The sequence below is a fragment of the Sitophilus oryzae genome, unplaced genomic scaffold, assembly GCF_002938485.1.
Source record: "Sitophilus oryzae breed Bouriz unplaced genomic scaffold, Soryzae_2.0 scaffold_1499_pilon_pilon, whole genome shotgun sequence".
In the NCBI taxonomy this organism is placed as follows: Eukaryota; Metazoa; Arthropoda; class Insecta; order Coleoptera; family Curculionidae; genus Sitophilus; species Sitophilus oryzae.
Window position 1 is genome coordinate 3,964,460 of NW_022146168.1, and position 134,794 is coordinate 4,099,253.

General features: G+C 33.3%; 6 protein-coding genes across 6 annotated transcripts; 4 read left to right on the forward strand and 2 right to left on the reverse strand.

The window, feature by feature from the left end:
- Positions 1-37,215: 37,215 nt before the first annotated feature.
- LOC115877859 lies at positions 37,216-99,077 on the reverse strand. Its single transcript, XM_030894200.1, has 6 exons — positions 99,000-99,077; positions 38,541-38,709; positions 38,288-38,470; positions 37,990-38,091; positions 37,776-37,889; positions 37,216-37,665 (listed from the first exon to the last, which is right to left on the reverse strand). Exons 2-5 carry the CDS (start codon positions 38,662-38,664, stop codon positions 37,795-37,797), a joined length of 504 nt encoding a protein of 167 aa, XP_030750060.1. The 5' UTR covers positions 38,665-38,709; positions 99,000-99,077; the 3' UTR covers positions 37,216-37,665; positions 37,776-37,794.
- On the forward strand, positions 42,991-50,925 carry LOC115877855 (trypsin alpha-3-like). Its single transcript, XM_030894197.1, has 5 exons — positions 42,991-43,117; positions 45,445-45,628; positions 50,116-50,262; positions 50,324-50,535; positions 50,592-50,925. The coding sequence occupies exons 1-5, from the start codon at positions 43,072-43,074 to the stop codon at positions 50,861-50,863; spliced, it is 861 nt and encodes a 286-aa protein (XP_030750057.1). The 5' UTR covers positions 42,991-43,071; the 3' UTR covers positions 50,864-50,925.
- On the forward strand, positions 66,563-79,573 carry LOC115877856 (trypsin alpha-3-like). Its single transcript, XM_030894198.1, has 5 exons — positions 66,563-66,690; positions 71,589-71,772; positions 78,771-78,917; positions 78,977-79,188; positions 79,248-79,573. Exons 1-5 carry the CDS (start codon positions 66,645-66,647, stop codon positions 79,514-79,516), a joined length of 858 nt encoding a protein of 285 aa, XP_030750058.1. The 5' UTR covers positions 66,563-66,644; the 3' UTR covers positions 79,517-79,573.
- Positions 86,462-109,968, forward strand: LOC115877957 (acrosin-like). Its single transcript, XM_030894308.1, has 10 exons — positions 86,462-86,570; positions 88,103-88,289; positions 89,621-89,767; positions 89,829-90,040; positions 90,105-90,372; positions 100,396-100,466; positions 105,968-106,151; positions 108,100-108,246; positions 108,306-108,517; positions 109,650-109,968. The coding sequence occupies exons 1-10, from the start codon at positions 86,525-86,527 to the stop codon at positions 109,916-109,918; spliced, it is 1,743 nt and encodes a 580-aa protein (XP_030750168.1). The 5' UTR covers positions 86,462-86,524; the 3' UTR covers positions 109,919-109,968.
- Positions 109,969-121,661: 11,693 nt separating this feature from the next.
- On the forward strand, positions 121,662-125,859 carry LOC115877858 (trypsin alpha-3-like). The gene is made up of 5 exons (XM_030894199.1): positions 121,662-121,934; positions 124,728-124,911; positions 125,059-125,205; positions 125,267-125,478; positions 125,536-125,859. The coding sequence occupies exons 1-5, from the start codon at positions 121,889-121,891 to the stop codon at positions 125,802-125,804; spliced, it is 858 nt and encodes a 285-aa protein (XP_030750059.1). The 5' UTR covers positions 121,662-121,888; the 3' UTR covers positions 125,805-125,859.
- Positions 125,860-130,502: 4,643 nt separating this feature from the next.
- LOC115877958 lies at positions 130,503-130,835 on the reverse strand. The gene has a single exon (XM_030894309.1). It carries the CDS (start codon positions 130,833-130,835, stop codon positions 130,503-130,505), a length of 333 nt encoding a protein of 110 aa, XP_030750169.1.
- Between the last annotated feature and the right edge of the window lie 3,959 nt (positions 130,836-134,794).

The following is a 134,794-nucleotide window of genomic DNA, read 5'->3' on the forward strand; positions in this document are numbered from 1 at the left end:
CTCCATGCTTCGTTCAGTTACGTATTGCTATTTTAAGGGGTTGTAGATCTTGATAAAAAAGAAACATATTTCTCTTTATCGTTTTCAAATAAGTCCAAAGTAACGGAGTATTAATTTTTACTTTAAAAATTTCCAAAAAATGATTTTTGCTAAATTTAAAACCACTGGATCTTTTCTGGATTTTTCTTTCTTGTAAATTTAATTTACTAACTATGTTGCCATATTATCAAAAAATTATGTTTTTAAAAATTAAAAAAATCAAAAAAAAAAATGTTTTTCAAAAAATTCCGAACTTTTAATTTTTTTGCGAAAAAACCCATAGGCGTGTTTCTGGAGTTGAATTATACTACCAGTTAAAATACTTGCCCACTTATTTCTGGTACACCCTGTATATACATTTTTTAAATATGTTTTTTTTTTTTTTTTTTTTTATTTGATTGAATTAGAAGAGATTTTGGAAATTAATTTCCTATGAAGATGAAATTTTGTACAAAATTTGATAAAACCAGTTCAAAAGGTGCATTAAAATGACAGAAAATGAGTATTAAAAGTAAGTACTAAGTAAAATAGGAGGGTGAAACTATAGCTTAGGGATGACAGTTTTGTATATATTTTTTGAATACATCCTAGAACCGTGAAATTTTGTACAGAGGTTCCTTAGGTAGCGTAGTGAGCACCAAAGAAACGATTTCCAGGAAAATTATACATCTGAGTACACTACTAAATTAGAAGAGATTTTGGAAATTCATTCCCTATGAGGGTGAAATTTGAAGTAAAATTTTGTATAAAAAATTTGATAAAATCAGTTCAAACAGCTTCTTTAAATGACGAAAGTGAGTACTAAGTAAAATAGGGGTAAAAGTGTATATTTCTTTTAAATCGATTCTAGGAGAATAACATTTTTACCAAACTTTCTTAACTGACGAAGCTAGTTTAATCATATTTGTACCTTTTCCCGTTTCTAGTTTACGCGCTTCGTGTAGTATCTATGTATTCACATACGGGACACCGTAAATACGACAAATCGCAAACAGATGATTTATTTTAATTATTTGTGTAATTGGCCCAAAAACGGTGTTGTCTCAAATATCCATATCATTTACTAACGACCTGTCTCCCTAACACGCTTTACCAGACCCACAGAAATTCAATATTTCTCGCCGATTTCTTGTCCGACGACCGTTTCTACCCATTTCTGACCATCCCTTAGCTAGTACCTTCTACAAGGAAAACCTAACCGCATTGTGTTTCGGCGGTACGCACCGACAACGGTCAAGATTTACGACGGACGAAAGGAATATGGTACCTAGGGTGATTTACAGCCTCTGACACGGAAATCATAGCCCTCCAGTGTGCGTTAATGACCAGGCGCGCTCTTTGACCGACGGCGACGCGACGGTTCTTTTTCTCCTAATTATTATTAGTCTCTTGGTTTGGTTTAGCCGATGATGAGCTTAGATCAATATTTGAGGATTTAAGAGAGCGTGTTATACGCCTCATTTCGTTATTATTACAAATTTCGTAGCTGCACCCAGATCAGATGCAAAAAACGCAACGGAAATTTTTTTCTTCGAGTTTAATTTTATTTTTATCCCCTATTTTCATGATTTTTTAGCAAACTGTATACAAGATGGTCCGAACTGTATTCGGAAACTTGGGGGCATATTTTGCAGATAAAAATAAGTAAAAAGTTCGTATAAATGTACGTCCTAAATGCTTAGTTTCGGAGATACAGGGTGTAGAAGTTTCATTTTTTATTTCAATTTTTACAAATAATTTCTGAAGTAAAGTCAATATTTGGATGAAAATCGGTGTATGGGAGTTTGTGACATGAGAAATTTGATTTTGATATCAATCTGACTCCTATTTGTAGGGGGCGCCACCTACATGTGTTTAAATTGTTTTGAAATGTAATAACTTTTCGTCTGAGTGAAAATATTTACATTCCGATTTTTATGTAAAAAATATCATGGTAAAAATCGCTACGAGCAACCGTTCTGAAGATATTTAGAGTGGAACAATCAAGTCAATACATGTCATGTCATTGTTGAAAAAAATAAGCATGTTCAGTAGATAGTAATTTGACTGCAATGATAAATTTGGGTTGGTTTAAACTTTTCATTTTTAAATTAATCACAAATATTTCTTCGAGAAAATGATGATAAAACCGTTTCTGTCGAACTTTTGGCCCAAACACATTTCAAATTTATGATATTTCACTCTAATAACTAAACACACCGGAAAAGTCTAGGGATATTACAATTTTACCCAGCCATCGTCAGTAATTTTATTATTTGCATTTCTGATATAATAAAATTAAAATAAACAAATAGTTTACAGGACATATTGGAAATAAAAATGCGAAATCTACCGAATTTTTCAAATTCACCTTGATTTTTAGTGAACTCAAAAAAATACACACATTTTTTTTAATTCTAAACTGTGAATTAAAAAAAAAAGATAAAACTTCATTTTACTTAATAAAGGGTATATGGCCTCCTCTACTGTTCATTACAGCCCTACATCGTCTCTCCATGCTCTTGATCAGGTTGTCGATCTCTTCTTGAGTACAGCCTGCCACGCTGCATTCACGGCCCAAACCAGATCCCTACGAGTTTCACAAGGCATACCCATTCTCAAAATTCTTCTTTGGACCGCGTCCCATACGTGCTCGATGGGTTGAGGTCATGAGATTGTGCCGACCAGGGTAAGATGTTTAATTGATGAGCATTGATAAACTCACTTGCCACTCTGGCTGTATGAGGCCGTGCATTGTCATACATGAGAATGAAGTTTCTCCCAAAATCATTGGCATATGGTAACACGACAAGCTCAAGAATTAAATCACGATATGTGATTCCTGTTAGAAACCTTTCAAGAAAAGCGAGATCGGTTTTTCGGCCTAACTGGATTCCTCCCCAGACCATAACTGTTTCACCTTGATAAGGGTGCACTTCTGAACATGATCCAACCGAATAAGATTTCCCGGTTCTCTCCATACCTAAGCCTTCTCGAATCGGATGAATTCCAAAGCGTGACTCATCCGTGAACATTGGCCCATTGTTGTTCATTCGACCACTGAACATGATCTTGAGCCCACAAATATCGTACCTCTCGATTTCCTCTCGTTAAGAGTTGAGCTCTCCAGGGGCGTCTGCTTCTTAAGTTGACCTCTCTTAATCTATTGCGAACAGTGCCAGGACTAACGGTTACATTATGTGTTTCTTGGAGAATTAAACTAAGCTCTGGTGCTGTAAAGAGTCGGTCGGCGCGGCGTCGAGCATTTAATTGTAAAAAATGATCTTGCTGAGGGGTGTAGTAATGCGATGTCGCCCTGTGTGCCTGTCAGCAACATCGCCACTTTCACGATAGCGTGCACTTAATCGCGATATTACACTTTGCGTTGTATTTAATGCTCTAGCTACGTCGATTTGGCGCATTCCACCTTCGAGCATACCCATGGCCTTAGCATTTCGTCTCTGTTAAAGATGTCTACGCTCCATAATGTCGTTTAATAACAGAGTTATTTGAATGAATACTGGCCAGTTATCATAAAACATAGCCAGTACAGGTTAAATTCGAACAGTTAATGCTAGGTGCTTTTTATACATTTGACAAAAAATGCACAAACACTTCTGCAAATATCCCAAATTTAGAAATAACTAGTGTGACTACTTCGTTTCAATCGAAGTAGAAAGAATCGGCCTACAAAACTGTTGTTGTTTATTCAAAACATTTATTTTTAACTTTAATAAAATGATATCCCTAGATTTTTCCGGTGTGTTTATTTAGTCAACATCTTTAATTTATGTCAATGATGACAGGTATTGATAATTAAGATTCCCAATGTCTTGAGAACCATTACTCATAGCGATTTTTACCAAGACACCTTTTCTAAGTAAAAAACGTCGTAAGTGTATATTCTTTTACTAGGTAGTTTTATAGGTACGAACGTAAAGTTATTCAAGTAGGAGTCATATTGACATCAAAATCAAATTCCCCATGTCAAAAAACTATAAGACACCAATTTTCATCCAAATATTGACGTTACTTCAGAAATTATTTGGAAAAAATCGAAATAAAAATCAAACCTCTCCAAAACTAAGCATTTTAGGACATACATTTATACGAACTTTTTTACTTATTTTAATGTGCAGAATATGCTGCCAAAGTTTCCGGAATATAGTTCGGACCACCCTGTATAAAACCCAATGTGCCTTAGGTGACGTAATTCATCACTAAAAAACGATTTTTGGAAATTCTAACTAAGGAGTTCAATAACACTATTTCGGGGGGTTCAATTCACTAAGGGGATGAAATGAAGGGTGAATGTTTATAAAAATGAACTAAACGTAATAACAAAAACCTGAAATTTTGGTAAAGAAACAAAAAGGTTAAAGTTGGTCTCTGCTAAAAATACAAGAAACAGTTTGGAAACGTTACATCAAACCGGTGCATTTATGACATTTCCCATTTTAAACGCTGCCAGGAAAAAAGTTATTTTTATATTTACTAATTACATTACCCTGGAAGTTGGCTGCATTATCTAGTTATATTAAGGCAATTGTTGTTGGTTTTGTTGTTAATGGATAAAATTTAACTCCTTATGCTACTAAGCCTTATCCTATAAAGTATACATTAGCGTCACGAGTAATTTATCCTGGGAGGGGCCTACATAAAGCTTTTGTTATTTAAAAAATGAAGAATGATAATAATAAACACTTTTTTGAATAAAGCGTGTGCATGAATTTCTCTATCAATAGATTTGATAAACTTGGTTATCAACCGGTGTTCCCGTATTTTACTTAAATAGGTACCTACAAATTTTGTAAAAAATAAATATAAACTAACATACATTTTTTGAACAAAACAAAACAATATTAACTAAACAAAATTAATTTTTACTACATCATAAGCAAATAAAAATTAATATTTAGTTAAGAGTCATAATTGAGTTAAAATTTAAGATTTTACGGGGAGGCCCAGCGTAACCTGGGCTGTACCCGGCACTCCAAGCCCCACTGTAGTTCTCTTATGATAAAGTAGTAGACTATTCCATGCTATCACAATTGCAGTTCTTATACACACACCGGAAATATCTAGGGATATCATTTTATTAAAGTTAAAAATTAATTTTTTGAATAAACAACCACATATTTGTAGGCCGATTCTTTCCACTTCGATTGAAACGAAGTAGTCACGCTAGTTATTTCTAAATTTGGGATATTTGCAGAAGTGTTTGTGCATTTTATGTCAAATGTATAAAAAGCACCTAGCATCAATTGTTCGAATTTAACCTGTACTGGCTATGTTTTTATGATAACTGGCCAGAATTCATTCAAATAACTCTGTTTAGTATTAAACGACATTATGGAGCGTAGACATCTTAACAGAGACAAAATGCTAAGGGCCATGGTTATGCTTGAAGCTGGAATGCGCCAATTCGACGTAGCTAGAGCATTAAATACAACGCAAAGTATAATATCGCGATTAAGTCCACGCTACCGTGAAAGTGGCAATGTTCCTGAGATGCACACAAGGCGACATCGCATTATTACCCCTCAGCAAGATCATTTTTTACAATTAAATGCTCGACGCCGACCGACTCTTACAGCACCAGAGCTTAGTTTAATTCTCCAGGAAACACATAATGTTAGTCCTGATACTGTTCGCAATAGATTAAGAGAGGTCAACTTAAGAAGCAGACGCCCCTGGAGAGCTCAACCCTTAACGAGAGGAAATCGCGAGGTACGATATTTGTGGGCTCAAGATCATGTTCAGTGGTCGAATGAACAATGGGCCAATGTTCTCTACACGGATGAGTCACGCTTTGGAATTCATCCGGATTCGAGAAGGCTTAGGGTATGGAGAGAACCGGGAAATCTTATTCGGTTGGATCATGTTCAGGAAGTGCACCCTTATCAAGGTGGAACAGTTATGGTCTGGGGAGGAGTCCAGTTAGGCCGAAAAACCGATCTCGTTTTTCTTGAAAGGTTTCTAACAGGAATCACATATCGTGATTTAATTCTTGAGCCTGTCGTGTTACCATATGCCGATGATTTTGGGAGAAACTTCATTCTCATGCTTGACAATGCACGGCCTCATACAGCCAGAGTGGTAAGTGAGTTTATCAATGCTCATCAATTAAACATCTTACCCTGGCCGGCACAATCTCCTGACCTCAACCCCATCGAGCACGTATTGGAGGCGGTCCAAAGAAGAATTTTGAGAATGGGTATGCCTCGTGAAACTCGTAGGGATCTGGGTCGGGCCGTGAATGCAGCGTGGCAGGCTGTACCTCAAGAAGAAATCAACAACCTGATCAGGAGCATGGAGAGACGATATAGGGCTGTAATGAACAGCAGAGGAGGCCATACCCTTTAATAAGTAAAAATAATGGTTTTAACTTTTTTTTAATTCACAGTTTAGAATTTAAAAAAATGTGTGTATTTTTTTGAGTTCAATAAAAATCAAGGTAAATTTGAAAAATTCGGTAAATTTTGCATTTTTATTTCCAATACGTGCTGTAAACTATTTGTATTTTAATTTTATTATATGAGAAATGCAAATAATAAAATTACTGACAATGGCTGGATAAAATTGTAATATCCCTAGACTTTTCCGGTGTATGTAGTAAAAATAACCAGAATTTTATTATTATTATTTAGCAAATAAGCTCTCACGTATAAAGTCCCCATCATATGTATAAGATTTTATCTAGATTTTATCTATTTACTGCATTAGGTGAAATTTGACATCAACATTAATTTTTGCTTTAAATTATATCAACAATGGGATAAGGGAATTCATAATTTTTTTGAAACTAAATTTAAATTTTCTTTAAAAGTAATTATTTGAGAGACCAACAAACCAATATCAGTTATTGTTGCTTCTACCTCGAGAAATGGCTGCTTTGATTAAAAAAAGCGAAAATCAATTATTTCATCTGTTAAAAATGGCTAAAAATTGCTGTACTTATGTAAACTTAAAAAAGAAACAACTTTTTCAAATAAAGTTTTCAAAATTTGGCCAATAAATCAATCTTTTAATCATTTAAATTAAATTTGGCACTTTAAATGCCAAATTTGACAGATACCTGAGATACAGGTAAAATTTCAATCAATCAAATTCAAAATGAAATTTGACATTTTTGCCTTTTTCAAATAACGTAAAGTGTATGTTGTGATATTAGTTTTTTAAGTTTTAATTTGTTTAATATAAATTGCAAACAAGCGTTTAATGAAATATTCTGTCTCTTTATAAGTTATAAATCATAATAGAATAAGAATTCCATACCAACTAAGTGAAATTAGTCAAAAAGGTAAGAATTGGCTATAATTCAGTAATTTTTGGAAAAAACTATTCTTATATATTTAGAAAATAAATATATGATCATTGCCTATAGCTGGAAATCTTAAAAATGACGCTTGGTATGAAGTCATGGCCATACTATGGTTTTCATTTAAAAAAACATATGTTTGTGTAATATGTGAAAAATTGCAGGCTTTACAAAAAAAAAACGGAGAACACAATCTCATTAAGGATATAATTATCTACAACTTTTATCTGAAAACTTTTTGTCTAAAACAGATTATAATGAAATTCGGGAGCATTTTTAAAATAGCCGAAATTTCCTTTCTTTTCGAAATATCCAGTAAACTATAGTCTGTCCAACGAGAAGATCCTTGACAGTGATAGATGTGTCTGTCATTTTAATTTCAAAGTAGTTTATTTTATTTTACAAAGAAATAAATTGGTACAACTGGAACGCATAGCAGGAAATTAATATATGTATTTAAAATTTGACTGACAAGTAACTTCAAAATATTGTGAAAAAAACTGTATAAAACTGAAAAAATGTAATCGAGTTATTTTATTTAATAAAAAATGGTATGTGTTAATACAAAACAAACAATAACAAGACACCACATACCAAAAAATAGAAAAAAGAACTATTTCTTACTTTCAATCTTTATGAAACTTCCCGCATTTATGATTATATTTATCAATATAACTTATGTACAAATACAAATTTGTAATATTCCGCAGGAATAAATAAAACAACATAAATAAAACAAACTATTTTATTAATAATTAACACTTACCAAATTTTATACCTCACAGGTTGATTAATTAACTTTAATCTTAATTTTTTTAAACCAGTACTTTTTGACAATATTTTTCTGCAGTACTAAATTCCATTATTTACCTATCGTGTGATGTCGATATTTTACAGCTGCTCCAATTTTTAGTATGGTCCTTCTACCATATTCGAGATGCACTTATCTACGACGAGATGGTATACGAACTTTATTGGTAGTAACTTTATTGGTGTATCTGTATAAAGCTTGTTTCATATAGACGCGAATCGCGAATTGCGAAAAGCGATTCGCCAAAAAATATTCGCAAAATTTGGACCTATTTCATACAGTCGCGAATTTTTAGGGACATTTCATTTTTGCTCCACTGAAAGTTACTAAAAAAATCATAACCTGAGATAACTTAATTTGTTTATATTCGTGTTTACGATCTTTATTTTATATTTTATAGCATACAATATGAGTTTAAATTTGTTTAATGATTATGAATATTGATTACGATTGTGGGATTGGAACAAAGCAAAATTGCCATTTACTTATTGTTAAAACGTAGAATAGAACGGGTTTATAGGTCATTTGGGACATGTGAAATATTTAAATTTCATAAGCAACAAGGTGCTTATCGCAATTTAATTCAAGAAATGAGGACAAATTTTTTCAGAATTTTCACAGATTGTCTGTACAGGAGTTTGATAACTTGGTTGAAAAATTGTCACCATATATCAAAAACATACACGAGAACCCATTTCACCTGGAGAAATGCTTTCAGTTACTTTGTACTTTGGTACCAATTTGGTACTTTGTGGCAGCGTCGTCAAAATAATCGATAACCGGATCACAACACCATTCTGCGCAAACGTGAACCTTAAAATCGCGCGAATATTCGCAAAAAGTTGAAAACACTTTAACTTTCCCGCCCCCCAAATTTTAAATCTTGCGAATCGCCAAAATCTTAAAATTTCTGTCAGCGCTGCATGATCATTAAAATTGGACCAATGAGAGCAGTTTCGCAAAATCGCAATTCGCGATTCGCGTCTATATGAAACAAGCTTAAGACTTTCTGCCTGGGCAGCGAGTATTAACCATAAACTGTGCTCTGGGTTCTACAGTTAATTTTCACTCGATTTTCCCTCCACTTGACTTCAAAAGACACAAAACACACGTAATAACACGAATCAAAATGCATCATCTTCCAAAACGCAAGGTATTTGTCAAAATTTGTCACAAAATTATAACCTATAATTTGGCAAGACTTTGACAAACGTCAAAAATCTAAAGGCGAGTTCATACGCATCGGCGTCCATTTGTCGATCATCGTTCCGTCAAACCAATAAAATTGAAATACGATCTGTCATTTTTGAAATAAACCAATAAAACTGGTTAAAAACAACAAGTGATGACGCATGACGAATTTATATTTAAACCCATCCATAGTTAACTTAAAAATTATTTGAAGCTTTTTTAGTAAAATAAATAGATTGGTATGGGACGTCATCTGCTTTTCTTCTGTCATCGTCTGTCGAAATCTTACCTGGAGAAAAAAAACGTTTAAAATATGTTTGTCCTCACAAAACTGCAATTCATTCTCCATTTAACCAGTCTCTATCAGTAGTTTCCGAAATAGTGCGTAGAGAAGGTTTTCGAATGTTCTCGTATGTACTCGTCCATTCCAGTGGGACTCGATTCTTCTCGAACGAATGAATCATTGCGGTGTCTATGCGATGTTAAGGTCATCCGAGGGCGGGCCATATTGTGAGGTTAGGTCGAGTCCACACCGGCCCGCAACAATACTTTAAAATCTGTAAGAGAATGGCCAACCGATCTAAATATTCGGGAATTTTTTGTAAATTTCTCGAAAACTTGTTTTTTTTAATCTTGTAACAATTTTTGAATCTATAGCGATTCTGTAAACTTTGATAGGGAGGACCAGATGACCCCCTCCCCGTGACTCCCTGGAAAATCTGCCAGATTTTTGTATCAACATGTTTCATTTTTTTCCAAGTGAGACACCCCTCGCAATTAACTTATTTTGATTCTAAACATCAACAGCAGTTCTATGTCCACAGAATATTGAGACACCCTGTATAAGTATACTTTAAATCAGTCGATAATCAAGTTCAACTTATATTATTAAATCTTTTTCCCAAGGGAACTCGCTAAGTAATGTCTGAATATAAGTTGACACATACTTATGTCATGTAAACGATAAAGCACTGGAGTTCAGAAATCTCACCAATAATCCTTCTACTTTATCAATAGTTTATTAAACCACAGTTAACTTGATAAAAAAATCGTTTCACAATTGTGCATCGATGTGTAATAGTAATTTTTACGCTGTGTAACCTTCACCGGTCAAATAATCAAGTTAAGTAAACACTAACCGAATTTTTTTTAATTATAGATGTAAATTCCAATAAAATGTTTATATATCTAAAAAGATTGACAATTCCGAATCCGTACCCTAGTAAAAATATATATTTTATTTATACATTGTCTATTTCTAATATTCATGAAATTATGCGCTACCAAAGCAATTTTTTAGGGTAATACCAGGTGTTTTACTAACACTCAAAAGTGACTCACTCCTATAACTTTTTCATTTTTTTTTTCATATAAAAAAACGACATTTGGTACATTAGTGTATGAGAAAAATCAGGATTGATTCACGTATTCAATTAATTTTGGTCACTTCTTGTCTCACCGAAAATGACGTTATGATTTTTAAATGGCACTGGAAACTGTCAAAATTTTACATGTGATAATATGTCATTCTATCCAAAATGTCTTTTCCTATCAAATAAAGTAAAATAATAGTGAACGAAGTGAATTAAACTAACTGAATACCCCAATCAATCTCTTTTTTTCTCAAAAGTGAAAGTTGCAGTGGTGAGCCAATTTTGAAAAAAAAATACCCCGGTATATTATTTTAAAAAATCCTCTGGGTATTTCGCCACTTGTACTGTAAAAAAATCTACAAAGTAAATACCCAGAGGATTTTTTTGAAAAGATGAATTCGCCACAGAGATATATACTTTTTTTTACTATCTATAACTTCCTCTAGGAGATGTGACCTTGTCGTTGGTGGGGAAGCTCCTAGTCAGGTGCTGGGAGGAAGCTTCACTGGTACTTTTGCTGTGTCTATGTAGCATCTCATTGTCTTGTCCCTGCCTGTTGTGTCATGGCCGGACCAAGAGGAGACAAGCTCACCAAACCAAAAACCTAAATCCTATGATGGCGGGATCAGGTCAAAGGGACGCGTTGCTAGATAGAAGACTAACCTCTACTTGTCTCAACTTTGCGGCACCAGAGGGCAACCCATTGTATTCTCGTCTCCCTTTCTTCTACATACGGGGCTCTGGAGAGGTGGACCGACTAACCCTTGCGGTGTATCACCAGCTTTACCAGAATTCCAATGTAAGGACATCGATTTGGTGATTCAACTCGAGGAAGGAGGGCCATGGTCAGGCCCTCACAATAGGAACTGACCCTAAATCCAAAGAGGCAATAATGTAATTATGTTGATTTAGTAGTTACAATATGATTTAGATCTTAGGTTTCATTACATTACGCCTTATAATAATATTTAACCACTATAATAATTATTAAAATTGTACAATGCTATTTACCATCAGAATTCATCATGAATAAATATAGTCATTAGTTTTAAGTAATATACAACTATGTTTTCTTTCTCTGTACATGCCTGGCGCCCAATATCTATATTTTTTTGTTTATTGTTATTGATTAGTTTTCTCTCTAGTGAAATACCTTATCCACGACTGCTCTCCGATGAAAAGCTGCCGTTCGCAGAGGTAGTTGTTTAAAAAAAAACGCTACAGTATATATCCCATCGCTAGACTGCTTCTTGTAATGCTTAGTAGATGGTGAGTAGCCGATATATGGTGAGAAGACCGTACCGGAAGTGTTAAAAAGATAATTAAATTAAAGGAAAGTTGCATCTTGCCTTGCATAAAGTTATACCGTTGATTGAAGTTATACCTACTTCGAAGTCTAAAAATATCCGAAATTTAAAACTGACAATCTTAAAAATTCTTTTTAAACCATGGGATAACTCTCTATCAAACGGTATTGAAATATATTTTATATGGGATATACGATATATCTATAACATGGTGAGCGAAATACGCGTCCAGTGCAAAAAAAATTGTTTTAGTGTTTAGTGGTAAACTCGGTTGTGAATTACTGTTTTATTTTGATAATGTTATTAGATTTTCAATCTAACGTATGGTTTCCAATATAACATCATCAACTTAATTTTTCTTTTTTAAATACGAAAATGGAATTTTTTCAAATGACGTAGCATGCTTGTTAAAAAAATATATAATCAAGAATATTCCCATAAATAAGAGGCAAAGTGTTGGATAGAGATGAGTATACGGATCACTTTGATTATGTATATTGTAGCATTTTATTTAAATTACACATAATTTATATAAATGTACAGAATTATTTTATTTAAATAAATCAAGTTTAAGTCCTCGCACCGAGATGGCATTCTAAGTACTGCTATTGTCTTTTTTTTTCTCCAAGTTTATTTCTGGCGAAATATTTCAGTCCGGTCGAAGTTTGTTGGTCACTTTATATCTGACGGTGTATATTCGCACTTCGTGCCTACCTTCCCTCGCCATATTGGTGGTAAAGGCTCAAACCGATAGAGCTATCAGCGGTTGTTGGCATTTGCCAATTTGTTTGAGAAAACCCTCTGAGCAGAGGTAAGACTTTTATTTTTAACGTAACGTTTCCTAATACTTCTTTTTTGACAGGGTTTTATTTTATGGTACGCATTTGGTTTAATGGTAGCATTTTCTGGTGCCATCTTGTTTTTGTACCTGACATTTGGGCCACGTTTTGTCCCTACAATTCACACCGGGAATAACGGAGGAATCTCTGATTCCACAGCAGTTTAGGATCCTGTCTGTGTAGAGACGTTTTTATCACAATCCAGTTCCAGTAGCAGTTCACCACAACCAGCTTGTGACCAGAACGGATAAAAAAGGCCAGATCATTTCTTTTTATATAATTTAAATTCACTTGAATGCATTAAGCCCTTCAGGCATATTATATATTTGATTACTTTAGAGTCACTTTGAAATATTTTATTCATGTTATGCATATTTCTGATATCTACATAGTACGGTTTTTTTAATATAAAGAGTCCCTATATTTTGGTACCAAGATCGCTAGAACTTTTGCGGAATAATTAATAAAATATTAATATTCAGAAGCGTGCAGATTTAACTACCATCTTGAGTGATCTATTTTTGATACATACTATTTACCAACAAACATTTTCAAACATCAAATTTTTCATAGTCTTATTTTATTCTAATTAACATTTAATTATTAATTATACTTAGTTATTAGTTTATCTCAGCGTTTCATTTGTGTAATTCCTAAAATAAGTAATACCTATATTCTGAGTTGATTTCTCAGTTCTCAACTTTTCAACAGTTTTCAACTCAAGTTTTCGAAAGTAAATGGAAAACTGAGTGGCGCCCAGTATATTATAAAGACGTAAGTATCACAATTTAATTTTCACTAGCTTACGACCCATTGCTCACCGGAACAGCTCCGTCGCATAGTATTAGTTGTTTTAATATTTTTTCCAAAAGAAAATTCTTATAAAAAACCATTCCATCTTTTTTTTATAACTTCTAATGCTACAATATGTGTATAAAACAAGTAACATTATTTGGGGTAAGCGTGATCCATTGTTTTCCCAAGTCATAAGCTGTTAAAATGTGAAATAAAATATACAGGTCCTTTAAAAAAATAAATGTAGTAGCCCGAATACGATACGTCGAAGATGAGATTTAAAGAAACCAGGTTATAGCGCCAAAAAAACTTACAAAACTTCCTATTTAAACTGTGTTTCGAAAATGAACAGTTCTTTAAATATTTCACAAAATATATTTTAGGCGTTTTTCACAAATCACCTCTTGTCACGGAAAATAAGGGAATTTTAACGCGATAAAAGATCTTTTAGATGACCATCAAAAAGATAACTTGTTACTAATTTAACCCATCGTGGGAAATGTTTGGGAGATAACATTAGTGGTATCATCTGAATTAGACACCCTGTATAGTCGTAACAATTAAAATACGATCAAAAACTGGATTTTAGCCACATTTTATTGGCGTTTGTTTTACCAATAAATGGTTTGGAATGTTAAAACGGCAGTCAAAAAACTATATCACTAGGTCGATCTTAGAGGTAACTTGAATCCATAAAGACATTATTTATAACATTTGGATGATTTCCAGCTAAGCCAGTGTTTTGGAATTAGCCGCTCGATGGGTATGTGAGTGTGTGTGTGTGTTTAGATACCTATAACCTTACTACAGTTCGAGATGTAAATTGTGATCGTATAAATGATTTTTTCCCGTAGTGCTTTATAAATAGAAATCTTTAACATATTTCTAAATACGCTGTGTATGCGTAGTACGCTAATAATGGATTATTATAGCTTTTGTAATTTAACGTCATTAATAATTGTCAATGAAAAAAATAAAAAATGTACTAAGAACACAGTCATAGTATAGACAAATATTATGCAAAAAATATATCTGCTATTTCTTAAAACAATTCTTTATTAAAACTGCAGATTCCAACCCCCACTTTAATTATTAATTAATACTACAGATTTAAACAACGGAAAAAATAAGACAGAGATCTCTTCTGAAAATTGTAAAGAAAACAAAAAAATCGAACTATTGCTCCTTAAAGAGAACATGCCTCGGAACAAGCTGACAACAGAACGTTTTTGAAATGTCAAAAGGGGATACTATATTCTTTTCATAAAATTTAATGGTCGCTTATTAGCTTCAATTATTTTTTTTGTTATATACTTATTACAATCAATCAAAGTGCATTGTATTAATTGAAACTATAGATTATAGACTTAATACGTACTTACTCATAACAAAAATTATGAACATATCGTAGTAGTTACTATTCGCATATTTTAAACTATAGATTAATACCCATATAACACAACACAATCCTATAGATATCTTGAGGATATCCACCAAGGATATAGTAAATATCTTAGGGATATCCAAAAACCAGAGGGAGATATTTATGGGATATCCAGATGGGACAAAAAAAGTAATCTTCAAGACATCCCTAGGCAAACCTTTTACGATTATTTAGGATATTTATAGGATAATACAAGGATGATGTTGGGAGCATTATAGAATATTTTTAGGACATTATATGAGGACTGTTATTTGACAATACTTACTTCATCCTTAGTTTATAGTAAAAACGTTCGCAATTTAGTTTATTCGCCACATTTTGACGTTATTCGTTGGATATTTTTATGAACAGCTCTAAAATATACCTACATATTATGTCAATGAATTTTGCGTCAAAATTTAGAAGTTTATTTGTATGAGTTAAGAGCTTTCAATTTATACTGTACCATCGAAAAAAAAACGGCCTTCAGTTGGCTTGAAAATTACGATCGATGACATTTCCCATATAATTTTACATACAAAATAACAGCAATCTTTATTTCCAAGCCACGTCTGACGCCGTTTTTTTCGATCGTATGGTATTATACCAGATTATACTACCCTTTATGGAGTCTAGCAGCAACAGTTTACATCAAAGTTAGCACACAGGGGATACAGGTATAATTTTTAACACCACACCTTCCAGAAACTCACAATTTAAACACAAAAATAGGATTTCCGTTCGAATAGATCAAACACGAAAATGGGTTCAGGGATAAAGAACAATCGCTTTTCAACAAATTTTCACCTATAATTTTGTTACAAATTTTTCATTGTGAGACCCTGAGTCGTTCGTCGTTTTTCGACATTAGTTGAGGTTTGGTTGAGGTTAGGATAGAACTTCTGCTAGAAAAAGGCTAGAACTATGAGTATAAGAAAAAACTAAGTCAAACTCAACCAGTTTTGTTAGTTTCAGTCATTCTTAAGCCCATTCAACATCGACAAACGACCGAATTCACCTCGAATTTCACTAAATCAAAGAACTGAATAATACACGATACAAAAACAAACAATTGTCGAGATGGATTGTGGGAAATTTTTTGCGCGGGCGTTTTAAATTCTCTATATTACTGGGAGTGGCCAAGCTCCTAAATATCCAGATTATCCAGAAGATACCAAGTTGCCTTGACGTAATATATATCTATCTGTGTGGTGTATTGCATTTTATGTAATATAAAAAGTAGTAAATTATTTATTTTTCCTAAATATCTAGACCATATTGTTAGGATATTTTATTATCATGAGCATGTTTGGATATCTCAGCTGGATTTACATTAGATATACGACAGAGATATCCACAGGATATTCTATTCTGAGACATCTACAGGATTTCAGGATGTCTAGAGGATATCCTATAGATATCTTTATAGGATGATCTTGTAGTGGGACATTCCGACATTTTATGGATATCCTGCAGATATTGTGTGTTATATGGGTAGAATGGATACCGCGTACCTGTCAAATGTCACCTTTTTCATCATCTTTTGATAATATTTCATTGTTCTTAATAATGAAGTACCGTATGATAGAATAAAAACGGCGTCAGCGATGGCTATGAAATGAAGATCGCTGTCATTTTATATGTAAATTTATATGGGAAATGTCATCGATTGTCATTTCCAAACCAACTGGACGCCGTTTTTTTTCGATCATACGGTATTAGGAATCATTTTGATCATGTCCTAACTATCTTAATTATATTATCTTGTAGGTACTACCACCATTATTAATTTAATCAGTACTAGTAAGCCAAATAAAACACTAATTTACGACAATACACCAAGACACAGTACTTTTAACACTGGACTTTTTAGTTTTAGTTATCTGCTGATGATGCTAACAAAGTAGAGTAAAGTAGGTGTATTATGGCGAATTAGTGTTTTATTTTGCTGTTTCAACACCGAAGTTTCCAACCCCTAGAATTTTTAGAATTTAGAATGAGTGGGAGGGGGGTTAATCACTACGACCTTACAGATCTATTGTGTCCCCCTTTCTTGAGTTATAACTCATCATACAGTCCCAGGGCTTTGACAAAAGCCAGTATCTGGGACGGTTTTATAGATGGTAGTTCTCCATCTCCAATATCAGTCGTACCAAACTTCACGGTACGAATGGTTGTCGTCTCTGCGCACTCAGTGATGAGGTGTACTGGTGTTTCCCCACTTTCCCCACAGAATCTGCATTCGCTGTTTCTTCTTAGTTTCAATCTACTGAGGTGTTCACTGAGCAGTGTCCTGTTAAAACCCCGTGAGAATCCGAAGATTGTTCTTACTTAAATCCAGGAAGATCTTTGATTTTTCTTGATCGTAAGCCCTCAGAAACTTCTTCGAGTGTCTTAGACTACTAGCTTACTGGTACTAGCCCAGGAAAAAGGGATGCGTGGCTAGATAGAGGACTAGCCATTACTGGTCTCAACCTTGGGGCATCAGGGGGTACCCCATTTTATTTACCCCTTACTTCTACATGCGGGGCTCTGTAGAAGTGGACTGACTATCCCTAGCGACTCGTGGGAACTAGTAATGAGATCTAGAATAACTCTATGAGATCTAGTAATAATAATAATAAATACACCACCGGTGAAGCTGTGGGGAAACCCCCTAGCGACACTGGGAACAGTAACAATGAAAGTTCCAAGGGGTCAAACCCAAAGAGAACTACAGGAGAGGTGGCTGACATTTGCGCGGCACCATCCCCCGCTAGTGGCACACAACCTACCACCTCCTCTAGCAAGGGTCAGGAGCTTACCTCTAAACTCAACAGGCGACACAAACTACCGTTTCGTCTACCTGGCCTGGGTCAACCAGGCGGGCTGGACGATGCGCTGAGAGTGGGTCTTAGCGGAGCAGAAGTACGGAGATACCTCCGACTGCTCCACGCAGGACTTGCTCCAGAGGAAGCAAAAGCGAAAGTACTCCTCCAAAGAGGGGTGGGTAAAGAAACCAAGAAACAGGCTGGCGCATCTCCACCAAAAAACAAAAGAGGAAGCGAAAACCTTTCACCTCTGCTCCGGCAAGGAGAGAAAAAGGCCAGGATGGAAAGACGTCCAACACCGAGAGGCAAGCAGGGACATATCACCAGCTTTGCCTCTATTTCTGGATAAGTGAAAATGGCTGTGCTACCAAAGGATTACCCAGAGGTTGTATTGACCACCGACCAGCAAACTGGTCTAGAAGAGGCGATACTGGACGAAGTAGTGGCGACTGGAGAGCAACACAACGACCTACAAAATGTGGGTCAACTGCGATTCGCGGGGATTCACTTTCAGGTGGGCATGCTCCTCATAGACTGTGTATCTCTAGAATCGGCGGATTGGGTGATGGAAACGGCACCTAAACTTAAGAATTGGCAAGGGCCTGGACTGGTTGCACTGAAGGGAGAAAACATCCCTAAGGAGACGACCATCACGGTCTTTTTGCCGAGGAGCAAAGGGAAAGACACCACCTACCTGCTGAGCCTTATCAAGGCACAGAACTCCGATGTAAGGACGTCGTGTTGGCGAATCACCAACTCGAAGGAGGAGGGCCACGATCAAGTCCTCACAATAGGAATTGTCCTCAAATCCAAGGAGGCAATAGAGAAAGAGAGATACATTCTCTATTACAAATTCGGGACAACACCGGTATCAGGTCTAAGGAGAGACCAAGCTAAACAGGTTGAGAAAATGGAGACAGATCCTCCAGCCTCTACCTCACAGCTACCTCAGCCGGAGACAAGCTCCTCGACTGTGAAGGGCATGGAGGGCCAAACCCCAATCGTGGAAGGGTGATGGCCACTTCTCGGAGGAGGAACTTCCGTTGTCCAGAGGAGGATGGGGAATACTCTGTCCCCCCTACAACGGAAGAATCTTCACACACCCCAGAAACCTAAATCAGGTCCAAAGTCCTACTCCAGCCCCTCTTCCTACACCAAACTTTCCATCCTTCCTTCCTTCGCCCTCCCTTCCCCCATGCATGTGATATCCCAAATAAACCTGCACCATACAAAAGGGTCTTGCGCCACAATAACAGGACTCTTTGAGAAAAATCATTATCTAATGGTACTAGCCCAGTTCCAACCCCTAACTGTAATCAGATCTATTAAACCAATATTTATTTGGTTTTCTGGTGTCATAAAAGAATCGGGGCCTCATATATTGGTAAAGCCTAATAGCTTATTATTAAATCAAAAATAAATGTATACCAACTTTTATACCATTAGACTATCCATCCCATTAGACTATCCACCAAACCATCCCTCCATGTAAGATTTCATGGAGAAATCTAATCTTAATTTTTCTAAATAAATTTATATTTTTGTCAGTACAAATGTTTAAATATTTAGAAAAATAATAAAAAATATATTTTATTAAACTAAATTTACAATGTTCGATAACATTTGTAATAGAATATATAGTCTCAATCTCTCGTCCACATTTCAATAAATAGATAATACATATATTAGATAAAATTATTTTAAAGACTTCTTAATTCAATTCAATGTGTTTATTACATTACAAACAAGATATTATTTAATGCGTAAAAACGAGTAATAATTACAAAGCATCGATAAATGGGTAAATGAAATAGCACATTAAATGTTTCTTGTTTCGACCCAATAATTAAAATTCCTGGATTAAAATAGACTTAAGCAGAGACCAGGTGGAACAAGCGGATGGATAGATAAAGACGGCAGAGCATAATGCAAATGTGTGTAACTACAATCGTCACAATATTACAATGAAATAAGTTTAATTTTACTGCTTTCTTTATTAAATGTCACTTTTAATAGTTTTATCAAAAGTGGCATTTACCCCAAATGATATGAGATGTTTTATCCACAGGAAATACTAAATTATATTTCAAATGTATAAATTATCTTAAAACAGGTTTTATGCATGTTACAATAAAAGGCTCAAATCAATAAATGTTTACAGGCCGACCAGGAAAAGGCACGAAAAACATTAGACGATCAAATATATTGTTTCAAGACTCCTTGATTAAAAATTAGTGTTTTTAACACAGCCATGGCACTCTATTGACATATGATATGCCATTCTATTCAGTGTCATTTTCTATCGAATAAAGTAAAAAAATGATAGAGAGAGAATGCCATCTAAAAATCAAAAGTTGTAGTAATTTCTGGTGAAACAGGAGGTGACTAATTTATGTCACATACTAACATACCAAATTTGTTTTTTTTTATCTCAAAAAATAGTTATAGGAGTGAGTCACTTTTAAGATGCACCCAGTATACCCAGATTTCTGGCTTCAGTAACAACAGTAACTATCGGTAGCAAAACATGATTGATCTTAATTTTGACATTTTTTGCAATACCTGTCACCTGAGTCTTGCCAGATTCAAAAAAAGTACCTACACAAGATTTCGAAGTACCCACCTATTTAATTTCTGATTATGATCTGTGGTAAATTTATCTATCCTATTTATATCAATATTATATTTTATATATATATTATAAGACGATATCTAAAAAATTACAATTTTCGTGGTAATTAAAGAAAATGCTCTTTTTGCAACTTTAACTTAAAATTGTAAAATTAGCATTTTTCATAAGAACTTCTGTGTTAAAGCTAGACGGAACATTTATTTCTTGGTAAAAATGGTGCATAATTTCTTACTAGAAAAGCATTAATATGATTTTTTCGAATATGTGTGATACATAAGTAATAAAAAATCCAGAGACATATTTTTTGAAAAAATAAAGTTGATGATGCTGACGAAATCAGCCCAAACAACACCATCTTTTAGAATAAAAAGGTAACAATAGAATGTAGAATTTATTTTATTATATCTCATCAAATAGAGTAATAAAAACTGAAAATTTAATCGCAAATATTCATTTTTCTTTCAAAAATCTAGCCGACCTCGTATATCTTCTAGTTTCCGAGGTCTCAAAGCTGAGGCCCGAATTTGGGACACCTTATACATGACAGATATAAAATAATTATAACTAATAATAACGACTGTAATAACAATCTTATTTCTTAGTACTAATAAAAAAACGTACTAGTGTCGTGTATAGTATAGTGTAGATTCAGTATACACGTATAACCGAGCGTATAACTTATTTTAAATACTGCATATTATTTTAAATACTGCATATTATAGTGGCATACATATACGAGTAGTCTGCAATTCTACATTTCTGTAATGTAAAAATATTTCTCGGAAAAAACCACGTTTCGTATTTACCGGGAAATGAATTATCAATTATCAGTCATGCAGATGTTTGAATGTAGTTTTTACGTTTACTTAAATATTGTTGAATCTTGAATTATTAGTCTCTTTAATCTTCATTTCCAAACCAACTTCACACTGTTTTTCTTATCATTCAGTACATGTACAAAAAAATGGAAAAACATATACCGTGTGCGTCTCAAAAGTGCCTTACCCCTATAACATTTTAATTTTTTCAGATAAAAAAACCAGACTTGGTATGGTAGTATATAACCTGAATTAGGATTGACTGACGTATTCAATTGTTTTTGGTCACTTCCTTTTATTCGATAGAAAATGGCATTCTGAATAGAATGACATATCATAAATATGTCAACTTTTGATATTCTCGCTTAATAAAAAATCGTATTTTAAATTTCAATCTAGAGTGCTATGTTAAGAACACTAATTTTTAATCAAGGGGCCTTGGAAAATAGATTTGATTGTCTAATGTTTTTAGTGTCTTGTCCTGGCAGCATTTTTTACGAATAATTTGATACCACACGCTTGGTATTTAGAGTCAAATTTTCGTTACGAACCGCAAGTTATAATTTCAAATAAACCATATGCGAAAATGTCAAAAGTTGACACATGATATGTCATTCTATTCAGAATGTCATTTTCTATCGAATAAAGTAAAAAAATACCGAGGGTGTCATTTAAAAATCAGAAGTTCTAGTCATTTCCGGTGAAACAGGAAGTAACCAAAAACAATTGAATACGTCAATCAATCCTAATTTATGTCATATACTTACATAGATGTGTGTAGTTCGTGAACGAACTAGTTCCAATGAATTATTCCGACCCCGGAGTGGAAGGAACTAGTTCCCGGTTTCTCAAAAAACTAGTTCCTCAGGATCTATTCCGGGATCGAGATTATGACCGATATAAATAATAATATGCGACGGCGACGGATCGATCAGCACGATCGTAGCCCGATGCTAGGCGGGAGTGGGGAGTGCCAGCCGTATGTTATCGGATCCGGACCTAGAGGAACTAAATTAAAGACTACTTTACGTACGGATCGGTCAGCACGATCGTAGCCCGATGCTAGGCGGGAGTGGGGAGTGCCAGCCGTATGTTATCGTATCCGGACCTAGAGAAATTAGAGGAACTAAATAAAAGTATAAAAGACTAGTTTACGTATGGATCGGCCAGCGTGATCGTAGGCGGGAGTTACCCGAGGCGGGAGTAGGCCCGATGCTAGGCGGGAGTGGAGAGTACAAGCCGTATGTTACCTGTCCCGGACCGAAAGGACTGAGAGGAACTAGAGGAACTAATTAAAAAACTAGTTCACCGGAATTTATTCAGTCAGTAAAGATTCGAGATATAATACAAGGATGGATTCGGCCTTATTTATTGCCACCAGCCGGGGTAATTACCACAGAAAAGTGTCGTGGATACTGTTTTTGATTTCTAGTTTGTTCTGTGAATTATTTACGGAAATTTTATATAATATTATATAATAAACAATAAAAAACTTACCTATTTGTTTTAACATACGCAATTACACGTCTCGTAATATTTCGTACATTATAAAAATTATACAGATCATACTGTGAATAGTTCTGACTGACAACGAAACCCATTAGCAAACAACGGGGATGTCAATGTTAATCGGGAACTATTGTGAACTAAAGACCTAGCTGAAGGAACTATTCCTCTGGAGGAACTAGAACTAGGGAACTAGCCCCTCCCAAGGAACTAGAATTCCCACCTCTATACTAATATACCAAATGTCGTTTTTTATCAGAGAAAATAAAAAAGTTTTAGGGATGAGCCACTTTTGAGTCGCACCCGGTATGTAAATGGCGTTTAAAAAATGTAATATGTAAAAATATATCATCATCATACGAGTAATACTATTTTACCATATATTTATTGTAGTACTACGGTTTATTATTTGTTATATTTTATAAAAAAAAAACAACATTACTAACATTCATTAACTATTACAGTTGAGGGTTGGAACCTTTGGTGTTAGAACAGCAAAATAAAACACTAATTCATCACAACACACCAAAACACTTTACTTTTACAACCATGTTAGCAACATCAGGAGATGATTAAAACTAAGTAGCTTTAATATTGAGTAAATTAATTGAATAACTTGAGTTTTAATCATCTCTGCTGATAATCGAATGGTTAACGAAACACTCGTCCAGTGCAAAAATAAAGTGTTTTGGTGTATTGTCGTGAATTAGTGTTTTATTTTGTATTCATTAACTACATTATCATAGACTTATTTTGTAATCGTTCAACACACCATATAGGGAAACTTGCCAAGCTACATGGAATAATGAATTACACTGCAAAATAAAATTAGGCAGGTGAGTCCTATGTATAGGTCAAAAGTCAATTAGATACGGTTGAATTGTACGCACGATAGCGTTATTTTTTTTTTAAACGCGTAATGCTAATTGATGTAAATAAATGGTAAATTGTTATCGAGATAAGATAATACTACTGGAAATTAAAAAAACCATTAAGAATATGATAGAAACATAGTAATATTTGTTACATGTGTATATCCTGATCATTAAAATACATACATATTTAATTTTTTGTTATTCTTTTGGATTGGAAATTTTTGATATTAAACAAAACTTTGGTATACTGTAATTCGATAGGCTATAGACAGTAATAGGCTATAGCAACATACTGATTCCTTAGTGATTTACTAAAACAACAATGAATTTAACCAACATTAAAATTATAGTATGAGCCATTAAAGAGTTCCATATAATAATATCGAACAGTTAAATCGTAGTTTTGATTCTACGTGACTCTCAATACTTACCTCTTGCTACTGTAAAATATTAATTTGATACAATAATTTTATTGTTTTGTTGATAATAGACCAGCACTGATGTATTAGATTTCACAATAACGGAACAGGAAACAAAGGCATCCATAAAACAACTACTTAAAAACAACAAATCGGCTGGCTTTGACGCGATTCCAGCCGAAATCTATAAAAATAAAAAAAAATCAAAAGTAAAGAACTTATTGGTCACCTTAAGGCTCTCTTCGATGTTATATAGGAAAGCGGAAAGGTACCTCACGACTTTCGCAACGCGAATATAGTGAATATATTTAAGAACAAAAGAAGTGCATCAGATTGTGGAAACTACCGGGGAATTTTACTACTGGCTATCGGAGGAAAAATTCTTGCAAAAATTATGGCAAACCGCCTGCACCCACATATAGAAAAAACTCCTCCCAGAATCGCAAATGGACTTTCGCACCAACCGCAGAACCGTTGATTCCATATTCTCTGTTCGCCAACTACAGGAAGAAGTAAAGGAACAGCAGAGTAAACTTTATATTGCATTCATCGACTCTGTAAAAAGAAGTGCACTTGACCATCAAGGCACTTGTAGAAATTGTGCGAAAGGACCTGCATATTCGCATAGCAACCCTCCTCTGCACTTTCTGACAGGGCTGTTTGGTATTTCTGACATTTGAAAGTTTCCTGTCAAACAGAGGTGCCGCATAAAGCAGAATTGAGTGGGTTACAGCACTAAGGAGTTTTCTTTTTTGCTCGGTGGGTCCATCTCTGTTCGGCTCTTTTTCGCCAAACCAAACCAAACCATCCGAACCTATTCATCTTTAACTGCGATAGGAGCAATGAAAACATCGATAGTCTTGTAGATGAAAAGCGGATTGGTTCAAGAAGCGAAAAATGAATTTGGAATCGATACTTTATCAGAGCCCAGAGCGGAGAGATCAATATTTTCCAGAGGAGTTTTAAAATGAAGTTATTGTTTTGTTGGGTAAAGCATAACGAAAAGCAAATTTTAGTACTGACTCTTGACATTTATTTGTCCCACCCTAAACACTGGCGTAACTAAAGGGGTGACGGGGTGCCGTGTCCACCCCAGTGGCGTAACTTGACAACTGGGGGCCTCGGTGCAAGATATTTTGGGACCCCCTGAATAAAGAACAAAACCAAAATAATATATTTTTAATGTTTTTGAGGATTCCCAGGCCCCACATTCTGGTAGGGCAAACTTGAGCTATATTAGTTATTGGTCCACCCCAGGTACTCCTGGGCACCCCCAAAAAAATCTTGGCTAAATATTAAATTTTATTTGCTTGTGATATGTTAGTAAAATTACTTTTCTAGTTTTGTTTAGTAAATATTATTTTGTTTTTGTTCAAAAAAAAATGTGTTTTAGTTTATATTTTTTACAAAAATTTGCAGGTATGTCTAATAGATATTTAACTAATCCACGAGAACATTGAGTTGATAAGTATATCAAATTTAAGTTATTGATAGAGAAATTCATGTAAAACGGTTTATTCAAAAGATTACGGTCAATATTCGCCCTGCTAATATTTAGAACTTGCGACAGGTTGTCGCTTCTGTGTGCTGCCGCAAATAGCCGCAGTCATTATTATTTTGCATCATGTTTGCTCATGGGTTTTATTAAAGGTCATTATTTGGCGATTATGCAACCTTCGTACACGACATAGCCACAGAATATTGCTCAGCATTGACGCAGTCGACCTTCCTTTTGGCATTTCAGTCACTGTCAATCAAATGTTTTGAGCTATTTATCCTTTCAGTTTGGTTATTGAGTTTTATAATTGTCGTGATGGGGCCTCCTCGTAGTTAACTGCTTTTTGCGGGACGCACCCGTTCCACTGTGGAATTTCTGCTCAAACATCGAGCTGACGAGAGCTTGCCGTGAAAAATACCCAGAACATCGTTTTTTGTGAGCCTGACCAGTCACATAGTTCTTTCATTCACTGGAGGGGATTTGCCAGCTTGTGAAGGAAATGGTCTCAACATTTCAGGGTCTACGTCAGGAATATCACTGCTGTGCCGTCTCCTTCCATTTTCGTTAGCCAGCGATTGTCTTCCGAACATTGTCAGAAGATTTGCTGTTGAGCTTGACACCGATTGCCTGCAAGGGAATAGCCAAATTTTCCCACCGATATTCCGATTCCACGTGCCCAGGAAGTCCCTGAACAGCTCAGCAGCCATCGATCCAGACCGCAGAATGTCCAGATTCGTGCTGACACAGCAACCGTTGAGGGTTTATACCACCATTTGAAATTCCTCAACACCTGCTCATTCGTGGCCTTCAAAGCGGTGCTTCCAACGACAGCACGCCAGCCGTCTGCATCGTAGCTCGCCGGAGGAACTCGAGTTGCGCCAGCACACACGAGTAGAGTAATGTTTCAGAATTTAGTAGAGTTATTAGCAGAGTTATTGGAGTTTGTTATGGGGGATGTCTTAGTTTAGCCGCATCATTTTCATTGTTTATTTGAGTCGATTTAAACCTGTCGGCCTCTTTGCGGATGTGAAAGTCACAATTTTATTAAAGTACCGTTATTTCATCACTACCAACGTGTACAATACAAAGACGATTATTCATTTATAACTGGCCTTGTTTTGGCTTTAGCCGCACCGGCAGCACTGCCTCTTATGTCGACAGGTAAAGCAATATTATCGCCAGTGTAGCTGAATGCCGCCAGTCCAGCCTGTTCTCGACGTTGCGCCTATGAGTTAAGGTCACTGAGGGCGGCCACAGCCAGGGAGTGCTGAACACGCCTGCCACGTCTCTTAGCAATGCGAGGGGCCAATCATGCTCCCGGCCAGGCCAATTTTAAACCGATGACACGCTGATCGGTTAATCGTAATGCCAGCAGTGGGCTTCTTCCTCATTCAGGTCTCCATGAAGAGCTTTGACTTCAGACTAGGAATGTGCCGCACAGCCAGCCTCAGCATGCTTCCACCTCTGCCTTCCTGCCTGAGACGCAATATCGCAGTGATTGGACATGATGAGTTTAGAGTGTTGTCGGAAGCTGCTGATCTTCTGTTTCTTCACTGCCAGTTATCAAGCGAACAAGGATATCTCCGAATGGGGAACAGCCGCAGGCGCCGCACGACTTCATTGCCCATCAACTGCTGAATGGGATACCTTCGGTTTCGCGGTCGCCCATCCATTTCGCCTCTTCCTCAGATTGCCGGAGTCTCCACTGCGGCTGTAGCAGTCAGCCTCGGTTAATCATGCTTTCGATCGTCGTAGCCTCAATACCAGCGCTTTTGAAGATAGTGGATCTTCGCTGATGGATGTCGCCATTCTTTGACGTAGTGATTACAATCTTCTCTCCAGCGACATATTCTCCCGGTCGACAACCAAACTTCAGATCACAAGGTAGGCGTACTTCCTGTCCCATAACGATGCTGGCTGGAGTTTGCCTGTGACTTGGACGGATGAACGAGGACAACAGGAACAGGGGTGAAGAAACTTGAGTCTGTTCCAAGGCGTCTGTGAGGTCCTTAACATCCGCAAGACCATGACAACTGCTCTGCATCCACAATCCGATGGGATGGCTGAACGCATGAACAGAACCATCAACCGTTATTTGGCCAAAGTAGTATCTGACCACCAAAGAGACTGGGACAAATTTCTTTCACCTGTTCCTGTTGGCCTATCGTTCATCCGTCCAAGAATTCACAGGGCAAACTCCAGCCAGCATCGTTATGGGACGGGCAGTGCGCCTACCCTGTGAACTGAAATTTGGTTGCCGACCTGGAGAAGATGTCGCTGGAGAAGATTATGTCCACACACTACGTCAAAAGATGGACGACATCCATCAGCGAGTCCGCCTAAATATTCAAAGCGCTAGTGACCGAATGAAGGAGCACTACGACATTCAAGCTGAGCATGGGGATACCAACCAGGGAATTTAGTGTGGCTATACAACCCGCAAAGACGTCGTGGGTTATCTCCCAAGCTACAATCCTCGTGGGAAGGGCCATACGAAGTCATGGATAGGATTAATGACGTCGTATACCGTATCAGAAAAATTGCCAAAAGGAAAACTGAGGGTAGTCCATTTCAAACGTTTGAGCCCCTACCAAGGCGAAATAGAAGATCGTGCTGGACCGTGAGAACCTGCAGCTTTGATCCCCCTGATTCGGAGATGTCCTTGACGATTTCATGGCCCGATACAACAGCAGTGAGAGGGCTCGCTATGGTGTAACCAAAGAAGATCAACGAGAACTCTTTTCCATGCCTCCTGATTATTCGCTCGCTCATTGTGTGGCCCGAGATTTACGGATGTCCAGAGGAATCGCTGCGACGTTAAATGAGAAGTTTGGGCGTGCCGGAGAACTACGCCGACAGGATCCAGAGGTTGGAAGTGTCTTGAGGCTAACCGACAATGCACATGGTCAAGCAAGGCACATTTTCTACCTAGTCACCAAGGAATGGTCTCCAAGTAAGCCGACTTATCTCAATCTATGGAAGACCCTGATTGAACTGAGAGAAGCCCTGCTAAACAACAACATTACACGATTAGCCATTCCGAAGCTGGCGTGTGGACTCGATGGTTTAAGTTGGCGTACAATCCGGAACATGATTGAAGTCTTCGGGACGAGCATGTGCCTAAGAAGGGGGCAGTGTTGCGGGCCGGTGTGGACTCGACCTAACCTCACAATATGGCCCGCCCTCGGATGACCTTAACATCGCATAGACACCGCAATGATTCATTCGTTCGAGAAGAATCGAGTCCCACTGGAATGGACTAGTACATACGAGAACATTCGAAAACCTTCTCTACGCACCTAACGATCTATGGACAATTTAGAGTTCTTTTACCTGTCGGTATAAAAGCCGGCGGCGGTGGCCTACAGGGGCAGTTATAAATATACCAGTGCAGTTGACGCGCTAAAATTCAAAATAAATTCTTAGTTATAAATCGTTTGTAAATAGTTCTATAAGTCTTTTATCGTTATTGTTTTTGTTAATTAGTGTTAAATAAACAGTGTTTAAATAAATTGTGACTTTCTATCCACAGGGAACCGACGAAAAACGTAACATAAGGTTTAAATCGATAAGAATAAATGAAAAATGAAAATGGTCTGTGCTATACTAAAACTAAGACGTCATCCCCCTTAACTTAAACTAAGTATGCTCTAAGGGCGCAATACAAATAGCAAATCTAAACCTAACTAAAATCTAAACAGTCTTACTCTACTCGATGTGATATACTTGAAAACAACTCGGAAGTTCCTCCGGCTGAGCTACGGTGTATAGCTACAGGGTGGCTACGGCGGTGCACAGCAGCTCGGTGTACTGTCATTGGAGCCCACGGATGTCAGCAGAGGTACAGGTGAAAGGTAGGTGTTGAGATTTCAAATGGTGAACATAAAAAAACCCTCAACGAGGGTTTATGATGTCCAACGGGTAACTCTACACACGGGCAACAGGAACGGATGGAATTCTGGACTGTTCTGTGCTACGGTCTGGATCGGTCTTCTTGCTCTTGGAACTGTTCGGGGACTTCTTGGGCACGTGGAATCGGGATATCGGTCGGAAAAATTTGGCTATTTAATCCCTTACGGAAATTGGTCGGTGGTCCATGTAAACTCAACAAAATCCAACCACGTCTCTGACCAAATGTGTTCCGGAAGACTTAATCCTTCACTAGGAAGACCTGCTAATCACCAACAGGGAATGTTTCACGGAACGGCAGCCAGTTCTTCACGACGATATTCTGACGGTGGATACACAAGAAGTGATGCAAGGATTCGATTTCCTTCACAAAATCAGATTTCAACCGGAAATCTCCCTCCAGGATATAGATAGAGAACTATATATCTTGACTAGTCGAACTCACAAAAAGGCATAAATAAAAAACGATGTTCTAGATTATTTTCACAGCCATCTTCGATATCCGGTCAATGAACGAACCAAACTCAGAAATTCCCACAATTAAATGAACGAATTGCACACTGCGATCCACATAAAAAATAACCAATTTAACTACGAAATTTTATCTGATAATTATAAAATTTCAATAACCAAAACAAAGGATAAATAAATCCAAAAACATTTGATTTGATCTGACAGTGACAAGTGGCAAGTGATCACCAAAGATAAAAGGAGGTCGACAAAAATTCTAATGCTGGGCGGTATCCAGTGACAATATTCTGTGGCTATATAATATCGTGGTGTATAACGGGTTGCATAATCGTAAAATTTAAATAAAATAATATTTAACAATAAAATTATAGTAAACATGATGCAAAAATAATAGCTATTTGCGATATTTTATGAGCTAGCACACAGAGGTCGTTGCGAGGAAATTTGACTGTTACATTGTAAAATCTTAAAGTTCTAAATAATAGCAAAGTTTTTCGCCGAATGGTTCATTGTCTATGTTTTGGATCCTGCGTCCATTTTCTGAATCAAGGGCGGGTTCTTTTGATTCTGAATTGATTGTTGATTATTTAGAATGAAAGTCGCATTTATGTTCTAAAATTTAATGAAATAAAATGCGCATGTGTGTTCTAAACCTATAAAAACGAAAGAAATGCTAAGATTTTAATTATCGCTATTAAGCTTCAAAAGTTTACCCTTGGTCTGGTTGTATTAGTATCACCATTTGCCCTGCGCGTTACATCACGAAAAATGTAACACAGTTGGTCACAAGATGAGAGAAATACTCAATCACTAGCGTTGTGCCAATAAAATACACTAGTAAATTCAACCTTTATTTCGTTAAGAATTCCACGTCTGCCAAACTAAAGTTGGTTACTTTTTAGAAGACTAGATGTAAGCGTATAGGTATTACGACCATAACTCTTAAATTTTACTAAAATTTAAATTTTGGTAAAAATGCGAATGTAGTGACCAATCCTGGGATAATTACTTAGGTTAATTAGGATGGCTTTTGGGGGGAGGATGTACAAAAGGTTCTATGTGTTGTAGTTCTTTAGAACTGTTCTTTCTAAAGTATGTCTCCGGATTGTCTTTACAAGAGGAAACACTTTTTATTATTGGCATTTTGAGAAAAATGCTTTCTTTACAAATTTGTTTGTTTGTTGTAAAATGTATAATTTCGTTTAAACTTTTTCAAATTTCAATACCGTTTTAGAGAAAATAAAAGAAACATGAACAATAATTTAATTTTTTCCTAAAAATCAAAACGCGTTTGGTTTGGTTACAGGGTGCTACAAATTCGAGGTACGAGCATTGGTATCTTTGAAACCGTAATAGATACGAAGATGGTTAAATTGGGGCAAAGTTGTGCCTTGGGCTGTTCACCAAGATGCCATCAAAAAAGTTTTAAAAATTTCAAGGATTGCTGAGTTTTTTTGGAAAAACCCGATTTTTTTGAAAACTAATTTTATTTTTTCCTGTCGTTATTTTTTAGAAAATCAGAAAACTAATTGCATATTCTTATAGCCACTTTATTAGGGCTATCTGACAGTATTTTTAGATTTTCAAATTAGCTGATAATTTGTGATATACAGAGGCCAACTTAATTTTTTTTAAATACGGACCTGCATTTTTTATTTCAGAATTTGAAAGAACTCCTGAGTACAATGATATGAAACTTTATACTTTTTTTTGTTTTGGACACTTTAACAGCAACAAAACTATTTAATTATTATTTAAGAAAAAATCAAGTCCGACTCTGTTTTTTAAATTATTTAATGTGATTATATTCATCGCAACAATACTAATCAGTGCTAATTAACATTGAATAAGGAAAATTGAGCCAAATTGAAAGATTCAAATAAATAATATCCAGACCAGTTTTTTCGTTCAATTTTATTTATAGCTTTTGAATAGATCTTCTTCTTATACTTTCGAATGCATTTTGTACTCTTTATTGTAGGTAACTGCCGAGATGTGTTGATTTCACTTTTTTGTAAAATTTGGACCTGTCGAATTACTTGACGTCATCAGCCAATCAAACTGACCAATTTGACTGACCAAACTGACCAAAATGACCAAATCAAACCAAACCAGATCTTCCGGGGAAATGATTTGATTGTTTATATTACATTTTATTTATATTATTTTTCATTATTTTATTGCATTTGATTTTCCGTATTCAACCCCACGTCACTGTTAAGTTTGAAAGCTTATCAATATTGTAACGAGGAATATATTAAATATTAAAAAACAGAGCCGGACTTGAAATTAGTTTAAATAAATTGTGTCCAAATTTCCAAAACTATAACTTAATAAAAAAATATTATGTGTGGCATATCATTGTACTCAGGAGAGCAAGTTCTTTCAAAATCTGAAATAAAAAATGCAGGTCGGTATATAAAAAAATTAAGTTGGCCTCTGTATCTCACAAATTATCCAGCTGATTTAAAAATTTGATTTTCTGAAAAGTAACGACAAGAAAAAATAAAATTGATTTTTAAAAATATCCGTTTTTCCAAAAAAACTCGGCAATCCTTGAAATTTTTAAACCTTTTTTGATGGCATCTTGGTGAACATCCCAAAGCGCAACTTTACCCCAATTTAACCATGTTCGTATCTATTACGGTTACCGAGTTACCAATGCTCGTACCTCGAATTTGTAGCACTCTGTATATGGTTATATGGTTTTGTTTTTATTCTTTGATTGATTGTTATTGATAGAATTTTAAATAAAGTCTTTTTTGCTATTTGAATATGTTAAAGAGGCACAACATTTTTTTTAGTTCAATGCTATGGAAAGGGTGATAATAATTATTATCGAAAAATGTTATACCTTAACAACAGCAAAAAATATAACTGTAATCAAAATTAATAATAACCATCTATCAAAGAATAAATCCGAAATTATATTACCATAGAAACGCCTTTTGATTTTTAGAACTTGAAAAAATTCAACCATATTTTCATGTTTTTTTAATTTTCTCTAAAACCGTATGGAAATTTGGAAAAGTATAAACGGCATTAACCATTTTAGAACAAGCAAAACATCTTATGAAGAATGCATTTTACTCAAAATGTCAATAATAAAAGAGTTTTTTCCTCTTGTAAAGACAATCCTATTTACTATATATCAATCAGATTAGATCGGATATATATGTTAAAAAATCTCACGGTTTAAATTTTAATGAATAAAATTGTTAAATCATAATAAATTTAATACGCAGTTTTAGCTTGAATCGAATCTACGAAAATTGATTTCACTGCTTGATCGATAAGAACTCAATCAATTACAATTTTTCTACGAAAAGTATATTGTCGATTTAATTAAACCTTGTTAATATAATGTCATCGTAATATCTACAGACGACCAAAGTACTTACAGACCATGTGTAAAATTAAAGTTTTAAATACTCGCTGGGTTCTTGAGTTTTCAAGTACAAACATCCCTTTTGTAAAAAAACGTAAGCGGTTTGATTTCAAAGGTAAACATATAAAAGGTAAAGATTATTTCTATGTAATCTATTAATAGAAAACAAGATTAATAGAAAACGTTTAGATATCAAATTATATTTCAAATTTAAATAAAAATTGATTGATTTTGATTGGTGGTATTGCAGTTTGCATCACCCAAGTGCTTTTGCACTTGATTTTCTTTCTTTACCATCCATTTTTACACAACAAAAGATAATAAAATAAAAATAACACAGAATAAAATAAAATAACTAAGTTGGTTATGTTAAAGGGTGATAGGTGTTGTAGAACGTAGAATGAGTAGAAGGGGAGGGTTAATCACTGGAACCTTAAAGATCTGTTGTGCCCCCCTTCTTTAGTTATAACATACAGTCTATAATCCATCATACATTTTCCTGTTGTAGGGGGAACAGGGTATTTCCCATTCTCCTCTGACAACAAATGCTCTTCCCCCAACGGGTATCTCCGATTACTGTCTTTACTGTCCGACTTACTGTCCTTCGTGGAGCAATCGGAGGGTTCTCCGTGCTTCTGCTCCGCTAAGACTCAGCGGATCGTCTAGCCCGCCTGGTTAATCTAGGCCGGATAGACGAAACGGTAGCTTGTGTCGATTGCTGGGTCTAGAGGTAGGCTCCAGATTCTTGCTGGAGAAGGTGGTAGCTTGTGTGCCACTTGTGGAGGATGTAGACCATCCGCCTCTCCTATAGTTCCCTTTGAGTTTGGTTGGAACTTTCATTGTTAATGTTCCCAGTGTCGCTAGGGGGTCTCCCCACAGCTTCACCTATGGTGTTTTTAATACTAGATCTCATAGTGTGCCCACGAGTTGCTAGGGATAGTCAGTCCACTTCACAAAGTTCCGCATGTAGAAGTAAGGTATAAATACAATGGGGTGCCCCCTCGTACCCTAAGGTTGAGACCAATAAAGGCTAGTCTTCTGTCTAGCCACGTCACTCTTTAACCTGGTCTTACCATAGAATTATTTAGGTTTTTTGGTGAGGTTGTCTCCTACGGTAGCACCCTCTACCCGTGAGACATGACAAACAGTAGGGGGTGTCTGGTACGGTGGACAGGGTAGCCCCCGTCCGGCATCGTTTTATGTCTTGGTGCAATTATCTGGCTATGATACTACGAGTACAGTCAGGGACCAGACAGTTAGATGCTTCTTAGATTCAGCCAAAGCGTTAGAGAAGATTTCCATCTGACTAAGAGTTTCCCCACCAACGACAAGGTCTTGCATCTCCTAGGGGAAGGTGATAGGCGTTAAGTATATAAATATATAAAAGAGGAAGTCTTGACCGATCTTTCTTCGATATGGAATGTGATATATTTGTCTATTTTTCAAATTAAACTATTTACACCCTTAAAATAGGAAATAAAATTTTCGAAAGCTTGGCGTGTGTAAAAAAATTATTTAATTTTTTGTCTTCAGACCGCTATCTCCAAAAATTTTCTTTCAACTTAATTTTTGTTATATATGTTGGAGGCAGATGCCGAATTCGGCCTATGTCCGAAATAATTAGACATATGACGATTTGTCCATACTAAACTTGCTAGATGCCGAAACAGTGAGCGATTCGGCATCTGACCAACCCAATTTAGCCACTCCTTTTGGTTGGATTGGTTTAGTTATTTGGCGAGTTGGTTAGCGTGATTATTTGGGGGTGTTAATTCATTGGTTGTAGCCTATATGTATCATTATTTCGGCATCTGGGATGTCTTGTGTCTAGTATGGACAGATCGCGAAGTGTCTAATTATTTCGGCCACGGGCCTAATTCGGTATCTGTCTCCAACATATATATATATATAAATGTGAATGAAATATGTATTTCTTATAAAGGAACTGTATCATATCGCGGGTGATCTGGTAAATGTTCCTATCTACTGAAACAATAATTTTACAGGAGGCAATAAAAACGGTATTTTCAAAAAACGGGACGACTTAGAAGGCTGGGCTATTGAAAATACATTATAATGTATGTTTTCTATTAAATACTATTTATTTGGAAGCAATTAAACTGTAAACTTGTTTATTAAATCAGATAGGATTTTTTGCTTTTGTTAAAATAGCACATAGGATTATTTGTATTTTAGAATTAAAAAGGATAGGACGTTTGCTTATTTTGCTTGACTTTAAAGTAAGATAGGATAATTTGCTTTCATAGCTTTATTAGCAAAAAACATTACAAAAAATATAAAACCACAAAAATTGTCAAACACTTCTCAACTTAATGCAAAAGATTATCATAAAAGTAGTGTGTATCTTTAGGAATAACGGATTTTAGTTCTTGAAGATGTTTCCACTTCTCATTTTTTATCTTACATGGTGCAAGAAAAAGCGATGGGTAATCGAAAATTGGATTTAACTTTTTTGGACGATTCGGTAAATCTATGTATTCATTGTGAAAATTAAGCTTCACTTGGATTTACCCATTAGGTGAGTATCTTATAACCCGAATGTCGTTAATTACGGGGTCTTTTGCCATTTTTCCGGGTCTGATGGTCTGATACCGTAAATCTTTGGCCAATGAATAGTTTAAAAAAAAATCAAACTCTAGAAGTTTCACCCTGTATGGAAAAGGTGTTACCCTAGCCTCTTTGGTCACGCTGACATAATCACTAGGCAAGTGTATTTCACGATTTCTTAGTTTCCTTTCGATAGTGCTATGAACCGAGTCACACTCCATCTGAGTATAACCCGGTTCAAGATACTTCTGAAATACTTCTACTTGGTTTATCATGGCAAAATTCAACAGGGCGTTTGAAAGAACAGTATTTCTATTCTGACTCGGGCAACCATCTGACCAGATTATTATTGGTTTTTTTTTCATCAGTTAAACAACTTTGAAGATAATCCAGAATACATGACGTAAAAGTCGATGCAACAAGTTGGTTATTTTGATCTTCGGACCACCAATAACAGATAACATCCTTGATTGCTAAATTGAAAATTGTAAAATTATGGCAACACAATTTAGTTTTAAAATAAATTTTCCGGCATTGAGATATGGGGACAACCTAACTGCTTGTACGTCCATTGTTATAGTTACGGTATTATTTTCTTCGGCCAAAACCTTATCTTTGGATTTTTCTTCTCGGGCTTCTTGCTTCCGCTTTTGGTGTTGCGCGTACATTTCTTCTGAAACATTTCCACATTTAAAAGAGACACATGTGTTACATTGATCTTTTTTAGGGGTATAGACTGAAAAGTTTTTAGTGTGGAAAACTTTACTAAAGGATTTCCTAGCTAAATGTGGAACCCCTGTTTCTTAAGTATAAGTCAAATACAGTTTGTAAACGTCACTTATAGACTGAAAATGGGGTTCTAAGTAGAGTTTTAAAGAATCTCTTCTACAGTAGTGTGCCGGTAGTTTTGGCAGTTGTTCAAAAAATTGTTCTAGGATCTCATATTGCTGTTTATGTTGTTCCTTAACTTTTTGTTTTACGTCGACTCTGTTTTTCTTTTCTGCATGCATACCACAGAAACTCTGATCGACCCATGCATGAACGGTTTTGTAACCAAGACATAATGTATTCAGAAACATTTGTCGGCAAACTTGTAGATTATCCAATGTATACTTGTAGCTACCTTGTCTTATGCATGGTCGATTTGTTGTCTTACGTTTTGTGATATTCTTTTCTATATTCGAAGCCACGAATACCCGCCTTTGATCCGAATTCATAGTTTTCCAAAATTTATCAAAGATGTTTTTTCTTCTATATTCTGTAAACTCAGAACAATGTCGATTCACTGCTTTTTCACAAGCCTTTGATGAACAACGTGGTTTCAATTTTCACCCTGTTTTAACTATATTCTGTTGCCTTTTTCCAGTTTCATCCTTTTTTATACCAAGGTATTGTTCTCCTTGGATACGTAGCCTTTTATTCTTATTTCTTGACCACTCCATTTCATTTGCCTTGATTCGTCTTTTCCTTTCTTCATTCAAATCTATGTCTACTTTATTTAATTCTGCACTAGCGACGGTTTCTTCTGCTATATTTTCATGCTCACTTTTTGAACTTTCTGACGATATTTCTTCATTACTAGGCTCATAATCACTTCCTGAGTCATTTTCTAATTCTTGATTCGACGCGGGATAAGCTTTTTGTGTTAATTCCATCGAGTTCTCTTCGTGTACTAAGGTCATATTCATAGTACCTAAAAAATAAAGCGTGTAAAAACTGTGCCAAAATGTACACATTTATTTCTGGTGTTAAGTTAATTAAACAATGAAATGTGCATGGGATTAAGAATTGGTAGAAAATTACCGCAATTTTCTGCTTTAGTTCAGAAATAGGTGCTTTCGTCTTGATGAAATAAAGAATCTTGTTTCTCAGAGCCTACCAGATTCCCATCATGTTCTAAGGTTGAAAATGAAGTGCCTAATAAAGCGAAAACAGTAAAAAATTGTAGGTTTTTGTATGCCAAATTGATTTTAACAAACAATTGGGCATGGGAATAGAGATAAAAATAGGAACTTACCGTCTGTATTATAGAAATAAGTGCTTCCGTCTTCTGGTAAAACTTCCAAAGTTTGATCTTTTATAATCACGTTTTGTGCAACGATGATATTTTGTTCAACGCCTGAAACAATATTATTTACAAATTACTTAAAGAACCATAAATTAATCCTCGCACGAAAAAACGGCGTATAGTGCCTTGCATTTAAACGATATTTCGCGTAAAATAGACTTAAGCCTAAAGGTACTGGGTGTTTGCTCCAGTTTGTGCTTACGCAAGCGTACGAGGCGTGACTTAACCAAAGGTAGTCAAAACTTACCTGTCGTTGTCTCTTGATAAACCAAATTTTCTGCTAAAATAATCAGAAAATCATCCAGTTCCGGAAAACCAGTAACAATAGATTCCTCAATTCTATTTTGAGATTTTGTTTTAGGGCTTATTCGTTGTTTAATTTGGCACTCTGTTTCAATTCCCGTTGCATTTTTTAGTGCAACGGCGTTATCTATATTATTATTTAAAAGATGTAACTTATTGAGTTAACATTAGTGTAGAAATTATTAGAAATTACATACCATGTACATTATCTGATCCAGATAAATCTAAATTTCTGTCTAGGGCTCCTGGTATTTCATTATTTACTTCAGATGTAAACATTGCTTTAGCTATGCTAACTAGTCTTTTAGATCGAGAACTCATGATTTTCACACTTTTTATAAACACATTTAAACAAACCTGAAAAAACTGTAGAAGTCACCTTAATTTTAATTTAAAATATAACTAAAAATTCCAACAAGCACAAGAAGCGTGTCACGACTCGCTGGTTTTTAACGCAAAGTTATGAAGATAGGAGAAATTGCTTCTTAATATCACCCGATTATAGATAGGAGCTTTTGCTTTTTAATCAAAATAAGTAGATAGGAGTTTATGTGACCAAAATAACAGCTGGTTTTAGATAGGAGGTTTTCTTTTCTTTAAATGGTGCCGTAATTTTTTTATTTTCAGATATAACCTTTTGTCAATACGTGCATAATAACTCATAGAACGTTATGATAAAATAATCTCAATTTTGAAAAAATGGCAGATACGAGCATTTGCCAGATCACCCGCGATATAAAAATTTTACAAGAGTAAATTAAGAAGAAAATAATCTTGTACATTTTTTTCTGAATTCTCAAATTCAATTTCTGAATTCGATGTTATGCATTTGCGCTTTTGATTTTTTTTCGATTCTTGTTACTACGGGTATGCAGTGAATAATGACGAGTTGTGTTAATTTTATGATATTTAGAACCTCTAATCTAAAGATATTATTTTGAAATATGTTTTTTCATAACTTTTGGGTGTCTGATACTCTTTTCTTTAATTTTTTTATTCTACTTTATTTTAGATAAGTAATAAGAATTTACGAATAAAAAATAAAAGTTAAATATACATTTCCACAGTTTAAAATATATCAACAGCAAAATATACTATAAAATAATTGTGGTGTTGGTTTAATTTATTATTTTTTAATGTTACCTGTAATAATAAAATAAACGATTTAAAACTGCAATAGAGTAATTGTAAAATTTATCATTCAAAAGTTACCATGATGATTAAGATTATGTATGATATATCTATAGAGAGTGGTTTTGGATATTTGACTATTTTTATATTCATGTTAATAACTAAAATTAATACCGAGTTGGGACTATATTAAGGTAATAAATAATAAGTTAAAAATCATGTAAAATATAATTTTATTTGATTGACGATTAAGATTTCGTTGAAAAAAGTATCAGAAATTTATTTTTAATAAAACAATAATATACAACTCATAAACCCGTAAGAAAAACAGTGGACCATCGGCGAAGCAAAAAGAAACCCCGATGTATACAGGGTATCCCAGAAATAAGTGCAAATATTTTAACTGGTAGTATAGTTCAACCCCAAAAATACGCCTATAAGGTTCCTTTCGCGAAAAAAAAATTTGAAAAATCAAAATTTTTTGAATTTTTTTTTAGTTAAAAAAACATAATTTCCTGATAATATGGCAACATAGGTATTACATTAAATTTACAAGAAAGAAAATCCAGAAAAGATCCAGTGGTTCTCAAATTTTAGAAAAAAATATTTTTTTTTGGAAATTTCCAAAGTAAAATAACTCCGTTATTTTGGACTTTTTTGAAAAACGATAAAGAGAAAATATGTTTCTTTTATCGAGATCCACCACCCCTTAAAATACTTGCACTTATTTCTGGGACACCCTGTATAAAGGCTGCCTAATAAATATAGCAAAACTGAGCAAAATTTCATTTAACACACGCATGATAATGTATTTTGGAATGTTAAGTGTTTTTTTTTGGTTGGGTCCATTTTATTTCAAAGAACTAAGTACTGAAATTTTTGTGGCCGTGGATTTTTGAACTGGTACTTTATAAAAAAAATATTTTTATTTTTACACAGCAAACTCTACATTGTTTCAATGGAATTCCAGCTTTTTTTTTTGGTTTATTGTAATAGTTACATATATGCTTTGTCTATTTTACAGGTTAGTAAAATTAATTTGCGATTAATTTTTTTATTTAATTTGGTTAATGTTGATATAAATAATCGCAAAATTTTCACAAATATGATTGAGAATACGAATACTAACAACTAAGGACTATTGTGTTTTCTAATTATGCTACAATTAGAACATTTGTAAATGGAATGTATTGAAAATATGTATTAATGCCCTTTACAATAATATTGAAATATTTAAGAAATTAAGAGACAGTATAACTTACAATTTATTATTGTTAGAAACTTATTAAAGCTTAGAACAATTTTTAAGATTTTCTTTAATATATATGTATAGTGTAATAAACCTTATTTTATTTTACTCTAACAATATAATTTCTACCTAGTATTAGGAAATGCAATTCCGCACCAAAATCTCAATCCCGCAAACCCGCGGGATTAAAGCAATCAATCCCGCGGATCCGCAAAATTGCGGGATTGTAAACAATAAATGCTCTTCTTTTCTCTCTCCGATTTTGGGATGCGGTTTGGACCAGGTTTTAGACGCATGTATTATGATTAAGATGCTATGTGGTTTTCGAAAATATATTTAGCGAATTCTCGTATACAGAGTATTTTATAATAGTGTACAAATTTGGTCAAGAATTTTTTCTACCGAAAATTTATAATTTTTGAAAAATCGAAATTTTAACTATGTACTACTAATCTGTATTGAAATTAGAAAAAACAATTTGGTGTTTTTTTTTAATTTTTCGTTTTAAGGAAAATACGAGTTTTTTCGAAAAATATGCATTTATAGTCATACATTTGGTCCTAAATGGTACAAAAGGCATTGTACATTTTGCATAGGCCCACAATATACTGATATAGTGTGTATCTTAAACTAGCTGAACAAAAATTTGGACCGATGTATACAGTGTGTTCAAAAAATATATTTAATATTAAATGAACTTAAATTTTATTATAATTTATCTACTTATTTTGTAAATAAGAATATTATTCTGATGTTGAAGGTTTTCTTTTCAATTTGTGTTAGTTATCTGCTTTTAGATACACTCTGTAAATTTGCGGTAAAAAAGATACTTCACCAAATTTTCACACTCTTATAAAACACCCTGTATACGAGAATTCGCTAAATATATTTTCGAAAATCACATAGTATCTTAATCACCATAGATAGCATCTAAAACCTGGTCCAAACCGCATCCCAAAATTTTTTTTAGTTCAAGAGATATTTAGAGATACTTTAAATTTACCCTAAAAATTTGCTTGTTCCGATAATTATGTCCGGCAGTTTATTTGACGAAATTGTCCACAAGTACTAATTAAACGCTTTTCTTCACTTACGCACAGAAAGAAATCTAATAACTAACCTGTTTGTTTCACTTATTTTAAATGGCCAATCCGGAAGAGTAAGCCCCTGGTGTCGATCCCGCAGATCCCGCACGGTAAATCCCGCAAATTTGATCCCGCGGAATCACAGAGGGATCCCGCATTTGCGGGATCCAGCATTTGCGGGATTGCATTTCCTACCTAGTATTTATAATCCTATTCTCCTATGATAAGCACTTCTATAATATTTTTCACTATATATAACTTTAATAGATATATTACTCTATTATCAAGATACTATTATATTCCAAACACACTATATATAACTAAAAAACTATAAGATTTGTCAGCTAAAAAAATTTAATTTAAAAGAGTATGATATACGTATTTTTAGATCAGATAATGTAAGTTACATTTTGCTTCTAATAATAGCAGCAAAATTACCTACCAATAATAATATTATTTAAAATTTGATATAATGAATTAAAAGTTATCAGTTTCGAAAGAAAAAGTCGATTCGATTTTTCGATTTTTTTATTTACACTGAAAAAACAAAATATATGATTTAGACAAAAATGGAGTCCAATATATTCTAATGTAGTTTGTTTCAAGAAAATTTAAATCAAGTAAATATTGAGTCGTATATTGGAATAAAATATATCTAATTACCTAATTATTAGATAAGTGTTTTGGTGTATTGTGCTAAATTAGTGTTTTATTTTGCTGTTGTGTGTGCGCTGCGATGTACACCAAAGATTCCAATCCTCAACTGTTAATATTTTATTCCAATAAATAACTTTGTGTTTTTGTGGCCGACCAAGTTTGTGGCAGTTCAAGTCTGTTGCGGCCCAAATGTAGGTATATTTTTATTACATAAAAACATACAGTTTTTATCCGCAGATTCAGCCCGCAGGCCAAATCGGCAGGCCAAATCTTCTGGTGTATGGGGGGCTATTAAAATATGCTTTAATTAGAGATATATTTTTATTACATCTGGTCATAAAAGAAATACATTTCTAAAAATAAGCATTAATTTATACAAAGTAAATAATTATGATTTATTTCTATATAACAAAAATTCATTAAATACACCTTTATTAGCCAATTTATGATTTTTTACAGTGTATATAGGCGACGCATTCATAGGCTGAGTGGGGGTTAAATCTAATATTCTTTTTAACGACCATTAATTGATAAGACGATAGGTTTATTTATATAAAAACGCATCTCCTCAATGGATAAAGTACACTAACATTAGCGTTAGCAAATATGAAGGTTCTTCTAGTACTGGCAGCTGTTGTAGTAGCAGCTTTGGGTAAGATATATTTACTCTTATTCTTTTTATAAATGAAATAATCTTGTCATACAATAAGCTAATTAAAAAAAAAATGATCATATATACAAATTTTCTTTTCGTGTTGATAAGAAAAACGCTATAGAAGTTTCTCTAGACGGCTAATACTATTGAACAATATTACAAATTGCATAATATTATTGACTATCTCGGTTTAGTACTAAAGACTGAACGAATTTAAATTTTATTGAACCATATTTTTTTATTGAACGGTCTATGGATAATATTGCGCTGTATTATTTAGCGAAATCGTGGAATTTTCGGTATAATAAACAAAGACTTTTGTATAAACAAATGGCGGAAAAGTAGAAAATTACAAAAGAAAGAAAATTTATTGTTGATTGTAAATAAAAATAAAAAATATAAGGAAATGTTTTCCCACGTAATCGAAGCAGTCAAATAACTAATCGTCGGTGAAACGTGATAAACTGCTAACTCCATTATTCCTAATTTTACAGGAGAGCAAAAAAACGGTACAAAAAATATGTACACATGTGGGAAGTATTTTGATGCGTTAATATTATAAAGAGATAAGAATTTGATTGGCTGGGGAACAATAAAACTCAATATTTCGTGTTACGTCATTTTTTTCCGACACAATAGGGAGATAGCAGATATTCGTCTTGCAGAAATAAGAAATAAAAATATACTTCTGGAGATAGCAACCTTTATTGTTTGAAATTTTGAAAGTGGAAATGAATATTACCCGAACAGATTTATAAATAATCAATTAAATTTAAAAAATATGATATTCATAACCATATATTTATAATATCATCGGTCTAGAAACAAAACATACAAGTCCAAAAACGAATAAATTTTTAATGAAAATTTTAAAATTTTTTGCATTTTTAAAGAACTGAAGTAGCAGAATTTTGGACTTAATGAATATGAAAATAATTTAAAAATTAAACTTATAATTCTTAGAAGATATGGTAGAATCCTTCCATGCTTATCTTAATTTTTATACAACGGTAGTAGACCGAGCTTGGAAGACAGTGCGTGATTTTATTAAATTTTTATTACTTTGCTCCTTATTTTTTTAATTTTTATAAAAATTATGTATCATTTACGTGAAAATACGTTGAAAAAAATAAAACTGATTAGGTATTATGGAAATTCTTGTACACGTAAGTAATGTTATTTAAACTATTTATAGCACGCCGATGAATTGCTTGTATATAGAGAATTTCGTTTTTCCCCGTACCCTTTACGGATACCCCGTATTACAGAACAGATCGACGCAGGGTCGAACTGGCCATATTATATAGATAACTATTAGGGGGACCCTTTATATTCATTAATAATTAATGAGAATTAAGAATAATTATTATTCTTAACAATATTTGCTTTCGCTTTGCATTATGGAATTTGCATTGCATTGGTTTACCTTGCATTAGGGTAGTTCCCTGATTTCTATACAGGGTGAGAAATTATACTCTTTCTAATGGTATACTCTTTCTAATGGTATAAAATACAATACTCTTTCTAATGGTATAAAAAAACTTATTAACGTAAAAAATGGAGTTAGCAGGTTATCACGTTTCACTGACGTAATGTTTGTTTTTTGTCAATAACAATGACATGTATTGAGATTTTCCATTCCAAATATCTTGAGAATTGCTTACCACCATTTTTACCAAGAAATCCATTTTACGTAAAAAATGACGGAAATGTATTAAAAACTATTTCACTCAGTAGTTTTATACAGGTACAAACAAAAAAAAGTTATTATTCTTCAAAACAGTCAAAAACATGTAATAAAATTTCTCATGTTAAAAAATACCCAGACACCAATTTTCATACAAATATTCACGTTAGTTGAGAAACTATTTGAAAAAAAAACTAGACCATGTATCTCCGAAATATATTTTCTCTTTGCCGTTAAGTAAAAAATAACCGAGTTATTCAAATTTGAAAATTTAAAAAATATGAATTTATTCAAAAAATAATTGAGAGCCACCGTTTTTTTTTCTGTATATGCATCCCTTTTAGTATCGTAACCATGGTAACAGAGATTAAGAAATTATACCGTGGGAAAATTTGCGGTGTTCAGGCAGTTCTAAAATATACAGGAAAATTTAACAGAAAATGCACGATTTTCAACATTTTTTTAGAAAAAAACTTCATAGACGTTTTTCTGGGGTCGACATAGACCACCCCGAAAATATTTGCACTTATTTAACATTCTCCTTGTATATTTGGATATCATATTACTATTACAAAAGAAAATCATACATAAAAATATTTATTTTATTTCGTACACTATATCGGCCTTCTTTTTTTAGCTGATGGTTACATCCAGCCAGAGTTATACCCAACGATACCCAGGGAGTACTCAAACAGTTCCGACTTGAAAATAGTTGCTGGTTCGAACGCCGTCAGAAACCAATTCCCTTACCAAATTTCCCTACGTGTTGTTTCTGGAACTAGCCTTTTCCACATTTGTGGAGGATCCATTCTCAGTCAAAGGTAATACAAAATGTTTAATTGCTGATGTATTTTTGAAGAGTTGTCTACTAGATGTGGATAAATATACGTCTTCCTACTTGAACCAAAAATATAAAAGTATCGTATCTGTAGTCTTGAAAAAAAGTGTCATGAAAATGTCTTTCTAGTTGCTTATATTTACAACACATTTAATATTTTTCGGCAGCGATGTTTTTGTAAATTGTTTCACCTGGTCATGTTGAAGTTTTTGAGAACGTCCTCTTAGTCTAGCCATCTTGCTGCTGTTACAACGAGCATCTAAATTATCTTCTTCTTACTCACGTTCCCTGTAGTATTGAGCAATAAAAAGGATTGAAAGAGAAACGTTCGGTCAGCATGTAAAATACCATACCATAACGTGGTATACTGATGCTTCCAAAACCAAAGCAGGGACAGAGATAGGAGTATTTGAGCCGAAAACTAAATACTCCAATCCAATGGTCAGCTGCCTTAGCATTGTCCAGGCAGAAATCTACGCTGTCGAAAGATGTGTACAATTTCTCTTAGATAGGAATTATGGAAAACAGGAAATTGCCATCTTATCCGATAGTCAAGCAGCACTAAGCGCGATCAACTCAGTAACCACAAATCCGAAGTTGGTCAAAGAATGCCTAGAGAAGCTGAACAAATTAGGCAAAGAAAATAAAGTCCAAGATGGGCAATGAAAAAGCAAACGATCTAGCTAGAAAAGTAGCGAACACTCCACTACCAGAACCGTTCTGCTTTCCAAGCGGAAACTAACTTAAAGCGAAACAACCCAAACCAACAAGAACCCTTTCAAGAACCCAAAAGACTCCACCCGTAACCTGGAATGGGAATCCTCCAATGATCTAAAACAATCGAAAAAGTTTCTCAGAACTTACGATCGAGAAGAAAACAAAGATTTTTGTTGATTTAAGTAAAACAATCTTCGAGTCTCAACCAACACCTCAACGAATACCTCAGTAGATTGAAGCTGAGAAACAATGGCAAATTCAGATTCTGTAGGGAAAATGGGGAAACACCAGAACACCTTGTTATTCAGTGCGCCGAGACGACAACCGTTCGTGCCATAAACTTTGGTATGGCTGATGTCGAAGATAGAAAGCTGGCCTCTGTGAAGCCGTCTCAGATACTGGCTTTTGTCAAAGTCCTGAGACTGTATGACGAGTTATAACTCGTTATAACTCAAGAAAGGGAAACACACAATAGATTTAAGGTAAGGTCGCGGTGATTAACCCTCCTCTTAAACATCTACTATTACTACTCAGGTTTTCAAAGAACTTAAGTTTTCGTTGTGTTACCATGATGGACAATTTTTGTTAATATATAATTCTTTTAGTATTGATTTCTATACGCAGTCCAGGGGATGCTACAGATTGGATATTTTGAACTCTTCATATAGTATGCTCAAAGTTCATGCTGCTCCAAAATGTGCAATTAAAAACACAAAAGTTTTGAGGATTTTACACACTGACGATTTTTTATTATTTTAATAATATCAGCAGATGAACTATTGATATTCACTGAGATCCTATATAAATAATTTCGCTACAATTTGTACATAGTGTATGTTAGACGTCGCTGACTCCATTGATGTGATCTATTCCGGTTTTTTCATTTAATATTGTCTTTTGGCTATTTAGACGAAATAGAAATCTTTATTTTTGTCCATCGACGATAATTTGGGACATTTCTTAGACGTCTTTTGTAAGAAGTGTAGTATCGACAGCAAAAAAAGTCTATTTTTTCCCTCAGTACTTACACTATCCTCCAAAAATGCTTCTAGAAGTCCATCTCGAAAAAAATATATTTTCCTTGATTTAAGTAAGAACAATGTTCGGATTGTCACGGGTTTTTTAACAGGATACTGTCTTCTAAACGAACACTTCAGTACATTGAAACTGAGAAACAACGGGGAATGCAGATTCTGTGGGGAAAATAGGGAAACATCAGAACATCTCATCACTGAGTGCGTCAAAAACGAAAACCGTTCGTGCCATAAGTTTTAGTATGGCTGATCTCGGAGATGGAGAGCTGGCCTCCGCGGAGTCGTCTCAGATCCTGGCTTTTGTTAAAGCCCTGAGACCAGTGGCGGCTGGTCAGGGTAGGCAAGGTAGGCGGCGCCTACCCTAAAATTTTGGCAGAATTTAAGCGGTTTATTACATTACATTATTTACTATTAATGTTGCCAATACATAAAAATACTGTTAATACAAGGAAGCGTGTTTTAATAATCAATATTATTTTAATATTTATGGTCTTGTATTTTAAAATATTCACTATCGCTGGCATACGCTGACTGTGCCACTGCGTTAGGAAACAAAATAATTTTGACCGTTGGGGTGCCTTTGTTCGGCGATTTCTGCATCGCTTACTATCAGGGTTGATGCACGACGTACGGCAGTCTTCTGTCACTGTCTAACTCATCGTGCGGTAGCGACGCGATGTAAGTCGGAGTTGTATAGTATTAAGGCGGGGCTTAGGCGAAATCTCCGGTCGCCTTCGCATGAAGTCGTTGAGGCTCGGTAGGCTTAGAAGTTAAGGGGATATTTCCGATATTTCATAAGGGGATATATCACGGATATGTCACATTTCATTAAGGGGATATTTCATATGATTCATTATACGTAGCATTTAAAACTTTTATATGAAAATTCAAAAAACGTTTAAAGCAAATTGGAAACATTTTTCGGGCTTATCCGAGATTATTCAAAATTATTTGATTTAACAAACTTGTTATATTGATAATTTCCAAAGCATTTAATAGTGATTTAACAAACAAAAAATCTTATTGACCAACGTAAATTAATGAATAAATTGCAGGTATTAATAATAGATATGAAAATTTCGATTATATAATAATTTAAGGAGAATAATAATGGAAATATATTTCCAGAGGCTATCAAATTGTTTTTTTTATTGTTACTACACCATTTACAAGTACTTAGGTTGAGAGACATTTTTCATGTTTGAAATGCATTAAAATTTATAGCAGAGATTTCATGAAAAATAAACGTTTATCGTCACTTGCCTTACTTTCAATCTAAAAAGATCTTTTCACAGCTCTTTAACAATCTGATGATTTACTGATATAATAATAAATAACTTTTCTTTATTAAGAGACCGACTCATCAATTTAATGTATAAAACATAATTATTCTTTCTCTCAATACTACCAATTTTTAAGTTTGCGTAAATAAATATAAATAAAATAAAATTCTATGGTGTACTACATAATGACTCCATAGTAATAGATAAAAAAACATAGATATACTTGTACATTATGTGATTACGTTGAATACTGTTATTTTTGCTTTAGTTTTGTCCTAAATATTCTTGAGCTATGTTTATAGTTTCACAACCCAGAGATAACATATATTTACAAACTGGGTTAGGATATTATGTAAATTAGGGGGGGGGGGGTAAATAGACGGCAACTAAAATTTTGTCGCCTACCCAGTCACAAAGGTCACGAGCCGCCACTGCCTGAGACTGTATGATGATTCTTGTCTTGTTCTGTATGATCTTTCATTGTTAAAGCCCTGAGTAGTATGATGAGTTATAACTCATTATAACTCAAAAAATCAAATAATCTTAAAATGGAAAGAGTTATTTTTTTAATGGGCCTCTAACTAGAATTATTTTGTATTACTTTGGTATTACAAAAGAGACAAAAAATATACCGTGAAAATGTTTTAACATGCATTAATTAAATTTATTATCCAATTGATTTCACTAACGCAATTATGATCATTTTTGAAACAATTTTTTTGATCAAATTTGAAACTATTAAAGTATTTATATGTTTTTAAAAATAATTTATTTAAAAACATTTTTTAAAAAAAAATATTTTTTTTTCTAAACATTTTATTCTCAACATCGAAATTGTGGCCTAAGTTCTTTATTGTGCCTATTAGCTATTGAATTTTGGTACTATATATTTGAGTTATATTCTCTGATTTATCATTATTATGATTATTTGTCATTTATACTATGACTGGTTTACGTAGCTCATAAGAATATTTATACTGAATAGTCTTATACCAGTTCTACTATTCTGGTCTAACGATGGAATGTTATATTTAAGAAAGTTGTAGCCAATTGTTGGATAGATTGAGCAAGCAATCTTTGTACAAGCTCATCTTTGTTGTCTTTTCATCGTATTTTCTTTCATTAATCACAGTTTCTTTTTTCCTCCTTTGAATTACATTTATACATAGCTTGAATTAATTCAGAAATTTTTAATATTCAGGTGAAATAGATTAAACTGATTGTAATTTTTGGTTTGGTTTGGACCAATTCTGAGTTTTTTTTTTCGATCGTAGGGCATGTATAGTGAAAGAATAAACAATTTCGACAGACCTCACAGAAGTTATTATTTATTTGTCTAGCAAAAGGACAAACAAATTTCACTGTCTTATATTCTCTTATTGTAACAGATTTATTACACTTTTAATGCTTCTAAAAATTAATCGTATATATTCTAGATGGGTCCTTTCGGCTGCTCACTGCACACAACGTGCCGCCAATCAATTCAGAGTAACCGCTGGTATCTTGTTGCAAACCGACACTGGAATTGCCAACCAACAAACCGTAGCTGTTTCTTATTATGTTAACCATGCTTCGTACCCAGGGTAAGAAAAATCAAGCTTGTTTACTATTTCAGGTAAAGTAACTTAAACCATTTTTTTGTAGAGGCAACGTTGTTGCTGCTAACGATATCTCCGTGATCCGTCTGGCCTCACTCCTTACCTACGGAGTCAACGTACAACCCATTGCACTTCCAGTTGCTGGGGCCGTTCCTAGCGGTACTGCCGTTGTTTCCGGATGGGGATCCCTTGGACCCCCAACCAACTCTGCCCCAAACAACCTTCAGTTTGTTAACGTTCCAATCTTGGCTAAAGCTCGTAAGTAAATATCAATTAAAACTTAATATAAGTTAATACTAACATTTTATTGACAGAATGTGCTAATGTAATTGCACAACTTTCTGGAATCATCAACCCCTTCAGATCTGCCCTTAACGTGTGCACGACAACCCGTTCAGCTTCAAGCATCGAAGCTGTCTGCAGTGGTGACAGCGGTGGCCCATTGGTCGTCAACTCTCGTGTGGTCGGTGTTGTTTCCTGGGGATACAGTCCATGTGGAAACGCTGGATTCCCATCCGTTTATGTCGACACAGCTGCTTACATCGCCTGGATCCAACAAAATACTAACAATCTCTCCAATAATTAATGATGTTAACTATGTACATTTATTTCGTTTTATGTAAATAATAAAATGAAGCATATTAAAAATTGTTTTATTTAATTAAAAATGTTAAAAAGCGATATAATCAAAAATAATTTATCCTATAAAATCATTTAGATGATTCATTCCAAACTGAAATTTAGCCATTTATGCATTAAGAAACATGCTTACTCTTAAGATTAGTTATACATATAATAAACAAAACTGCAAATAGTCTAAAATAATAAAACTGAAAAAGAAAATAATAATAAACAATTAATATAAAAATATATATTGTCGTAATCCGATGCGGATAATAATGTTACAACCGAACACTTCTTCTTCAAGTTTTTCGATGAGAATATAATATAAAGTGTATATCCGCCAAATGAAATAAATTGGATAATATACAGGGTCGCTGATATGTATGGGAACGGTCGATTATTAGGTAAAATATGAAAGATACCGCAAAAAGTTAAATAATACAAAAGTTATAGGGTTTTTAAGTGTCTAGTAGCTAGCAGTAAATTTAAGCACACAGGGTGGGTCATAAATTTGTGGCATATATTTTTTTTTTAAAATGCAACCCCCTATATATTATTGTATATTTCAATTCTTCCTTCAATTTTAAGGAATAATCATAATACACATAATGTACCTAAATTCAACCATTTACGAATTATGAAGTTTTATTATAAAATGTTAAACGAAAATTTTGTAATTTCCAGACTTCATATAATCTTTCTTTATAGATCTATAAATGCTAACTTGAAAACAAATGTCAAATATTATTAAGTATTACAGTTTCCGCAGAATGGCATCGTTAAATGAAACCGAACACATCGAAATTAATTAAATCAAATTGTTTAAGTGATATTTTCAAAAGTCAATAACTCGGAAACGGTTGGGTTAAGGTACATTGTGTGTATCTCTTAGAATTGAAGGAAGAATTGAAATGTAGCAATAATATACAGGAGGTTCCATTTAAAAAAAATAACTTTGATGTGTAATGACTTTATGACCGACCCCGTATACTTAAATTTATTACTCGCTAACAGGCATTTAAAAATCTATAAATTTTATATTGAACTTTTTGCAGCACCTCTTATATTTTACCTAATAATCGACCGTTCCCTTACATATTAGCGACCCTGTATAAATGGGGTGTGTTTCAAAAAACCTAGGCAAAAGTTTAAAATCATTTTTACCGTTGTGTGTAAACAGTGTGAGGTAGGTAACAATTTTAGGTGAAAATCATATCAAATTATTAAGTATGCAGTCATGAGAAAATTAACATGAAAAGAAGCGAAGAAAAAAAACATAGGTAACATCAAACAACATAATCCAACTTAACTAAATTTGAAAAAAAAATCAATTTCAATTAAAAATGCAAATCCCTATAAAAACATGACATAAAAAAATATAATGAATACTATTAAGCAACATTATACTATACCGGGTGCGTCTCAAAAGTGGCTCACCCCTATAACTTTTTATTTTTTCAGATAAAACAACGATATTTACGTATGTTAGTATATGACATAAATTGGGATTGATTGACGTATTCAATTATTGTTTTCGGTCACTTCCGGTTTCACCGGAAATGACTACAACTTTTGATTTTTAAATGGCACCCTCGTTATTTTTTTCCTTTATTCGATAGAAAATGACACTCTGAATCGAATGACATATCATATATCAACTTTTGACATTTTGGCATATGGTTTATTTGAAATTGTAACATGCGGTTCATAACGACAATTTGACTCAAAATACCAAGTGTGTGGTATCAAATTATTCGTAAAAAAATGCTTTTTTCAAATATGCTAATGAGCCACCCTCGTTCCATTTGAAAAAATGAGATATGATTAAAAATACGATTTGGGCATCTTTTAACCGGCCAGGACAAGACACTAAAAACGTTGGACGATCAAATCTATTTTTCCAAGGCTCTTTGATTAAAAGTTAGTGTTTTTAACACAGCCATGGCACTCTAGATTGAAATTTAAAATAGAATTTGTTTTTGAGTGACTATGTCAAAAATTGACATATAGTATGTAGTCGTTTCAGAGTGTCATTTTCTATTGAATAAAGTAAAAAAATACCGAAGGTGCTATTTAAAAATCAAAAGTTGTAGTCCTTTCCGGTGAAACCGAAATTACCGAAAGGACCGGGAATTAATAATTTCGCGTCCCGGTTCTTTGTCTGAAAAAACGGGAATTCCCGGTATTTTCGATAACGAGAGTTCCCGGTTCTAAACCCTAATTGTTATATTGTAGTTCCTTTCTAAGTTAACCATAAATTAACGTAATTTTGTAACATCTTTATTACGTCTTTAGGCATCTAATAAGGTTTATTTTTGACCCTGCGATATAAGCAATTAATATTAACTTAACAGACTAAAGGACCTGAGATGCAATACGACGAAACTTTGTTGCAATGTCTTCAGTGCAGTGTATTTAATATATTATTTTTGAGAGAGGATGAGTTCAAAATTTTGTGAAGTAGCGTATTAAATTAAGCACTGTCATACTTATCAATTAAGATGTACCGAAGATCTGTATCGCTGAATTTAAATTTTATTAAAATATTTAAACTATTTTTTTATCTACAATCCTATTTTTTAACACATCCAGTTTTTTTACTTATCTTTATCTCGATTCTCTATTACACGTGTTTACACACGACGATTTTACAAGTTAATTTGGATTTTGCTGATTAATTGTAATAATATTAATAATAACTGGAGATAGATCTATAGTATCCGGATTATCTTATCTTAAAAAAATCAACCATATATTCATGTTTTTTTTTAATTTTATCTAAAATGGTATGAAAATTTGGAAAAGCATAAAAAAATATAAATATCCAATTTAGAACAAAAAACATTTTCATCAAGAATACATTTTTCTAAAAATGGCAATATGTAATACAAAAGTTTTTCCTCTTGTAAGAGGAAAGAGGAGATATCCGTACTGCTTCGCTGACATCTAGACTCATAGTCTATGCGGCAGACCCTCAATATAGGGTAAAACGTAGCAAATTGGGTTAAAAGCATGAAACTCGCCAGAGTTGTTATTTAGACCATATTAAATGATTTGAGTCGCAGCACCCCAAATTTCACCCCTTATGATGATTGTTTTACCCCTTTTTTACAAAAAAGGTTGAAAATATTCAAAATTTTAATGCCAACGCCAATTGTATAATATTTGGTTACATATTTTTATAATATTTAACTAAAAACTGATAACTCAATTATTAATTATTGTTATTAATATTATTATTATCAATAAACAAAATTAAACTGATATGTTTATCATCCCTACCCTAGAAATAAACGCAATATCGTAATTTTTATACTTTTAATAATTTTTAACCTGCTTTAAGTGACGCCACTGACTGTTTATAGTGGAATAAACAAAAGAAGCAATATAAATTAATATATTATAATAATTTATGTTGAGCAAGGAACAAAATATTAATCATTAAACCGTTTGCCGGTGAGTATTAGATTTTTCATTACAATAGGTATCTACACTAATTATTGTATGGCTTCGGTTTTATTTTTTTGTTTTTAATGTAATATTTGCTTCTTTGTAGCATGAAAAAAAAAATGAAAAAATATAAAAATAAAATAACGGTGGCAGTACCTCATCCCCTAGATAGCTTAATAGATTGGAAAAAATGTTGTATCTGTCAGATTGGTGGTGGAAAAACTGTTTGTCCTGCACATAATCCAGTTGTTTCACTTCGAAGTAAAGGATATGGTACTTTAGCTCCTAATTTACTACTTTTAACTAATTACAATCACGTACTTCCCTCTGGAACGCAAATTAATTGTCTTAAAGGGAAAAGAGAAATTGAGCAAACATTAATCTAAAAAAAAAGCACTGTGGCACAAAGCATGCAACTTAAAATACGTTTCACGAAAATTTGACATACTCCTCTCTTCATTATCTAAATCTAATGAGGCAGCATGTTGCTGTAAATCTCAAGAACAATCTCAGGCATCTATTTCGCAACAAAGGGGGGAAAATAATTCTGCTCGAGCAACAAGATCAACTACACCATTGGTAAATGTAAAAAAGATGTTTGTTTCATATGCACTGAAACAGGTAATAAAAAAAATGTTTTACATTTGTGTGCTACTGCGACAATTTATAAAAAAGTGGAGCACTCTGCTAAAATTCTTGGTGATACGCGCCTTCTAGCCGTACTGGTAGAAGGCGATTTGGTAACCCAAGAAGCCAAATACCATCTAGAGTGTTTGGCACATCTATACAAAAGAAGTAGTCGTAATGTTAAAGATGAGCAAGAAGATACGGTTATGTGTAAGTCTGAAAAGTATGTAAGTAATCAGGAAAGTATTATTGAGAATTGTAACTCCTATAATGTAGTAACTAATGTGGGCGACAACTGCAGGTCATCAACTGGCCGTTTTACTAACTTAGAAGGTGTATCCTGTGTCCAGATGGAGGAAGCAGATGGACGAATAATCATGCACGTTAAATACATGATTATTAACGGAGCCAAATCAGTGTTAATCCGTTGTGCTGACACTGACATTTTGGTTTTAGCTATATCTTTTTTTTCCTCAATTTAAACGCCTAGGCCTAGAAAACCTCTGGTTGCTCTATAGCTCTTCAAAAAATTTGCGATACATTCCTGTTCACTGTATTGTGGAAGTTCTTGGTGACAGAAAATCGGAAGCCCTACGCGGCTTTCATGCCTTCTCTGGATGTGACACTGTGTCTTTTCTGTCATCAAAGGGCAAACGGTCGGCTTGGAAAACTTGGACAGAAGATACAACAACTGCATTCCATGCAATATCTTTCTCCCGCGAGAAGTTAGAACATAATGTGCTTCAAGAACTTGAAGATATGTGGTACGCCTATATAATGTTCAGTCTACTAATAACATAACTATGGCCAGGAAACACTTGTTTGCAACTGAAAATAGGCCACTTACGTCTATACCACCAACTCGAGCTGCTCTACATGAACACACATTAAGGGGGGTCATATTTGGGGTAGAGCTGACCAAATATATCAAGATGATCTACCTGCTCTAATTAGCTGGGGATGGATGGAGGTTGACGAAAAATGGGTACCACTGTGGTCGAAAAAATCCTTAGTGGGGCATGCAGGTCACTCGATACGTCTCGTCTGAGTGTAACATGCAATGTGAAACAATGCGGTATTCCTGCAAAAAACATGACTTACCTTGTACAATCGCCTGTCTTATACAACCATTCTCCATTGAATCTATATTAAAAAGACTTTAATACTCTTTTAGCAAACATAAGCATTATTGTTCACTTGCTTTATTTTCAGTGTATTCCCACTTAGTCAGAGCTCTGTGTTCGAGCAGTTAACATCTATTTTGTACTATAAAATTTAATTGATTAATAAATAAGTTTTTAAAAAACAGTTTGCTCAATTATTAAAAGTTGAGTCCTGCAAGAACTGCAAAGGAGAATGCAGTAATAGGAGGTAAACGATTCTGAAGAAAGTAAAAGTTATAATAAAACCATTTTTTGTTGCAGCTCGAGATTTCAATGAATTTTAAATACTTAAGAAAGTATATACCTAAGAAGGTATATTGTCAAGGATGGAATTATTCGATATATAAAATAACATATTTAATATTAATATATTTCGTAAATTAATAATTCGATTGAAAGGAAGTATAAAATAATTAAAGTTCATTGGCATTTACGCAACAAAAGTAAAGTTTTAAAAATCAAAGTTATAAGCATAATTGGCAATTGCGAAAATATTTCCTTTCAATACTACGAATTTATAAAATCATCAAATCAGCACTAACGCGGTCATCGCACCGGTCATCGCACCGATAGACCAATAATGCTGATTCGATGATTCGACGTAACGAACCAATAAATACAAAAATGTCACCTGTTGGGGGACAGTCGACAGTCGACAGTCGACAGTCGATAGTCGATAGTAAGTTCGATAAGGTCGCGGTCGAGATTCCGGCATTGGCGTTACACTACCCTGACACTACCCCCGAGCCAGTGATGATGTTCGTCCATAAATATAATATGTAAGTACACATTTAGTTTTATAATTATTGTATTATTCGTAGATTAATTAAATTGATTATTAAGTTAAATTGAAGTATTTATTATTTGCTATGCCCCTAGTCATAACCCACAAAATGGGGTGTGACATATGTGGTGGAGGCGCCGGTTTTTATTAAGTAACAATTTCTTACACATCTCCATATATGATGGAGGCGCCGAACCCGGCGATAATATGTAATTTTTTCTATAAAACTATTAAAATAAAACTATGCTTTTTTAATAACAACTTTTTATACACCTCCGTATGTGGTGGAGGCGAGAAAATAATAATTGGAGATTTTAACAAATATCCAATATATTTTTTCATTAAACGTCCAGTATTTTTTTTACACCACTTTGACAAAAAATACTGTCGAATCCTTATTGTTTAATTTTTCTTTACTGCATATGGTAATAATCACTGCATATGGTAATAATTTTTGTGAAGGTTGAGAATTTTTATTATTGAGAATAATTTATTTATTTTTATTCTATACGAAACATAAAACGACATCCAGTATATTGATGATATATATTTTAAATTATTTTTAGTGTTGCTATGACAAATATATAATGATAAACATAATTTTTTAATGAGAATTTTATTATTTCAGTTATTTTTAAACTGTACAATTTAACCTGTTGGTTGAATATCATTATCAAGGATGACACTGACCTAGAAAATATTATTCTTGTTAGGATATTTTGAAATATGAGTGCTGAAGGAGGCGACCATATTTATTTAATTCGTGTTACAAATACTGCTGACTTAGTTGGAACTGCATAAAAAGTATATGTCTGTGTGTGTTAAAAAATGTATTTCATTACATGATATACTGAGCGATAATTATTTTAATGATAGTTTAGAATTTATTTATTTTATTATTATTTAAATTGATTTTTTTTAAATATATTTATGTCTTTTGTAAAAGCACCTGTTCTACCGGAATTTATACCGCCACCTACTTTTGACCCTACAATCGACTGCCCAATTTCTTTTATTCGAGAATATGATAAAATAACTAGTAAGAATGGCTGGAATTATGCTTTTAAGATAAAATATTTAGAATGCTACTTAGAAAACGCTGCTTTTTATTGGTATAAGGAATATATTAATGACAAAATAATTTTAATAAAGTCTGGAGCGATATCAAAAAAGATTTTATTTTAGAGTTTGGAAGTGAAATATCACTACGCAAACTAAAATCTAAATTCCGTACACGGAAACAGGGAAAAAATGAAGATATAAAATCTTATTATTACGATTTACTATCAATTGCACATGAAATCTATGGTAAAATAAATTTTGAAATATTTAAAGATCAATTCGAATATGGTTTACATGAATCGTATGATTATCATTATTATCTTCTGCTTACTGAAAATATGAATTTCCAGAGTTTGAAAAATATAATCTATAAAATAAGCGATTTAAAAGATATATTATTAGAATCCAAAACATCAGCATATTCCAGAAATTCTTATCATTCTCAAAATTCTAACATAAATAAAAGACAATCACAGCAAGTAAATTCAAATATCAGTCAGAGGCGCTATGATTTTCAATACGAATATTTTACTAATCATTTAGATTCGAACTTAAAGGGCAGAACTAGTTTTATAAATAATAATAATAATAATAATTATGGTTCAGATAGAATAAACAATGCAGGTCAATCTAAGTACAGTAATTTTTCACAATCAACTAGGTCGTCAAATAATATATGTTGTGATAATCAGGATACTCTCCCATACGAAATGTATAGTAACCAGGAGGAAAATATTTTAATGATGTCAAAAGAGGATATTTTTAAAAAGAGGATGATTTTGTAAATGACTATAAAGAGGAAACGTTGGATTTCCTCACTTTAGAAAATGCGCAGGCAGAGGAAGATGATAATACCCTCCCTGTAGCGTTGAAATATGCACAGGCAGAGGAAGACTATAATACCCTCCCTGTTGCTGGAGAATATTTGCAGGTAGAGGATGGGGATAATACCCTCCCTAGCAAAATAGAATGTACGAAAATAGAAAATATTCAGAATGAGCTCTTAGAAGTAGAATGCAATTCCTCAAGTTTGCCTATATTAAGTAGAGATAAGGCAAAAAATAGATTTATTTCCTCTGACAATATTCCTGGAAGAAGAAGAAAAAGACAGTTTCCTGAACCTCAATCGATAATTGAGTCAGAAAACATAAATGAAGAACTACCATTTACAAGAAAGCGAAAGGTTTTAGAATATAAACCTGAAACAGATAATACAATGCCATGGAAAGAGCATACATCGAGAAGAAGACATAGGACAAAGATAATATCTAGGAAGCGAAACGTCATGATGGCAAAGGATATTATTATCCACCCTAGCCACCCTCCCTGGAATTGCTGTAGATAGTCAAATTTTACAGTCAAAATTAAATGTAAAATGCGAAGAATAGGTACCCGAAAAAGGAAAACCGATAAAAGTAGAATTTAAGTTTACATTTTCGTTCTAATTATCTAGTCAAAAGTCTGAACATACACAAAATTTTTTTTAGATTTCTTAATTCAATATATAAAATAGGTAAAATCGAGTGATATATTTCTAATTTCTATATATACCATTAGCTGACACAGTAATTTTATGTGACAGAAGTATAAATAATTAAAAAAATCGTAATTTTAATCGTAATTATAATAGGTATAATCTCAGGTTTGAAGTAAAGTTTTATATTCAAAACCGTTATACCACAATTTATAGCAAAAATTAAATTTAGTAGATGAAACTAGGAAACGTAATTCAAATGATTTAAAGTTAAGCTGTGAAACATGATAACGATACGTCTCATGACATACTTTATGTGATAGTTTGCACTTTTTTTATTCTTTTCTTTTTATGCTTAATTATCTATTGTATTTGGCATCACTTTATAAAGTTAAAAAGGCGAAATAGTAGGCGTTTAAAACATTTAAATAGATGTAATTTTTAAAATGAAAATATTTTTTTTAACTTTCTTGCGTGTCTAACTAATAGAATATTTCACACTAATTAGGTAGGAGTGTTCATAAATCCTACAAATTTGCAACGAAAATATAAGTTTATTGTTTGTTTTACGCCCAATCATATAAAATTTTTATATTCTCCCTTGCCGTCAAGAACAAATAAAAATGATAATCTGAACTAAGCTGAAAAATGAAATTAAAAAAAAACAAACTTAAAATAGGATTAAGTTTGATATACTTTAAGAACTAGTTTATAAGTCATAATAATTGAATACAATAAGCTGTAAGTAAGAGCACATATTTACTCTTTGTTCTCTTTTTTCATGTAATCACTGGTCAAAACTGCCAATACCAAGCAACAAATCAAGGAACACCACTGAGAAGAATCGACGTATAGACTCAACCCCAGGAGAAAGAAGAATGTAGTACCACAACATCATGCCTATATGATGCAAATTGCCTACCCTTGTTTATGAAGCTTTGTGAACAGTACACTATGGTAATGCAGTCCGAAGCAAGTAGTCCAATTCAAAAATGGGTTCAGAACGTGCTGTCAAATTTGGTTTGGCGATATAAGCAGCTACAGGAAGAGTTATTGTCTTGCCTAAAAACTGGTCTCTTCTTCGAAAGATGAATTCGACGCCAATCCAGATGACAAATAAAATCATACTGGAATTTCGTTTCCATTGTCAGCCTACACCGATATCAAGAAACAACTCCCTAAGGACGCAAGTATTGAGAAACAGCTTACCAAAACAAAGAGCTTTTCAAAGTGCAGGGAACGGGAGGCATGGGTGCATTCGTTAGGTTTATGATGTGAAGGTGGATACTACAATCAAAACTTCAGTTTTCAGCCTCCATGAGCAGCCGACGAGATTTGTGGGTGGGTGTTTTATGAACGAAGTCAGTGCAAAGTATTGAAACTTAAAAACTATATAGGTATTGTGCAGTTCACGTTAGTGCCAGTATTAAAAGACATTTTTTTTGTCTATATGTAAACGGCTAATCGCCATCCTTAAACTTATAGAGAAGCTTTTTTTTATATTTTTTTTTGTTAGTAATTTCTTTAAAAACATTTTTTTTTAATTTTTTTTAATATTGTATACTTAAAACATTTTTTTATTATGAAACGTTAAGCACAATTTATTGCAATGTATAATAATTATTGTTAAAAAGTATAATTTCATAAATCTTGAATTATCGCTGGGGTCCAGCTTTAGAGGTGCGGGGGAAGTGTCAAGGATGGAATTATTCGATATATAAAATAACATATTTAATATTAATATATTTCGTAAATTAATAATTCGATTGAAAGGAAGTATAAAATAATTAAAGTTCATTGGCATTTACGCAACAAAAGTAAAGTTTTAAAAATCAAAGTTATAAGCATAATTGGCAATTGCGAAAATATTTCCTTTCAATACTACGAATTTATAAAATCATCAAATCAGCACTAACGCGGTCATCGCACCGGTCATCGCACCGATAGACCAATAATGCTGATTCGATGATTCGACGTAACGAACCAATAAATACAAAAATGTCACCTGTTGGGGGACAGTCGACAGTCGACAGTCGACAGTCGATAGTCGATAGTAAGTTCGATAAGGTCGCGGTCGAGATTCCGGCATTGGCGTTACACTACCCTGACACTACCCCCGAGCCAGTGATGATGTTCGTCCATAAATATAATATGTAAGTACACATTTAGTTTTATAATTATTGTATTATTCGTAGATTAATTAAATTGATTATTAAGTTAAATTGAAGTATTTATTATATAAATAATATACTAAAACTATATACCTAAGAATTAGGCATATACTTAGGTAGAAGCTTATACTTGTATTTTTATTGTTATTACATAACTATAAACAAACTAATTAAGATTAAATATAAACTTATTTTTTTATTACACAGTTTGTGTAGTATTGCCCAAATTGGTGCAAAGGATCCTTGACGGCGCATCCAAGGAGGGGGGGGGGGATAACGTTCCTTCTCCCCCCATGGGTGCGCCCATGGTCTTGTCACAAATCTAATTACATTTTTCGTACCAAAACCAAAGCCAAAACTTACAAAAATATCCAGCATTTTGGTCAGGATACGGTAAATATGTTAAAGTATGAAATTTTAACACTTAAATCAAATATTACAGCCGTATAGCCCAAACGCTAAGTTATACAAATTTGGCGTTTTTTTTGAAATCTTTATGTTCGAATTAGTCAAAAGAGACACTAAAATTAAACAAAAATATTTAAATAAATTTGTGAAAAATTTTAACCCCTTAAAAATTAAATAAGGGCTGCAACCCTACCCCAACGGGTGAAATTTTAGGTGCTGTGGGTAAAATAGCTTAAAATGGCCTATTAAACAACTGTGCCAAGTTTCATGCTTTTAACCGAATTTGCTACGTTTTTTTATTGACCGCATGTACTATCAGTGGGTCGTCTAGCCCGCCTGGTTGGCTTAGGCCGGGTAGAGGCACCTGTAGCTTGTGTAGCCTGTTGGACCTAAAGCCTAGAGGTAGACTACCGACCATTACTAGAGGAGGTGATAGCTTCTGTGCCACTCTTTAGGAGGCTGGTCTCGTGTAAGTGTCAACTGCCTCTCCAGTAGTTTTCTTTGGGGTTGGAATTTCGGTGAAGAATATAAAGGGGCAAAAAAGAAACTCAAGGAGGAGATTGCAAGAGTCAAAAAGCAAAAATGGAAAGAACTGTGCGACGAACTGAACGCGGATGTGTGGGGAAGAGCATACAGAATAGTTACCAGGAAGTTTATGAATAGGGCTAGAGTTCCTATCCCGGCAGATGAAGTCAGAGAACAAGTGAGGGCTCTTTTCCCAACGAGACCAGACATTGAATGGGGTAACTTGAATATACCTACTGAGGAAATGCCCATTTTTACTACGGATGAAATTTTAAGCGCTGCGCGTAACATAAAGAATGGCAAAGCGGTAGTAGGTTTGAACGGAATATCTGGAGAGGTTAAAAGCAGCAGCTTTGAAGGATCCGCAGTCCATTACTAGCGTTATGAATTGGTGCTTAGTCCGGGGCCAATTTCCGACATTGTGGAAGGTTGGAAAGCTGGTTTTGATCGAAAAGCCCAAAATGGAGAGCTCGTCTGCGATAAACTACAGACCAATATGTCTACTTAATGCCAGCGGAAAACTCTTTGAGTTCTTGAAACAAACTAGACTGGAGACTGAACTGGAGGAAAACGGTAGACTGTTCGATAGGCAATTTGGATTCAGAAAGAGCAAATCCACAATAAATGCTCTTAGCATAATTATGGACAAAGTCGACCTGCTAAGGCAACGCAACTGGAAGAGTAGGGGATACGTAGCTCTCCTCACGTTGGATGTGGAAAACGAATTTAACTCTGCTCCCTGGCAGGGCATTATAGACCAATTGAAGTTAATGGGCATTGGCAGGTACTTAATTAGGGTAATCCAGTCCTACTTATCATGTAGGAAAATGGAGGCGGAGGACGACCAAACCTATAAAATGAGTTGCGGGGTTCCTCAGGGATCAGTACTCGACCCGACACTGTGGAACGTCTTCTACGACCAGGTGCTGAGGTTGGACATTGACATTGATTGGAGATTCTTGCTTACGCAGATGATCATATGTTAAAAATAAGAGTGCAGACTGCGGTGCTGATAATCCTAAACAGGCTGGATAGCATGGGTAGGTCATTGATATTTAGTATAAACTTACTAAACGTTTTTGAATCTTATTTTTATTATTTTTTTGTTTTTTTTTATTCTTTGAAGTTTATAAATGTTTATTTTAAACAATAAGACTGACATTGTTATTTGTATAATGTTTTGTATTCTCTTCTCTCTTTTGTTTGTTTATTTTGTTTGTTTACTTTGTTTATTTACTTTACCTTTGTCTACAAATTGCAAACATTTTTGACAATAAAGGCATTTATTTATTTTATTTATTTATTTATTTATCAGGTTAGCAACAGAAGACTGAGTTGCTTGCTTTGGTGGGACAACGGAAATTAGAAGGCTGGAGCGCTGATATAATCGGAGTAACTATTATGCCCTGCAAAGCTGTAAAGTACGTGGGAGTGTGGTTGGACAGCGGTCTACGTATAACCACCCACGTTCGTAGAATAGTAGAAGAGGCCACACGTGCAACTAACACTCTGTCGCGAGTAATGCCCAATGTTGGCGGACCTAGAGGAGAAAGAAAGTAGAAAGAGGAGAACGATGGCATCGGCCTTGACTTCTATGATATTTATGCCGCTCCAATTTGGAGAAGAGCTATAAAATATCAACACTATCAAAATATGCCGCAATCTATGATTAGGAGATTGACCTTACGTATTACGAGCGCCTACCTCACTGCGCCGACAACGGGAGTACTGGCATTGGCTGGTGTCATGTCTATTGTACACCAGGTAGAGGAAAGATGCGATACCTACTAGCTGGGCAAGGAACATAGGATGCAAGTAAGAGAAAACATCTTGATGAAATGGCATTGAGATATGATGGCTGGGCAAAAAAATTTATGGAAAATGTGGCAGAGTGATACAAGAATGAATGGGTGGAAGTATACCCCTTTCTTACTCAAGCTATCACAGGTCATGGGTGTTTTTGGCACATACCTGAAAGGGTTGGGCAAAAGAGCCAGCGATCGCTGTGTGTACTGCCAGGAGCAGGATACTCCTGCGCACACTCTATTCTAGTGTGGAAAATGGAGGGAATTTAGGGACGCGACAGAAGCAAGGTGCGGTCACGCTGGATAATGTTGGTAACTTTTTGCGGTACCTCTTATATTTTAATCTTATATTTTAGTCTTATAAGACTTTTTTAATCGACCATTTCCATATATTATATCAGCGACACTGTATATATCTCAACTTAAGAACTTTTATTTTTTAAGATTTTATCAGACGACATCCAAAAAATGACAGAAAATTCAATTTACCTGTGAATTATAATGACAGACAACGACTGAGTAAGAGTAACACTCTGAGGTATCCTTGCGCTGGACAGACTATATGTATATATACTTTTAATAATCATTATTATTCTATAACATCTATAATAGTCCATTGACACACCATGACAAAAAAAAAACAGTTATATTTAAAAACTGAAATTACTAAAGGTACATTCAGGCTGGGAGCGTCACCGCAGCGTCATATGAGCTGGTTCTTTAGGCTTTGAATTTGTAAAATGGCTTCAAGGAGAGCAGTTTGTCTAATGTTACTATTGGAATCATCATATTTTACATTCAAAAGAATGGAAAAAAAGTAGGAGTTCACCCTATAAACAAACAATATTATCTGCATAGAGAATTTCATCATCTTGGAATTTACTCGTACTGTAAAAAATACTTACTAGAAATACCTAGACTTGTAGCTATTTCTTCAAGTAGTCTGTACTGAGGCAATTGTGCGTTCCACAGTGCAGATCTTGCCTGTATTTCGGCGATTAGCACCTCTGCGTGCTGCTTCTCAGACGCCATGACAACCATAGAACGCTAGCAATCTCGCCGAAAAACAATTGAGATCGAACTCGACGCTTTACGCTCAGCGGACGCTAGCGCAACGCCGAACGCGACGCTTTCTGCCTGAACGGTCTAATTTAAGTTGAGGAAATTGATTCCATTTCGTGGCGACTGAATGTACCTCAAACACGTACAGGATGATTTTTAAATAAGCGCAAATATTATTAGGGATGGTATATTTTGACCCTAGAAATACGTACTTCTTATAAATTATTTTTTTATTGAAACAATTTTTTTGAAAATTTAAAATTTTCCGATTTAAAAAAAAATTATTCGTAGTCAAAAAACATAATATATTAATAATATGGCAACATATTTATGTTGTAGATTACATTTAGAAGAATAAAAATTCATAAGAAAAAAACAGTGCTTCTGAAAATTTCACCCAAACATATCTTTTTTTTTAATTTCCAAAGCAAAATAACTCGGTTAATTTAGACTTATTTAAAAAATGGAAAAGAGAAAATGCGTTTCTTTTATCGAGATGTACCAGTCTTGAAAATATTTGCACTTATTTAAGACTCACCCTAAATATAAATAATTTTAATATTATTTTTAGTTCCAAAAGGGCAAGTGGCATTATTGCTGCTATTTTTATTACTGCTAAAATATTCTTCTTGTTTTATAAAAAACTGGATAAATTAATGAATTGATTATCAGTTACAGTAATAGATAAAAGCAATTTTTTGTCCCCTGTTTAAGATGTTTTCTACACTGAAAAAACAAAACGTTTATCTTGAAAAATATGAAACCCAAGTTGAGTTCAAGTAAAAAAAAATCTAATATATTCACTTTGTTTAAATAATATTTTATAATAAAGTTCGCCTAGTTACAATAATTAATAATTCTAGCAAAAATGTCAATAATTTTTTTTGATGTATTTCAAATATACAAGTATTATCTATTTTTATTACATCTAAGCAAATTATCTATGAATTTCTAAACACAAAACTCCTAATTAATTCAAATCCATTTAAAACAATGCATTTGATGCTATATTACAAATATTAGTGCAATATCGTTTATTTGACGTTTTTAGAGTTGTTTTTTCAGTGTATATATGCTACGTTTTTTAAATGTGAGTGGGGGTAAGAGTTAATATTTTAATTAATTATATATTTGTTGATAAGCGGACAGTTTTCTGATATAAAAACTCATCTTTTATATGGATAAAGGACACTAACTTGAACGTTAGCAAGCATGAAGGTTCTTCTAGTATTGGCAGCAGTTGTGGTAGCAGCTTTGGGTAAGAATATTTACTCATCATTTTTTTTTGCTTAACTTAATTGTTTTTATTTAATAAGTCTTTCTCTGTCAACTGATATCAAGGACGCTATGAAGAGATTAGGAATAGGAAAATTTTTTAATTTATACAAGTACTATACATATATTTTAAAATATCATTAGCATTAACTCTGATTTTGGATTTGCTATTAAATTTTGAATTCTGAATCACTTATTATCATGCCAAAACTAATACTAATTTTTATTAAGCTACTGTCTTAAAAACTAAGGTAAATACATTAAGGTAAGGTAATCGTTTATGTTATTAAGAATGATGAGTCCTTATTTTAGTTCAATAGGGTTAGTCATATTTAGTCAATTAGGGTTATAATAACTGAGAGATGGTGCAGGACTGTCGGGCTGAGCATCAACTCCGGTCTCAAGCAGTTTATTTCCTTCTGTCAAAAAAGTAATTATTTGATTTTCATATATTATAAATACTGCTGCTAAAACTTTATAAAGTCTATTTATAAAAAATATTTCGCATTTTAGTAATATCTCATGGCAGTATGTCATGGCCAGATATAGTTTTACATCGTTTGACGTTTAAAGCTATTAGCACAGAATATCTAGCTACGCTATAATAACTTATTTTTCGTTATTCACAATATTATAGCCTTTAAACTAAATATTTGCTTAAAATCTGGTTCTTAACATGTTTTAAAACAAAACCCCATGCACAGTGAGAAAACCATAAAGAAGAAATCGCTCTAAATAACTTAGGTTATAGTATAATAAAATATTTCTTCTTCCACCACCAATTGTGGCTTCTAGCACAGAATATCTAGCTACGCAACAGAAAAATACTCGAAATGAAAGAGCTAAAATTGCACAAATAAAATACTAGATGGCGCGACAATATCATAATCAGAATATAATTGGAAATTTTCAACTTTCGGTTTTGGATCGACGGCACGTCGACGGCCTTGAAGCTCGGCTAAAAATGCACAGTTGCCAGATTCAAGCAAACTTTAATTGGCCTCCCATTCTTTTTCTGGTGTATAATAATTCCTTTCTATTCTTCGTTTCTTGTCAGATACACTTATATTAATTATTCGTTTGGCTTTTAAAATAGTTTTAATTTTAAGTATATTATTAGAAAACATATGCTCTCAAAATACATTTTTAATATACGCTACTTTATTATGTTAACTAAGAAAATAACTTTAACTACCTTTAAAATTAATAATATACAGAGCGATTGATAGTGATATTTATTAATGCTGAAACGTTAGTAATGAAATATACGTTTAATAATCATGGAAATTATTTATTAAAATGCAGTACAAAAAATGTTAATTGACTAAAAAAATACTATAATAACATTTTTTTTCTGTTTGCCACGTTATTTATATAGACCTAGGTAGATTTTAAAAAGTGACACAGGTACAATTAATAATATATTAGTTAGGCATAAAAGTTGCTGTCACGACATCGTACAATAAATTAAAATTCATAAAATAAATTAAAATTATTAATTAAACAAATCTTTATAAAGAAACACAAGTATATCAAATTTGGGCCCAATCGAACGCCAGGAAATGGTATCGTAATATGGTACTACATTATGGTACCCCTTGATATGCTTTATGGTACCATAATATTGCAATGTCATCAAAAATACGCAAGTATAATCAAATATGAGCCCAATCGAACGTCAGGAAGTGGTATCGTAATATGGTACTATATTAAGGTACCACTTTATATATGCATCATAGTAGATGACTCATAATAGTACCATCATATTACAATCGAACGCCAGGAAATGGTATCGTATATGGTATTATTATGGTACCTCTTGATATGCTTCATGGTATAATATTGCAATGTCATCAAAAATATGCAAGTATATATCAAATATGAGCCCAAATGAACGTCAGGAAATGTTATCATAATATGGTACTATAGAAGGTACCAATTTATATGCTCCATGGTGCCATCATATTACGATGTTACCGAAAATACGTAGTATACAAAGTTTAAGCTCAATCGAACGCCAGGAAATGGTATCGTAATATGGTACTACATTATGGTACCCCTTGATATGCTTCATGGTACCATAATATTGTAATGTCATCAAAAATACGCAAGTATAATCAAATATGAGCCCAATCGAACGTCAAGAAGTGGTATCGTAATATGGTACTATATTAAGGTACCACTTTATATGCATCATAGTTCTATCATATTACAATGTCACCGAAGATACTTACTATACCAAGTATAAGTCCAATCGCACGCCAGGAAATGATATCGTATATGGTACCTCTATCGTATATGGTACCTCTATGTACTATTATGGTACCTCTTGATATGCTTCATGGTACCATAATATTACAATGTCACTGAAGATACGTAATATACCAAGTTTAAGCCCAATCGAACGCCATGTATCATAATATGGTACTATATTACGGTATCACTTGATATGCTTCATGGTACCATAATATTGCAATGTCATGAAAAATACGCATGTATATATCAAATACCGTACGATACCGAAAAAAACGGCGTCCAGTTGGCTGGGAAAAGACGATCGATGACATTTCCCATATAAATTTACACATAAAATGATAGCGATTTTCAATTCATAGCCATCGCTAACGCCGTTTTTTCCCGATCATACGGTATGAACACAATCGAACGTCAGGAAGTGGTGTCGTAATAGTAGAACAATACTTATTATATTGCCGCCGAATTACAATCAAAATTCAGGATTCAGTTAGAATCAAACTTCAGAAAGTGATTTTAATTCAGCTCGTAAGATTTAACTCCAACTAACATGGCGAGTTAAATACTTAAACGTTTGAAAAAAGAGCTCTAATCTATTTTAATATGTTTAAATGATGTAGCAAATTTGAAGCTAAGCTTTATCAGGAAATATTACAATATAAATTACACAATGGCAACACTGCATAAAATTCTTTTAAATTTCGTTTGTAGAAAACTGTTTTCTTTTAAATTTATCGCCCTCTGTTATGTAGTAGCGAAACTACCGCATCAAAATATCTGATTTGGAGACAGGCTTTTAAAGCCTGTCTCCTTTTGAGACCTACGATTTTATACATGTAACGAGGCTTCTGTTGCGTAGCTAGATATTCTGTGCTATTAGCTACTGGCAGTGGCGTATTTACGTTTTTGCAGGGGGGGTTAAATAAAGAAAAAAATTGATCACGAAATAAAAAAGTACCTATAATTAATATCTTTGATAACAAAAAATAACTTACATGTATAAAATATGATATAAAAATACAAAACCAGATATAAAAATAAAAAACCAAACAAAAAGAATACAACTTATACAAAAATAATTAATAAAAAATAATCTAAATTACCTTGTGATACTATTCTAAAATTTTTTTTTAACATGTTCTAATTGAGAGTGCCAATCTACACAGTGTTTCAAAAAACATATGCCATCTCTCGTGGGGAGATTTCTCGCGTAAAAATAAGATTCATTTTTCATATCAATATAGGTCCCATTCTGCTTTGTTTCGTAGCTACAGGGTGTTAAATCTTAATATTTTTTCGATTTATTATAATTTTCTCCCAAGTACTTGTAGCGTTTCGAATGAAATTTTGAGGGTAAAAGTTACTATAAATGCGACATATTTTAAAGCTAAAAATGTGTCGACATATTCACCAGTGACGTGCATAAGGGTAATCACTGAAATATTTTTCTAAAAAAAGCATGCACTTTACTGACTTTTTTCCTTTTGTTAGCGAAATAGTGTAAGCAGTTTAATGTCGATTAAAAGTGTCTCTTGATATTTTGTCGATTTCGGCCTCCTTGATGAGATAAAAGCAATTTTATTAATTTGCCTCGATCCAAGTGTAATAGCAACCTATAAAAAATGTTAATATCATTAACTTGCGTAAGTTTTAAATAAGTACTCATTGATTCCTTATCAAAAAATATGAAAAAAAGTTCCTATAAACATGGGTATGGAAATGCATAGTTTTAGAGCTACAGAATATTAAAACTTATTAAAATAAGGTTTTTTAAAATTATTTTAAATACCATTATTTTTTATTTGAAATTGCTGTAGGCTAAAATTTAATAATTTTATTTTAGTTAATTGTGATTAATAAAATTGCGTTTATCTTATCAAGGAGGCCGAATTCGACAAAATATCAAGAGATAACTTTTAATTGTCGTTAAACGGCCTACACAATTTCGATATCAAAAGAAAAAAGTCACTGGTACACATGTTTTTTTTTTGAAAAATATTCCATTATAACCCATATGCACGTCCTCGATGAATTTATCGACAATTTTTTAGCATTAAAAAAATATATAGCACTTATAGTAACTTTCACCCTCAAAATTTAATTTGAATCACTAAAAGTACTTGAAAGAAAATTATAATAAACAGAAAGATTATTAAAACTTTAACACTCTGTAGCTACAAAACAAAGCAGAATCGGACCTATGATGATATGAAAAATAATTCTTATTTTTACGTGAGGAATATCCTCACGAGAGATGGCACATGATTTTTGAAACAACCTGTATAAAGCAATAGTTGAATGAAAAATGAATATTTTAAAATACCTAAGTAAATTCTTGATATCAAAATTGATAAAACTTTACAGAGAATTTAAGTATGTAATAAAAAATGGGGGTACCCATTTAAAATAAGAAAGTTGCCGTTGTGAACTTCCGGTATTTCCGGAAGTGTCGCCATACTGAAAACAAAATAATTGGTAGATCACATTGTGAAACAATGATCTGGAAAAAATAGCAGATTTAGATCTTGCAGTTCTCTAGAAACTTCTAATGCACGCTCAGCCTGGAACCCTGTATACTCAAAAAGTCAGAATGGCTGAGAATATACTTATAACCTTTTCTTTCTTTAGCTGATGGTTACATCCAGCCAGAGTTATACCCAACAATACCCAGACAGTACTCAAACAGTTCCGACTTGAAAATAGTCGCTGGTTCGAACGCCGTCAGAAACCAGTTCCCATACCAAATTTCTCTACGTGTTGTTACTGGAAATACTCTCTTCCACATTTGCGGAGGCTCCATCCTCAGTCAAAGGTAGGTAATGCATGAAGAATGAATTGTTTCTATATATAAGGAAATCAAATACGTGTCTTTAATTCATGGTCTATTTAAAAAATGGCCAGTATCCATATTTGGACCCAAAAATCAAGATAGACTATAAGACTATTAAGTAAAAAAAATATATAAAAATGCTTGGAACTTCAACTTAAATACTAAAACAACCGATAGTAATACATTTAAAATATTTTTACTTATTTATAAACATCTTTAGAACGCTAAATACACGTTCATATTGGCACCGTTCGAGTGGCATCGCGCAAAGCTCGCTGGACCATCATAAGAGAGATAGAGGTACTTTCGATCAATGTCGGTTTAGTCCAACTAATAGGATTGCTCATCCTCATAAGACGTACGTTCGCCTCTTCCCGCGCTTCAGCTGACAGTTGTGACGTCATTGTAGCCCTTGTCAAAGCCTTCGTGGCCTTGTCATGATAGTGTGTATTATTAGTTGCCTATGGTAAACTTATAAAAATAACAGCTGAGAAATTTTGAGTTAATTATTTTGTCAATTTTAAATGTGAAAAAGGTGTCTTTAAAGTTTTTTAGAGCTATAGAGTGTATAAATACGTTCATTTTGTGTTGTGGATTGTGACAAAGTGCATACTAAGTGCCCACGATTTTGTTTATTAATTATTTTAAAGCAAGATATGGAAGTACTCTAAAAAGAATGCTTGCAAAAGGTGATGCTGGGGGGCTAAACCTGCTGTTCTTAAAAATGCATTATCCGAGTATTTAATACGATTTATACAGTTAATTTTCTTTACTGCATACATAAAAGGTGTTTAAATAAATAAGCTAAATAATGAACGTTTTGCATTCGGTAACCAATAATGCACGTGTGTGTATTATTGGTTGCCGGATAAGGACTAATAACTATGACAAGGGCTACAATGACGTCACAAAGCGAGTAGTTCTCACATGCACCTGGCGGACACTTTTGGCTGAATGAGCAGTCCTATTAGATTAACTGTTCTTGGGTTTAGTCCAATGACTAAAGAAGACAAGGACATGTAACGCCCATATACGGGCTGCAGCAGAATTTGTGACATTAGACGCCATTTTTTTGATGGCAACGAATGAGTCATCAGCTGGTTATCAGCGAAAATTTTAATGATTTCTAATAGTTTGTGTGTAGTGAACTTTGTATAAACTTTATAACAATGGTGTTTAGTTGTTCAGCTTTCAAGTGTAAAAGCCGCAGCGATAAGAAAGAGCCAGGAGTTACGTTTCTATAGGTAAATAAACAGTCCACTCCACCTTTTTAGCGTTTTCTTAGTTTTCTTATTGAATTCGATAATTATTTTATTGATATTATGTACTCGATGTGCGCTATACGTCTATACTAGTTTTGTACCTTTTGTTAACATTTTAATACGTTTTTGTAATTAATTAGTATGATACCACCGAATTCACCATAGGCGTAGTCAAAACATTTATCAAAAAATGTAAATATCTCTTCAAACAGCTAAATTAAGAAAAATATGTGCCACGGCACTGTTTGGTTAGGTACTGATGCACTGATGGTAATAATTTGCTCTTGGGTGTTATTTGTCCTTGGATTCTTTAGTCATTGGTTTAGTCGATACGTAAGTAACAACGTAACTATTAAAATGTTCATCAAGTTGAAGTCATCAAAGTGAAGTTCTTTTTATAGTTAGATATCCAAGACATATTTTCAAATTACGGCAGGACTACACTGTACATGTCCGGGTAAATCCGGACGTATGGAAACCTTATTTTCGGCCTACCTCTCTTTCCATAGGACTATATTCTTTAGCTCTTTTTATCCATTTACTAATGCTTGACCATTTCGTATCTACTATAGTTTTAACTGTTATAGTATACGGTTTTTCTTTTATATGGGTTAATTTATTTGATACCACATTGTTCTTTGAATTTACTCATTTGTTATCTATGTATTTTATACAGGGTGTTTTAAAAAACATGTGCCATCTCTTGTGGGGAAATTCCTCACGTAAAAATAAGATTTATTTTTCATATCAACATAGGTCCGATTCTGCTTTGTTTCGTAGCTACAGGGTGTTACAATCTTAATAATCTTTCGATTTATTATAATTTTCCCTCAAGTACTTTTAGTGATTCGAATTAAATTTTGAGGGTAAAAGTTACTATAAGTACCACATATTTTAATGCTAAAAAAGTGTCGATAAATTCATCAGGAAAGTGCATATGGGTAATCGCTGGAATATTTTTCAAAAAGAAAACATGTGCGCCACTGACTTTTTTCTTTTGATATCAAAATTGTGTAGGCCGTTTAGTGCCAGTTAAAAGTTATCTCTAGATATTTTGTCGAATTCTGCTTCCTTGATGAGATAAACGCAATTTTATTAATCACAATTAATAAAATAAAAATAAAAATAAGATTAATAAATAATTATATATTTTACATAATTTATTATTAAATAATATTACTATTAGTTAGTATTGCTATTAGTCCAACCTACAGCAATTTAAAATAAAAAAATGTATTTAATATTAATAATTACAAAAAATCTAATAAGAATTAAAAATGTTGACATTCTGTAACTCTAAAAATGTGCATTTCTCTACTCATGTTTATAGGAACTTTTTTTCATATTTTTTGATAAGGAATCAATGAGTACTTATTTAAAAAAAATCGAAAATTAATCATATTAATTTTTTTTAAAGATTGCTATTAGACTTGGATGAAGGAAAATTAGAAAAATTGCGTTTATCTTTTCAAGGAGGCCGAAATCGACAAAATATCAGGAGACAACTTTTAATCGGCATTAAACTGCTTACACTATTTCGCTAACAAGAGAAAAAAGTCAGTGGCGTACGTGCTTTTTTTAGAAAAATATTCCAGTGATAACCCATATGCACGTCCCTGGCAAATATATCGACATTTTTTTAGCTTTAAGATATTTTTTATCTTTGTGAGAATGATATGTTAAGCCGCGTCCAAGCTACTCGAACAAAATGTTCGCGAACATATATAATTAAAGAGAGAGGTAGATTTATAAATAATAAAGCCAACAAGTACAGCTAGCCTAGGCCTATTAGGTGCGTATTCACTATCTGAACGATCTAACGAATGTTCATTCGTTCGTTCGGTAGTAGTATGGACGGGACCGGATTTTAGAACCAAACGAAAACACCTTAACCCATTCGTTTGCGAACGCCTTTGATGTACCGACTCGAAACGGATGGCCGAGCGAACGAACAAACGAACGACCGCATTCGTTCGGTCCACCGTCCAAATATACCGAATTCCATTCGTTCGCTCGCTCTTTCGTTCCTTCGTTCGGATAATGAATACGCACCTTAATAAGGAGCGCAGGGCGCCGAACGGATAGCTCGTACGCCAGAGCGTGCATTATGGTAGAGCGCGCGCGTTCTTTTTCCGACGGGTGTCGGTAAATCAAAAGGAGCGAACGGCGTGCATTTCGGCGGACATTGTACCGGACACTTGGAAGGGTCTCATTTAATTTCGGGCGTCCATCTGTGATTTTTATTTTTTACCGAGTATTCGACAATGGAGGACGCAGTTATTGACTGGGATCGTGAAAAACATTTACAACTAATTTGTTTACACAAAGAAAAGATTTTATAATTTTAATTTTATTGTGGGTTGAGCGTGAATAGCTATGTAGCTAGACTTCGTCCATATAATTTCATTTTTGTTAATAAAGACCTTTATGATTATTTTTATTAAAGACCGGAATTATTATGGGATTCTGAAATTAAAAATTACTACTTAATAGGAAGTTTGACACCGGAAATGAAATTTTACCATTACATTTTTAGAAATAAATATACCGGGTATTTCTGAAAAGTTGTTCACTTCTATATCTTTTTTAATTTTTTAGATAAAAAAACGAGATTTGGTATGTTAGTATAGGACATAAATCAGGATTGATCGACGTTTTCAATTATTTTCGGTCACTACCTATTTCACCGGATATGACAACAAATTTTGATTTAAATGGTATCCTCGGTATTTTTTACCGTATATAATAGAAAATGACATTCTAAATAGAATGATATATTATATTTCAACTTTTGACATTTTCAATTTAAAAATGGCCATAAATAAAGGTAACGACAATTTTACTCCAAATACCAAGTATGTAGTACCCAATTATTCGTAAAAAATGCTTTTTCCAAATATGCTGAGCCAGCCTCGTACCATTTGAAAAATTTGAGTTATCATTAAAAATACGATTTGGGCATCTTTTAAACGGTCATGAAAGGATACGAAAAAAATTACACGATCAAATATATGTTTCCAAAGTTCTTTGATTACAAATTAATAGTTTTAACTCAGTCTTGGTACTCCAGACTGAAATTTAAAATGCTATTTTTATTTAATTGGAATTGTTTAAAATTGACGTTTGGTATGTCATTCTATTCAGAATGTCATTTTCTATCAAATAAAGCAAAAAAGTACTTAGGATACAATCTAAAAATACAAAGTTGTAGTCATTTCCGGTGAAACAGGAAGCGACCGAAGGTAATTGAATACGTCAATCAATCCCGATTTATGTCATATACTAACAAACCAAATTTCGTTGTATTATCTGAAAAAATAAAAAAGTAAAAAAGTGAGTCCCTTTTGAGAAACACCTGGTAGAATCGGCTGAAAATGAATACAGGTCTTAAAAATACACTATAACGAATAATCTACCAAAAGACCCCTGTGACCCTCCGCCTGCTAAATATTGATTCTTCAACGACAAACTGTTTACCGGTTAATTTATTTAATAAAATGCTTGCACTCGAAATCCGGGCACTCGAAAAAACAGCGACTACCTAAACGCATCCTAGATCTATAGAGCAAACTGGTTGTCGCATTCTTCCCCGCACCTCAGTCCTCGGGACCGATGCGATGGGCTGCGCCGTCGTTTACGACCTGCTGCTACGAGTATATTGTGTGAATTATATATGTTCGCGAACGTTTTGTTCGAGTAGTTTGGACGCGGCTTTACATCTACAAAACTTCCTCTCAATACCATAAAAAACATTTACCTCCACTTTGGGCCTAAGTAAAGCTAAGTAAACCTAGCACGTACAAAAAAAAAGTGATTCTCAGGTTGGTACACAATTTGCTATACTTTTGAACTGGTATGGACTATTATAATTTACCTTTATTTTAATCGTAGAAACTAAAAATGTAATAATATACGGGGTGTTCCATTTAAAAAAATACAACTTTGATATTTTTTATTTATTTGGGACACCCTGTATCTTGTGAAAATATTTTTAAATTGAAGCTCTAATAGTCCTTCAACGATCCCAAAACTTACAATTTGTAAAAAATCTCATCGTTTAGCTACAATACTCCGTGTCGTATGTGGCGAACAACCCTGTATAATATTCAGTCCTCAGAAATATAACTCACGTGACCTGGCATAATGTAGCCTTCCAAACTTTATTTCTTATTAAAAAAAATATAAGGATTTACCATTCGTAAACTTCCAATAGTTTTTCGGTAGTAAGTCGAGTTTCGTTTCGAATGGTTCCATTTGTCACTGTTATCGTACAAATCTCGCTACCGTGCATCACTGCCGGTCTTAAAAAGGTGGTCTATTGGTCTTCTAGGAGATGTTTTCTTCTTGATTCATATCTCGCATAAATAGTCTTGCTTTGTGTTATTTTCGCCTATCGTTCTCGCATTTAATTGACTTTTTCGCATTTTTTACTTTCTTATCACACTCCTTACCTATTGTTACCTTTTAATGTTGATATGATGCACAGCATGTTATTTTCATTCTGGCCATGTTTTATCGTTCATGGTTTCCAAGCAGTCGTCATTGAACTATCCTTTTGTCTTCTGTCAACTTTGATTTTATATTACTTCGAGTCAAGTAAGAAAGGGTAATACTATCCTACCTACAGGGTGTGTGTTTCAAAAAACATATGCTAATTAACTCTGATGAGCGATTTGAATGAAATTTTGAGGCTAAAAGTTAGTGGTACATATTTTAAAATTAAAAAAGTGTCGACAGTGTTACTAGGGACGTGCATATGGGTTCTCACTGGAATATTTTTCTAAAAAAAACATACGCGCCACTGATTTTTTTCTTCTTATTAGCAAAAGTGTGTAGACTATTTAATGCCGATGAAAAGTTATATCTTGGTATTTTCTCCAATTCGATCTTCACAATGAGATAAAAGCATGTATGTAATGTAATGTAATGTAAATTATGTATTTAATGTATTTTATTACTAAATTTTCTTAAAGTTTATAAGACTGATGTGTACAGTGCTACCTACAGTAAATTCCCCCCCAAAATAATGGTATATAATATAATTGCAAAGGGCATATTTTTTAAAAATGTTAACATCCTGTAATTCTAAAGCTGTGCATTTCCGCATCTGTGTTAGTAGGAACTTTTTTATATATTTTTTTTGATGAGGAATCAATGAGTACTTATTTAAAATTTTGGAAAATCTATGACAATTCAATCTTTTAAAGGTTGCTATTAGAATTGGATTAAGGCAAATTAATTAAATTACGTTTATCTTATCAAGGAAACCGAAGCCGACAAAATATCGAGAGACAACTTGTAATCAGCATTTAACGGTCTACACAATTTTGCCAACAAAAGAAAAAAAAGTTAGTGGCGCATATATTTTTTTAGAAAAATATTCCAGTGTAACGCATAAGCACATCCCTGGTGAATATGACGACCACTTTTTAGCATACAAATATGTCATACTTATAGTATCTTTTACCCTAAATTTCATTCGAATCGCTAAAAGCATTTGGAAGAAAATTATAATAAATCTTAAAAAGATGAAGACTGTAACATTCTGTAACTACGAAACAAAGCAGAATCGTACCTTTACTAATATGAAAATAAATCTTATTTTTACGAGAGGAATCTCCGCACGAGAGATGGTACGTGTTTTTTGAAACCCTGTATATTTTGACTTATCGTATAATATATATTTGTGTTTGATGGAAAATTTATTTTATCTTCTAGATGGGTTCTTTCGGCTGCTCATTGTACACAACGTGCTGCCAGTGATTTCAGGGTAACGGCCGGTATCCTGTTGCAAACTGACACTGGAATTGCCAACCAACAAACTGTAGCTGTTTCTTATTATGTTAACCATGCTTTGTACCCAGGGTAAGAAAAATCAAATTTTTATACCATTGCAGGTAAAATAACTTCACCGTTTTCTGTAGAGGCAACGTTGTAGCTGCTAACGACATATCCGTCATTCGTTTGGCTTCTCTTCTTACCTACGCAGTCAACGTACAACCCATTGCTCTTCCAGTTGCCGGTGCTATTCCTAGCGGTACATCCGTCGTTTCTGGATGGGGATCCCTTGGACCTCCAACCAACTCTGCTCCCAACAACCTTCAGTTTGTTAACGTTCCAATTTTGGCCAAAGACCGTAAGCAAAAACCTTAAATTTATTATTAAAAATTGATACTAACAGAGTATATTTCTCAGAATGTGCCAATGTCATCAGACAACTTTCTGGAATTATCAACCCCTTCAGATCTGCTCTTAACGTGTGCACAACAACCCGTGCAGCTTCAAGTATCGAAGCTGTCTGCAGTGGTGACAGCGGTGGCCCATTGGTAGTCAACTCTCGTGTGGTCGGTGTTGTTTCCTGGGGATACAGTCCATGTGGAAACGCCGGATTTCCATCTGTATACGTCGACACTGCCGCTTACATCTCCTGGATCCTACAAAATACTAACAACCTGTCTAACTAATCCATGTTTATTTATTTTATTTTATTTAATAAATAAACTATAGCAGATACTAAAAAATTGTTTATGTTTTATTTGAAAACGCTTAAAATAATATTGTGTACGCATTTATCAAAACCAAAGTAATGAACTAGAGAAACATTTTGTTGTGAACAGCCCCGTACATTACTTTTCAGAGTTAATTCTTGTGCTGATTAACACGACAGAGAAATAAACTTTACTAAAATAATACATTGCTTCCTTAAATGTATAAAAGGGTATCAGAAATTTCTGGTCTAATTTAAATATTTATTTCACATAAAAAACTTCGTTATTTCAAATACAACATTATGTATTTTTTTAAATAAGCCGAAGCAGATTTAAATGCTCTTTCACACTATATTAGAGTTTCCTATACCTATCTGGCTCAGATTTTGAATAAAAAGCGATTTTTCAATAAAATGGCAATCAAGATGACTGGTGTCGCCATGGTAATTTGCTAGTGACAATTAGTAGCTATTTTCAAAATCAACATTAGTTTATGGACATTATTTAAATTGATAACAGTTTATTGTTATTTAATTTACCTACAATCCTACAATAGTTTAATAAGTAAGCATGTATTATTTTATCAAGAAAAATAAAGAAGTAGTTCTTTGATTTATATTACGATGACTTGTAGATATATTGGATTTTCTATAAAAAGGCCATTCAAGGCAAATTCATTTTCTTCACTTCCAACGACAGGTTTCTGCCTAATAGGTTTTTCATATACCACACTATCGGCTCTGCAAAATAGGAGAAGTAGTTTTTCAAAGGAACATCTTTGAGCATAAACCCTTCAGGCCAACAAGCAATTGTCCTCACAAAATAAAATCATTAGTAACATACCCATTTCTTCCGCCAGCAGATACTACTTCATTTTTCTTGATAAAATAATAAATACTTACTTATTAACCTTATTGTAGGTAAATTAAATAAAAATAACCTGTTGTAAATTTAAATAAAGTCCATAAACTAATGTCGATTTTGAAAATAGCTACAAGTGTCACTATAGAAAACTGCCATGGTGACACAGCCATCTTGATTACAATTTTATTGAAAAAAAAAACGACTTTTATTCAAAATCTGAGCCAAATAGGTAAAGGAAACCCTAATACATATAGTTCGAAAAAACATTTAAATCTGCTTCGACTTATTTAAAAAAATACATAGTGTTGTATTTGAAATAACGAAGTTTTTATGTAAAGCAAATATTTAAAATAGACCAGCAATTTCTGATACCCCTGTATACATTTAAAAGCAATACATTTTTTAGTAAAGTTTACTTCTCTGTCGTATTAATCAGCACAAGAACTAACTCTGAAAAGTAATGTACAGGGTGTTTACAAAATTTTTGATTATAGCATGCATATTTAAATATCTTTAAATATCTCAAAAACCAAAGCATTTAAACATATTAAACCCTGATAATAAATGCCCCATTTTATGCCCAAGAATCCAAAAATGAAATAAAATACCGGCTGTTCCATAAGAAAAAATATAACTTTGGTATGGATCTTACTTCTTACACGTCCTGTACATTTCAAAATAATTTGAAATTATGCACATTGCCTCTCTACATATACCCATAAAAAATTTGGTTTCTACATCTTTCCGTTTTCGTATAATCAACCGAGGCGAATGTACATTTATATAAGGAATGTCATCAATAGTCATTTTCATGCCAACTGGACGCTCTCTTACGAAAAACTGGCGCTTTTTATGAAGTCATGGCCAGCTATGGTTTTCATTTAAAAAAAACATGTTTGTGTCATATGTCAAAAATTACAGGCTTTAGAAAAAATCGGAGAAATCGTTAGGGTTGTGATTATATATAACTTTTATCTGTCTAAAATAGATTATAATGGAATTAGGGACAATTTTTAAAATAGCCGAAATTTGTTTTTTTCGAAATATCTAGTGAGCCATGAAATTTTTCAAAAATCTGAAAGTCGCATATTTATGACCCCACAAAACTGCAGTTCTTTCCCCATTTAACCGACTCTCTATCTCCAGTAGTTATCGAGATACCCATAGAGAACATCGTAGGAAACTCACCTTGATATAATTTTGTTACCTACATATTAATTTAAAGAAGCTGTTAGATTTATTAGCTAAAATTTACTATGTATGTCGAATTTTTGCTGCTTTTATTATTAATGAAATAGTAATTTTATTGAAAATTTAATAAATCTGTCATTTCGAAATAATCAATTACAGATAGAGATAAACATTTCTTATCTATTTTTCCATTTATGAAACAATCCGCAAACTTTTCAATGGTTTCAAGAGCTACTAAGTTTTTTTTTGAATGAAATCGATCAGTAGTCCAAAGATGACAAAATTTTTTTCCACTACACTGAAAAAACAAAATAATCCAATATTACTAGATTTAAACAATAGTGCACTTCAACTTAATTACTTCTTAGAAAATATTGAAATAATAACAATTTACAAATGCATCTGAGAAAAGAAAGACATGTATTCCCGAGAAAAAAAACCAAAACCTTAATTTATTCAAACTGCACTCAGATGCAAAAAAAAACGTAACGGAGAAAATTTTGGTCAAATTTAAAGTGTTATACCGTGCTGGCAACTGTTACTCTTGGGTCGGTATTTACATGTGTGGAAGTAAATCGCATAGGGATCTTACTAAGTCGGAGTGAGAGATATGCGACGGAGTGCTGTTGCGGCGTTGCCGGTACGCCTTTCCCTATCAAGTAAAGTAAAATCACGATCGCAAACCGCTTATTTTTAAAAGACTTTTTTCGAAAAGATAACTAGATAAAACCATTAGAAATATTTCTGAGCATCTGAAATGGAATTATAAGGCTATACTTAAGGTGTCATTTTTTTATAAACGAGAAAACGTCAGTAATCGCGATAATTTAAAAACTCAACTTTTTAACAAACGCCATAACTCAAGAAACACTTTAGATATTGAAACTTTTATTTTTATTTTGAAGATAGGATCTTTTACAATATGTTTACATAAGTTAGTTTTTTTCCATTTAAAAATGTTAAACAACCAATCTATTTACTTTTAGAGAATAGCAATTTTCAGCAATCGTGTAATTTTTTTATTGATAAAGATGTTCACTTACTGTCTACGAAGAAAATGCAGCAGAAATATTAAGAAAGTTTTTGAAAAAACTACAATCAATTATTTCTAATAGATTTCGAGATATCGATTTTTGAATTCAGAGTTCTAATAGGCCGACCACTGTAGAAAACCAACTCAATTCCACTTATTTTTACCAAAAATGCAAGTGTTTCTAGCTTGCACTTAAAAATTTTCAAGCCATAGGGAAAATTACTCGTTAATAAATAAACAAATAAAGTATCACGACACGCAATTAAATCGTGAAGCTGAACGCATGATGCACACCTTTCCCTAGAACTTTAAGTACTGACAGAGCTACTGATAGAAGTGTCTAGCCCTAGCAGTCAACTTTTAAGCTTGACCAATCAGGTTGGTTAGCGTGGTTATTTGAAGTGTGTTAATGCATTTGTATTTGTCAAAAACTCTAACGTGATTCGTCGGGCTTAATATGTCCTATGAGGCAGATGAGGCAGTGCCTCACCAATACATTTGAAAAATTACACTTATTAATCGATACATCTTTATTCACAATTTTATATTTATTTCCCTATTTGCATTAATAATAATTGCATTTTTTAACCGTCATTCTACAATAAATTACGTCGATGGTATTCCTTTAAACGCGCTTCCTATCCCATATGCTACAAACTCGACGATGTATATCCATCTCATTTGTTCTTTAAGAGGTATATGTGCAGAGGTTTGCCTCTCGCCTTTCCTTGTCTAGCGTATTGTGGTATATCGCACTGATGGAGCGACAGCGTTCACTGGAATCTTAACTCTGTAGAATGAAAAGAAAAAGCATAGGCAAAACCTTTAGTTGAAGAGAGATAAAATGTATGGAGTAGTAGCGCGTAAAAAGACCGTATTGAGGCGGGCCTCAAATGTAAATTTGAACCTTAAAAGCCGTTCGTTAAAAATATGTATCACTTCCCGATCAGTTCCCGATCAGCCCGAGAGATTTTAGGAGACAGGCTGAAAATGCAGAATTGCATTATTTTGGAATTTGGCTTAGTTTGAATCAGAGTTTTAATTAATTCTGCAGGTTATTACACTGTTTTGTCTACGTTTTTTAATGTAAATTGCATGTTTAATTACTCTTTTTACTGATTATTGTACATATAAAGTAAATACCTAAAAAGTGGGCAGTGACTTATTGTTGATTGATATGATGATTTAGAGGGACCATGCATCATCAGAGGACTTCGCCAAGTAAAGTTTTTCGAATCATTTCTAGATAAATTGTGTATAGTCAAAAAGTAAAGCGACCTGTTACAGATTTCGTTTTGTTTTATTTTTATAGGATGGATAGAAAAACAAAATGTTACCATACAGAGTAAAATATAAGAGAAAATATCCTGAGGTCGCTTTGATAAAAATTTACTGTTGCAATAAATAGCCCTATGTAATAGGTACCATATGCTCGAGAAAAAACGGCGTCAGCGTTGGCTATGAAATGAAGATCGCTGTCATTTTATATGTAAATTTATATGGGAAATGTCATCGATCGTCATTTTCCAGCCAACTAGACGCCGTTTTTTTTTCGATCATACGGTATAATACTGCGAATTATATTACATAAGGCTATTTCCGCAACTGCTAAAAATTTAGAAATATTTTAAATACAAAAATGTGCGCTTTTTAAGTCTGTAGGTATCTAAAATACTAAAAATAATATACAGTGTGTATTGCATTTAAAAAAAACTGAGATATAGTATTATAATATTGCAATGTTGGCCGCGCCATAAAAAAATCTCTGTGAATGTGAATTTTTCTCGGATTTCTTCTTTTATCCGATAGCGAGGTATGTAGCTATATTATACGTACTTAAGCAATAATATATCAATAAGTTAAATTCACTCTAGATTTTTACCGCTTTTTAAAAGATGAAATTTTTCAAATATGAATTATCATGGAAATCCCGCATAGGTACAGTACGTCTGTCCGTTCTGTAGCCACGGGGTATCCGTGAGAGGGGAAACGATATTCTCTCCATGTTTTTCGTAAAAAATTAGACGACGCGTCCCATCAATAAAAATTCGACAAATTTGCAAGTACCCAATAAAATGAGTGGGCGGAGCGATTTGCGGTGACGTACTCGTCAAGTCGACGTATGAAATATATTGCTGTTTATTTAAATGTTTTTTGTCCGCATTCCTTTCATAGACACAGATCCAGCAGGCGAACTGTATATAGTGCTTCAAATAAATCAATAGTGTGATGTATGCTGAATTTTATGCTGAACCCAATTCTGTACAGAAAAATGGTAATGCGATTGCAATTTTAAAGAAAATATTTTTTTAGGATATGTACTTTTTTTATATAGAACTTCCTCGTACTAATGGCCACCCTATATACATACTAATAAAAATTATCTTCTAATGTGCCTCACCATCTTCCAGTGCTACGAGCCGCCCCTGATTCGTATAGTCAGTTTTTTATAAACTTTAGTATTTGGCATATTATACAGGGTTAATCGAGGGGTTGTTTTTACCTTAACTTTAAAACACCCTGTGCAATAATTTTGTGTGTCAATTTTCCTAATTTATAATTTTACGGTCAGAACCATGTCTCCTGAGCATTTTGTTTTTTGATTTATATCAATTCTCAATATTACATGTTTTGGCTAATTTTTAAGAGCAAAATGAACTTGCCACCAACAATTTGCAATTTTTTTAATTATTATTTCTTTTTGAAGTTATTTTTTAATATGACAAAGCGGGTTTGGTGATTATTGTGAACTATACACTATTATGAACTGCCCATCATGTTTGACGTTTTGGAAATGCTTGGCAAAAGGGTAGAGTTACCAGCTTCATTAAAAGAACTTCGCTTGGTTCTTAAAGAAAAATAGGAAAACATAATGCAATATGATATAATGGTACGTACACATTGGTGCGCTGCGCCGCGTACGGGCGGCGCGCGCTCCGAGCGTTCAGCGCGCGTTGCTTTTTTTGTTTTAACGAACATCCCGCGATCCATAGAAATCCCGCGAACATTCGTCTAGTCGTTAATCATGTCTCTATCGTCCGAGAAGAACTACGAAATTTTAATCATGAGTAGTGCGACTGTTTAAACAGTCCATTAATAAACAATATTCAAAGAAAAACACAAAAAAGGGAATTTATTCAAAGAAAATACACATAGTCACTGATAAATGCGCGTGGAATGCGCGCGGTGTCTTCAGCGGCCGTCCCAACTGAACAACGAACAAATAAACCGGAGCCAAGGGAGGGGGCAATACAAAGTATTAATTTTAATATTATTTTTTTCAATTTTTGTTTTCTATTTGTTTCTACTTGTATTACAGATTTTTTCTTTAATATCGTTAGTTCGGTTATTGTTATTAATGTTTATTAAAACCCGGACTGTATCGTTAGTTTTTAACGTTTTTTTTGATTTAGTATAGAGTATCTAATGCTGCGTAATATGTCGAGTTACGACAATACGAGTAGTCACTAAAACCATCCCGTCATATTAAAAAATTACATCAAAAAGTAATGATAATTTAAAAATTGCAAAGTTTATAAAAAATTGAGTTTACGAATTACAGTTGATATAATTATATTATACAGCTTGCTAAAAAATTCATGAAAATAAAGCTAAAAATAACAAAAATATAACACTTTAAAATTGACCAAAAATTTCTATAACTAAATAACCATTAATTAATGCTGTATAATCATTATTAGCGAAATAAACTGTTTAGTAATAATTTTTTGGATTTTTTTTTCAGTGTATAGATATGCTACGTATTTCCTTGGGAGTGAGGGTAAATCGTAATATTCTTGTTAAATCACATAATTTCTTTTATTGATAAGGAAGGCCTGTCATATAAAAACGCATCTTCTCAATGAATCAAATAACTAACTCAAACGTTAGCAAACATGAAGGTTCTTCTAATATTGGCAGTTGTTGTGGTAGCAGCTTTGGGTATGAACGTTTACTTTCTTATTTTTTCTCTATTTTTTATATAATGTTGCGGTTAAAGTGTTCACTCTTGGCTAGTTTAACTATTTTCGGTCATTTTTGATGGAAAATCGTATTTTATCTAGGACAATAATCGCAGCTCTTTTAAATGGGTAGTTTTAGACCAACCAATAGGCTTGTTTATGTACTACCCAGCTAATTTACGAATTATCAAAAGTTGTTAAAGTTCCAAACGTATATATCCAACTCTAACGTAAACTAATAAATTTATGTACTTTGTTTAATTTATTAAACGTGTTGTTATTATTTTTATTTCAGTATTTTTTATATCAAGTTACGGTTAAAGTGCTGACTTTTGGTTAGGTTATAAACTAGCTAAAGATTACTTAAGAAATTATCTATTGTCTGGATATTTTTGATCGAAAGTCATATAACATCTAAAAGAGCTACGATATAATCTCAAATCTTTTAGATAGATAGTATAGTATTTTGTCACTATTTTTTACATATTTTTAATTAGTAATGGCAATACTATGTTGCATCTGTAGATTATCTTTATTTCTATTTAATAATTATTGAATTTGCTTTATTATTTTAAACAAAAATACCCAAACAAAATTAGTTGGGTTACATACTAACCAATGAGTAAATTATATATTATTAGATATTATATTAGATATAATCTTGGTGCCATTCAACCGATGTTTTAAAATTCCGACCGCAGTGCTCGATACGGCAGAAATCAGAACTGCTTATTTTATTTCACGCTGTCTCGGTTATTGATCATTTTAATCGCATTGAAATAATATTGAAATCGTGGTAATGTTATAATATTTAAGTATTTTGATTTTTACCAGTGCAGTTATCAGTTATTGAAATTATAAACTTCTCAGGTACGCAGTTTGTACGTTGTGGCTAGTAGTAAAAATTAAGTGAAAAATAATCCAAACTGCGCATCGGCGTTGTGGTTGTAGCAATTTCAAATATTGTTAACATGTTAACATGTAAAGATTGGCGTAATTACATGGCTTTATGTGCAATAACATTAAATACAACTCTCCCGGAACAATATTCTATAGCTTCTAAGCTTTGTCACACAGATTTGACCAAAAGAATGAAATAAGTGAGTTAACAAAGAGCCTATTACATATTAAAAAAATAAATAGGCATATACTATGGGAGGATAAAATATAATTCGATCAATATTAATGGGTATACTTTTTTTTAATCTACTAGTAACTTTTTAACTAGTGCTTATTTTTTATGAACATCTAAAATTATAATTTTGTCACCTGTTTAAATTGTAATTATGTTCACGGCAAAGACTCGGCAGACGAGTGGTTTTATATTAGGTAATGCTGGTAATGCTACGCTATTTTAATAATTCCACTTTAAGTGTCCTTTAAGTAACTTATGACGCAGTTCATTTTAGTCCCAGGTCTTGTACTAATAATCATACCCCTCATTTTCATCTACTAGAGAATTTCGTACAATATAGAGAAAAATGGATATACTTATAGATTTTTCTTTTTTAGCTGATACAGGATACATCCAGCCAGAATTCTACCCAGCAGTGCCCAGAGAGTACTCAAACAGTTCCGACTTGAGAATAGTTGCTGGTTCGAACGCAGCCAGAAACCAGTTCCCTTACCAAATTTCTCTACGTGTTATTTCTGGAAGTTCCCTCTTCCACATCTGTGGAGGTTCCATCCTCAGTCAAAGGTAAACATTTGTGATCTATTTAATATTTGGAGGTAGTTTTGTTTTGGAGATTCATCTCCATCCTCGAACCAAAATATCAGGATTTCAGATTATTTAGGAGAAGAAGGTTACTAATAAAAATCAAGTCATAGACGTAATGCCGAAATTTAATAAGACAAATAATTAAAAAAAAACATTATTAGGTATTTTAAAATAAATGACAACAGAGATGGGCATATGCGCAACCTTATGGGCACAAAACCTGTCCGAGATAAAGCTGACGATACCGTCGCTGCTAGTCAAGCTGTCCGAGATTTGGTTTTTGGATACAGTACGTTAATAATACGGATTTTCTATCATTTAACGGTTTAATATAATATTCGCTGTTAATTCATATGTAAAATATACTGGAAAATGTCAATAGTCGATTTCCAAGCCTACTAAACGACTTTTTCGATTATACGAAATAATCAGTACCTATATACTTTTTATTTTTGTTGTTTATTCTATATTTAAAACAAATAAATTTTCAATACATAAACGCGAATTTTTCATCCAAAGATATTTTCGTTAAACGTATTACAGATACACATTTTATTATGGTAACACTGTCGCTTTCAGTTCCACACCGTCTTTGATATGCTTTTGTTGGCCGAATTAGAGAAAATGAGTGTTTTATGCGTTGGCCGTAGAACGATTGGTGTCGCCACCGTACAGCACTTGAGACGTAAGAGGAAATCAAATCAGCCTTGTCACGAATTTGCCCATTAGGTTGCGCATTTTTCCAATTCCTTTAATCAACGGTAAAGTCATAGGATCATAGACTGAAAATAGAGTTTTTTAATGGGTCTAATTAGAGTCATATTGTACCACTAACAATTATTAAAGACATGAGTTGATAAACGTGTTATGTCGCATTTTTTAAAAATCAGTTACACTTCAACATCCCTTTGACAGATCTATCCTCCAATGAACTCTAAATATCAAATATAAATACCATAAAGAATATCCTAGGTGATAAAGGTATCATGTCACAAACACCATCAATAATTTTAGACGTGTTTTGTCGATTTACTCGAAACATTAAAAAAGCGATACGACACCTTTATCCACTCATGTCTTCAATTCATTTCCATGGAGCTTCCAAAACCATGTAAATTATTCATTGATATATCAAAAATTAATTCAAATTCTACTAGAAAAACTACAGAAACATGTTTTATTCTCTAGCCTACAGAACTTAAGTTTTGTTTACTATTACGAATACCGTATGATCGAATAGAATAGACTTCTGTGAGAACTGGCTATACCAGTGATTATTAAGTTTTTTCAGTAATAATTTCATATTTTAGATGGGTCCTTACCGCTGCTCATTGCACACAATATGCCGCCAATCAATTCAGGGTCACTGCCGGTATCCTGTTGCAAACTGACTCTGGAATTGCCAACCAACAAACCGTATCTGTTTCTTATTATGTCAACCATGCCTCATATCCAGGGTAATTAAAATTAAATTTTTTATACTATCGCGGGTAAAATAATTTCAATATTTTATTGTAGAGGCAGCACTGTTTCTGCTAACGATATCAGTGTTATCCGCCTGGCTTCTCTCTTAACCTACGGAGTCAACGTACAACCCATCGCTCTTCCAGTTGCTGGTGCCGTTCCTAGTGGTACCGCCGTCGTTTCCGGATGGGGATCCCTTGGACCCCCAACCAACTCTGCCCCAAACAACCTTCAGTTTGTTAACCTTCCAATCTTGGCTAAAGCTCGTAAGTGAACATCATTAAATAATATAAATTTAATATAAATTAACACTAACGCTTTTATTCTCAGAATGCGCAAGTGTTATTGCACAACTTTCTGGAAGCAACAACCCATTCAGATCTGCCCTTAACGTTTGTACAACAACCCGTTCATCTTCGAGCAGGGAAGCTGTCTGCAGCGGTGACAGCGGTGGCCCATTGGTCGTCAACTCTCGTTTGGTCGGTGTTGTTTCCTGGGGATACAGTCCATGTGGAAATCCTGGATTCCCATCTGTATACGTCGACACAGCTGCTTACATCTCCTGGATCCAACAAAATACTAACAACCTCTCCAATTAATACAAACTGTGTCCATTTATTCTAGTGTAATAAAATAAAAAGCATAATTAAATTAGTTTATAGTTTTATTGAAGGTTAATAGTAGTAGTGGGAACTATCGAATGAATACTATCGAAACATTCGATAGTTGCAATTCATTCGAATAATTCGATAGTTAGTAAGAAAACATTCGTTGAAAACTATTCGAATAAAAATTAACGAATAGATCCGTCATCTGCCTTGAAATATTGTATTCTAGTAATTCGGCAGCAAAAACCATTCATTTATAAAATTCATTCGTTTATGAAATTCATTTATTCGTCAGGATCGATTATAATAAAATATTAACTGAATTTTAGTTGTCGCCCGGCGACGTAGGTTTCTTTCCGAGAAACCCGACAGCGGTCGGTGGCAATGCTATGAAAGAAGCCGGCATCTTTGATTTTTTGCGGAGTCAGATATAGATAAGGACACATTATTTTTTTTATTGATGTGCTAGTATTTACACAGAAAATACATTATGAAGGGCGCTGTTGCCATATTTTGGTATTAGTTGATATTAGCAAAGAATATTATTGTTTGGCTTTAGTTAGTTAGGGATAGTATGTCTATATATTCTGCATTTTTGTTTATTAATATTCTGTTGTTACATTGCAATAATACTTGTTATTTTGGATGTAGGAAAATGATTTTTAATGTTTTTAAGCAAAGACTGGTAGATGTCAAAATTATTTATATTATATCCTATTTAAAAATAATATAGTCTCTAAATTTTTTGGCAACGTTGGTTTATTAAATAATAATAATTACAGAACTAATTTGTTATAATAACAACAAATTTTAAAATCATGAAATATAAACATTTATTAATTTTCTAAGCATGCGGTGTAATGGAAGGAAAATATAAATAAAAAATTAGAAATCAAAATTATTTATATTAGGTGCTTTATATTACTATTTAAAAATTATATTTACTTTTACTGGCATTTACTTTAAAAAATAAATGAAATATTTCTTCGCAAAAAACTACATGTAAGAGAATTACCTTAAACAAAATACACAACATCGTTAACTTTTTTTTTAAATTGGCACGTGTAAAACTTTCATTTTAATTTTCTCACCCCATAGTTTGAGTTCGATAACCATTTATTTAACCACATTACTTATATATAATTATTAAGTTCAACTAATTCATATTATTAAAACATCTAAAATACAAATATGTATTTTTAAAATTAATTGTAAGTTCATCTCCTCTCTCTTAAAAATTGCTACTTCCCAAAATTTCCCATTAAAAAATAGACCATATACCATATAAAATTAAATAATTGAAAGATCGGACTACGGAAAACCACACAAATTATCGAAAAAATTTTGACCACCTGCACATGCACACAATCGTCAATAAATAAAATTAAAAAATAACTACTATTTTAGTATTTTAACTATTTTAATAAACGCAAAAATAGCACAGTATTTATACGGCAAAGTTATAAAAATTTGGAAGAACTAATAATGCACTGACGCATACAAAAATCAAACGAATACTAAATTTCATTTATCAAAAGCATTCGATAGTCGTGGCTCAACGATAACCATTTAGTCGCACGACGAGGTTGTCACATATGCTTTAGTTTACAAATGAATGAATGATTTTATTCGAATAAAACCATTCGATAGTTGAAATCATTCATTCATTAACCATTCGATAGTCTAATTCATTCGATAGTTCCCATCGCTAGTTAATAGTACCAAAATCCACAAAAGTTTGTTTTAGGAAGAAATAAGACAATGTTCTTCTGAATAAACTATAGCCGTATTCTATAGGTCTAAAATATATGTCATCTAAAAAATAAAATTATAAATAGTCAATAATTAATACAAAAAAATAAGCACCAAATAATGTAGAAATATATAAAAATTGGTGTATACAGGGTGGCGCACCTTATTCGCCTTGGTTGATTATACGAAAAACGGAAAGATGTAGAAACAAAATATTTTATGGGTATATGTGGGGAGGCAAAGTGCACAATTTAAAATTATTTTGAAATATACAGGGTGTCTCAGAACTAAGATCCATACCAAAGTTATATTTTTTCTTATGGAACACCCGATATTTTATTTCATTTTTGGATACTTGGACCCAAAAAAAGTCATTTATTATAAGGGTTAAATATGTTTAAAATCTTTGGTTTTTGAGATACCGGTATTTAAAGATATTTAAATATGCATGCTACAAAAGAATTGATTATTAACACACTGTACATTACTTTTTAAAATTAATTCTTGTGCTGAGTTTAAAGGTAAAGAAATAAACTTTACTGAAAAATGTTATTGCTTCCTTAAATTTATACAGGGGTACCAAAAAATGGTGATCTATTTTAAGGATTTATTTTACATAAAAACTTTGTTATTTCAAATGCAATACCCTGTATTTTTTTAAATAAATCGAAGCAGATTCAAATGCTCTTTCAAACTATGTTAGGGTTTCCCATACCTATCTATCTCAGACTTTGAATAAAAAGCGGTTTTAAATAAAATGGCCATCAAAATGGCTGGTATCGCCATGGCAATTTTCTAGTGACAGAAACTATTTTCAAAATCGAAATTAGTTTATAGACTTTTATTTAAATTTATACCAGTTTACTTCTATTTAATTTACCTACAATAGTTTATAAAAATAATATTTATTAATATGTATTTGTTATTCTATCAAGAAAAACGAAGAAGTAGTTCTTCGTTTTATTTTACGATAACTTGTAGATATATAGATTTTCTATAAAAAATCCAATTACGGCAAATTCAATTTCTTCACTGCCAACGACAGGTTTCTGCCTAATAGGTTTTTTATAAACTACACTACCCACACAGCGAAATAGGAAATAGGACAAGTAGTTTTTCAAAGGAACACTTATTAGGAAGATTCCTATTTGGATATCTTTGAGTATAAGCTTTTGAGGCTAGGAAATAATTTTCCTTACAAAATAAAATCACTAGTCACTATCCATTCGTTCCGCCAGCAGATACGGCTTTATTTTTCTTCATAAAATAAAGAATATTGACTTACTAAACTATTGTGGGTAAATTTTAGTAAACTGTTTAAATAATAATGTCCATAAACTAATGTCGATTTTGAAAATAGTTACTGTCACTAGAAAATTGTCATGGCGATACCAGCCACCTTGATTGCCATTTTATTTAAAATCGCTTTTTATTCAAAATCTGAGATGATAGGTATAGGAAACCCTAATATAGTTTGAAAGAGCATTTTAATCTGCTTCGATTTATTTGAAAAAATACAGGGTGTTGTACTTGAAATAACAAAGTTTTTATGTAAAATAAATCCTTAAAATAGATCACCAATTTTTGGTACCCCTGTATAAATTTAAGGAAACAATAGGTAACAAGTTTATTTCTTTACCTTTAACCTCAGCACAAGAATTAATTCTAAAAAGTAATGTACAGTGTGTTAATAATCAATTCTTTTGTAGCATGCAGATTTAAATATCATTAAATATCTCAAAAACTAAAGATTTTGAACATATTTAACCATTATAATAAATGCCTTTTTTTGGGCCCAAGAATTCAAAAATGAAATAAAATACCGGGTGTTCCATAAGAAAAAATATAACTTTGATATGGATCTTAGTTCTGAGACACCCTGTATATTTCAAAATAATTTTAAATTGTGCACAGTGCCTCCCCACAGATACTCATAAAATATTTTGTTTCTACATCTATCCGTTTTCGTATAATCAACCGAGGCGAATGAGGTGCGCCACCCTGTATAGTTTTAATCCATAGCGGATAATGCACCCTTTCTACACTCGACATTTTTCTTCATCAGCATATTTCATATTACCTTTATGCGAAAATATAATTTAAATCTAGTACTTTATTTACATATTGCCACCAGGGGGTGGATGGGGAAGTGGAAACTGGCCCGGGAAAAACAGGCAACCGGCCCAAATCCACAAAAACAGTGAGCATAACGAAGAAACATATTTTATTTATTAATATATAAGTAAGGGTGTTTTTCGCTCGTGCGAAAAAGTTCTTTTGCCTCCGGTTTAAAAAAAATTGCCTTGATCAAAATTTTCGTAAAGACCAATATTGAGTCGGACATCTGAATTTTTACTACAAAATGGTTCAGTTTTACAGGGTTCTACTGCTTTATTTACATTATCGATAACGGGCAATTTGATCTTGAATAGGCTACGATTTTGAGTCAAGATTTTGAGAAATTTAAGACTTCCTGATTCATTCAGTCCAGCTGACCCAATCCTCTGTGAAATACATTACTTTTAGCTTTTCGGGTATATACTTTCTTACACATTCTAGAAAGACATTCTTTCTTTTCTGCTACAGCAGCAGCCTCCTCGTGTACACGTGTTTTTAACTGAATGAACCGCGGTCGCCATTAAAACTGCAGCATTTTTTAGGTAATTATATGTATAGTTCTTATCACAAAACGTTTCCTCTATACTTTTCTATATTTGGCATCTTGTATGATAATGCCATGACTCAAACGAAAAAACTTAGGCAATACCTAGGCAGTGGATATAAATGTGTTCTGATGTAATGCTATGTTACAGTCTCTAATAAGAATATTTGGATTTTCGAGACATATTAATATTTTATTATCTAATCCAGTTTAAACCTTATTTAACTTTTCTCTGCTGTCCCAGTAATTTTTAGCAAATTCATTTTAGCGACATTTTAAACAACAATTTAGACACAGACTTGGCTTTTAGTTCGTCCCCAATTCAAGCCAAGCATAGATATGTTTTCTCCGCCAACCGCAGAGTTCGCGTCAAATTCGTCTACCTTTTTACAAAGGGGAGCTTGAAAAATATTGCATTTAGATCGAGACTATTTAAATTTACCTAATTCTATTCATCCTTTTTTTTTTGCTGCCAGTCAGCCATATTTATTAGTTATTAATAAAAGAATAGTGGGTAAAACTGTACAGGGTACTTAAATAAGTGCAAATATTTTCATGGGTGGTATATTTCGACCCCAGGAACACGTCTACGAGTTTTTTGTAAAAGAAGATGTTAAAAATCGAGCATTTACTTTTAAATTTTCCTGTATATTTTAGAAAACTTTTTAGAACTTTTTGTTCACCGCAAATTTTCCCACGGTATAGTTTCTTAATTTCTGATATTACGGCACTAAAAGAGATGCAAATACCGAAAAATTGAGGTGGTCCAAATTATTTTAAAAAATAAATCTATTTTTTTTTTAATTTGCAAACTTTAATAACTCGATTGGACTTATTTGAAAGTCGATAAAGATTATAAAATATATTATGTTTATTTTATTGAGATCTACCAGCCCTGAAAATATTTGCACTTATAGACTCACCTTGTATAATAAAAATTTTCAAACCGAACAAACAACAGATGATTATTAAAATTATAAGTGTCCCAGAGAAAGATATTTTACAATAGTTATTTTACAAATTGGTGTAAATTATACTGATGCAAATTGATTAGTTAGTTATGGAGTCACTAAGGATGAAACGTCACTTTAGTTAGAAGATTAACCATTTAATTTTTGCTAATTCAATCTTTTTTGAGCTTTGATCGGGACCGGCCCACCGGCCCATCTTTCCACCGGCCTACCGGGAATTTTCCCGTTTTCCCATATGGTCCATCCATCCCTGATTGCCACCAAAGCTGCAACAAGTCAATTTCAAAAAGACTTAAATCTTAATATAAATCATTTCTAAAATCAAATGATATGAATCTTAAGACTTATTAAGTGGTTTTTATGATTTGAGTCTATATAGACTCAAATCATAAAAACCACTTAAATTCATCATGATGATCTGCCAGTTAAGTCGGCAAAATGATTTAAATCAAAACAATTACCCGTACAAGATAGCCAAAATTCAATTTAAGTATCTATTTTTTAATGTTAATATTTTTATTGTATTACCGATTGGGCCAATTTCCTTATTACTTATTTTATTAATTTATTGTAGATGCAAATGAGACTAAAATAAAACGGTTAAGTTTTCAGAATAACTACAAACAAAAAAAAATAAGTTTTTTTTATAAAATTTAACCGACCTTGCAGTAGGTACTTTATACCGGGTGCGTCTCAAAAGAGGTACACCTCTATAATTTTTTTATTTTTTCAGATAAAAGATTCGGTATGTTAGCGTATGAGATAAATTAGGATTGATTGACGTTTTCAATTGTTAAATCACTTCCTGTTTCACCGGAAATGACTACAACTTTTGGTTTTTAAATGGCTCGGATATTTCTACTTTATTCGATAGAAAATGTTACTCCCCATACAGCACGTCCAAATGAAATTACGTTTCTACAAGGGAGACACATGAGAAACAAAATAAATTAAAGTGAACCTAAGTGTTCATCTAGTTCTAACATATACATATGAGATACACGCAGGTTTATATTGATAGAATTGTGCGATACAGTGTTTACTAGTTGTATACCGTATGCACTCAAGATTCTAAAGAGTTTTTTGTAACGTAACAAATAATTATTAAAATGATGAAATCTGACGTCGGTATGTGTGATACTTCGTATCATAGTTGTGCCTATAGTACACACCTTATAAAAATGTGACGTATACACATAGTATAAAAATCTATATAGACACTTTGTAATAGTGTACTGTTGTGTCTACATTCTAGCATGAAATGAAGGTGTGCGCATGCGCGGATAGCCTCAGCGTAGATACACCGACCAAGTGTATCTTATGTGTCCTCTCTCCTTTCTCCTTTCTAGGAGTGGTATGTGTTAGCGGCTATTATTGTTTTATCATTCAGAAGCTCTATATAAATGTTCTGTTTGTGTGTAGTTTAAAAGATATTTTCAGGTAAGCACAAGTTTTTAATTGCCTTGTTACACCTTCCTAAGAGTATTATTAATATTCTAGCAGCGACTCTTCCCTTACTCGATACCCAATTTACCAAATTTTGACTCCAATGAATGAAAACTCCAAATATTCTCGTATAATGATAAAGAGGTTAGCTCTGCAATATATTTTTTTTTAATTTGGAAATAATAAAAATCTAAATGGACCAGAGAAAGAAAGATTTAAACACTTCAAAGAACTTCTTACACTGATATTCGGTAAGTTATAGATGGATCAATATACAGATATGTTTAATATTCAATAATCAGTTTCATATAAAATTTAAGGGTGAGATTGTTAATCTGGAAATAAAATACAAGAAAGTCCAACAGAGTGCTCGATGAATGAGTATGCTAACAAACCAACTGCTTGGAGGGAAACGAGGTCCATTAAATCGTGGCGATATACCAGTGTTTACCATTTTAGTATGTTGTACTTATATTTTTAATACTAGGTACTTATATTTTTAATACGATACAATTCTGGTTTCTGCAGTGTAAATAATTATTATTATTGTATTATTTGCGCTATTGCGTTCCATGATATAAAGAAATATAAGAATTTTATTTTTTAACCATTTAGTCCATTTTATGGAAGAAAAATGGTACATTTAATACAAAACAAAAATGAAACAATTTTAAGGCTACTTCTCTTGAACTTACGATCGAGATACTTTTGGAAAATACAAAGTTTTGACTTCCTAATTTTCGTTCTAAAAAGATATAATTGGTATCATTGAATAAATATTTCTTAAAAAGAACGAAAAGTTAGGCATCAAAACTTGTATTATTTCCTAAATTCGTTCATAAGAAGTAGTTTTATCTAGCAAAAGATGTATATACGAAGCAAAATACATACGTATACACGCGGTAGTCACAACTGCAATGTGTAAACAGAGTTTAAACGTAATACACAAGCACTGTGTATCCTACGGCACACTGTGTATCCCTTACTTTGTGTATACGTAAATGCTATACTGTGGCTACATTGTGAGGCGGACGTTTAACCTTTGTGCATACGTGTTGAACTACAATGTGTAAACGTAGCAGATTTACATCGGGGGAATTTTGTCACCCTGTGTCTACATCTAATAATGTAAACACATCGTAAATGTGATTTGATGTGCTGTATGGGTCTGCATAGAATGACATATCATATGTCAACCAAGTCATATGTCAACCAAATCATACCAAGTGTGAGGTACCAAATTATTCGCAAAAAATGCTTTTTCCAAATATGCTAATGAACAACTTTTGTTCCATTTCAAAAAATTGAGATATGATTAAAAATACGATTTGGGCATCTTTTATCGGGCCAGGACAAGACACGAATAACATTAAACGATCAAATCTATTTTTCCAAAGCTCCTTGATTAAAAATTAGTGTTTTTAACACAGCCATGGCACTCTAGATTGAAATTTAAAATACGTTTTTTTTTAAAGTGAAATTTAAAAATCAAAAGTTGTAGTCATTTCCGGTAAAACAGGAAGTAATCAAAAACCATTGAATATATCAATCCTAATTTATATCATACTAGTTGAAGCCTGGCGCATCCGCCACGACATGACATCAGGAAAAAAATACCTCCTATTTTTTTTTAATTAAATGAAAAACAAAAAATCCGGCGACGGCAGTTTTTAGAAGAGCCAATTAGCTATCTTTTAGTAAAAAAAAACAACTTTCTAGAGCAAGTCGTTACTTCAGTAGAGACGACACAGATAAACATTAGCATTTTATATATGTAGATACTAACATATTATAGTTTAGATGCCATCGAATACATATCCATTAAAAAGTGGTTATATGTTTTGATCACTCTGTAATATGTCGATGGCATAAGGGCTGGAGAATTTTAGGATACTCCACAATATATTTCGGATTAATTTCGTTCTTCCTTTTTTGGGTTATTATAACGGGGCCGAGGATTCACACTTGATTCACTTGAAAGACAACAGACTCGTAAGATAACAGACCCGTAACAAGACGAATAATTTCCGAAAAATTTAGCAGTAATAAATGTATTATTTTTAAAGTTTATGTATTTTATGTAATTTTATGTATTATTTTTAAAGTTTAGAGTTTTATGTGATTTTTTTCTTAATTCAGTTCTTTTTCTATTATTCGGTATTCGGCCCGAATACTGTGCACTATTCGGCTGAATACCGAATATTAATATAACTTGGTGAATATGCCGAATACCGAAAAGTAGCCGAATATTCGGTGCATCTCTAATCTAAACCACTAATTAGCAGAGCTCTGAAGGTAACAAAACAGTCTAAAGATTGTCTTCAAGGACTACGAAGACTATGACTGCCATGTAATTATTAAGGGTAACTGCCGTAGGACTGCCAATAACTGCCAGTGACTGCCGAGGAAAATGTACATGTAATTCCATTAGTGAGACACCACAGGATGTTTTTTGTTCCATGCCTGAAATCAGTATTTATACTCTTTTCTACACAGTTTCTATAAATGTTTACTCCCGCCTTCCGCAGTGCCTACTAGCATCCTCGATGATTTTTTCTTCGTCTTTGAACTTCCAGCATGATAAAAACTGAATCACAAACCATTGAATCCAAAAATACGTTTTATAAGAATACTTGACCGAAACCCCCTACACACTTTTTACAACTATAAAAAACAGATATTCTATATAGCAACAAAACTGTATACACTACACAAGAACTATTGCACTGACAAGGTTTAAATAAAATAAAAACTCAAACCGTATTAATTGGAAAATGTTAAAATATCTTTAAAAAAGAATTAAAATTTTGATTAAAGTCTTGTCGACATGATTAAAAATTATTTTTGATTGCGATGTAATGTTACCAGCACGTGTAAATTGTTCTATTGAAGATGTGGTAGGCAAATTAAAAGTTAATATCTGTTCTAAAAAAAATTAACGATAAAATTAACTTAAGTTAGCGTTTAGAAGTATTTTTCAATGGTACTAAAAGCTGTTTGTCTTAAGGACTATTGAAAACCGTCATTTTCATCGAAAATAATCTCTAATAATTGTTTTTGCACAATACACGCTAGATATTTTGACGTGAGTGGGGATAAAATGTGATCTTTTGATAAAAGTCAAGTTGTTCGATAAGTGGACAAGTGTTTTAATATAAAATCGCCCTTCTTAATAAATAAAGTACACTAACTTTAACGTTAGCAAATATGAAGGTTCTTCTAGTTCTAGCAACTGTTGTGGTAGCAGCTTTGGGTAAGAATAATGAAGCTTATTATTGCCTTATTAATTATTTTTTATGTAATTTATGTATTTTATTTTATTATTTAGAAAAATAATTTTGTCATACAAACAGCAAGACATTTTTTATGCCACTATGTTTGTTTTAGTATATCAATAATAACATCATAAAATGAGTTTAAGAGTAATATTGATTTAAATTTGCAAGGGGTAATAATTATTGCTGTATGTTTTGTACGTGTATATTTTTCCAACTGTTATTTTGAGTAACAAGGAATGTATTATTGGTAAAGAAGTGTCACGAAAAAAGTACAATATGATCGAATAAAAACAGCGTCAGCGATGGTTGCCATTTTTATATGTAAAATTTTGTTGGGAATGTCATAGATCGTCATTTCCAAGTCAATTGGATGTTGGTTTTTACAATCATACAGTACAATCTGTGTGTCCTATTTGAAACAGTACAATCACACACAGTAGTATATCAAATCAATATACCAAAACTATCATATTGTTATAATCTACACCAAGTGCCTTTGTATTATTTATTTAACATTTCATATTTGGTAAAGCTGTTTCAAGTAGTAAATTAACATAGCTTCTATTCAACCAAATAAAAGGTCTTAATTAATTTCATAGAAAATATTTCATTCATTTTGCGGATGCAGCTGAAAATGACCATTATAAAACAGAAAATTTGAAATTAAACTTAAATTTTGGAGATAAAAAAAAATAATTAAATTAATTATTAACACCGAACGCCTAAGGTGAAGTGAGAGTTTTTTTGTCAATCTTTTATGGATCTCTGATTGACAGATTAATATGGTTCTAGATTTTTATGCGATTTTCCCATTATTCTCCGTTATTTCTATTTAAATTCATTTCATTAATCAATAATAAGGGGCCGTGCTCTGCCGGAAACACTGCGAGGCTAATGGTATGTGAGGCTAATGGTATTTGTTCCCCTTTCTATGCCTGCACCCATTCTCCTATCCTTGTACCCTGCACCAAATTATTCAGGTCCTTGATAGGATGGGAGCATAGTTCCTCCGGTTCGAGCCTTGCTTTCCCAAATAAAGAGTGTCGCTTGCGATCCAGAGCCTCGCAATGACATATTATGTGCTCCTCTGTTTCAGGATCTTTATCGCAGAGTCTGCAGCAAAGACTTCCTTGACACAGGTTGAGCTTGTTCAGGTAACACTTGACAGCCATTTGTCCTGTCAAGAGACCTCTTGTAATCCGCACTTTATTCTTGTTAAGTATTAGCAGTTCTTTTGTGGTTTTAGAGCTAGATCCTTGGTTAAAGGCCTTGCTATGCCTGTGCCCGTGTCTGTTTCTTCAGTAGATATTCTGCTTTTCCCTGATCCAGAGTTTTAGTGGACTACGGGCTATAGACATTTTGATATTCCCAGTACTGGCTCTGGACCAAGATAGGATGCCGATGATTCTTGTCTAGCTAGTTCATCGGCTTTTTCGTTGTCATGGCGGCCGCTGGCGCTGTGGCCCGGCACCCAGAATAATTTAATTATTTTCCTTCGTGCCAGAGCTTTTACCAAGGCATTCCCAGACAAAATAACTTTGCGCTCATAAGCACTCCAATTGCCGCCTGAGTATCTGAGCAAATATTGATAAGCTTACCTGAATAAGCTGTTCTGTTGTTTTTTCTCGTACACTGTAGAGTGGCGAAGATTTCTGCCTGGAATACGGTTGAATATTTACCCAAGGAAAAGGAAAAGCTTGCCATTGTTTTTTTTTCAAATACTCCAGCTCCTGTTCCTTCAGCGGTCTTCACCCGAATGTACAGGGTGTCCCATTTTGATTGAAATCATACAGTATCTCCGTTATTCGTGAAGATAGAAGGGTGCGGTTTGCACAAACCTGTGCCACTTTTTTTTGTCAAACGGAAGATACCGTAAACAAAATTTTCATAGCCTTCTTCGTTTCTGAGCTACAAGGTCTTTTTGAAAATTTTGCAATTTGGGACACCCCCTGTATCTCTGTTATTGTTAAAGGTATTGAGACGGTGAAAACTGTTTATTGTAGAACTTTTTACATAGAATACAGTGGCGTAGTCTGTTATTCTACGAAAAGAATATTTTTAAAGATATGAACTGAAGTTATGTTTTATGTAGGGATGGGGTTACCCTGGGGTCTTCACCTTCCCCGTATCTTTTTTTTATTTTTGTGGACTCCACACACCCAAAATCTCATTCAAATCGGAATAACGGTTCTTAAAATATCTGAAAAAATGTGTTTATTTTTTTAAAGTTTGATGCTTTCTAGCGGACAAACGAAGCACTTTCATATAGAAGTAAATTATGTCCAATAAGTTTTGATATCAAAAATACGTAGTAGTTCTATGTCTACGAAATATTGGGACACCCTGTATACAGTATAATCAAAAATCTTTGTGACTAAGCAGGTTTAATACGTTGCAATTTTAATAAATAGCAATGTCATTGTTTCGATAGCATTCTTATCTATTATGTCCTGTTGGTTACTCTCTGTATTATACAGGATGTTAACAAAATAGTGTATCTAACTATGGTGGGTGAGTCTACAGATAAAAATAAAACAAAAAGATTCTCTAAACATATGCCCTAAAATGATTGCCGAAGAAGTTACAGCCCCTCAAAAGGTTAAATAAAAATAATATAGGTATGTATTTTGTTTTTAAGAACATTAGTAAACCGTTTTTCTTAAAATTTGATACTCTTACACACATTTCAATTCCAAAGCAAATGACAATTGTGACAAATTCCGTAACAGCCCTGAAACGGTACTTTCCATTAGGGTAGAGAGTACTACTGGTAGTTCTTTTATCCTTATAGATACATAGTAATTTCAACAAATGATATAAAAAGCTAGAACTTTTTTACGTGAAACAGGTGCTCTTCATTTTGTTCGATAAGGTGAACGGTTTTCAAGATATTTCCGTTTGAAGATTACGATGCATCGATTTTAGTATCAGTTAAATGTAAAGAAATTTAAAATAAATTAATCTCATGATTTCGCTATCGATGTACTTAAACAGCCGTTAAACGGTATAGCCTAATAAAATACCGTTAATAGATATTGTGATTTGTGATGTCGTTCATGTCGGCGAAAAGTAATGCCTGGCTATAAGCATTTTGCAAGAGCACCTGTGGCTATCGTTTCGTGAGCGAATGGTCCGTGGTTCAAATCTCACGCCGACGAACACTTTTTAATTTTTTTTTTGCTTATAGCGTGATCTTATTGCATTGGTTTCACTATTTTTGGTTGGATTGGTTAAGTTATTTGGCGGGTTGGTTAGCGTGGTTATTTGGAGGGTGTTAATTCGTTGGTTAGTTGGTTATTTGCTGGGGTTAGTTGGTTTTTACTAATTTATATTTGTTTTTTATATTTTTTTTATCAGTGTCGAGGTTAGTTGCGTCGGTTAAGTTGGTTATTTGGTGGAGTCACGACGACACATCAACGACGTCGTACCTATTAACGGCATTTTAGTAAGCTACCGTTTAACGGCAGTTTAAGTACAGCCTTTCGCTAATGCTAAAATCGATGTATCGGAACCATTAAACGCAAATATCTTGAAAACCGTTCACTCTTTCGACTAAACGAAGAGCACCTTTTTTACATAAAAAAAACTTTAATTTTCATTTATTGAAATTGCTGTATCTGCAAGGATAAAAGAAGTACCACCGGTAGTACTCTCTACCCTAATGGAAAGTACTCTTTCAGGGCTGTTACGGAATTTTACACTATCGCCATTCGCTTTGGCATTAAAATGTGTGTAAGAGTACCAAATTTCAGTAAAAACGGCTTGTTTGTGTGCTGTTTTATGGACTTTTTGTTTTATTTTTGTCTGTAGAATCACCTACCGAAGTTATATTATATTCCATTTTTTTGATACCCTGTATAATGTTGGCATACTTAACCCCCAGTGACGTAACTTGACAACTCGGGGCCTCGGTGGAAGATATTTTTGGGGGCTCCTGAATAAAGAACAAAACCAAAATAATGTATATTTTTTATTAAATATTTTTCTTGAAGGGCTCTGCGGGGCTCTAAGTTCCTTTGGAGCCCTGGTGCTTCGCACCGAAGCGCCCTAGGATAGGATAGGTTAGCTAAGATTCTAGTATAGCTACGTCCCTGTTAACCCTTTTCACGAACTTTATTTAAACAGTTTTACATTTTAATTACCTTTTTGATTTTTTATTTATCGCATTAAGTACCAGTATTTTTATAGTAGGTACCTATAGAATTTTAAAAATAACAGCATACTAGAGCCAAACAAATTTATAGTTATAGTAATAATTGTAAAGTATTTTTTTGAAAGCGATGAATGTATTACATGGATATATTCCTTGCCTGATAATATGCATAATATAGTCCGTCTAGAAAGTATCCTGAAAAAAGAAAGCAAAATTACAATTATATACGATATATATTAGGATATATATTTTTAGGACTTGAGTTAAAAAAATTATAACAAATTATTAATTTTATTTACTTATACAATCTCCATTTAACTCCAAACACTTAGCTAAACGTCCAGGTACACCCGAAACTAGGTCCACACCATAATGATCAGTGGCAGTGGTCCAGGCCTGTAAAACTGAGCGAATCAAATCTTGTTTATTTCGTGGAGCTGCTCGTTCCACTTCACTTTTCATTAGTGCCCATATGTTTTCAATGGGACTAAGGTCTGGTGAAACTGCTGGCTATGGAATTGTTGCCAAATGGTGTTCTTGCATCCAATCTTGAGTATAAGCAGACGTATAGCATATTGCATTATCCTGCTGAAAACCATTTAAAATATCAACTAGGTATACACAGAGGTGTAGCACCACGCTGAGATATTGCTCCCTAAACCATTATTTTAGTGGGAAATTTTGAAACTTGAACGGTAACATTTTGTTCTGATAGGATTTTTAGGTGGTTTCCACCAAGCTGGAAATAACTTTCGTCAGAAATAAAAACATTATTAAAATTATCTTCTTGAAAACGTTGACAAGAATCCATTCTTCGCTGTCTTTGTAGAGGTGTTATTGCAGGGATTTTTTTGGCTTCCTTGATATGTAGCCTTGTCTTTTCAGTGACATGCGGACCGTTTCTGGACACACTTTTAATTTTCGCTGACTTCCAAATCTGTTAAGCGCGGATTCTGTCGTCCTAATGCCACTAAAGCGTTTAAATTGTTTTCGCGAATCTTGAAACTGGTCCATGCTTCATATCTGTTCTATTTTTATCATCTTTATTGTCTCATATACTGCACTTTTTCCGAGTTCAGTAAATTGCACTAACTTTTTAACGTTTCGAACACCTTTTCTATACAAATATTCTACCATTTCTCTTTTTTTACTTGCGACATTATTTCTCAAATCTTAAGCCGGTTTACAATCAACAATATACCACAACCTACGTGATGGACTACTGTTGTCTTAGAGTGTTACAGAAAAAAAAATACATTAAAATTAGGAAAAATATAAAATTCCGGATATTTTCTAGACGGACTATACTTTTTTTTTCTTTAGCTGATGGATACATCCAGCCAGAATTATACCCAGTAGTGCCCAGACAGTACTCAAACAGTACCGACTTGAAAATTGTTTCTGGTTCCAACGCCGTCAGAAACCAGTTCCCGTATCAAATTTCTCTACGTGTTGTTTCTGGAAATGCCCTCTTTCACATTTGCGGAGGTTCCATCCTCAGTCAAAGGTAAATCAAATTATATGTATATATGTTACGGTTAAGGTTTGATGTCCAGTTAATGTCGACATTACCCGGTTAATCTCGAAAATAACACACAACAAAACAACCAAAAACATAACCTAACCCAAACATTAACATGTTAATGACGACATTAACCGGACATCGGACTTTAACCGTAACATATACACTAGGCAACACATTTTAGTACACTGGTGGTACCTAGTATAAAAAGTATATTTCTTAGCTAATTTTAGGGTGCTGAATACAAAAATAATAATGAATGTTGTAATTTTCAAAAAAAAAATCATAACATAAGAAAAAATAGATACCTTTATATTTCATTAAAATAATTCATTAATTGTCACTAAAAGCGGCGTCTTTTTACAATCATTTCGTGAACTATGCCCATGCGTTTCCGAGTAAAGTATTTAAATATTTTAAAAATACTTACTGCTTTGGATTTAATATTTTTGCATCTCTATTTAAATAAGATGAGCTTTTTATTAAAGTAATAATTAATAATTATTAAAGTAAATTAATTTATTGCATATAAACTACTCATCAAAACAAATTATCGCATATTTTCTAAAGAAAATATTAATTTGAAAAACAAAACAACTTGAATTCTCTGACTTACGTTTTTAAATAGTTTGGATACTGTAAAAGGAAATATTGGGAAGTAAGCTTGGGGGTGACATGCAATTTTTAGTCGACCGACTATTTAGTTGTAAAAGTGAAAACAATACATACTTATGGAACCGATTTGCAATTAAATAGTCAGCCGACTAAGAATTGGCTGTCAGCGCATAGCCTAATAATCCCAAAAAACTCGCAAGAGAAAAGCAGAAAAACGCTTCATTTAGAAATATGTAATAATTACTTTTTTTTCAAATATGCGGTAAATGTTTTGAGTAGTGTATGTTTCTGGTGGAGCTTTAAAGGGTTTAATAAAAGTTCTGGCCCATGGAAGTGTCTGATACTTTTGATACAGCTTCAGAGTAATATTCTACAATATGGGTCCTAAAGGAAGAGCCAATTTATTCTATCATCGGTAACTATTTTCCAAATGCACTGTTTTTTATTTTTCATATCAGTGTAATATAGTGGTATTACATTACACTTTATTTCATTCATACCCCATGTTTGCTTATTTTTCTGAAGCCGCCACAAAGTTTCACCTTGTTTACTTCGCGAAATAGCACAAAGAATATGGACGCGTGTTATACATCTTTTGTCGAAACTCGCCGAAAAATTTCCCGAGACAATTCCAGTAACAATAAAAAAACAACAACCAATCACGGCTTGTCTCGGCCGACTTCGAGCTATTTCGGAGTTTGCTGCCGAGGCAAGCATTCCCCGCTACATAAGAAAAGCATTGGGTTTACTTCTGGAAGTATTTCAAGAAATCTTCTTCTTCCTCTAGTACAAATCCATTAATGGATGTTTGCGATAACATTTTCCATTGCTTCTCTGTTTCTGTCGGTGTTTACTAACGACTGTACATCGTGTAGGCCAGTCCACTCACCTCCACATTCCTCAGCCAAGACATTTTCTTCCTTCTGATACCCCTCCGGCTTTCGATCTTGCAAATCAATTCAAAAAATTCGTGCCGTTTGTTGCCGTCTCAGAACTTCTTCATTTGTTAATCAAGCCGTCCAAGGTATCTTCAGGAGTCTGCGATATAGCCACATCTCGAAAGCCTCTAGTTTATTTCAAGAAATGCTTCGCGATATATTTCACGAAATATTTCATGAAATATTACGGGCATAGTGTAGAGGGTGTTTGAAACTTGAGCTGGTTTAAAAATATATATCAAAGATTCCTTTAATTTAAATAACTCTGCAATTTGAGTTCATGAAGTGGTTGGAAATAATGTTGAAAAATTTAGTGACATAGATACATACATACCGGAGGAGCAATTAAAAAAGTGTTAAAAATAAATTTAAAATTCTAGATGGGTTCTTTCGGCTGCTCACTGCACGCAATATGCTGCTAGTCAATTAAGGGTAACTGCCGGTATCTTGTTGCAAACTGATTCTGGAATTGCCAACCAACAAACTGTCGCTGTCGCCAGTTTTGTTAACCATGCTGGCTACCCAGGGTAAGTAATATATTTTTTAAACAATTTGAATTAAAATAATATCCATATTTTTAATACAGAGGCAACGTTGTTGCCGCTAACGACATCTCCGTGATCCGTCTGGCCTCTCTCCTTACCTACGGAGTCAACGTACAACCCATTGCCCTTCCAGTTGCCGGTGCTGTTCCTAGCGGTACTTCCGTCGTCTCTGGATGGGGATCACTTGGACCCCCCACTAACGCTTCGCCAAACAACCTTCAATTTGTTAACGTCCCAATTTTGGCCAAAGACCGTAAGTGATGATGTTATAATTAGAGATACAAACAAATCGCAAACTGCGATTCAATCGCAGGAGTTTTAAAATCGCAATGGCAACCTGCGATTGGCCCTCATAGGAAACTGCGACTGCGATTTCTTCTATTTGTGAGTTTCAATTTAAGCAACCAATATTACTGTAGTTGCGAGCTGCGATTTTGCTGCGATTGTGATTTTGTAGGCTAGGACCGTCATAACCTTCTATCTGCGAGTTTGAAATTTAAGGAGTTGCGATTTTGTTGCGAATGTAATTTTGTGGTCCATTGAAGCATTTTAAAGTAAACTGCGACTAATTTTTTTCTCTGATTTTAATTATTTATAGAGAAGATATTAGTTTCTAGGGCCAAGATCATAATATACCGGGTGTTTCTCAAAAGTGGTTTGTCCCTATAACTTTTTAATTTTTTCTGATAAAAAAACGAGATTTGGTATGTTAGCGTATGACATAAATTAGGATTGATTGATGTATTCAATTCGTTTCGATCACTTCCTGTTTCACCGGAGATGACTACAACTTTTGATTTATAAATGGCACCCTCGGTATTTTTTTACTTTATGCGATAGAAAATGACACTCTGAATGGCAAGTTGACATATGATAGTAAACTTTTGACATTTACACTTAAAAATCAATCTAACTAACTAACTAAAAACACTAATTTTTAATCACGGTTTCTTGAAAAATATTTAATTGCCTATTGTTTTTCGTGTGTTCTCCTGGCCGATTAAAAGATGCCCAAATCGTATTTTTAATCATGTCTTAATGTTTTCAAATGTAATTAAGGTGGCTCATTAGAATGTTTAAGGAAAAGCACCAATTGCTTTTTTTTAAACATGCTAATTTGGAGTCAAATTGTCAGATGTTAAAAAAACTTAAAAACTAAACAACTGATTTTTGTTATTTTTAACTGTTAAACTATAGGTACATACACAGACAATTATATATCTAGTACAATATTTAAATATTAAAATCGCAATCGCAGGTTACAGTCGCAGAGATTTAAAAATCGCAATTGCAGTTTCAATTGCGAATGGAGAATCGCAGTTTTGCTCATCTCTAGTTATACTAATTAATAACATATAAATTGATAATGACATTAAATTTCTTAGAATGTGCCAATGTCATCAGACAACTTTCTGGAATTATCAACCCCTTCAGATCTGCTCTTAACGTGTGCACAACAACCCGTGCAGCTTCAAGTATCGAAGCTGTCTGCAGTGGTGACAGCGGTGGCCCATTGGTAGTCAACTCTCGTGTGGTCGGTATTGTTTCCTGGGGCTACAGTCCATGTGGAAACGCTGGATTCCCATCTGTATACGTCGACACTGCCGCTTACATTGCATGGATCTTGCAAAACACTAACAACTTGTCTAATTAATGTAAAATGTGCTATAGTCAGTTAAATTAATAAAAGCTGTGTATACTGAAACAATTTTATTCCTAAAATCACAAAAATAAAGACAAATTAAATACATATTAAAAATTATTCTTCTGATTTTTTTAATACGGAATATTATTGAAATTATTACTCTAGCAAGAATATAACAACAGAGGAAATTAGATATAGCATTAGAGAAATACAATACTAGGTATATCGGATGCGTCTCATAAGTGGCTCACCCCTATAACTCTTTTATTTTTCCAGATAATAAAGCGATATTTGGTATGTTTTTTTCCCTAACAAAAGGTCACCCTCTGCCGTAAACACATAAATAGACATAAATTAGGATTGATTGACTTATTCAATAATAATTGTTTTCGGTCACTTCCTATTTCACCGGAAATGACTACAACTTTTGATTTTTAAATGGCACCCTCGGTATTTTTAGTCGACCATACCAACAGGTATGGTAGGCTATTAAGATCAGCAAAAAAAAGTTTTTTTAATTTCACTCAAAATCAAAATAAGTTATTTAGGTCATAAATGACCTAAATACAAAATATTTTCATGGTGTCTGTCTATCTGTCCGTCTGTCTGTCTGTCTGTAACACGATAACTCAAAAACCGCTAAACCAATTTTAACCAAATTTGGCACAAAAATACTGTGGCACCAGATAATCTGGCTATTAGTTTTTGGTGGGGATGGGGGGTTAGTAAGGGGGTATGGGAAGGGGTTAAAAATTTAAAAAAATCGTAACTCCAAAATTACAGTAGCTAGCGAACGCGGTTTTCAATTAAGATTAGGAATCATATTTGCAACAAAATTTGTAATAACATCAAAATCAGTCAAAGTCGCAGTTTTTGAGATAAAAAAAAATTGGAAAAATTCCTTTACTTTGAAACTAAAAGAACTGCCTAACAACTTTTTATTAACATATTTTACTATGGAAGGCTATACGTGCCTCCCGGCGCCAATTTTTTTACTTTAATCGATAGAAAATGAAATTCTGAATAGAATGACATATCATATGTCAACTTTTGGCATTTTTTCCTAAAAAAAATCGTATTTTAAATTTCAATCTAGAGTGCCATGGCTATGTTAAAAACACTAATTTATATTCAAGGAGGTTTGGAAAAATAGATTTGATGCGTTTAGTTTCTTGTCCGTATCCAGTACCCAAATCGTATTTTTAATCATATCTTAATTTTTTCAAATGAAACGAGGGTGGCTCATAGACATATTTGGAGAAAGCATTTTTTAAGAATATCTTGATACCACACACTTGGATTTCGAGTCAAACTGTCGTTATGAACCGCATATTACAATTTCAAATAAACCATATTTAAAAATGTCAAAAGTTGACATATCATATGTCATTCTATTCAGTGTCATTTTCTATCGAATAAAGTAAAGAAATACCAAGAATGCCTTTTAAAAATCAAAAGTTTTAGTCAATTTCGGTGAAACAGGAAATGACTGAAGGCAATATTGAATACGCCAATCAATCCTAATTTAAGTCATTTACTAATATGCCAAATCTCCTTTTTTTATCTGAAAAAAAAAATAAAAAAGTTATATGGGTGAGCCACATTTGAGACGCACCTGGTATACAGGGTGAGTCTTGAATAGGTGCAAATGTTTTAAGGGGTAGTATATTTCGACGCCAGAAACACGATTATGAACTTTAAAACGTGTTTACGTTTTTAGTTAAAAAACATAATTTGTTGATAATATGTATATGGCAACATAGGTAGTAGATTAATGTCGAAAAATGCAATAATTTCAAATTCAGGAACTGAGAGGGACAATCTATGGACAAATCTATGTGTACCATCTTTAGTTCCGTAAAAAAGTAATGTAAAAATCGAGCCAAGAGTTGTTCTGATAAGGAGGCTATAGCTGCCTGTAAGTCTCTTGGACTGAAAAATGTGGAAATTGTTGTGGGAGAGAGTGCGGGGAACATGGCTTCATATGGAGCCGTTGATATATTATGGACGCAGAATTCGGATGAGGCAAATGGGCGTTATTTGCTAGCTAGACTGAGGGACCCTTCCATATTAAAACCTATTCGGCTATTCCTCGCCTATCTCCATGATCAACCCTCAAGTGTGTGTTTTGAAGGGCACACTAACACCAGCATCAAATTATTTATGGCCTCAGAGGGTGGAACTTCCTACGCAGGGACTTCCTAGAGGATTCCCTGCGTAGGCTATATTATCGCTTCCACAACGTCTATGGTATTGACTCAGCTGAAGTGGATGCGGATCTTTCTGCCTTCAGGTCCTTCTTTTCAACGGAAAAACTTCAACAGCTTCAAAGAATTAGGGAAAGTTATACAAGTATTTCTCTAATGGCTCTCCAAATAAAAATATTTTTTTAGGTGACATGACGCGAACAGAAGATCAAGCACCCTCTGAAAAACTAGACGATAGCAAGCTTAGTGTTTTTTTAATTAATATTCAGTCCTTAAGACATAAAACGGAAGATTTATATCTTTTATTAGAAGAGCTCAATTTTCAAGAAATTGTTGCCATAACAGAACATTGGTTAAATATGGATGAGCCTGTATTTGTCACGTTGAGATAAACGAGAAACACTGTTAAACACACAAAAATGGAACATCCTATTACAAAGTAGGTACAAAATTTAATTTCATACAAGTTGTGTTTTTTTATTTTTTGTAGTTATTGTAAAAATAAATTGTTTTATTCTTAAGGCGGACTCTGACGACTCGTATAGTTGACAAACATTTTTCATTGACATAGAGGAGTGCATCGAAGCTCCTATAATAAATAACTTAGAAATTTTTTATATGTGCCCGACACACTATTGTCGAACCCTGTATACCAATAACAAATGTTTACCAAGTATAGAGTTGCTAGAGTCCGCCTATACAGGGTGGTCCGAACTGTATTCCGGAAACATCGGCAGCATATTCTATACATTAAAATAAGTAACAAAGTTCGTATAAATGTATGTCCTAAAATGCTTCGTTTCGGAGATACAGGGTGTAGAAGTTTAATTTTATTTATTTTTTTCCAAATAATTTCTGAAGTAACGTCAATATTTGGATGAAAATTGGCGTCTGGGAGTTTTTTGACATGATAAATTTGATTTTAATATCAATATGACTCCTACTTGTAGAGAGCGCCACATACATATATTTTAACTGGTGTAAAGAGTAATAACTTTTCGTCTGTACCTGTATAAAACAACTGAGTATAAGAATATATATCTACGACGTTTTTTACTTAGAAAAGGTCTCTTGGTAAAAATCGTTTCGAGTAATGGTTCTCGAGATATTTGGAATCGAAATTATCAATACCTGTCGTCATTGACATACATTAAACATGTTGACTAAATAGTTATTAGACTGAGATCATAAATTTGAAAGTTTTTGTGCCAAAAGTTCAACAAAAAATGTTTAATCATCATTTTTTTGCAGAAAAATTTATGATTGATTTTGGGAAATAAAAATTTCCCAAAATCATTATTTCAGTGAAATAACTATCTACTCAACGTGTTTATTTTTCGTCAATAATGACATGTAATGGCTATTTCCATTCTAAATATCTTGAGAACAGTTGCTCGTAGCGACTTTTACAAAGAGATATTTTTTACTCAAAAAGTCACAGAGATGTATATTTTTTACTTCGGTAGGTTTTATACAGGTACGGACAAAAAGTTATTTCGCTTCAAAACAGTTAAAACACATGTAAGTGGCGCCCTCTGCCAGTAGGAGTCATATTGACATCAAAATCAAATTTCTCATAAAATTCCCAGACACTAATTTTCATCCAAATATTGACGTTACTTCCGAAATTATTTAGAAAAAATCGAAATAAAAATGAAACTTCTACACCCCGTATCTCTGAAAATGAACATTTTATGACATACATTTATACGAACTTTTTTAATTATTTTTATCTTCAGAATATGCTGTTTCCGGAATACAGTTCGGACCACCCTGTATATTTACCTACAATATAATAATAATATAGTTATATGATATAAAGTAAAATAAATATAAATAAGTAAAAACAAAGTAATAAGAAAATCGGTAATACAACAAAATTAATACACTCAGATGTAAAAAAAACGCAACAAAGAATTTTAGGTCAAATTTAAAATGTTATATTTTTGTTATTTTTAGCCCTATTTTCATGATTTTTTTAGCAAACTGTATATAATTATGTCAACTTTAATTCGTAAACTCAGTTTTTTATAAACTTTAGTAATTGATTTATTATACAGGGTTAATCGAGGGGTTGTTTTTTTATCCTAACTTTAAAACACCCTGTGCAATAATTTTGTGTGTAAATTTTCCTAAAATATAATTTTATGGTGAGAACCATGTTTCCTGAGCAATAGCATTTCGTTTTTTGGATCATGTCCATACATGCTTTGGTTAATTTTTAAGAGCGAAATGAACTGACCACGATCAATTTGCAATTTTCTCAATTATCATTACTTTTGTTGTCATTTTTTAATATAACGAGATGGTTTTGGTGACTATTATCATAACGTCATATTACGCTGCATTGGACCTATACTAAATTAAAAAAAGACGTTAAAGACTAACGATATAGTCCTGTTTTTAATAAACATTAATAACGATAACAGAACTAACAATCATAAACAGAAAAAAAATGGTAAATAATACCCTAACACTTTGTATTGCCTCCCCTGACTGCTACAACTGCATGTGTACGTCCGTTCATACTGTCATTGAGGCTGCGTATATCATATTGCGTAATGCTTTCCCAGTCTTCTTTAAGAACCAAGCGAAGTTCATTTAATGAAGCTGGTACCGCTTCGCGACCTCTAACCCTTCTGCCAAGCATTTCCCAAACATCGAACATGATGGGCAGTTCATAGTAGCATATATTTCACAATAATCACCAAAGCTGCCTTGTCATATTGAAAAAAAAAACTTAAAAAATAAATTATAATTGAAAAAATTGCAAGTTGTTGGTGGCAAGTTTATTTCGCTCTTAAAAATTAACCAAGGCATGTATTGACATGATCCAAAAAACAAAATGCTCAGGAGACATGGTTCTGACCGTAAAATTATATTTTAGGAAAATTTACAAACAAGATTAATGCACAGGGTGTGGCAAAGCTAGGGTAAAAAACAACCCCTCGATTAACTCTAAAAAAACTATTTTTTTTTCTATTTCGGAATAAAGATTTAAATCACAAATCGTTTTGAAAAAAAATTAAATGATCTCGTTCAGCGAAATGATCTCGTTAAAGCCTTAAGTCAACTTTCTAAAAATGCCTTAAAAACAAATGACTTAAGTCATTAAAATTATTTCAATCAATAAAAAAACTTAAGTTTAACCAGAACTGCACTGACTTAAGTCATTTGTTTTTAAGTCATATTTTGAAAGCTGACTTAAGGCTTAGAGTTTAAGTCATTTTCAAAATGATTTGTGATTTAAATCAATATAAATTAATTATATAATAATGAATTAATTGTAATAAAATAAAACGACTTAAATGACGTTAAAATAATGATTTAAGTCTTTATAAAAAATGACTTTGCTTAAAATAAACTGATTTAAGTCAAAGACTTAAGACTTAAATAATTATTTGAACATGATGTTGAAATGGACTTATATAGTATTTTTTATACAAGACGATAATATGGTATTTTATCGTCGACCGAAAAGGTTAATTCACGAGCCAAAACAACCTTTCGATTAACCCTGTATAATAAATCAATTACTAAAGTTTATAAAAAACTGAGTTTACGAATTAAAGTTGACATAATTATATACAGTTTGCTAAAAAATTCATGAAAGAATTTTGGGAGACGATAACGCAATTTTATCGTAGTGTATAAAACAATATTTTTTTCCATAGCGAGTTACGTTTTAAAAAATATTCAGAAATTATTATTTCAAGCAATTTATTACGAGTAGAAAAAATATTGTGCTGGGTTTCTATGAAATTTCACAAATAAATAAAGCTATCTCTTTAGTTGTCAGTTTTGAGTCAATATTTTTTAATTCTCTTTCGTGTCGATTGCTGATTGAATTGGAGCCAAAAATAGCTCAAAATGAAATAAGTAAATTACCAACAGATATTCAGGCTGAGGCGACAAACGCCATATACAAACTACTTCCATTTAAATCCTGAATAACTTAAAGGAATACAAAATTTTTCAAAATTAGAAGCAATTAAAAAACGTGCGAGAAGAAATAAAGTTTTTAACCTATCCTCGCTGCTAAAATATCATTTAATCTACCCTTGCGGTTAAAGTACTATTTTATCGACTATTTTTGATAGATATAAGGCAAGTTTAACAGTTGCTACAAAAAAAAAATTAAGTTTAACCAGAACTGCAAGCTCACAGAAAACTTAAAAAGTCTTTTCTTGATTTAAATCATTACAATGACTTAAGCCATTATTTGATTTTAAGTCATATTTTACAAGCTGACTTAAGGCTTAGAGTTTAAGTCATTTTCAAAATGATTTGTGATTTAAATCAATATAAATTAATTATACATGAAATAACTGTAATAAAATAAAACTGAAATGGCTGCTGAAATGGATTTAAGTCTTTTTAAAATTGACTTGTTGCAGCTCTGGTACTTACGTTATTGACCCGGTATTATCGTGAGTACCCTGTCTACATCATTGCCCGTAACATCGACAACCCGACGAATTTTACTCAATAACCGAAGTTAAGCGACGTTACATGGGGTGGGCCTTTGGCCGAGGGAAATTATTGAAACTCGAGACGCATTTTAAACACCTGCTAACAAATAGTTCTCATCCAGATTAGACTTTACAGGAAACATCAGGCGTTAACACTTAACATGATAAATGAACGATTAGGAAATCACCAATTATACAATGAGATAAAAACAAATTCCTTTCGAACATATCCAATTCTTTCATTTGTGTCATGTATTTTTTGTGTGATAAAATCTACACTTATGCAGTATGTTTGTAAATATTTTAATAATCCTTAAAGCTGGTTGGTAGTCGGCTTTTTCTCATGAAATAGTAAATTCCTTGTATTTTGCATTATACACTGAAAGAAAATGCTACGAAATATTTATTTGGTTAAATTTTCTTAATAATAAATAACGGAGAACTTACCTAAAAAATTAAATTGTGTTTTCTTTATTACAAATTGTGGGGAACTGATAAAAAATGGTCATGTGTTAGGTTGGGTTGTTTCCAGGTCCGTTACAGTAGCCCCCCCCGGTTCACCAAACTCTTTAATATTTTAGCACTGTATTGCACCCTCTTTAATATTTTAGCACTGTATTGCACCCACCTAACACTACCTAGCACCCTACTTACAGAGCTAGCACCACAACCCCTAGCGAGTTACAGGTCATTTTTACCGGGGGGGGGGATAATGTAACGCTAGCCCCCCGATTGAATATTTGCCTTAAAACTTTAGCACTCTATTGCACCCACCTAGCACTATCTAGCACCCAATTTGCAGAGCTAGCACTACACTCCCAGAAGAGTTATAGCATATTTTCACCTGGCGCACAGTGGGGCGGATGGCAAAGCGGAAGGAAAAGCAACTTTTTTTCTATTTTCGATATAAAACAACGGAAAATGATTGCAAATTTCGTTTTATTGTCACTAAGAAAGTTGGGATCCAAAAATGCATCACGATATCCCACAAAACGGTCAAACTGGTCTTAGATGTTGATTTTAAAACGCCTTTTTTTTTGAGGGCTTCAAAAAATTCTTGGCAGCTAACTTCAACCTAACCTAACCGGTGAATCCGTGAGAGACTCCTAAAAATTATGTTTTTTTATCAACAATTTGGCAACGCCCGGTACAAATAAATATCGGCATGGAAACTACAAATATTCTAGCATCAAAATTGCTTACTACTTTTTGGTAACTATTGGTAACTCAAAAGATCTACATTATTCAATATATCGATATTTGATAAAACAAGTGAAGTTTGATATCTGCAGAACAAAAGCACGAAATATTTTAACGAATAATATACGTGTAGTATAAAAGTAAATAACATAATTTGGTTTTGGAATAGAATGTATAAGCACTTGTAAATATTTTGTTTTGTATAGCCTCTGCCGCTGCCTTGCGAAATACATACAAAGAATATATATAACCAAAAAATAATTGATGCATTTTTATATCTATTGGAATGCCTACTATTAATTCATCAGTACACATTTTTTGGCTTATTTCTAACAAAACGGTTTTGTCCCGCTAGAATTACCGTCCGCCGCACTGTGCGCAAGGTGAAAATATGCTATAACCACAGACTTAAAACTCTTCGGGGAGTGTAGTGCTAGCTCTGTAAATTGGGTGCTAGGTAGTGCTAGGTGGGTGCAATACAGTGCTCAAGTTTTAAGGGAAATATTCAACAGGGGGGGGGCTAGCGTTACATTAGCCCCTCCCGGTAAAAATGTCCTGTAACTCGCTAGGGGTTGTGGTGCTAGCTCTGTAAGTAGGTTGCTAGGTAGTGCTAGGTGGGTGCAATACAGTGCTAAAATATTAACGAGTTTGGAGAACCGGGGGGGGGCTACTGTAACGGACCCGATGTTTTGTCCCACTAGAATTGCCATCCACCACACTGTGCGCCAGGTGAAAATATGCATAACTCTTCTGGGAGTGTAGTGCTAACTCTGTAAATTGGGTGCTAGGTAGTGCTAGGTGGGTGCAATAGAGTGCTAAAGTTATAAGGGAAAAATTCAACCGGGGGGGGCTAGCGTTACATTAGCCCCCCCCTCCCCGGTAAAAATGTCCTGTAATTCACTAGGGGTTGTGGTGCTAGCTCTGTAAGTAGGGTGCTAGGTAGTGCTAGGTGGGTGCAATACAGTGCTAAAATATTAAGGACCCGTTGTTTCCTGGTTTAATTATTTCAAAAGTTACAAGAGTTTTGTTTTATATATATATATATATATATATATATATATATATATATATATATATATATATATATATATATATATATATATAAAATATAAAAAATATATATAAAATATGCTCAAGCGTGGTGTATGACGTCACACCACGCTTAATATATATATATATATATATATATATATATATATATATATATATATATATATATATATATATATATATATATATATATATATATATATATATATATATATATATATATATATATATATATATATATATATATATATATATATATATATATATATATATATATATATATATATATATATATATATATATATATATATATATATATATATATATATATATATATATATATATATATATATATATATATATATATATATATATATATATATATATATATATATATATATTAAGCGTGGTGTGACGTCATACACCACGCTTGAGCATATTTTTTAAAAACGTTATATTTCCGTCAATATTCAATGTTCGCCCGAGGCCGGATGAGATCGGATATCACGTGAGTAAAAGTCGATTTAGACACTCGTCAAGTCGGTAGGCTATTGACCATGATATGGCCGAGGGCCGCGGTTCAGATTCTGCGTAACAAACTAGACCCTGTCCAGATTAGCCCTTGCAGCAAAAAGGAGACGTTAAATTAAAATTTTCTAAAGCAAATCTAATATATCGGTGACCAAAAGACTAGAAGATCAAGCGCAAAAAGTATGCTTAGTGTTTAATGAGAAGAAAACTAAGTTTATGGAGTGATCAAATAGAGATTGTGAGAAGGAAAGATGTCTTCAAATAAGTTCTCAGTTCTGAGAGAGGGAAACGATACAAGTTTTAGGAAATAGATACATTCACATATCTAGGAACCGTATTTCTAAGGAAACCAAATGTAACTCAACAAATTGTGGCAACAATAATGGCAGAAAATAGATGTGTTAGCGCGCTATAGACAATTATTAACAGTAGGAACATCTCTAGAAGTTTAAAAATCAGAATGTACCAAACAATGATACAACCAGTAATAGTGACTATGTATGTGTTCAATGCAGCAGAAAGTTCGAGGCTAGAGATTTGGGAAAGAAAAATACTGAGGAAGATTTTTGGAGGAAAGAAGATAGACAACAAATGGGCCAGAAGAACAAATGAAGAATTAAAGCAACTGTATCGGGCACCGAGTATAACGGGAGTAGCGAGAGCACAAAGACTGAGATGGCTAGGACACTTGAAAGAATGGCTGAAGAAAGAGTTCCTAGTATGATAATGGAATAAAGGCGAAAGATAGAAACAAATGGAGAAAGTATAACTAATCAAGCCTTTTAGTCTTTTAGGCTTTTAGAACTATTATATATTTAAGCGTTGATAGAACTCTGATCACAAAACCATCCCCCTTTAGAACTTCATCCTGTATAGTGTGAAGAAATGAAAGTAAATAAAGCGCCTCTTGTGATTGTTCGCATACTAAAAATTTCAATTAATAGCTGTATATGTTTTTAATATATTTTTTAAATTAATAAAGTAACATATTACACTTAACTGGAATATATTACAATTATATAAATTACATGCTTGTTTTCTAAAAGTTTTTAAATGACACTAATTATAAAATTTGAATATAATATATTATACTAGTATATTTTCGTCGTAGTCATTACAATAAAACTGCCACTTTTAGTACCTACTGCAATTCACACGCAATATTTTTTTACAAATAATATCTGACAACACTAAAATCATTGAAACTTCCGGCTGATAACCAAAATTGAAAAATATAACAGCACTTTTTCTTTTGAACCATATGAAGGAATATTATAGTTTTAGAGTATAGACATATTCTTTGGCCATATAAAAATTACCCTATTATGTTTTTGTTTTTGAAATAATATAAAATATATTAGAATTGTCTAATTACTAATTATAACTTGTAAATCTCTGACAATAATTAATTATTTTTTTTATCAAGATGATAGAAGCGTGGTGTGACGTCATACACCACGCTTGAGCATATTTTTTAAAAACGTTATATTTCCGTCAATATTCATGTTCGAAAAAAAGAAATTTTATCAAAATTAGTAATATTTATTTTAAGTAAGTTTCCCATTAGTATAGTCTATTTCTTACTGCTTGGATAGCACAGCAAGAAAGGCCATAAAACATTATAAATTAAAGATTTAGAAGTAATATAATATCTTGTAAGTAATTATACATGGTGTCCCAAAAATAAGTGCAAGTATTTTAACTGGTAGTTCAACCCCAGAAACACGTCTATAAGGTTTTTTTCGCGAAAAAAAAAATGTTGAAAATTCGAAATTTTTTTAGTTTTTTGTTAAAAAACATAATCTCTTGATAATATGGCAACATAAGTATTAGATTAAATTTACAAGAAAGAAAATCCAGAAAAGATCCAGTGGTTCTTAAAATTTGAGCAAAAAATCATTTTTTTTGGAAATTTTCAAAGTAAAATAACTCCGTTATTTTGGACTTATTTGAAAAACGATAAAGAGAAAATATGTTTCTTTTATCGAGATCTCCCAACCTTTAAAATACTTGCACTTATTTCTGGGACAACCTGTATATCAAGAACTATGATTACTCTCGTTGAACTTGCCACTGTATGTCAGGTTAATAATATATTTTCGTACTTTTATACTTTAAGGCGTAAAGCTAAGGCGTAAAAGTGCTTTATTTTTATGCCTAGGCATTAAATTGACTTTTTTATATTGTCAATCACGTCGCAAAAATTAATAATTTTCTGACGTTTGAAGAAAGAAATATTAAAGTACCTCAACATACCTATTTAAATGAACTAAATAAAGTCGTTACATTTTATGAATAATTTTATATAAATATTTCGTCAGTTTCAAAGCAATTTTGTATACTTCATTTTTATTATGATCAAATAATTTGTTTTTTCGGTGTGTATAACTGGATACAAGTGGGGGTGAAAATTATTGATATTGTGATAAAGGACATACCATTTGATAAGGAAACTGGGATATAGTATAAAAACGTTCCTTGCTTGATGGATAAAGTACACTATTTTTTAGTAAACAAACATGAAGATTCTTCTGGTATTAGCAGCTGTTGTGGTAGCAGCATTGGGTAAGCATATTTAAGTTGATCGAATAATTTCTATGCGTTGGTTAGTGGGTTTATTACTGAGGTTTATTACCCAAAATATATTTGTCTCTGGGACAAAAAAGTAGCTTTTTCTGAAAATGTACGGCTAGGTAATACAACATTTAATATTACATCATCATGATGATCACAAAACATTCCCCGTTAGAACTGTTTCTTTAATGGCTATAAATAGGAATAAAAGACTAACCATGCGATCAAACACTAAAGGCGCCACCATCAAATGGTGTAAAAATTGCGAAAATTTAATAATCATATTTTGAAAAAAAAGTTTGCGCATAACTTTTTTTAATTTTAATTCAATTTTCGTCGTTTTCAAATTATATTACTAGATTTTGTTTTATTTTGTGAATGTATAAATGTTTTCTTAGTATAATATTCCTATGCTAGGGTATTAATTTAAATTATATTACATATACATATATTTAAAATAAAAATATTATGACATAATATATGTCAGTTACCGTCTAAAATATCATCTTGATAAAAAAAAATTAATTATTGTCAGAGATTTACAAGTTATAATTAGTAATTAGACAATTCTAATATATTTTATATTATTTCAAAAACAAAAACATAATAGGGTAATTTTTATATGGCCAAAGAATATTTCTATTTCTAAAACTATAGTATTCTAAAACTATAATATTCCTTCATATGGTTCAAAAGAAAAAGTGCTGTTATATTTTTCAATTTTGGTTATCAGCCGGAAGTTTCAATGATTTTAGTGTTGTCGGATATTATTTGTAAAAAAATATTGCGTGTGAATTGCAGTAGGTACTAAAAGTGGCAGTTTTATTGTAATGACCACGACAAAAATATACTAGTATAATATATTATATTCAAATTTTATAATTAGTGTCTTAAACTTTTAGAAAACAAGCATGTAATTTATATAATTGTAATATATTCCAGTTAAATGTAATATGTTACTTTATTAATTTAAAAAATATATTAAAAACATATACAGCTATTAATTGAAATTTTTAGTATGCGAACAATCACAAGAGGCGCTTTATTTACTTTCATTTCTTAACACTATACAGGATGAAGTTCTAAAGGGGGATGGTTTTGTGATCATAGTTCTATCAACGCTTAAATATATAATAGTTCTAAAAGCCTAAAAGACTAAAAGGCTTGATTAGTTATCTTTCTCCATTTGTTTCTATCTTTCGCCTTTATTCCATTTCATACTAGGAACTCTTTCTTCAGCCATTCTTTCAAAGTGTCCTAGCCATCTCAGTCTTTGTGCTCTCACTACTCCCGTTATACTCGGTGCCCGATATAGTTGCTTTAATTCTTCATTTGTTCTTCTGGTCCATATGTTGTCTATCTTCTTTCCTCCAAAAATCTTCCTCAGTATTTTTCTTTCCCAAATCTCTAGCCTCGAACTTTCTGCTGCATTGAACACATGCATAGTCACTATTATTGGTTGTATCATTGTTTGGTACATTCTGATTTTTAAACTTCTAGAGATGTTCCTACTGTTAATAATTTTCAATAGCGCGCTAACACATCTATTTTCTGCCATTATTGTTGCCACAATTTGTTGAGTTACATTTGGTTTCCTTAGAAATACGGTTCCTAGATATGTGAATGTATCTATTTCCTAAAACTTGTATCGTTTCCCTCTCTCAGAACTTATTTGAAGACATCTTTCCTTCTCACAATCTCTATTTGATCACTCCATAAACTTAGTTTTCTTCTCATTAAACACTAAGCATACTTTTTGCGCTTGATCTTCTAGTCTTTTGGTCACCGATATATTAGATTTGCTTTAGAAAATCTTAATTTAACGTCTCCTTTTTGCTGCAAGGGCTAATCTGGAGAGGGCCTAGTTTGTTACGCAGAATCTGAACCGCGGCCCTCGGCCATATCATGGTCAATAGCCTACCGACTTGACGAGTGTCTAAATCGACTTTTACTCACGTGATATCCGATCTCATCCGGTCTCAAATCGGCGTGAATGAGCAGTGCGTGTCAATAGATTTTTATACCCTTCTCATGGAACAACAGCACGACAGAGTTTCGAGACGGTCACCCGTCCATCCACTAGCATCGCTTTACGTCGCTTAACTTCGGTGATCTATCGGGAACCGGTGTTTTGATGTAGCTGGATGGTTGCCACATAGATCTACTTTAAATTTTGATTTCGTATGTTTGAACCTAAAGTGTTTACACTGCTCCTGTCTGATACCTAGAGCACTCTATACCAGTTTGATCATCGAAACTGTGCGGTCTGAATTTTAACGTGTAAGACAGTGATGTGGAGAGTTTAATGGAAATTCAAATAAATTAAACTGAGATAAAAATTGGATTGATACATTTCTTCTATGCGGTATTGCCGTATTTTGCATCAAAATTTCAAACCGCGCAAGTAGGCGTTTAAGAAAAATATTGCATCTATGGTTGGAACTTTATTTCTCACTATTAGGTGTGTTACTCATTTTACTGCAGCTGTAATAGATTATATTTAGCTTAGATATATTATCTTCATTTCAGTAGTACACATGAAAGTTTTTAAAATAGCTTATATTTTTCTACACATATTTTCCTACTAACGTAAAAAACCGGCAACACTGTATGCCGCTTTTGATTTTGTCTCTCTGTCTGTCAACCGGTCACTTATATTATTCTCTGTTACACGCATTAAAATCCAGACAATATTGTTTGGATGATCAGCAGGATAAATTTATTAGTCACTCACTGTTTTGTAACCATTAAGGAACTGTAATATTAATTGCTTTTCTTCTTTAGCTGATGGATATATCCAGCCAGAGTGGTACCCAACAGTACCCAGACAGTACTCAAACAGTTCCGGGTTGAAAATAGTTGCTGGATCGAACGCCGCCAGAAACCAGTTCCCCTACCAAATTTCTCTGCGTGTCATTTCTGGAAATTTCCTATTCCACATTTGCGGAGGTTCCATTCTCAGTCAAAGGTAATAACACTTTTTTTATTTGTAGATGTTAATAGAGTTATTATTACACACAGAGTTTAGTTATACATTTTAAATCAAGATTGAAATATCGATCTATCGATTTGAGGTTTATATTTTTCTTTTCTTAAAAAATAATTTATATCTTAGATGGGTCCTTACGGCTGCTCATTGCACACAATATTCCGCTGAACAGTTCAGAGTAACTGCCGGTATTCTGCTGCAAACCGACAGTGGAATTGCCAACCAACAAACTGTAGGCGTTTCTTATTATATTAACCACGCAGAGTACCCAGGGTAAGTAACTTTGTTTTTTAAACGATAGGAAATAAAATAATTTTGACATTTCTTTTTATAGAGGTTCCACTGTTTCTGCTAACGACATCGCCGTTATCCGTTTGGCTAGTCTTCTAACGTACGGTGTCAACGTACAACCCATCGCCCTTCCAGCTGCTGGTTCCGTACCTAGTGGTGATGCTATCGTTTCGGGTTGGGGATCCCTTGGACCTCCAAGCAACGACTCACCCAACAATCTTCAATTTGTTCAGCTTCCAATCTTGGCAAAAACTCGTAAGAACAAGTCTTAAAGTAATTATTACGAATTATTAATGATTTGTTATGATTTAGAATGCGCCCTTACAATTGCTGCAATCTCTGGAATCATCAACCCCTTCAGATCTGCCCTTAACGTTTGCACCACGACCCGTTCATCTTCAAGCAACGAAGCCGTCTGCAGCGGTGACAGCGGTGGCCCATTGGTCATTAACTCTCAACTGATCGGTGTGGTTTCCTGGGGATACAGTCCATGCGGAACCTCTGGATTCCCATCAATATACGTCGACACTGCCGCTTACATCGATTGGATCCAACAAAATACTAACAACCTGTCTAACTAATACAATTAAGAAATAATAATAACTAGTCGAATTAAAAGAATGAATTGAAACAATACATTAAATAGTTTTTAATATCCAATTTAAAACCCAAAACAATCCAAAATTATAAATTTTAGAAATAACAAATAGAAAAATTTCATAGAAAGATATAGTTTCAAGACATAGTAGTCTAAATATTTGCTATATAAAACAACCCAGTATTTAGCTGGTAATTAAAATAAAGTGACGAAATGGACAATAAATAAAGTAAATGATTATAAACCATAGAATTAATACTCAATTCTGTCATCGACGCCGACGATGCCGTTACATCGATTCGCTACAACAAAATAATCTATCCGACTAGATCCTGAACACTGTGTACTTGTAAATTAGTTTTTTTTTACTTTTATTTAATAACTAAAAAAGCATCACATAAATTTGATCAAAATGAATGCTCTTAAATCAAGAATACCTTTTATCTTGGTTGGAATAAATATATCCATGTTTGAAAGTCAACACCGCAAGGTAGACACAGAGATATTGGATGCACTTAATTTTTGGCATGTCATATAGTAGATGTATTTATAAATTACCGAAAAGGTATAAGTTCGAAAATTAATTTGACAAATCATATACAGACCGGTCCACCGTAGTAGTAAATCCAACAGAGTGCTCGTTGAATGAGTATGCTAACAAACCAACTGTTTGGAGGGAAAAGAGGAGAAAAAAATGACTAAACGAGGTCCACCAAATCGTGGCGATATACCAGTGTTTACCATTTTAGTATGTTGTTATACTAGGTACTTATATTTTTAATACATTTTGATACAAATTCTGTCCTTTTACAGTGTTTTCTTACTTCTGGTCTCTGCAGTGTAAATAATTATTATTATTGTGTTATTTGCGCTATTGCGTTTCATGATATATAAAGAAATATAAGTATTTTATTTTTTGACCACTAAATCCATTTTATGGAAGAAAAATGGTACATTTAATACAAAACAAAAATGGAACAATTTTAAGGCTACTTCTCTTGAACTTACGATCGAGATACTTTTGCAAAATACAAAGCTTTGCCTTCCTAATTTTTGTTCTAAAAAGATATAATTGGTATCATTGAATAAATATTTCTTAAAAAGAACGAAAAGTTAGACATCAAAACTTGTATTATTTCCTAAATTCGTTCATAAGAAGTAGTTTTATCTAGCACAAGATGTATATACGAAGCAAAATACGTATATACGCGGTAGTCACAACTGCAACTCTGCAGCTGCAACTCTGTTTACACAACAGAGTTTAAACGTAATACACAAGCACTGTGTATCCCTTACTTTGTGTATACGTAAATGCTATACTGTGGCTACATTGTGAGGCGGACGTTTAACCTTTGTGCATACGTGTTGAACTACAATGTGTAAACGTAGCATATTTACATCGGAGGAATTGCGTCACCCTGTGTCTACATCTAATAATGTAAACACATCGTAAATGTGATTTGATGTGCTGTATGGGTGGCTTTTTTCTCTCTCTGCTGGAGAAGAGGGAGAGGTTCTTGCTCCCCCTCTTGCCCTTTGATGGAGACGAGTCAGGTTGTTTCTAGGTTTCTTTACTCTCCCCTTTTCGAAGGAGTGTTTTCGCTTTCTCTCGAGCAAGTCCTTCGTGGAGCAGTCGGAGGTATCTCCGTGCTTCTGCTCCACTAAGACCCACTCTCAGAGGTTCGTCTAGCCCACCTGGTTGATCCAGGCCGGGTAGACGAAACGGTAGCTTGTGTCGCTTATTGGATTTAGAGGTAGGCTCCCGACCCTTGCTGGAGAAGGTAGTCGCTTGTGTACAACTTGTGGAGGATGATCCCAAGCAAGGGTCAGCCGCTCCTCTTGTAGTTTCCTTTGGATTTGGTCTCTTGGAACTTTCATTTGTAATGTTTCCAGTGTCGCTAGGGGGCTTCCCCACAGCTTCACCGGTGGTGTTTTTAGTACTAGATCTCATAGTGTTCCCACGAGTCGCTAGGGATAGTCGGTCCACTTCTACTGAGCCCCGCATGTGGAAGTAAGGGGTAAATACAATGGGGTGCCCCTGATGCCCCAAGGTTGGGGCCAGTAATGGCTAGTCCTCTATCTTGCAACCCTTTGACCTGGTGCCGCCATCGTAGGATTTAGGTTTTTGGTGAGGTTGTCTCCTCTTGGTCCAGGCGGTTAAGCCAATAGGAGGGAGATTCCCCCCAGCACCTGACCAGAAACTTCCCCACCAACGACAAGGTCTTGCATCTCCTAGGGGAAGTAAGTTATCATAATCAACGTAGATAAATATCAAAATAAAATAAAATTATAACAAGAAATAGGAAACCTTGGTGTCCGCGATTACCCCGTGGTCTATGGGATAATTACGGATAGTGTGTGGGGTAATCACGAACACAGTTTAATTGGCACAGAAGTCACAGACAAATCCTATTGATGTGCTCTCACCACTCGTGCAATTTTCGTGAGCCCACAAACCACATTTATAGCATTGTATCCAATCGTCGTTGGGAGGATCTTCGTACTTTTCATTACAAATTAGGCAATAATATCACTCATTTTCCTTTATAGTTTTTTTATTATTATTTTGTTTCTTGTGCCATATGTTTCTATCTAAATTCTTCATCTTAACGTTACCTGCAAAAGCCTTAAGATTTCTGAATCCTTTCTTACTTTTAATGTTACTGACACTTCCTTTGATCTGCTCCTTATTTTCCTTGTTCCTTTTCTGTTTTTTTTTCTTTTCTTTCAGAATATCTTTCATGGGAGTTCAGGTTCTTGTAACTGAATGTTTTTTTCTAGACGTTTGTGTGTTTTATGGTTGAGGCAGTAGTGGGTACAGTGACAATGTATTTGTCCCCTGCAGCTTAAGGCGGCTTAATGGAACATCCTGTATATTATTGCATTTTTGGCTTCCTTTCAGATCACTTTACATAATCCTAAAATATGAGTAAATATATTTCCATAGTTGCAGAGATATTAATAAATAAATAAAAAATATATAATTTTTAGTCTGTCTTAAAAAAATTATTAAAAATACAAGAACTGTCCTGAAATCAAAACTATATCAGGTAGCATGTCCTGAAAATCATGTCCTGAAATCAAAACTATATCAGCACTTCAGGTGGTCTGCACTTACTTTTCTATAAATATGGTAATCGTAAATCATACAGGATGTTCAAAATTCTAGGCCAAACTTTCTAAAATATAAAATATTTTTTTTAATGGAACACCTTGAATATTTTATCGATAGATGGAGAATTAAAAATGAACATGTTTTATATTTAGTATGTTGTAATTATTGATTTTATATTTCAAATGGCATTTTCCACAGTAAATTTTTATTTAAGCCATCCATTGATTTTTCTCTCATTGAATCGCATTAAACATTTTGAAATACTTTAAAAACAAAAAATGTTCAGTTTTTAACTCTCCATCTAATAAAAAAATAATATACAGTTCCATTTAAAGAAAAAGCAAAGAAAAATATTTTATATTTTAGAAAGTTTGGTGTACAATTTGGAACATCCTATATGATTTAAGAATAAAATATTTATAGCAAAGTAAGAATAGACCATCTAAAGTAAATACCTAATATAATTTTGATTTCAGGACAATTCTTGTATTTGTAATAATTTTTTTAAGAAGGTTGAAAAATATATATATTTTTATTTATTTATTAATATCTCTGGAATTATCGAAATATATTTACTCACATCTTAGGATTATGTAAAATGATCTGAAAGGAAGCCAAAAATCCAAAAATCCACTCACACTTTTTTGAGCCACCCTATAGAAGTTAAAATATTTTCCTGAAACACATCCTAGTACATACTTTAGGTTTGCACTTAAACAAAATTCTCAAGTTTTTTATTCTAGGAGCTACAGATGCCCGACGCACTATTGCCGGACCCTGTATATTCTTCTACTATTTCCAGTAGTGTGTTGTACATTACTATAGTTTTTGTTAAATTCATTTTGAAACCTACTTTAAGGTGGCTGTATTTAGTTCGTTAATTTGTACTTGTAGTTCTTTAAGACTATTGGCGATTAGAATTATATCATCAACAAATCTTAGATGGTTAAGATAATCTCCATTTATTTTTAATCCTTTGTTGGTTCAGTCCATTTGACGGAAGATTTATTCTAGTGTTGGCTGTAAACAGCTTTGTCGAAGTCTCCCTGTCGTACTCTTTTGCCAGGTAGGAAATTGATATATTACTATTTAATGGTCGAAAGTTCTCAGCACGCTTCATTACTTAGTTAGGACTATTAGGAAAAATAGGCTTGATCTACAGTTTTATATTTTAAACTGGCAGTTTTTTTCGTAATTAAATCTCTTAGAATCTTAAAGAACAAGAAATCTTTAGTACCAAAAAACACTGTGTATCCTACGAACAAGGAAACAAACTAAAAGAACAAGGAAGTTTAGTACCAAATTATTGATTTCAGTATTTTTGGTATGCCAACGTTTTTTAAGTCTGCAATGAGATTATACATTGTCAACGTCGATGCTATCATTATCGATTTTTTTTTTTGGTGGTGTAAAATACCTTTACGTACGGAGTGTGGGACTCAATCTCTCCTTAAGCTGCCTGGAGGACACTACCCACTAAACGTCACCCCCTCGCTCCTGCCACGTCTACCTGGACCCGCTGGACGCATCTCCTCAAGTAGACGCCGGACTGTTCCTTTTTTTTCATTACCCCTGCTCTTCACTGTATTTTGCCTCTAGTATATTTTGGGCCAGTTTTGAGATGGCTTCAAAGTTTTCTCTTCTTTCTGTTGCCGATTTTAAGAAGGTATCTGCGGAGATGTTGCTACCAATCGTCATGCGTGCCTCACATCTTTCCTGTTCACATCTTGGACAAGCAAACATTGTGTGTTCTGGAGTATCATTGGGTTCAGCACAGTATCGGCATTCCGCGACTTCCTTCTTTCCAATTTTACACAGGTAACTCCCAAAATTTCCGTGGTGACTCAATATTTGAGTAAGATAGAAGTTTACCTCTTCATGCTTTCTTTTAATCCACATATTTATATTTAGGATGAGCTTATATATCCATCTTCCTTTTTGTGATACTTCCCATTCTGCCTGCCACTGCTGCCCTGTGCGGTTTCTCTCCATCTCTCTGCTTGCCCTGGGTCTTCACCCTTGAGAAAGAGTCGTTCTCTTTCTCTTGAGAGAAGATGCAAGGGCGCCAGACCCGATATCACCAAGGCTGCCTCAGTTGAAGTTGTCCGATACGCCGAGCAGACACTCAAAGCCATGACTCTCTGTGCGCCTTCAAGTCTTTTTTTATTTACGTGCATATTGGTTGCTTCGTTCCACACAGGTGCTCCATACATAATAATATTCTGGCACGCATATGCTAACACTCTTCTCTTTGCTGGTGTTGGGCCCCGAACGTTTGGCAGTATTGTAAATCATTATCGATGCTATTACTCGAAGTGTTATGTCTACGACTCTATTCATCGTACATTCTTTTTACTTCTACATGGAGCATAGAGTTCCAGTAAAGGTTCATCAGTGGGTTCGGTTTTTTAAAATTGATTTTATATCTCGCAAAAATAGATTACCGTTTTGATCTCCTATATTTAATTTTTCTTTGTCATGTCTGTCTGGAACGACCAGTTCTTCTACAGGTTTGTGGGTCCCGCTCAGTAGTTTTGCCAGCAATGTTGTTGCTCTTTCACCTTAAAGTGTGAACAACCCTCCTCCATTTCTTCAGTTACATCTCATCATACAAGCTCTAAAAATCAACATTTGTAGAAAGTAGTGTTTGGCCAGGATATTCATACATTATTTACAGACAAGGTTTATAAATATATACTTGGTATTTGTTAATTAACGGCGGTGTAGTTTTCCAGGTCTTTGTACCATACAGCAATAATGAGTTGACAATTCAATTGAAAATTTGAAGTTTGGTAAGTTGAAAGTATCTACGGTTTAAATCTCCAAATATTGTTTAGAATTTTAAATGTTATTCTGGCCTTGTTTATTCTGTTAATGATATCTTGATCTGTGCATCGTCCGTTGATTGAGGATATATTATTAGTAAGTAAGTAAAAGTTTAGCTGGGGGGCTAATGCCTTAATAAGGAGTGTACCGCGATTCTAAAACCGATTCACTGCTGCCAAATGCATCAGTGTGGCGCACAAATTATGTACCTCCTCTATACTCCATAGGGGTTGCTCGAAAGGCTACAAGTCAAACTCTCATCGATGTAGTTATTTAATTTTAACACATGCAATTCTAACTTCATTTGATTAGTCAAGTACTTTTGATACTATATCTAGGAGAAAGAACGCAGGATATCGTCGAACCAGTCTTTAGATTTAACTTAATAATTATTAGTAATTAGTTTTTGCGCAATTATAAACAAATACCAACTACGTAATTTTTGTCAGACATACGTAAGCAACATGCCACTTTGATATATATGTAGTACGATTTTTTATCATTTTGTAATTTTTTCCATGCCTCTCTTTGAAGTACTTGAAAATAAAGTGTAACAAAAATAGTGTAAATTTATTTACCTGTACTTCATTATCCTCAATGAATGTAAATAAATATATTAAGAATGTTATCAGAAAAACAAGAATAACAAAATGTCTGATTAATAAGATCGCGAGGTCCAACGAGGTCCTTTCAATATCTATTTTAGTATAAAATACTGGCATTATATATCGATTCAACATTCATATATTCTCAACTATGAAGAAATTTCATAAAGATAACTTAGTATAAGTATTCCCCAAATTCAATGTCAAGCGACAAATCAAACCGTTACATTGGAATACCTACATATTTTCTATGAAGGGTAATAACTTATAACCTAAAATAGGTCAATCAAATTAGACGGTTCACTTGGAAAAAAGTATTGGAAAGCTAATTATCGTCTTGATTTGTTCAGTTGACATGAAATATAAGTATCCTAGTTTTACACGGTTGCTCGACAGCCGCTCGACTCAGGAGGACCAAAAGATGGTAAAATTCTTGGACTTTTTTCAGATTTTCGCTATTACAAAAATTAAAGATCATTAAATTCTGCGTGTAATGAGTATAAATTCGTTCAATTCGGTCCAGTAGTATGGCAGAAATCGAAAGATGAAGTGACATTCAAACGTTCGTCACATGGAAACGATCATTCACATTTAAACCTTTAAATATTTTTTCAACGTCGTATATATTATGTAATATTAGCAAAATTTAGTTATAATAATTTTAATGTTAATTAAATGTACATGTGTATTAGTTTAATTCAGAATACCACTTTTTAAGTAATTTCATGGAGAGTTGGATACAAATATGTTCGTTTTCTTAGCAAGTATTACTTGATGCATAATGCTAATTTGATGCTCTGCGACTTACATTGTATGATTTATTATTTAGAATGATCATTTCCGTGTGACCAACGTTTGAATGTGACTTTAATGCGTTTATCAGCAAAATTGGTAAATATCACCATTCTTTATCTTTCGATTTCTGCCATACTACTGGACCGAATTGAACGAATTGATACTCGTTATATGCATAATTTAATGGTCTTTAATTTTTGTAATAATTAAATATTGTCTAGAACGCAACGTTTCGGAACTATAGGCAAAAAAACGAAAATAGTCCAAGAATTTTACTATCTTTTAGTCCTCCTCCCTCCGCGGCGGTCGAGCAACCGTGCAAAACTAGGATAATTATCTTTTATGTCAACTAAAAAAATCAAAGCCGTAATTAGCTGTACTACATTAAATACATATTGAAGGATTGGAGCTTTTTAGCTGTACCACAGAAGGTAGATTGGCACTAAAAAATAGAATGGTGACCATCTAACGAGTGAGTAAAAAAATCAACCTATTATGGTGTTTTTGTATAAGGGATGTACTCGATTGCTATTTTTTAAATTGTCACCTTGTCTCTCTCTCTCTCTCTCTCTCTCTCTCTTCAGTCCTTCATCCTGCATGTGGTTATGGTAACATCATATGTTGATTCCCTTTAATTCCTCGGGCCAAGTTGTTCGACATTGCGCCATACCTATGTGAGGCTTCGGGCAGGTTCTGGTCCACTAGAATTTTGACTTGATCGACCCATCTTTTAGGCGATCTTCCACGTGATCGCCTTTTCTCTAAGTTTCCCTCCATCATCAGTACTTATATTTAGGTGCCAATCCTAGCAACATGGGCAAAATAACGCAGGATTGCCTGATTAAATTTGTTGACCAGACTTGTCTTGATCTTTTTCAATAATGGAAATATTTGTTCGATGAGCCGTTGTCCACGGTATTCTGAACATCCGTCGATATACTCACATCTCTAAGACGTTTATTCTTGGTTTTATCGCTTTCCTTTAGTATCTAGGTATCAGAGCCATGCTATGGGGAAAATAAGGGAGTTCGAAATGCGCGGTTTATTGTTTCGTGTGATTGCTGTAGTCCTCCATATTTTGGTCAGCTTTTTTTGGGACTCTTCCTTGCTGGCGGCTATAATTACGGTATCATCCGCGTATCTCTCGTTATTTACCATTTATCTGAGGTCACCTTGTCTATATGACTCAAAAAGTCATGTAAAATATAATTACCAATATTATGGCTATCTACGATGCGAGTTAAATGAATCTATTACAATCGATTACAAAAATAAAATACCCCTCCACCATCCAAAGTAGTTCTGAATAAACAAGGAAATATTTTAGATAAAACAAATTTAAGTGAATACGTCATGAAAACAGACTAAACTATTTTTACAAGGATATGGTTAAAAATAATTAATATTACAAGTGCTTTGAAAAAAGTAATCGTCATAACGTTATCAAAGTCATTATAGTTTCAGATCTGTGTTTCAGATTTCCCATTATAAGGTTTCAAAAACTTGATTTAAAAGAAAATTAATAAAAAAAATGTTTCTCTTTTGTTTTTACTCTCATATATTCATGAATTGCAAATATACCTATGAATGTAAAATACTGTATGATCGAAAAAAAAATAGCGTCAGCGATGG

What these genes read in the sequence shown, in the direction of transcription:
- LOC115877858 (XM_030894199.1), top strand. Translation starts at nt 121,889, where the DNA reads ATGAAGATTCTTCTGGTATTAGCAGCTGTTGTGGTAGCAGCATTGG. An exon ending in TGTTGTGGTAGCAGCATTGG is followed by an intron (nt 121,935 to 124,727) that starts GTAAGCATATTT and finishes TTTCTTCTTTAG; the next exon opens with CTGATGGATATATCCAGCCA. An exon ending in GGTTCCATTCTCAGTCAAAG is followed by an intron (nt 124,912 to 125,058) that starts GTAATAACACTT and finishes TTTATATCTTAG; the next exon opens with ATGGGTCCTTACGGCTGCTC.
- LOC115877859 (XM_030894200.1), bottom strand. Translation starts at nt 38,664, where the DNA reads ATGAGTTCTCGATCTAAAAGACTAGTTAGCATAGCTAAAGCAATGTTT. An exon ending in TTATCAAGAGACAACGACAG is followed by an intron (nt 38,092 to 38,287) that starts GTAAGTTTTGAC and finishes ATATTGTTTCAG; the next exon opens with GCGTTGAACAAAATATCATC. An exon ending in TTATTTCTATAATACAGACG is followed by an intron (nt 37,890 to 37,989) that starts GTAAGTTCCTAT and finishes TCGCTTTATTAG; the next exon opens with GCACTTCATTTTCAACCTTA.
- LOC115877958 (XM_030894309.1), bottom strand. Translation starts at nt 130,835, where the DNA reads ATGTGGATTAAAAGAAAGCATGAAGAGGTAAACTTCTATCTTACTCAA.
- LOC115877957 (XM_030894308.1), top strand. Translation starts at nt 86,525, where the DNA reads ATGAAGGTTCTTCTAATATTGGCAGTTGTTGTGGTAGCAGCTTTGG. An exon ending in GGTTCCATCCTCAGTCAAAG is followed by an intron (nt 88,290 to 89,620) that starts GTAAACATTTGT and finishes TTCATATTTTAG; the next exon opens with ATGGGTCCTTACCGCTGCTC. An exon ending in GGTTCCATCCTCAGTCAAAG is followed by an intron (nt 106,152 to 108,099) that starts GTAAATCAAATT and finishes TTAAAATTCTAG; the next exon opens with ATGGGTTCTTTCGGCTGCTC.
- LOC115877856 (XM_030894198.1), top strand. Translation starts at nt 66,645, where the DNA reads ATGAAGGTTCTTCTAGTATTGGCAGCAGTTGTGGTAGCAGCTTTGG. An exon ending in AACCATGCTTTGTACCCAGG is followed by an intron (nt 78,918 to 78,976) that starts GTAAGAAAAATC and finishes CGTTTTCTGTAG; the next exon opens with AGGCAACGTTGTAGCTGCTA. An exon ending in TCCAATTTTGGCCAAAGACC is followed by an intron (nt 79,189 to 79,247) that starts GTAAGCAAAAAC and finishes TATATTTCTCAG; the next exon opens with AATGTGCCAATGTCATCAGA.
- LOC115877855 (XM_030894197.1), top strand. Translation starts at nt 43,072, where the DNA reads ATGAAGGTTCTTCTAGTACTGGCAGCTGTTGTAGTAGCAGCTTTGG. An exon ending in TGTTGTAGTAGCAGCTTTGG is followed by an intron (nt 43,118 to 45,444) that starts GTAAGATATATT and finishes TTCTTTTTTTAG; the next exon opens with CTGATGGTTACATCCAGCCA. An exon ending in GGATCCATTCTCAGTCAAAG is followed by an intron (nt 45,629 to 50,115) that starts GTAATACAAAAT and finishes TATATATTCTAG; the next exon opens with ATGGGTCCTTTCGGCTGCTC.